At 39.4% G+C, this 144,179-nt stretch overlaps 3 protein-coding genes and 1 long non-coding RNA gene across 8 annotated transcripts; 1 reads left to right on the forward strand and 3 right to left on the reverse strand.

The window, feature by feature from the left end:
• Positions 1 to 3,635: 3,635 nt before the first annotated feature.
• Positions 3,636 to 48,551, forward strand: adcy2a (adenylate cyclase 2a). 3 transcript variants are annotated; one of them, XM_044034513.1, is made up of 26 exons: positions 3,636 to 3,722; positions 7,667 to 7,902; positions 10,931 to 11,128; positions 21,942 to 22,103; positions 28,586 to 28,735; positions 30,357 to 30,505; positions 30,677 to 30,788; positions 31,169 to 31,296; positions 31,835 to 31,993; positions 32,161 to 32,293; positions 32,384 to 32,560; positions 32,651 to 32,694; positions 32,878 to 32,958; positions 34,034 to 34,103; positions 34,268 to 34,365; positions 34,477 to 34,561; positions 36,990 to 37,127; positions 38,033 to 38,152; positions 38,252 to 38,436; positions 41,229 to 41,313; positions 42,872 to 43,030; positions 44,158 to 44,304; positions 44,539 to 44,649; positions 44,751 to 44,865; positions 45,919 to 46,043; positions 47,237 to 48,551. In XM_044034513.1, the coding sequence occupies exons 2-26, from the start codon at positions 7,678 to 7,680 to the stop codon at positions 47,387 to 47,389; spliced, it is 3,309 nt and encodes a 1,102-aa protein (XP_043890448.1). In that variant the 5' UTR covers positions 3,636 to 3,722; positions 7,667 to 7,677; the 3' UTR covers positions 47,390 to 48,551. The 3 variants fall into 3 exon arrangements, with proteins under 3 accessions (XP_043890448.1, XP_043890445.1, XP_043890447.1); XM_044034510.1 differs by lacking the exon at positions 3,636 to 3,722 and having other exon boundaries at positions 7,299 to 7,902; XM_044034512.1 differs by lacking the exon at positions 3,636 to 3,722 and having other exon boundaries at positions 7,299 to 7,902; positions 36,993 to 37,127.
• Positions 48,552 to 61,261: 12,710 nt separating this feature from the next.
• Positions 61,262 to 74,153, reverse strand: LOC122775049. Its single transcript, XR_006361058.1, has 4 exons — positions 74,051 to 74,153; positions 71,710 to 71,829; positions 63,397 to 63,485; positions 61,262 to 61,636 (listed from the first exon to the last, which is right to left on the reverse strand). It is a non-coding gene; the product is annotated as an uncharacterized LOC122775049 (long non-coding RNA).
• Positions 74,154 to 102,587: 28,434 nt separating this feature from the next.
• On the reverse strand, positions 102,588 to 108,141 carry mal2 (mal, T cell differentiation protein 2). The gene is made up of 4 exons (XM_044034909.1): positions 107,854 to 108,141; positions 107,004 to 107,174; positions 104,958 to 105,158; positions 102,588 to 103,824 (listed from the first exon to the last, which is right to left on the reverse strand). The coding sequence occupies exons 1-4, from the start codon at positions 107,968 to 107,970 to the stop codon at positions 103,753 to 103,755; spliced, it is 561 nt and encodes a 186-aa protein (XP_043890844.1). The 5' UTR covers positions 107,971 to 108,141; the 3' UTR covers positions 102,588 to 103,752.
• A 27-nt stretch (positions 108,142 to 108,168) lies between these two features.
• Positions 108,169 to 119,469, reverse strand: colec10 (collectin sub-family member 10 (C-type lectin)). 3 transcript variants are annotated; one of them, XR_006361068.1, is made up of 9 exons: positions 118,959 to 119,469; positions 117,145 to 117,216; positions 114,338 to 114,409; positions 112,660 to 112,713; positions 112,119 to 112,214; positions 111,705 to 111,916; positions 110,960 to 111,137; positions 109,475 to 109,681; positions 108,169 to 108,216 (listed from the first exon to the last, which is right to left on the reverse strand). XR_006361068.1 is itself a non-coding variant. In XM_044034908.1 (8 exons), coding segments are annotated over exons 1-8 (804 nt in total). In that variant the 5' UTR covers positions 119,077 to 119,469; the 3' UTR covers positions 108,791 to 109,679. The 3 variants fall into 3 exon arrangements, 2 of the variants coding, with proteins under 2 accessions (XP_043890843.1, XP_043890842.1); XM_044034908.1 differs by lacking the exon at positions 108,169 to 108,216 and having other exon boundaries at positions 108,791 to 109,681; XM_044034907.1 differs by lacking the exons at positions 108,169 to 108,216; positions 109,475 to 109,681 and having other exon boundaries at positions 110,201 to 111,137.
• Between the last annotated feature and the right edge of the window lie 24,710 nt (positions 119,470 to 144,179).

The raw sequence follows: 144,179 nt of genomic DNA on the forward strand, positions 1-144,179 counted from the left end.
AGCTTCATCATGAGGGTGTTTTGGACCATTCTTTGTCAGGCCAATCACCTAGGAACAGTCCACCACGTCTTGGCTGCCTTCCGTTGCTGTCTTCTTCCTTCATTCAGTCCCTTTTCATGAAAAAAAATACCACACCCTCATAGGTCCCTAATTGGTCCCCTGCTAATTCCTTTGCAATAGGGTTCGTTAGGAAACAGTTTGAGTTCCACAATCGCCATCAATCCCAAACCGTATTAGAGACCAAAATAACTCACATCAAATGAACAATAAAAACAAATGATGGCATGCAATACGATAAAAAAACATACACAGTATCATGACAGTAATTATGTTCACAGTTTAAAATCGTGCACTGAAGACAAATGTCTTTAAACAAAATGATTTTCCATGTAAAGGACATCCGGCCAATGAGGATTAGCAAGATAGTAAATATTTCATTTTGGATGCTAATCGTACCATTCCACTTTCTAATGTAGAAATGCAATGACAGACGTTTCATAAACTGTGTGCAAGGGTATGTTTTTTTACTGCTCTCCCACTAATGAACTGATCTGTGACTGTCAATCAGCTGATAAAAATGTTTGCTGCCATGACACTGGGTCACATCTGTCGGAAAAAGTGCCTTCAGCGTTTTCATTATGTGAAAAACATATTTTTTATATTAGTGGGACACGCGGTGGATAGTGGTTAGCATTCTCGCCTTGCAGCGAGAAGACCCGGGTTCGAGCCCCAGTTGGAACAAGGGCCTTTCTGCATGGAGTTTGCATGTTCTTTCCGGGTACTCCGGCTTCCTCCCACAGTCCAAAAACATGCAATGTGGGGATTAGGTAAATTGGACACTCTACACTGACCATAGGAGTGAGTGTGAGAGTGAATGGTTGTTTGTCTCTATCTGTGTGTGGCCCTGCGATGGACTGGCGAACTGTCCAGGGTGTACCCCGCCTATTGCCCGATGTAGCTGAGATTGGCACAGCACCCCCCGCGACCCTCTGGTGGAGGATAAAGCAGTTAGATGATGATGACTGACTGACTTTATTTAGTTGACTGTGACTCTTGGCATACAGCCACAGCAGTTGGTGGGTGAAATTAGATATTTTATTCGGTGTCATAACAAAAATAAAAAAATAAAATATATGGATATGAAATATGAATTAATTAACTAATTGGTTGTCTTGCAACTTCCAAACTGGGTAAACTAAAAAGCAACTCTTTTTAAATGTTCTTTAAACTTAGGGGTATGGTGGAACCCTCAGTTGAAGAAAATATTCGTAACGTTTTGCATAAATCTGTGGCTTCCAAACCTCTCTGAACACATTTCATTGTGATTTTTGTATTTAAGTTTTATCATAAGATAAAAATAAGCTAAATTAATTAAAATGTACATTGATGTGTCCTTGAGTTTTTAATGTGTGTTTCTATGGGTGAATGGAAAAACTGTAATGTACAGCGCTTAGAGTGGTCACCAGCACTAGAAAAGCGGTTATTCAATACAGATCATTTACCATTATCATTAAGGTAAAAGGGGTTGGTGCCTGGGTTAATCATACAGAAGGAATAAATCTGAACTGTATTTTGGCTGCGGAGCTTGCAGGAAAGGGTTCAGAATGAAATTTGCAGACATTTTTGTGAGCATATGGCTTCTCCAGACAGAGTTGTAAGGCTGGGAGTGGCTTCTCATGATGTTCTGTCTCTTCCCCATTGTATGGCACCGCTTGTTAGTTCCTCAGCAGAGCTTAATGATCACTTTCATGTAGGCATACACCTGACATTTAATTTCTTACATCTGTTTGAGGCACATTGCCTCCCTTCAAGATGGTCATGCAACAACAACATGAGAAATAAATGTTGCCAGGGCAACATATGTGAATGCCTTAGAGGTATATTGTACATGTACAGTGATCGAAGTCTTCTACAATACTCGAGGGAGAGTATTGTCTTTTTGACCATCAGCACTGTTGGCTGGAAAATCAGGCAAAGAAGAACCTCAAGAAACTCCAAGAAGGGATAATATAATGTATGTATATACAGCATATACACTCTCCTCAAGGCTAAATGGAAAGAGGAGTGTGTATACATATGTATATAGTATATATATGTATATGTATGTATATATGTATATATATATATATATATATATACATATATATATATATATATGTATATATATATATATATATATATATATATATATATATATATATATATATATATATATATATATATATATATATATATATATATATATATTTCCATTTAGCTTTGACAGACAACAAAGCACATGCCTATTCATGTGGGGCACTTAAATGGAGCCACTCTTTATTTCACAGGAGCGTTAGAGAATAAAATGAGGATCAGGGTTGAGGCAGAATCCATCCTTCTACCTCTTTATGCTCCACATGAGGTGTTACACTCCTCCCCTTGCACTGACTGTGAGGCAGTCAGTGTCTTCTCTTCTCTTCATGAGACAAAACAAGACAGCAAATGGGCCCTTTGCACAGCAGCCACTTTGACATGTTTTAGCAGGAAAATTGCAGGTGTTACTGACCACATTAATGATGGCTCTGTTGAGTTCATCCAAGTCAGGACAGGGTGGCCAGTGGACCAGCTGTGACTTTCATACTGTGACCTGTCAACATGGTTGCTGTTAAAATTTGATTCTGTCAATGAACAGAGTCCCTTGTTGGGTTTTATGATTCCCACGTGACACATACTGTAAATAAACCTGAAGCTATTTTGAAGCAAACCTGAATTAAAAATGCCAGAAATTAAACAACTCCACTTTGATTAAACTAAGAAATTATATAACCTTATGTCATATTCACTAGTAATGATGTAAGAAATCACTGAATTTGATTTGGATTCAATTTATACCCAGACAATTAAGTAAATGCAAGTGCAGCAAGTTCTTGGAAAGTGGAATGAGGAAGGGTTAAAATGATATACAGTAAAAAAAAAATATTGTGCAGAATAAAAATGAGACATCAAACTGAGCACAATTTTTTTTCAAATCAAAGTTTATTTCTTTAGTACTGATAAGGTAAAGCCCTAAGATACAGAAGAGTGGTGCATATATAATACTGCATAAAATCGGCGTGGATATTGTGATTTAATCATATGTTCAACACCCTCTAACCTTCATCGCTGGTAAAAATTGGAAAATAAGGTGTTAAGAAATAATAGTGTCCACTGGAATGTGTTGGGTGAGCAATATGTTTCCCAAAACCAAATATAATCCCATTTTTTTTTATCTAGGTTTCATATAATTTAATTCAGAGAGTTCAGAGGTCAATCAATTACTGCAGTTTATTTGGTGCATGTGCCCTCTGCTGGACAGTTAGTAGTAGAAATAAACATCTGCTAGCTAAAAAAGAAAAGGGAAAACGAGCTGCAAACATTTAAAATGACAAATTACTCAGATGAAAAAACGTATTGTTCTTAATAATTTGTGTTTACTCGGTTATTCGTTGTTGTAGCATTAGACAGCCCTCTCAAACAGCAGCAGACATTTGGACTAGTCCACTAGGAAAGAGCCCTAGGTGTTTTAGCTCTGTGCTATTCGCGAGTGCCAGTAATTAAATTAATGATTTACACCTGTGTTTTTCCTGGCTTCTGTGATAGAGGCTCGTCGGCCAAACACTAACTATTGTTAACTCGTTCAGATTCAGCCTGTGCGTCCGAGGTTTGAGACATAATTGAGAAGGGAGACGTTGCTCTTTGCAGAGGTAAGACGTTTACAGTTTATTGTGTGTGTGTTCTCGTCTTTGCACCTATTTAGTGTTAACTTCTTTGAATGTATTATATATGGGTGTCCACACTAAGAATATGTGAATTATGTGTGAGCGCAAGTGGCAAAGTGAGGCTGTACAATCACCTGTTAATTGTTTCAGAGCTTGATGCTTGGTTATCTCTTATTTTTAAGAAATGCATTTTTTATAGAGCAGTATTTTTACAATTAATGTAGTAACATGTATTGTAAATTGTAGACTCCGAATCCCCCAGACCTTCCAAAATACAGTATAATATAAAGCTAGTGTTTAACTTCTCTTACAGTATTTTACACTGTTTAATCAACCATATTTATTTGTGTAGCACCACATAAGTAGGGCTCCATAATATATGGAAAACGTGTGACATGCATTATAGTTTTTAATGTTATGCTATGAGAATATGACTTGATATGACGTGATAAATAAACATTCAAAGCTGCAGTGTGTAACTTTTAAATATAGATGAATATCCTTTACATTTAAGCTGTTGCCACAAATGAGTTCACACAATGCTGATTCAGATCCATGAAGCCTTTGTATTTCTTAGAAAAGCTGTGTTTTGAATCTCATTTCACCCCTGCCACATTACGGCATTACACATGGAAAGTGATTCTTTTTACATAATTTTTAAGGCAAGGCAGAAGCGCAGCAGCATAGACTTAGTAAACAAAGACCACTGCATGACATGGCTGAAAACCGGTTTTAGGTGAACAAAGTTCCCACAACTCAGCTGTGATGATGATGATAATGATCAGTATTGATGTGTCTTAAATTAGCTGATTGGAATTTGCCTGTTCAGTGTACTGTAATGTGTGTCTGTGTTTGGGGGAGCTGGACTCTTACTGAGAGACAGTGTTGCATTTTTCTTGACCTCCACTTAACCCTGAACAGGTCAATACCTGCCAGTTGCCTCATTACCTCTTGTGAGCAAATGCATTTGCAGTCAGTCTACTTTAGATGCTGCCTGTCACTGCAGCACACAACTCATTCCATATGTGTGTTATGTTCTACTCTTACAAAAAAGCTGAAAAAAAGGCAAATATACTACTGTGGTAATGGAATGGAACAAATCTTACCTGCTTACCTGAAAAGAAAATGCATACAAATATTACTTTTGTACTTTTCATTATGAAAAAAATGGGTAAATGGTCCTGTGACTGTAAGCCAGTATGTACTGCATACCTTAGATGCATACCATCTGGACTACCCCGTGCTTTCACATGCAAGCTTTTTCTACATGTCAATAGCAGTCAGTAATGTCAAAATGGCTTCAGTTGGAAAACGTTTTAGTGCTATTGTACCATTTGCATTGTTCTGTAAGATTTGTTTTCATTTTCGATCACATGCCTTTGTGTGCCAACATCACTGGTAACCAGCCTGGGACACTGATCAGATAGCTAGGTCCACAGGGGGCCACACACAGTAAACATGGCTGTCAGCAGGGACACGACGACTAGAATATTTTCACTGCTTTATCTTCCGACTGGAAATGGAAGTTTGGTACAGGGAGTGAGGAGTTTTTAAAAACACACAGTCCATAGAGAAAAACTGCTTTTACAACATGGTTCACAGAAGTTGTTTATCACAGAAATTGTTTATCCGAGCGCCTCTTTCCCTGAAAGCTAAAGATGCTGATTTATTTTTCTATGGGATTTGGTGTTGGATATTCTAAACATATTGTCAGCAATGCAGACTTATCATAGACTCCCCTTCAGGACTGTACAATCCAGAATGTGCCCAAATGTCTGACTTCAATTAAGATTGGGCAGTTTTAAGTGGGGTTTTTTCCCTGCATTTTCATAGCTAAAGTTTTGGTTTTGTGTCTCAATTTCACACACAACTCATTTTGAAGGAAAAATGTGGAAAAAGAATCTAGAGTAGAGGATGGAAGTAGGTTGAGATCAACCTTGCCAATACGCATGATGAAAGGTGAAGAAAATGAAAGGCATGTGGGGAAAATTAACACTGGAGTGGAAAATGGTGTAAGGGGAAAATATTGCATGAGGTAAGAGGTACATCGAGACCTGGGAACTGAAGGCAGATGTTGAAGGTCTGAATGTGGGGAAGAGGATTTTAAAGGAGAGAAAGTAAACTGTTGTATTTTAAGGGTGGGAACATAATGAAGGGTGAAGAAATGGAATGGAAAGATTAGGGCTGCAGGAAAGATTGGTGGGAAGTCACGGAAAAAGGAGTAGGGAAATGTGTGAGAGTGAAATGGGAAGTGAAGGCAGCAGGGACAGATTAGAGTAAGGAGGTGAAAGAGAGGCTAATGATGTGCAAGTGATGAAGATGAGGAAAGGGAGAAAACATGATGAGTGAATGCTTTTTTTTAAATTTTTCAGCAGCCCTGTGGTTGTAATAAAATCACAGCACCACCATTATCTTCATTAACGGCACTACTTGTATAAGTAATTAATATCCCCCTCTTTTGCTGTTTCTGATTATATAATACAGATTTCATTTTTGAAAAATGTTTTGAAATTGGTCAAATTCTGCAGATTGAATGCACATACTAATTAAATCAGATTAAATGAAGCTGTAATGATCCCTATGGGCAAATTGTTTCTTTGTAGAAGCAGTATAAGACCATGGCTGATGCAAACTTTCAGAGATAACGATAATTAGAGTTCATGGAAATTGCAGATAGTTAATTGATTAAATGAATATGTGGTTGGGTTATTCCAACTCGCAGAATAGATTCAGTCAGTAGTGGTAGGTGGTGGGGAGTGTCAGGCTGATGTGGGTTGACTATTTTGAACAAGTGTGCTGTATCCACACTCCCATGAGTCACACAGAGGGCAGCTCATGCTGAGGTCTGCCTGCCTGTTGAGAGATGCACATAGATTTATGCAATGAAGCAAATACAGTAAATCACTGATCTACACCTGTTTATGTTAAAGAAAATGATAGTAAGCAAAGTTGTTAGAGTTCTGACACTTACGATTGATCAATAGAGTGCTGTGATATGAGCACATTTCTGATAATTCCTTTTCTGTTGACATTTCAGAAAATCCGATTTTAAGCCTGGAATCAGGCTGCTCAGCCACAGGGTGAATCTTCAGTATTAAAGATTGATTTAGAGCAGAAAAGAGGAACAGTACTACACAGCTTACCCTAGGACTTTGTTAAAAACAATTAAAAATAGATTTTCTGATTGATTCGCACATATCGCACAAATCTAAAATTTGCTTTTAAGTTGATAGCTTAGTCGATGATTCCTCCTTTCTATACCTCTATTTTTATGCATCTGCTATTAATTCACCATGAACTTGAGAGCTTTTACAACACTGTTTTGGGCTCAGTATTTCCTTAATCCTGTGTTTCTCAATTCAAATCATTACATGACATCAGCATCAGAATGTATTCAGCATAAATGTTGGTCTGGTTATTTCTCCTCTCCTCTCTCACTTGCCGACTTCTCCCTGCTGCTGCACCTTCTTTTTCCCCCTCCCTTCCCCCTTAGCACTCCCCTACTCTACTCTCGCTCCCTCCCTCCCTCCCATTCACTTCCCTCCCACTTTTCTCTCTCAGTCTAAAGAGCACTCTGTCTCTGCATTCCCTTCATTTCCCACTCCAACATGTTGGCAGAAGGAGAAAGAGGAGGATGCTGCGCTCTACCCTTAGTGCGTTCTTGCCACCTCTCCGGCCAGCGCACAATTTCTCTGACTCCGACTCAGCTTCAGCTTTTAGTTGTCTCTGCCTGAAGGACTTAAGAGAGGAGGTGGAGGAGCAGGAATCAAAGGATCCACTGGATGTCAGGAGCTTTTACAACAGGGTGCCCAACAGGACCAAAAACAGAAGAGCTGAACAAGGAAACTGCTCCTCATCCGTGGTGGAAACTAATAACTCAGCGGCGACCACCTCCTCTGTTTTCTCTCCCTCCTCTCCCCCACCCTCAGCTCCAAGATCCATGTGGCAAGAAGCAATACGGAGGAAAAGGTATTTCCTGGACCGGGCAGGCGAGTCTGGTGAGGGGGATAGAGGAGGAGGTCAGGAGAAGAGGAACAGGTCCCCGGACTGGCTGTATGAGTCCTACTACTGTATGAGCCAGCAGCATCCACTGATTGTGTTTCTGCTGCTCATAGTGATGGGAGCTTGTCTGGCTCTGCTGACTGTGTTCTTTGCTTCAGGACTGGTAAGCTTCCGATTCACAACTTACAAAGAGATGCAATTTCTTTTTTCTTAAAAGTACTTATAAACATCCAGGACAATAAAAAAATATTGATATCCTTAACATGATATGTTGTATATCCCTTATGTTTATGACTAGGACAACCAAAGAAAATCTTGATCAAATTAAATTATACTTACCATTCAAATGATGAATTGATAATGAATAAAATTGGACATTGTAAATCAAACAACAAACCGAGTAATTTCAGTGAGTTATATGATTAAACACAAAGTTGCCCAGCATCTTATTGTACAGTTTGCTTGCACTTTTTAAATGATAGATCGTGTTGATTGTGGTGTGCAAAGTTAACTCTGGACAGTCATTTCGGGGTGAGACTTAAGTTCAAAACAAATTGTCCAACCAATTGGCTAGTCAAGTGGGAGACCACTGCCCTGTATATACAGTAAGCATGCATATCATACACACAGTCACAAAAATTGGCTTTGCACACACACCCATGTCAAATGCAGTATTTGGGCTCTGCTCTCGAATCGACTCACACGTACAAATGTGCTTTTGCTTCACCTCTGTGCACACTCTCACAGCATGAGGTCCTCATCGCAACACTAATGTGAATAGAAGTGTGAGATAAAAGTGAGTGGGGAAAAGAGCCTGGTTATTGTCTGAGCTTATGGTTGACTGAACTGGAAAAAGGAAACTTGTTTTTCTCTGTCACTATTTTGAAAGGATTATTTTTGCTATAAACCTGAGAAATTCAATGCAGTTAAGGCAAGTCACTCTGTAAAATACATTGTCATTGTGGGCTTCATAAAAACAGGTAATTTGCAAATGTACATTTAATCTGAGATAACTACTAAGTACCTACTGAAACATTTGCCATTATAGTAGTATAGTAATATAACCTTATTATAGCTTAATTAAGTTTTTGCGTCAGGATAGTGCCTCTCGTCTTTGCTGAGTCAGCTGTTAAGAGGGGATTAGTCTTAAATTCACTGAAGGAGACAGAGAGCAGTGACAAACACACATTACTCTCTGGCTTACACAACTCCTCTGAACTGATATAATCAATAGAAACTATATATAGTGCAGCCATGACCAACCCAATGAAAATGAAATGGTCATCCTTAATGGTGGAGTTAAATGAGTGTAAAACGACTTAAAAATTGGCACAAGTGCAAGTATGATAATGTTGCAAATCATGTTTGATTTCTTTTTTTGACTGGTGCTGTATCCCTAGATATGTTTGTAATAGTTTGAGTAAACAATCAGCTGTCAAAACAACATTAATTTTTTTATGGAATTGTAGGGAAAGTTGACATACATCCTTTCAGGTCCAGAGAGAGAACGTGATTTGATGTGGCTTTAGATAGATGGTTGCCCAAAATGAAATTTGAAATTTCCAGTTTAATGTTTCTTACTTTTGCTGACAAATAAGCATTTCACTAAATGTGTTTTTCTTTGCTCTGTCTCTGTTCTACATTCTGTTTTTCTTCAACCCCTGTGCTGTAAATGCATGACGTTTGAAAACCCCACCCTCTACTAATCGTTCTCCGTGTCTCCATTCTTGTGCTTGTGTGATCGCTTACCACCTCACATCTCTTTTATTTTTATCATATCATCCCTTCATTCTGCTTACTGGCTGACCTAAATCCTTTGCTGTTTTTTTGAGCTCTGCTCTGGGCGAGATGCGGCTCTCTACAGCCACATCCTCTCCTGTCCCAGTGCATTGACTGCATGCATGAGAAAGAGACAGAGTGAAAGTGAGGGGTGGGGGGACTTTAGAGAGGGTGACAGAGGGAGAGGAAAGACAGAAGTGCAAAGACTAGCACTGTGAAATACGCTGGCAGAAAAACGGATAGCCAGGTCACATCTGGAAAACAAATGATGGAATGGAGCAAAATGCAGTTTCAGTGATTAGTGCTTGCAATGACAGAAAAACAGCAAATAAGACTATTTTAATTTGACATTCATGACATCTTTTACATGTGCTTAATTGCATGTGCATAGATGGGCAAATAGTGTCACTGTGAGGTCCCATCAATTAGCAAGAGTCTAAAGCTAAAAGAGCTCAGAGTGTACATTCACTTCTGTGCATTTTTTCAGATTTCCTTGCATACACCATGCGTATGTAGTGGCAGTAATGATGTGAAACTTCTGGCTTTCTTGTCCACACCATGACCCTTTTCTATCTCGTCACACCACTAGAAAAGCGTTGATGGGATGAAGCATGGCAAGAGTAGGCAGCAGAAATGACTTATTTCACTGTGCTGCTTACCTTTAAGAAACTCCTGAAATTTTTATCAGAACATTCAGATCTAAGTGTTTCAGAAAGATAGCATCAAATCTATTATGAATGGGGCTCAACTTTCTATGGGTTTTTTTTTTTGAGTTCAGTCATTTTGAAATAGTTTAGCTTTTAATTTAATGACTCGATTTTATTTTCTTTGTGCACTTTTTTATGTGATCTGGTACAAAAGAAAACAGGTTAATATGAGGCACGGAAATGTACATTTTAAAATATAGTAATAAGTGGCAGCATGAGTCTCGGAGACAAAGGAATAATCAAATACAAAAGTATAGAGTTATTCTCCATCTCAATTTTGCCTTTTTTTCCCCATCTTCACCTAAATGTGATCATTGGCATTTAGTTAGGAGTTGTGCATCACTGTACCCTTCATGCTGAAATGACTGTACAGTAGAACTTATTTTATACACTTTTAAATTGTTAGCTTCATTTACATTACTATCCTGAACAGCTAAACTTTGAACAACAGTGATGCTACAACCACTCGCAGCACTACAACAAAGGTACTTTTATTGGATGTAACTGACAGTGTTGCATTATGTTAGTGCTTGAAACATTCTCATGTTTTTTTTGTTTTTTTTTTAACCTATTCATGTCTCCATTGTTTTTTTTATTTATCTCTCTGTGGACAACTGGGCTTCTCATTATTTCTCTTTAACCTGTTGAATATTCCCTTCTCTCCTACACTCTGTTCATTTGTCTCATATCCTCCCCCCCTTTCAGAACGTTGAGGACCATATGGCCTTTGTGATCACTGTACCCACTGCACTGGCCATCTTCTTGGCTGTGTTTGTACTTGCCTGCATCGAGTCCATCTTCAAGAAGCTTCTACGTATTTTCTCTCTCGTCATTTGGGCCTGCTTGGTTGCTATGGGTTACCTTTTTATGTTTTCTGGTGGGATCATCTGTCCGTGGGATCAGGTAAGACCCATATGTATTCTATAGTTTTTTTTCTCTGTTGACAAACAAGTGGTACATTGACTTTAATGAGCTAGTTTTAAGGGTGAGATGATGGATTAGGGTCATTAAAACTAATTAGAAATGATGAACATAGTTCCCTGATATTGAAAGTACAGGGTCAGTTGTTAACACAGAGGGCATCAGTGAAATTGTATTTTATTTACTTGTTAATTTCCTTTAAATCCAGCCATGCTTTTCTATGTTGAATTAAAACATATGTGGGATTTTTTGTTAGTTTTACATTTTCTGATGGTTATCCTGCATTTGTAGAGGAATATATTGTTCACAAAACCATGAAATGGCAAGCCTTTGGGAAAAGGTAGCCAGGTAGCCAGGTAGTCAGGGTGCATGATTCACTAGAGGAAAATGTTGGCCACATACCTTCTCAGTCTGCCCTGTCCCCTGTCTCCCCTGCAGTGACTTAAAGTTGGTAGGTTAACCTACCAACTTTAAGTCAATTTTCTGAGGGTCCTTCACTGACCTACTGTTGAACTGATTATTTTGCAGCAGTGTGGTTTGCAGCATTATATGGTTAATCAACCATTGGTGTGGATTGAGTGAGTGGAACATCAGTTTATGCCTCAAAGGTTGTGAATATAATGCAAGTGATCAAACATGAAATCCTCTGTTTAATTTTTCATGTTGATTGCTGGAACTGCTGAAGTTCAGGAACTGAAATTGGAGTTCATGGTCATATTGATACAAAAGAGCAGCCAGCTGGTACAGGGGCAGACTCTCAGATGTTTGTGAGTGAAACTGCTGCCAATGTACTTGTGTAAATCAATGCATTATTCAAGCTTCTTGGGGCAGTAGCACAGGTACACTGAATATGTCCCTCTTGGACGTCTCAGTACTATGCAGCAGGACATGAGTCAGAATGCATAAAAATCCTGCTGAACCAGGGACCAGTTTGTCTGTAAAGCTTGTATGGGTTATTTTTGAGTGTGGCAGTGTAAGCACAGGAGTTGGGATTCACCTTTCACTATATATCATGAGTTAAACGAGACAAACGGATGCATCCTGCAACAGGGCTCATTGACAAACATCCCAGTACATTACGTCTTCAATATTTGAAAGCTTTACCCATTCAACATTACTTGGCGAGACAAATGTGTACTATGGGCCAATTTATCACAAAGTCGTGGCTGAAGATGTATTGATTCGCACATCGCTCTATTTATGCCATTATTTCTATCAGACTGCCATATTGAATTAACACTTTTTGTTGATAATTTTGCTGACTGTCACTGCACTGTGTGTTATACGAGTTTGCTGTCATAGTATAGATACAAGTGAAGTGAAAATTGGGGTCAAAAGATGGGCCTCCTTGGTTGCCATGGACAACACAACACAACACAAAGATACAGAGGGAAGCAAAATAAATATCAGAGTTAATTAAATGCTTTCTGGGCAGTAGCATGGAGGTAACCATGATAAGTTGGGAATGACACAGTAATTGGAGGTAGTTCTTTATGCCTCACCACCACCCTATCTATCATGTACAACTTTAGCTCATTAAGGATGTTGGCCTTTATCCCATGGCTCTCATACCAGGATTCTGCTCAATGGATGAATGCTTGTGACCATAGATACATGAACTTAGGATGTCTCTGTATGGGAGCATCACTTACTGTTGTATATTGGCTTAGTGATGAACATCAGGAAAAAGGGAATTAAATGAAATCGGTTGAACTAATTTTCCTTAAATTCTCCTTAAACTCAGTTGAGTACAAATAACACCAGAAAAGGAATGAGACATGTTTTTGGCCAGGAGACAGCAGTGAATGGTACAAATATGTTCCCTTTTTAATTAATTGTGTTATGATCCTCTTGGTAGCAACTATTTGTTGCCAAGATGTGCTGTATGTAAAGGCATGTGAAAACCCTGTCACTGGTATCATTGTATCATTAGCCCTTACTCCTAGTTTCTCAGTAATGGCTGTGTAGCATTTCAGTATGACAATAATTTGTAGAAATATTTGGCAAAAGAAAATAAGGAGAGGGGATGCTCTATTCTGCCTTTGATTATAAGACTTTTAAGAAAACATTGCTCTTTTTTCGCTTGCTTGACAAAAGTCAGTCACCAGTGGTTAGTACAGGGTTCATCAAATGTTTATCAACATACTTTACACCTATACACTCTACAATGTACACAAGTTTGGTTTTTGTAGATTAACAGTTTTGCAACCACTGCAGAAGTATCGGTTTCCAGTACCCTGTATATTTTTCTATTGAACAACCATGAGCTAATGTTATAGGTCAAGTCAGTGTTGCTTAAAAAAGCTCCTTCACTATTTGGAAGGGAAACAAATCATAAACCCTTTGTTTTTTCTGTTTTTTTTTAATATATGCAACATTTTGTGTTCATGGTGGTAATTGTTGCTGCATCTTTGAATTAGCTTAATAACAATGTTTTAGAAACAACAGATTCAATCAAGCTTGAAAGAAAAATATCCATATAAATTTAACATGATGGTTATCAGGTAAGAGGATATTTTGTCATGCATCTGAGGGAGAACATGGGATATGGAATCACTTAAGCACTGACAAAAGATAGTGCTACTGCTGTGAAGACATAGCAATTCTACATTTGAATGTAGATTGTACTGTCATTAGTAAAGTGGCTGTTTGAGCAGTCACTGTGATCTTTACATAGACTGCTGGTCATTAACCTTTTGAAGAACTCATCCCTAGAGTGATAATAAAATGTGCATGAAGACATATGTTGGACATAAAAGGCTTTGAAATAATTATGTTGGTCTAACAATAGTAGACCATGTGTGACCAATTACAGTGTCATTGGATTAAATAAACTTAGCACAAAAAGTAAGTAAATTTGTGTTTGGTCAATTATTTTTGTTGTAACAGTGCTTCTTGGCAATAAATGTTATACTGTTGGAAAGCAAAGTTTATTTTCCTTTTTAAATCGTGCCACATTTGTTAGGTAAATGCATTTGTGGGTTGAGCAGTAGAGTTGATTGTGTAGGTTGCGCCCATGAAAAATGTGCCAAATCTTCTCTGTGCACTGGAACGTTGTGTTTAGCAGTGAGTCCAGGTTTGGGTTTGGATCATAGGGTCAAAGTGTACAGAAGACATGGAGAATGCTGTGTTGATTGCTGCACCAATAGAATGACAGCTTTTGGTGGACAGTGTGATCGTGTTGGGCAGCATCTCCCTCACTGGAAAAACAAGGCCATCTCAATGCATTTCCATATGAGATTCTGCAACCAGGGGAAATCCCATATCTCCACAGTCTGGGACCAAACTCTATCCTCCGAGATGACTACACTCGCCCCCACCAACCGGGGGTTTATCATAGACTACCTCCAGAATTTGGGTATGGAGAGGATGGAATGGCCTGCCATGCAGTCCTAACCTCAACCTCATTAAACACTTCAGATTGTGCGTGCTGTACATGCCAGAGTGACCAACAAAACCACATTGGCTGACCTGCAACAAATGCTGGTAGAAGAATGGGATGCCATCCCACAGCAGTGTGTGACCAAGCTGGTGGCCAGCATGAGGAGGAGGTGCCAAGCTGTTGTGACTGTGTATGGTTCTTCCACATGCTATTGAGGCAGTTAAATGATTAAATTAATATGCTAATATGTCTCGTTTCTTCAGACTTCAATAGTCCAATCCAATAAATGACACCAAGCAGAATAGCAAAGCTGTTTGGCATTAGTGCAACTTGTATACTCAACTCCACTGTTCAACCCACAAATGCGTTTTACTTACAAATGTGGCACCATTTAGAAGTGAAATAAACAGGCTTTCCAACGGTATAAGATTGATTGCCAAGAAGCATTGTTACAACAAAGAAATATTCAAACACAAATTATCTTACTTCTAAGTTAAGATGACCATCACACACTAATGTACAGTCTATACAGCTGTTTATTTACTGTGGTCAATCAGCCTTGGCTAAAATCAGTTTTATTTTTGATATGGTTGCCATTTCAATAGAAAGGACTATATAGTCAAATTCAGATTGTCCTACAGCATTACTACACATATACTATGCCCCACCCACACGCTTGTCAGCGCAAATCAGTTTCCATAAAGCCCGCTAAATAGCTAAATGTATGTCTTCACTGCACAAAATAACGTAACTTGTGGAGCTTGTCTAAATGGCTTCATTTGTAATTGAAACATATTAAATTGTAATGCTAAATGTAATACTGTGATTTGGATAGAATTAGTCTATATTCCTATAACTTATAGCATATGCATAAATACATGTTTTCTTTTATGTACAAGGTAATCTCATGCACTATATGGAACATTCAATCTTCTCAAAATCTGGGGGCTAGTGGAATATTGAAAAAGAGTTTCAGTTCCAGAAAGCTACAGGCTGTGTTTGTGTGAAAGAGACTCACTCGCTCAGAAGTGTGTAGTGTGTCTAATACACTGATTGGAGCTCTGTGCATTTGATTTATAGCTCTCTCAACCGCTGCTGTTTTCTCTTTCTCGTCGTTTAGCAGTAGCAGCCTAAAGTTCACTACTTATTAGAAGGTAGTATTTTCTGTGTTGACATGAGCTGGATTTTTGCTGAGAGGTTGTCTATGGGATAAAATCTGTGCCATCACGAACTGAATTTGAATTATCTTCTGTATTATAATAATAATAATAATAACAACAATAATAATATCTGAAAAATAGTAATGAATAAGTGCTTTTAAAAACGTCAATTTAAACCAAATGCATTGGTTTGAATATTGCAATACATTAGAAAAATTCAAATACAATTTTTCTGCCCCACTTAAAGGCTCTTGACTCTGTAGCATTGACTCTGTGGCTAAAGCAAGGAGCCGAGAGAACCCGGGCGCGATATCCAGTGAGCAGCGGCTTAACTCTCACGTGTGTAATAAAATCATAACATGTATTAAATTCAGTTCCTGGTGACACAGATTTTATCCCATTGGTTGCACACAAACAGATTTATTCTTGAATAGTCCCCATGTCATTTAAGATGCCACTAATTGCAAATAGAAAACTGCTTGTATGAATATTTTTAGAATAAATATAGATATTTAGGATTTAACTAACAAATAAACCTCAAGTATGTTAAGACCAACCCTCATGCTTGAGGGATCTAAGGATACGAAGAGTGTAAAATGGCAAATTCCTTTCAGAATAGAGCTGCATGCTGGTTTTTAAGTGTTCATGAGGGATGCACCGATACCACTTTTGTGACTCGGCACAAGTATGATAGATAAATAAATTTGAGTACTTGCCAATACTTAATGTAGTACTTAATGATACCATAATATCATTAAAAAAATGTATTTGCCTCACTTTTACCTTTTGATACTATTGCCACAAAACATTCATGCTCCATTCCAAAAGTGCTACTGAATTTGCACTCTGTAAGTGAACCCATGTTATCGTTTGATATTGGCTGCAAGCACTTTGTGTTGCGAGGAGTTGCAGGCTAAAAAGCTGCATGTGTGTGTCTCCTGTGTGCTGTATTTGGTTGCACAGTTAATACTAGATTCCTTCCCTTGCCCTCAAACTTAGCAGATTTAAAAATGTTCATGAAAACAGGTTGTGTGAATTAGGTGAAGTAGTGAAGTTAGTGAGTAGCACTTTTTTCTGATTTTGTCCTTATGATTAATGATGAAATGCCTTTAAAATTCCAGAAATTCTGAATAAATAGATGTTTAACTTTAAGATATATATAAGTTGGAAAAAATGGTTGGAAGGTGTATTTGTTTACTGTCGTTCATGATTCATGTTCTACACTGGTTTGTTGGACTATGTCTCAATAATGATCTTATTTGGGCTGGGCATCTTCATTATACATGACAAAAATATATTAATCAATGAAATCATGTAAGCAAGTCTATGAGAAAATGACCTTACTTCTTACTAAGTTTACAACTTTTCTTGCAGAATTTGTGGTTAGCTTCAAGTCTTCAACACTTCACGCCATTTTTGTAAAGTATGGTTCCATTTGGAGCAAAATAGGTGATAAAGCGTAAAGAGTATAGTTTAGGGCATGGCTGTGTTGAAAATGATGGTGTATGCACATGCAGCAAGATTCACTCCACAGTTCAAACTTAATCTTCTGGTTTCAAAAACCGAACATGTTACTGGAAAACTCTGGGCTTCAAAATGGCAGTTAAAACACAATGTTTATGATAATACAATGAATTGCCACTTGGCTGTAACCTAAAGCTTCATCAAATAATTAAATATCCTTTTCTTGACCTTAATGTCTTTTCTTCAGTGGCATGAAGGAGTTTCTGCACATAGGGACACGGTGAGCTGTCCAATTAATTACAGTATACTGTGTTGACATCCTCATAGAGACCCTGAGTGAACTACATATGGCACAGTACACACCGCATGCTGTCAGGTAAAAGAAATCTTACAAAGGCTTCAGATTTTCCCTCAGCAGTGTTTTTCTCTTCATCACCACTGTGACTTTAGTTTGTATACATTACACTTTCAATTTTCAAACCTGGAATCAATCGGATGCTTATCCTCTCCCCACAAAGCCTTCTCTCTTTGCTGACGGTGGAGAGAAGGGCTTATCTGTGTGGTCCAGTCCTCTCTGAGAGATGTCTGGATTCTGCCTCAAACCCCACCCCCCCCCCTTTTTTTTCTGTCTCGATTACACTCCCTTTCTGTCACACACATGCACACAAAGACACACATGCGCCTTTTGTAAGTATTCAGCCAGTCTCATTAACCTTTAAAGCAAAGGTGGGGTTATTGGCACTGGTGACAGTAAAGGCCTTCCAGCCCTGGAAGGTAAAGAGGGGTAGATGACACGCATAGGATTGGAACTCCTGAAGGGGAAAATGGGTAGTAAAGGACCAAGACAGGAAGAGAATGAAAGTGAGAGGCTACATGTGTGTGGAGGAGTAGAGTAAAATTAGGTCAAAGTCTTGAGTCTAGAAATATGATCAATGACAACCATAATCATATTTCTTTGTTTCTCTAAACCCTATGGGATTAGAGAAACAAATCAAGCACTTATTAATCTCAAAGCTGTCGTGCATAGTTTTCAAATATAAAGAAATGTGGAAATAATAGCCTGTTTTCAAATGAATGACAACCAAATAGGCAGGAAAAATAACCACAAAAATCACTAAAGGTTCTGCAGCTTCAGCTTTGCATCTTTACAATGAATTGGTTAACCAGTATTTCTTTTCTAAAATTAAGTAATACCTGTAATTGAAATGGAATCTTTTATGGGAAAGTAGCAGCCTGACACATACAGTAAAGGCTCACAAAAGGACACAGCACTCTACTGTAAATCTAGCCTGTAAACTAATATCTGCCATAGACTGGATTGATGGCCTGATGTAATCTGGTACTCTATCTTTATAATTTGTTTCATAAAGCCTCCTTGGTGTCATTTTCAAGGAATTAAGTCATGGAACAGAAGCAGAGTTGATTGTACCATGATACCACAAAAGCCTTCTCCATTTAATTGTAGAGGGTCCTCATGTGCTTGCATTATCCACCATGAAGAAAAGATTCTTACTGGTTTATTACTGCATCATGTATTGAGTAATTCTGGCTCACTCAGCAGGTGTCACCCCCCTGCAGCCTCTCCATTATCCTTGATATAGTTCTTCATTATTAGGTTAGCAGCATTGAATTTCAGACGTTCATTTTGAGAAAGACTTTCTAGACTGTAAGCAAATAATGGTGCCTTTCTAGACTATATCTGGCAGCAATTAGCAGCTCTCTGTTGTATTAGGAAGTAAGCTAATACTTATGGCATAGTGAATAAATCAGCCAGAGAAGAGAAAGATGCTCTTTTGCTAAATTTCTCAGCAGATCCTCTATTTGAATCCTGAAACTTTACAATGGTGGGGTTTTTTTGGTAACACGGTACATTTAGGAGCTGCTTCTTTGATCTTGAATTGAGGTTACTGCACCCAGCTTGCCACCATCATGACAGCTCAATCTCACACCACCGTCAGATCCACTCCACAGCTGTATTTTTAAGTTTTATCATTTGCATCAAACTATAAAGCAGTGACTCACCCTGCTATTTTGCTAGATGTTAATGTTGTTTCACGAAAACTGTATTGCTGCAATGTCTGTGTTCTTTTCAGGCTGCCTCAAAAACTCATCTGCTCTGCCTTGCAAAGCATTTGGATCCTAAATCTTGTTTCCAGCATTATTGGACCATAACATTGAGAGAACAAAATGAGACTTGGTCCAATTAAAGCGGTGTTAGACAGTGGTGTAGAGAGCTAAATGGCTGAAGACCAATAGCCCAATACTAAGACCATCAAGTCAATACACTTAAGAATCCGCAGTTTTGTTTTTCATTCCATAAAAATAAATTAATTTTCTGCTTAATTAATTGCAGGTCTTCTTTATATACAATTACTTTCAGAACCATAACCCCCTGTTTTTTTATTGTTTTGTTGTATGAGCTACTGATACATCAGTGTCCTAAATACTGCCGTCTGTGTTGTGCACTTCTTTGTCAAGATCCTGCAGAAATGAGACGGGTAGTAGACTATATTTAGGTTATGCTTTTGTTGAGTGGCTAAAATCACTTTTTACTCATGTCCCTGCTGGCAGCCATGTTTTAATTTAGTGTGCGCCTGCCTCTAATGTGGGTCCGAGCCAAAGGCCACATGCAGAGTACAAACAGCTGTTTGATGCGTGCTGTAGTGTGCATGTTTTTCAAACCCCTGTTTGATGAATACCTTTCATTTATGTATCTGTTTTTAATGTATCAACATCACACACATTCATGCCATCTAACATCGAGAACTTCAGCCCTCCCTCCATCTCAGAAGGCATTCAGTAAAGGAATGTTTATGTGGTCTGTCTTCGAGCCATAACGTTTCTTGGCTTGAAGCAGAGTATTCCTGAAGTATATTATTTGGCATAAACTGGCATGCTTTTTTTTTTTATAAAACATGATCTAATAAGCTTTTTGTTCGGAAGAAACACAGTGTTAATCTTGTAGAATGGCCTTGGGAATTAACTTTTAACGTTCCTGCTCCACTTTTTTATGATTATTCTCTTTATAGGAATATAAGCACGGATGTGTATGTTTGTTGGTGCTGTAGTTCCCTGTGACAATTAGAAAAAAACACTACACTGATGTACTGGGACTGTGATTCACTTCAGGGAAAGGGCTTTTTACATATATTCTTGGTTTAAAGCCACAAGCAGAACCATCTGCTTGTACACTGACAAAATGCTCTGTACACATGAGTCCAATAATGTAATTAATACAAAGTTCTTCATTCAACTAAGTGTCAAGTATATGAGATGGCTGGAAGAAACTCATTCACAGCTAAATGCCATTTAATGGTTCATATTTTGGTGGCCTTGTAGTCTATTTGAGGGAAAAACATACGGAAAATGTTCCTACTGAATGTCTAATATAACCTTAACCTTGGACGAAAAGGAACATAAACATTTCAAGAACATGATTCAGATGAAAATGAAACACATTCAGTGTTACGAATTGTAAGCAACAAGTTGTAGACATGTTAGCTTGTTACTAAGGATGTGCTTCATACAAAAAAGACATTCATCAGTTTTAAGTTTCTCCTTTTCTCCACTGTACTGATGTGCATTTATTGCAATTCTATTCCAAGAAGAGCAGCAGTTCCTCTCTGCTTCCTAATAGTTTCACTAAAGCATAGAACAGCAACAGTAAGCAGAATAATTATCTCTTGTTTGAAAAAAATGATCCTTTCAAAGTTTTAATTAAAAATTGGTTTCAACAGATGAAGAATAACCATTCATGACCCAAAGTATATATGTGACTTTCACTGATACCACATCTTTATCAGTGTTTAGTTTAGTAAATGCACAAGAATTTGTTTCATTTTTTGATATTGATATTTTTATTAAACAAAACAATTTTTTTTTTTATTAAACAAAACAATTATTAAACAAAAACATTAAAAAAACAATTAACATACCTTTATGATAAGAATTTGACCTAAAAATGTGTCATGAGAGTCGAGCTTTTGTTGTTTAGCTGCTGTTCAGTAATTTGAAGAAATTATAAACCTTCAGTAGATAATCATGTTAAGGGTAATTAATCTATAGTAAAGCAGGAGTTGCATTTAGGAGAAGAAACGGTGTATCAGAGTCACTTCAGCTTCAACAGAGGAGGTACTGTTTTCTGCTTTTCAGTTGCTTTCTGTCCTTTCCTCTTTCCATCACACTGCCCTTTACACCCAAAGCCCCATTTCTTACTGGCCCTGCAAAGGTTAACTGGCACCTGGCTACTGCCTGTGAGAACACTGGTCTCATTCTGTGCATGTACAGCAGCAGATGAGCTGCTTTAACCCTGCAGCAGAAGGCATATTAAATATGTGTGTGTGTGTGTGTGTGTAGTGTGTTTAGTGTGTGTGTGTGCGCTGATGCTGTGGAGCTTGGGTAAAAAGGGAAGCAATCCACGTGCGGCATTAGAGGTGTCAGGTTTGAAGTGTGAGTGTTGATTGTCCCTATTTTTTCCAGCAGTCAGGGGACCTGAAGTAAACTGATGATGCTAAGAATGCTGTAGTTGGTCAACTGGAAAATATTTGTATGTATTAATGTAACATTTATATTTGGCACATTAAAGTATGTTCATTCATCATTTTTCTTTTTTTCTCCTGTCCGAGTCTCTCGATGGTAAACCTTCTGTTCTTTATTAATACGAGTAATGGAGCGGTACATAAATAAACTTCACATCAGAAAGCATTGTTTGCCAACAGGTCTGTTGGCACTGACTAATTATTGTATAGTCTTTAATTTCTGGTTCATTTATCTCTCCTTCCCTCCACAGGTGTCATTCTTCCTCTTCATTGTGTTTGTGGTTTACACTATGCTGCCGTTCTCCATGCGGGATGCCATCATTGCCAGTGTCCTGACCTCGGCCTCACATACCATTGTGTTGAGTGTCTGCCTGTATGTGACAGCTGATCACATGGAGCCAGTAGTGTGGCAGGTAAGGTCATTCGGTGGAAATGCTGGCATTGTATCTTATTGTACGTGCAAGAACGTAACATACAGTTAACCCAAACGTGAGACATTCACAGTACAATTCGTAGTGACGCTGAATAAAATTCTTCTCAGCAGGAACCGTCCTATCCTACCATCAATCCTAAGTCTAAAAAGAAGCAGGGAACAGTGTGGAGATGTGTGAAATGAACATTATTTTACAACAATGTTTTGCAATCCTGGTTCTCGGGGGACCCCTGCCTTGCATGTTTTAGATGTTTCCCTGCTCCAACACACCTGAATGCAGGAGCCGTATAGCTGTACCGTTTTGCCATCTGGAACTGCACTGAAGTTTTTGTGATGTAGCTGGATTTCTGCTGATTGGCTGGGTGAAATCCTTGGCTTTCTAAGATATTGTGGTAAAAGCAGGGTAACATGGTTTGAGATGTCTGTAGAAGTTACCAAATATAGTTCTTTACCGGGGTTAAAAAATTCTGAATTAACTGACTGATTCATTTCATTGGCACGGGATTTCTCTGGACCTCATATGCGGTGTAATTAAGTTTTAGCAGAGTGCGTACATCAGCCCAGATGCTGATACAATTAGCAGACGAAGACGTCAAACTACAGGGAAACCACATAATTAAGCAGCTTCTGAGCTGCATATACTGTCATGCATCTCCACTACAGTCATGACTCGGGCAGTGAACAGAGCAGCCACAGCGATGTTGCTACTCCTTGGGGACCACTACGTTTCAAGTGCACATAACAGCGCTGTAACACAAGTAGAAAGAAACGTCCTTAGCAACAAACTGTATCCACTGGATGTAAATTTCATGGACAAACGCAAATGCACTGATTTCCCAGGTGAGCCAGGTAATAACTGTATATCCCAGGAACATTCATGCAATCACTAGCAAACAAGAGGCTCATTCTTTAATTATGCTTGATTATAATGATTCGTTATGTGAATATCACATAGTTCACAAGTAGGTGACTATTAATAATTAACCTGTTAATATTGTTTAATTATTTTTCCACATGACTGACACAGTGGCATATTATTATAAACTACATCAAATATAGCCCAGAGAACTGTCTTTCCTGTTCCACTGTCTTTCTGGCACATTCCATCTTCCTGCTCACAAAATGATGCATTTCTCTTCATTTTACCTGTGCAGTATATATATTCTTAGCAAACAAACAAACCTGACCTTTAAACTAAACTAATTTAGCATAGCAGATGAGTGATATAAATTCTAATGTGTGTTTTTTTCACCCCTACTTTATCAAAAGGTCACCTATTTTCCTGCACTTATGCTGTTTCAACTGCTCAGGCAGTTGGCATATGCAGAGAAAGCCTCAGAAATAACAATATCAGGAAACTAATTATTGGTATAATGCAGGCTAAAATTAATTTGGCCTTATTTATACACCTATAATCCCAGGGCTAATTCTAGCTAATGTATGAAAGAAATGACATTTATTCAGCAAGCATGACACAAAAGCCATGCCTACCTGATAATCACAAAAAGAAAGACCAGGAAGCAATTTAATATTTTAGAGCCAAAGTAAAGGCCAAAAGGGCATTGCTAGCATACAAAAAGACATAATGACAGTAATAACTGCTAGTTTACCATGCCTTCCTCTTCCTGTACTTCCTGTTCTTCTTTACATATCTTTATCTTGTCTGATGCCATTTGCCGTCTGCATTCCTCAGCTACAAATTTGTGTCAAAAGGAATTGAAAATAAACGGGTATACCCATAATCCTACTTTTATTCACAAAAAATAACAGTAATCTAAAATGGAAATCTAAACCTAATTCCAACTAATAGAATTTTATGTACACCTACTTAATGAAGCCATATTGTCTTACAAAATGAATGTGCATAATACATTCATTATCTGAGGTACAATTATATTGCTTTATCCTAATTCTCATAGTGATTTTTGCATCTGTATTTCATTTAGTTTTTAATGCCTCAGTTAACTTTATTGCCTATTTTCTCTTCTTTTACTTTTGTGTCACTGATGCATGGGCATACTGGCAGCAGGGCAACCTGGGGCTATATGCTATTCACAGTCACTATCTGCCAGCTCCTTTTGTGCATCAAGTTAGTTTGCCTGTTGGCACAGCTCTGATGGCAAAATGTTTAGACAAAAAGTGTACATGTAGTATAAAATCTATTAAATTGCATCAGTATTGTATGTAATTATGTTATTTGGACACTCAGTGTATACCCCCGCCCTTTGCCCTATGTTAGCTGGTATTGGCCTCAGCTCCCCAAAACCCTTGTGGAGGATAAAGCGGTAGAAGAAAAGTTAGATTGAAACATGTTTTCTCAATGCCAGACCCCAATGAATGTGTGTTTCTGTCTGCCTTTTTAATATTTGTAACTGAGAAAGCACATTCATTTCAACCATTTCACCCCACGTCTTTCTCTGGCAACATGCCAGCATCAGTCCAGTCCTTAGTGTTTGGACGAGCAGAGGCTTTGTCCCTCCTCAGATAGGAGCAGGGAGGTTAGGTGACAGGGAGGCTTTTGTGCTAGAGGGCAATTACTAAACAGCAGACCTCTCCGTCTTTCTGTGGAGAATGAACCAAGGTAATGCTTGATTTTTTAGGTCCAGTATGCTGGCAAATAGTTAATTTGTTTTTTTGACATTGACACACTCTCACGTCTTTAGACTTCCTGTATAGAAGTACCTCTGGGTAAGCTATAATTGCATGAGTAAATGATTTTCACTGTTTCCATCACCATGGTGGATGTTTAATTAATTTGTTCAGTGATGTTAAACGCTCAATGAATTGTTTCTGTTAAGTGTCTCTTGTTAGCTCAAGCACTTTAGGTTAAATCCTTCTGACTGAGATGAAAAACGAATATAAAAAGATAAAAGATAATTTTATGGCAAATTAATTAATGAGTACTAGAAAGTCCAAAGGGTTTCTAGCCACTGTATACGTATATACAGTACATGAGTGTACATACATTTACTAGATACTCACCATAGGAATGTTTGCAGTAAGAGTCTTAAGTAAGAGTCTAAGTTACTTTAATTTCCCGAAATTTAGATCTATATCAGATATTAGTGTGTTTTTAAATAAGTTTGTACATTGTAACCATTAAATGCCTTCTACCTTGTTCATTGTTCTAACCATACATAAAACACTATTCAGGGGATGTTGCAAGAGCAGGAATCCTGCTGATATCGCAACTTTGTCAAGTCCATTAAACTTGACAGCACTTTCCCATTGGAATCTGAATGAACCAACTTGTTTATTAAAGAGGTAAAACCCCGTGTTGGGTCCAGATTTAAGAGCATATAACAGAAATGATAAATCCTACCCCTCCTTGCATTATTTTTCCCACACTGGAAGCGTTAGTGTCGTCATCTCGGCTTAATGCGATTTAAATACACTTTAAAGATAAATGTTTTATTTAATGCTTATTTCACATGCACTGCCTTTTTAATGGATGTGTGTTGAACATTGGTCTTGGTGCCATGATTAGCTGCACAAATTCAAAGTGTCCTTAAATCACAGTCTCCCCTCTCAGACTGAAAACAGCTTGTGTTCTTTATTAATTGTTGAGTGCTAAATCATTAATGATACATCGTAGCACTCACTTTATTTGAGCTATGTCTGAAATAACATCTTAAGACTTACGGTATATCACATGTTCTATTGTACTGTTATGTATGCTCGATCCTCCTAAATTATTTATACATTTTTTCTTCTTTTTTCTTCTTTTTATTTGAAACTGCACAAAGCAATTTGAGACCACGTGTTTTCCTTATCTTTGTGGTGTAAATTTAAAATGTTTGATATGGCCCTATAATTCGTAGTTATTGATGCTCACTTTTGCTCATTTCTGTTGAAGGCATAGTGTAAGCATATCTGCTCGATGTTGCTGTCAATACACTGATCTTAGATATATGCCTCTGCCCTTGGTAGTATAATAAAAAACATAATTGCCTGCACTGAGGCTATAGATCTGCCATTTAAATAATCCCAGAATTCACCACAATGGCCCAAAGCATTTAGAGGCCATCTCACCTGAAGCTGCTGTTATCTGTAATTGTGTATCCCTGAGTTACGTAAGCTGATTCACACAGCTGACCTTTGAGATGAGCTGGATTGCTGTCCATGTCTTGTATAACAGATGCCAGCTAATAGTGCAGCACAGGTTCAATGTAATATAATTTAATTAGCCTTTTATAAAAGAAGAAGAAAAAACTTCCTTTTCAATTTTTCATTCAAGTCAACTTTTTACTCCCTGATCTGACTGCAGATGGTACAAGGTGTCATTTTAAAATGATGATACGGTGAATGGGCTATTGGAAATCCTTTTGCAAAGTAGCACCACACAGAATCCTTTCCATCTGGTTATGCTTGCTCATTTAGTCATTCAGTATCTGATACTGTGCTACAGAATAGTGTTCAAAACACTGAGTTCAAAGTCCAAAATGTTTCATAAGACTTTGACATTGAAAGACAAAACTAACAAAAGTCAATACTAAGTCAGACATTTCATTTGTAAAATAACTGTCGTCTTCTAAATGATCAGTGAAGAGAGACAATAAATTCAATTACAAGTTTGATAGACATTTAATCCAAATACTGAAGAATCGATGTGAATATAAATCATGTCAGCTTGAGCTCAGATGTTTGCTCTTGTCAAATATGAAGGCATTACAGGTATATTGCCCTGTGTACTCACTTCTTTGGAACAGCATGTGCATCTGAATATCAATCATGACACTTCTCTTCATGAATTTATTATTACAGTGCTAATGAATAGGCAGTGTTTTGTTATTCAATGCAGGACATGCAGAGGTGTCAGGTCTTTATCTCAAGCAAAATAAAGTTTGCAACTGTATATGATTATCATTTATGTGCAGATCATGTGTGGGAGGCCCTCATAAGCACAGCTACACACATGTGTGTACTTGTTCATGGCTTTATTTGGCGTGGTATCACAGATTAATTAGATGGTTTCTCAATGGTAGTAGAAGAAAGATTAATAATAGTTAAACTGCAAAATATTGTGCTCAGTGCCATAAGCCCACCTGGTTGAGCTGTGGGCCAGTGGTTAAACACGTCATATTTAATTCCAGTCTAAAAATACATATTGGATGTTTCAGTTTTCTCTCTGGGTCGTGAAGACCATTGTGTATCTTATTTAACACAACAGTTTTTTTGTGTTGTTGATAAGGGGATATTGACTGTAAAAGTGTGGCAGATTCACAAATGCAGAAGCAATACAATTGAGTTTCAAATTTCAAACATTAGTGATGGATATTCTTTACTTAACTAGATGCAGGTTTATATGACAAAGGTCTAACACAACCGGCCAGGGAATATTCCGATAGTTCATCAATTAATATTTATTGTTTGATTATAAGCGATTTATAGTGATCCTTTTACAAGTGTGACTATGATTAACGGCAGCTTCACTACTTAAGAAGCCATGCCATGGCCAAATGGTAGCTGTATTGGGATATGGTGTTTGCTGTAATCACATTCATTAGGGAACAGACAGGCCCGTTTAGTGCAGGGGACCTGAGCTCATTAGAGAGCAAGAGGTGAAGGCACATACATAATTAGCCACCATGTTTATTTGTTGTTTAGTTTTTGTCTCATTTTTTCTATCAGCAGGGAAGAGGGAAATCTGATAAAGCCACAGTTAAGCTGATATGAGGAATACAAAATACCGTTTTTAGGCAATAAACACCTGAGCAGGGGCAGTGTCGGGGTCACACACATCTTATTCTCTTTACTTATCCTGCTACTGTATTTTTTGAGGTCATCAGCAGATGGATGTTTTTTCCTTTTAATAACTGATTTACAAAAAGATGGAATTCATTAATAATTCTTTTTCTGAATGGGTGCCAGTTACCTAGTACCCATATGGAATTGTCTTTGTGAAATTTGATGTTGCTAATATTTTGCCTTTTTAGGAGTTCCACTGATTAATTAGGTTGGTGTTTGTTTGTGGTTTATTTTATTTTCGTTTAATTATATTATAAATACATTGCAGAAACCAAAGTGAATACTATAAGGGAAAATACTGATTGTGTCTTCAACGTAAATAAGAATCAGGTGTTAGAGGTTTGACACATGGAATCCATTTTCGTCTGGTCAGCTGGTCAGCTGTCAATGCATGTTGAAAAAATATTGGCCCTTTAAACCTTTCTGGGGAGTTGCAGACTATATGTAGGTTTAATATCTAATGGCACATCTCTGAAATTGAAGAAAATATAAGTCAAAAATGGTACACGCCATCTTTAATCTTGTGGCTACTTCAGTTAATATTTTAATTGCAGTAGCCACAAAATATTTCCTATTAATTCCTGTTATGTACAATTCTGAATGTACTGTATATCCTTTCACATGTTTGTTTTTTTTCCTTTTCATGCTCAAATAAATGCATGTTCTCTGATATTTATCTATTATTAGCTTTGTCTTCCCTCTGTTCTTAAACAGATTTTGGCCAATATCATCATTTTCATGTGTGGCAACATGGCAGGTGCATACCACAAGCATCTGATGGAGCTGGCACTAAAACAGACTTATCAGGACACCTGCAACTGCATCAAGTCGCCAATTAAACTGGAGTTTGAAAAGAGACAACAGGTAAAGTGGTCATTAAGCTTAACAAATAGTGAACCAGTGGAAGTCACACAGGCATTGAGTGGTTTGTTTGTAGTAGTTGGTGAATATACGGTTGATTACACTGATGAAAACAACAATATATCATAAAACAGAACCATAACAAAGAATAATTTCAATCAAGTCCAAGTTTAAGTATCATATCCCTACTGTAAAATACCTTATAGTATCTTATAAAGCATATAAACCATATACAGTTTCATGAGTTTATTTTTTTAAATAATTCATGGTTGCATGGTTGAAAAGCAATGTCTGACTATCGTTGGTTAAATTTCATAGAATTTTTATTTATTATTACTATTTTCAGATTCAAGTTATTTCTGTGACCATTGTGAGTTTTTCTTTCATATACCTTGTAAGTGATCATGACATGTCCATATTTCTTGGCTTCCTCATTTACTTAATCCTTCTGAAATTATTGAATTTTGAAATTACTGAATTAGAATTCTGATAGTGTTTAAATATCCTTTCCAACAAATATTCATTGCTGTGCTTTTGTGGTATAATTGTAATGCAGGTGAATTTGGTGCTGCTCCTGAAAATCCACCTGGTGTCTTGTGGGAAACTGAGAGGCTGACACAGAAATAAGCTTTAATATCAAGAACTTCAGATAGCGCAAACATTTTACTGCTGTTATGCAGTCACTGGCTTGGTCAAAAGTGGGGGAATCTAGTTGTATTGTGAAATCCCAGGCTTCTGGTGGACCTTGTTATCCCTGTGGTGATTCCAGCCTGTGTTGTTACCACTACTATGAGTGAAGCTGGAAATGCATTGGGTTTTCCAGTAGTCCTGGAGGGCTGCTCTTGCCTGCGACAGATGGTAGTAACAGTTGCAGAGACATTTCTCTTGTGCACTCAGTGCACTATATGCTGTTAGCAGCTTGCTTTTATCCAGTGTTCCCCAGAAGAACAGTGACTGCATACATTTTCAGTTTGAGTGGTCAGACGGGTCCTCAGAAACTCAGGCCCTGGCAGAGTTAGCGGCCACTGTGGACCTCTGCTTCACATAGAGCTGTAGCAACAAAGTTGATGAATGGTGCACACAACAAGTTGAATTTGAGGTGGTGTTTGCTGGATTAACTGTTTCTCCAATTTTGTAGTTTTCCTGAACCTAAAACCTTAATTGTTAGTTATGATCAGCTACCACTGGAAAAAAATGACTGAGTGTGATTTCTGGGGTGACCATAAAGTAATGAGCACTGATTGTTTCAGTAACTGATCTTTACCCTTCAAATTTTGATTAAGGCTGGAGATATAATTGTAATAGCTGTCAGAGCCCTTCCTTTAGTCATTTTATTAGGACTGAATTTAATCAAATATCAAAAAGTTCTGATATCAAAGCGTTTCTCTTGATTTTATCATTTTCATTTCTATTAGTCACATTTAAATGTTGTCATGAGTGAACCTTTGGTACACTGAGCCAATTTGTCTCTGACAGAAAACAATTTGAACCAGATTACTCGTAGGTTGAGCTACTTGAAGCCTTTTAACACTTGTGTTAGTTGATTGAAAAAAGCTATGTATCATGAGTTAATGTTTTCTTGACTTCCTTTACCTGCTTTTCTCTTTGTGTCGTTTGCATTCAGGAGCGCCTCCTGTTGTCGCTGTTGCCAGCTCACATCGCCCGTGTGATGAAAGCTGAGATCATCCAGAGACTGAAGGGCCCAAACTTTGGCCAGATGGAGAACACAAACAATTTTCACAACCTCTATGTCCAGAGACACACTAATGTCAGGCATGTATTATTAATGGACTAAATGGATTTATGTAACCAGAGAGTCCTGACACAAGCTTCACATTCATATTTAGAAAATGTAGTACAGCTATGGTTGTTGAAGCTTAATTTCTTCATGGAAAACTAATATACCTTAAGTATATTAATCATAACATATGTTTCCCTCTCTAGTATACTATATGCTGATATAGTAGGTTTCACACGTCTGGCCACTGACTGTTCACCTGGAGAGCTTGTGCACATGCTGAATGAGCTGTTTGGCAAATTTGATCAAATTGCGAAGGTAAACATTTAATTTTTTTGTCACGAAACGTGTATAGAGTGCTTCCTCATTGAATAGTAAATAATAGTTCATATTCTACTTGCATGAATGTGTGTTAAATCACCTAGTCAATCAAGTATGATCTAACTTCACGTTGAGATGTTTGCAGTATTTATATAGTTTTTTCTACCAGCAGTGAATTTGGTAGACACGATGTTTGAGCTTTTAATATCTGTCACTGATGCAGCTTGTCTCTTTACTTAATGTTGCTCTAGGTAAAATACTTTTGTTAGAATAGCTCTAACAGCTGCCACTGGTCTGAAGTACTGAACTTAAGTCATCCAGTATATATACAGAACATTTTTGTTAATAATTAAGAGAGCATCTTTTTGCATATGCAGGAGAATGAATGTATGCGGATCAAAATCCTTGGCGACTGTTACTACTGTGTGTCCGGCCTGCCAGAGTCCTTACCAAACCATGCGAAGAACTGTGTGAAAATGGGTCTGGACATGTGTGAGGCCATCAAGTAAGTGTCCGTCAAATAATGTCAGTGAAAGAGGACAGCACCATGTTTGATATTCCTACTTCTTTGTTACTTTATCCTGTGTCAAAGTATATCCAAGTCAGTAATGACATTTGGGTAGACCTTTGACATGTATTATGTCAGAATATATATATGAGTGACATTGAAATTACATTTAAATAAATTATGACTTGCACAGCAGGGGCTCCTTCATTTCTTCATCCCTACATAGAATGGCAGAAAGCACTTGGTAATTATTAGATCAGATTTAGTGTGATGATTGCCAGTTTAACTAAATGTTATTTGGTGTTTATCTATCTTATCTCTGAACATCTTGACGTTTCATTGAGGAGCTTGACAATGAGTTTAAATATAAAATAAAGACACTTTCCATATCTGTATTTTTCTTGTTTTTCAGTGATTTGCATAAACAGTAGAGGTCATAGAGTAAAGCACTTGGCACAGCTGTTTTTTATTTTTATAATCTATTGAATTAAATTATATAATATAAATTAATAAAAATATATTTGATGTATGACAGAAAAGTGAGAGATGCTACGGGGGTTGACATCAACATGCGTGTTGGCGTACATTCAGGGAATGTCCTGTGTGGTGTGATTGGACTTCAGAAATGGCAGTACGATGTGTGGTCACATGATGTCACGCTGGCCAATCATATGGAGGCAGGGGGTGTACCAGGGTAAGTGAACTTTAAATAAGAGAAACACTAGTTTCTACTTGCATTAGGGATTTTTGCATTGGTACACAGTTAATTTTAGGTGAAGGTTTTATATTGCTATACCCTCAATGGTTCATAAATATAGATATTTGTTTGGTTGAGTTTGACATCATTGTCATCATTGTCAGGCGAGTTCACATCACTTCAGTGACACTAGAGCACCTGAATGGTGCATATAAGGTGGAAGATGGAGATGGACAGGAAAGGGACCCCTACCTTAAGGAACATGGAGTCATCACTTATTTGGTTATCAATCCAAAGGTACCATATCACATGTATTGCATCTAACTAAACAAATATTGGCCATTAAATTGAATGCTATTAAATAACAACTTCTCCTGATATGTCCAGGTGGAGCGCTGGAGTCCACAGCATCATTACCGTCCCAGACACGCAATATATGGAGCAAAGATGAGGGCATCAGTCAGGATGACTCGCTACCTTGAGTCCTGGGGAGCAGCCAAGCCCTTCGCCAACCTGCACCACAGAGACAGCATGACTAATGAGAACGGGAAGATCAATACTGCTGTGTGTCATTTTTTTTCCCTACACAGTATGCTGATGTTTAGGAGCTGGGAAGGTTGAGCTGAAGCCTTTAACTTGTCTCTCTGTGTCTAGGATGTGCCGCTGGGGCAGTATCACTTCCAGAGGAGATCAGAAAGGCAAGCTGCTCATTTTACAGCTCCACCACTATTTTCTTTGGCAGGATCATCCCCATCTTTTAAAAGTACAGCGACTGAAGACAAGATGTTTAATGAGACTAGACATCTGCAAGATGCTTTGAAGTGTGTGACTAATTATATGAACTTAAAATATATTCTCTCTCTTTATTGTCACCATAACAGGACAAAGTCTCAGAAGAAACGGTTTGAAGAGGAACTTAATGAGAGGATGATAAGGACCTTTGATGGGATAAATTCACAAAAGTAAGGGCATAATTTTAAAATGAATGTGCAATAGCATTGATAGCGTGTGCCATCTTATGAAATTAGAATTGATAAAGCATAGCAATGTTAAGACAAACGCAAATGCAACATATACAGAAAAATTAGTCTTTCTCCACATGTTGGAGCACTTCTACTTTTTATGCTATTTAGCTTGGCTTAAAATCTGGATGGTGGAAGGATAAATGATGGTTACCAATATGCCTAGCAATGATCTGGGACCAGGGATCTGGGCTGGTAGTATTATGGCAGATGAACAAGGGACTTGGAGCCCCCAAGGCCTGCAGTTGCTGTGTGTCTTTGGATGGATTCTATAATTGTTCCTGTGCCCAAAACAAAACCCCAAAGACAATTAACCATATGTATCTATAAGGACAACTTGAAAATGAAGCAAAAAAAAAATAAAGCATGGTGTTTCAAGACATGAACTCTATGCCATTGGGCCTCAGGCTTTTTTAAGACTACGGAAACGTTTGAATGGTTTAAATGTGCTGAACGGAACTTCCCCCTGATCACAATGCCCTACAAATTTACTGCCGCAAAAACAACCACCACCTGAAAAATATCAAGCTTTGTTCCAAAGAGTTAATGCAGGAGCTGCAGGAAAGACCTCCATCACCCAGTGTTTCATTAGATGCACATCAGTCAGGTCTGTCCGCCCTGGGTGTTGTGTAATGACTTGTTGTGTAATGTACCTGTCTGTGTTCATGGTAGCTGACATGTCTATTGTTATGTTTAGCAATCTTAGTCACTCTAACCTGACATACCACGAGGGTTGTTGCACAGAACCATATATTAGGCCTTTGTTAAAATATATTTGGAAAGTACAGGTTCAGACAAATCAAAAAAACATTCACTGACCTTCATGAATGCCATAACCAGTCAGGACGAGAGCGGCAAAAGCTTTCAGTACTGTTGTTTGCTCTTACTTTGATTTTATTAATATTATTAATGCTGATGCTGTAGCATTGCTAAAGCTTTCCATGCAAACTATATTTTTAATGGTGCCTATATCTTTCTTTTTATCTGGCCTCTAACTATGTCTATATATATCCAGGCAGTGGCTGAAGTCTGAGGACATTCAAAGAATATCATTGTTCTTTCACAACAAATCCTTGGAGAAGGAGGTAATTAACAATCATACTGGTATCATTAATCCCTTTGTATACATGTACTGTATACTGTATGTACATTGCAGTAGTCATTCCAAAGACAATTATAAAGCATACTGTGAGTGTATGTTGTTTTGGCTACTCTCTCTGACCTTTACCTTCTTTATTTCTTCTTTTAGTACAGAGCAACAACCTTGCCAGCCTTCAAGTACTATGTCACCTGTGCCTGTTTGATCTTTTTCTGCATTTTCATTGTACAGATTCTTGTCCTTCCAAAGTATGTGCATTTAATTTTACATTATTTTACAATAAATGTATTATATAATAAGTCTTTCCTTTGACTAAAACTAAGCTGTGAACTAATTTTGGTGGACTGAATATTTTTTAGGACAACTATCTTGAAGATATCTTTTGGAATGGCTTTTCTCATCATGTCCTTGATCCTCTTCATATGTTTCATTGGACACTTTCTGGTGAGTAATTTTAGTAGTACCCTTTCATTTTAAAACCTTTATTTAACCTGCACGTGCCGACTGTCTAATGGGACACTTCTGTGCTGAATGTTATTTGTCCTAATCATACGAGTGGCCCAAGTGGCCACTTTGGTCATCTCAATAGACTATTAAGTGTCAGTGTTGTTGGCTAAAGTGCCCTCAGTTCAACACAAGTGCCTGATGGGAGCCTCTGATAAAAAAGTAATCATGATCATCTGCGTGAAACGGGTTCTGTTCATCACACCAGCCCACGCCCCGCCACTTTACACATCTGTGACTGTTCTGATCACCAAGGATGTAAATTTTTGGTGTGTCTGTTTGTCTGTGAGCAGCTTAACTCAAAACGTAAAGGAGGGATTTGGATACAATTTTCTGTGGATGTATGTTGAGGCACAAGAAAGAAATTATTAGATTTTGGTGCCAAATCTGATCTAGATTCAGAGACATTTTAAGATAATTATTAACCTTATGAGAAAGAGGACACTGTACATATATATATATATATTGACACAGTGGCAACTGAGTGGTTTTAGCGGAGGTTTGTGGGTAAGAGTAAGAGCTGCAGCAAATGGGGGAGGTGCCAGCTTCTCTGCCTGAGGAGCTGAACTCTTACTATGCACGTTTTGACAACGACTGCAAGTTAGAAATGTAAGAGCAAGACGACTGCCCATTCCAGGTTTTCCGGAGGGATGCACGCAAAGCTCCGGGACCGGACAATATTCCGTGTCGTGTTCTCTTCTCCCTGCGGTAACTGAGGAGGGTTGGCATGCATACCAGAATACTCTTTTACAGATGTACCATTGAGAGTACCCTGGCTGGGAATATCACGGCCTGGTATAGAAGCTGCTCGGCCCTCTAGTGCAAAGCACTTCAGATTCTCCTGCCATCAGACATATGGTTCAAGACCCAGCACACGAACCAGGACGTTCAGAGACGGCTTTTATCCACAAGATATCAGGCTTTTGAACTGCTGATACAATCTCAAAACAAAGGTCAGACAGTGGAGTTACTAAGAATTATTTTACATTTTACATTTTTTTTATTTTAAAAATCAAACCGATGAGTCTGTAGAAATTGTCACTACAGCCACTTTACACCACAAGATCACTGAAAATTCTGACCGGCAATTACAAGGCGCTCCACATACCAGTCCTTTTGGTGAAATGATTGCTACTCCAGCACTGGAAAAAAGGAAGAAAAAAGAGGAAAGAGTCTAAAATAGAGTTGGAAAATAAACTAAACACGTGTCAGTATCAGCAGTGTTTCAGAATAGTCTCCACTTTGTCTCATGTAAAACAAGTTTGTCCATGATCCTCTGATGAGAGGAGCTCCACACAGACAGCTGCAAATGTTGATATTTTAACGGCATGCGGATGAAACGTGACAATCAGGATTTGCTTGAAAAAACAATTAACTATTAATCTAGAGGCTAACCATATTTGCAAATACACTTGCAAAAAGAATGTGGCTGTCTATATTTTACACTAATCCTGTTCATACATAGTACAGCCTGCCATCCATAGTTTATTGCATTGTAAATCACTTCTCTGAGCTGCTCAAATGTCATATCCATTCAGCTCCAGTGACGCTCAGATATTGCTCTGAGATGATCAAGTAAATGATTTGGGCTTTTTGCTGTCATTGTCTTGGAGTGAACCACATTCAGCAGTAGGCAGCAGAGGGAAAGTAATTGACTGTAACAACTGACTGCATTTCCTGAGGCCTGGGAAGATTGCATTTTCTGCACGAGTGAAAACCAAGTAGTAAACATTTACAAGTGATGATGCTAAAGTGTGTGGCCTGCCATTGTCATATTGCTACAACAATTACTAGCAGTGCTGCTATGGTAGGTTAAAATGAGGAGTGTGATTGCACAGTGTCTACTGCAATCAAATATCCAGTGTGTAGAATTTAAGGGGTGTAATTGGTTGAAATTGTTGAAATATTTTAAATCATTTTCTCATCAGTGAATAATCACCTAAGAATCATTTTTGTTATCCTAGGGTGAGTTTATCTATACCCGCAATGGGAGCACGTCCTCTTCCACATAGTCTGCCATGTTGTGTGACATGGTATCATGTACTATTATGTACATGATAGAATTCCATGTACAGTATAGCATGTACCATTAAGTTGATAGACCCCTCTCTCCTTCACTCTTATATAATGTTTCAGTATACGCTGACTAATTAGGGCCTAACATCTATCAGTGTTAATGTAAGTTGGACAGTGTGTGGGATATTTTTGTCTGCTGATCTGAGTCTTGTTGACGCACCTCAGATATCCCTAAAAACGGATGTTGAAGTATCCTTTTGTTTTCAGTGGACTTTTAATATTGTATATTAAATATAAATATATATCATATTTACATTGTTGTATGTTTATGTTTTTGTGTGTTTCTCTGCAGCAGTGCAGTAAAAGTGCCTCAACTTCTTGGATGTGGCTGCTGAGGTCATCAGTCATCATTGCCAACAAGCCATGGCCCCGTATCACTCTCACTATGACAACCACAGCTCTAATACTCATAATGGCCGTCTTCAATATGGTAAGCTGTGATGTGCAAACACTGCAGACAGGAAGGGTTACCACCAATTAGGTATTCACAAGAAATTACATATTACAACCCTTCACTCCCTTGTTTTAACTGCAGTGTGCTCAGTGGGTAGTTGAACACAACACATAACAAAACAACTTTTTGGAAAATTTAAAATGTGGTGCCTCAGTATACTCATGCCAGTCTTATGGGCTGTGGCTACACTGTTATTTTAGTTCAATATACTTTTCAATATTTATTTATATATAAACAACTTTGATCTTTAACCACTGCAGAAAAAGTAATATTTCTTTTGCATTGTTTTCTTTTGTGAAATGGTCTATCAATTGACATTTTCAATCATGAAACACATCCCCTCCACAATGTCAACATTTGCATGTAATAATGGGGTATTGTTCATAACATTTGTACTTTTGTCACAATCTTTGACAAATGTGTATTTCTGTAGAGAGAAAAAGACTTAGCTTGGGTAAGGGTGGGATAGCCTGAGGTTTGTGCACCGTGTCAGGACCCCGGTTTAGACCTTCACACAAATCGATTTAAGAGATTATAATCTTGTTTTTCACCTGACGTGGGTCAGTCGCCCAGGGCGTATGAACCAAATTAACTTGGCTTTGCTCAGTAGGGCAGCCAATCCTCATCTTATCCTGCAGGTTCACTTTAAAGAACATTATTGAATGCTTGTCACAATTGGGCTCTTTTCTAACAACATTCTGTTTTCCTGCAAGTAAAATGTTGACATGCAAGGCAAGGAGACTGAGGGACTGCATGTCAATTACATTTGCATGTCAGTTGTGTGGTTTTTGTGGTGCATTTTAATTGTAAATATATTTCTATGATTGCTCCAGTCCTCTTGACTTAGTCTTTTTTGTATATGTTTTTGTTTTTATCTCCAGTTCTTTTTAGAAGACCATGCATTGCCTCCAGTTTCTGTTTACAATTCATCCAATGAAACACTATTTTACCCAAACGGACAGCTAGTTACTTTATCTGGCAAAAACAATTTCTACCTTCCTGTAAGTGAAGCTGAATGTTATCTAATTTCAAGTTAATTCTCTTTGACAGCTTTAGAGCTAATCAATGAACTAATCTGTTTGTCTTTTTTGTCTGTCCAGTATTTAATTTACAGCTGCATCCTGGGCCTTATCTCTTGCTCAGTATTTCTGAGGATAAACTACGAGTTGAAGATGATGATTATGTTGACAGCTGTAGTTGTTTACAACATCATTATTCTGCAAACACACGCTTCGCTGCTGGATGAGTACAGCAGATTCCTGTACAAGACTGAAATCCTTGACCGGTAGGTAAACAGAAACGGATATAATTTAGAATGTTATTATATATACAGATGAGGGGAGAGTGTCGAGATAGCATGAGAAAAGAGTTCAGTTGGAGTAGAGTTGACAGTCAGTTGCTCTGTGGAGGTAAAAAAAAAAAAGGAAAACAGTGGATGCCCATGTAGTGTTTTTTGTTGTTGCGTTACCATATTGTGATAACATGCAACACCTGCTTAGACTGATAAGGCCAAAAGGGAACATTCATGATCCCATAAAGGCAACTAGTCAGATGTCTCAGCAGGTCACATACACTCAGTTTGTGCCCTGCAGCTTTGGGGGAAAGGGGAGTACTTGTGTTCTGTAAGGTCAGTGAATACTAAATGTCATGTAAGTGTGTGTACTGAAGAACAGGTCTGTGTTGTTGAGATAATTGTGTCAAATGGAAGTCAAGTAAGTAGCAGTCTATTAAGTCATAATGATTGGCCTGCCTTAAATCTATAGTTTATAGATATAGCTATCTATGAAATTTCATTGCAGTCTTATGTATATGTATGTGCATGTATGTACCACAGCTTCATCAAAATGGTAGGAAATAAACCCATCAATTCAGAATAATTAAGAAACAGCATTATCAGTCCAAACAGAAAAACAAATGACCATAACACCAATTATATGGAATTATACAGTTACTGTTACCATTAACATGCTCCTCACTCGCCACACAACATTTCTCCATGCACTGCTCCCCTGTTCCCCCTACTTCCCGGCTAAAAGCACTCACTTAATTTTGATATTCCACACTGCATTCTTACAGCCTGCTCAAATGTCAGCAGCTTGGGAACTTAGCTGCTTAATAAGGATGAACTGCATAATGAGGTAATCAAACCAGTTTCTCAAAGGCAGGAGTCCTCAATATGTCACAAGTGTGACATGGAGACGAGAAATTCCATGTAAAAAGTCACGCAGTAATAAAAATCAGGCTGATGTAACCGTTGCTTGATTGACAGTGAAAACAAAAAATAAAAACTGAAAAAAGACAGGTGGTGTTAAGGTTTATGGTGACAGTAACTTATGTTGGCCTAAACTAATGCATCCATTTTAAGAAATGTTGTTTCATTTTTTACAGAAAACAATGCCTAGATTGTTTCTATTCAATGCAGTATGCAGCTGTCAAATAGCAAATTATCATGAGAAAGTGTATCATTTTCTTTTCACAGACATTGAACCTTTCTTAAAATTTGGACATCATTTTCAATTTTTTCATCATATTATATTGAAGGTTACCTGAAATGTGTAATCGAGACATTTGTGTGATTAAGTGCATATGATTTTGTCACTTGAGGCAGCTCTATGTTTTCGTCTGTACTGGGTACTTAAATTCCTCATCTTACTCTCACAGCTAAAAACCACATCCTTGAAGCACTGGCTGGTTGGTTTATATGTAATGCACTGAAGGATATTCTACTCTAAAATCTGCTCTTTTTCTGTGTTATATGAATGCACTTCAATAAACTGAGCAGCCAAACTGAGCAGCAAAGAGGTTAGAGATGACATCACTTAAAGACAAATCCTTGAGCTGTTTCCCAATAATGGGAAAAAAAGTCCTTGGACATTATGACAGCACTCAAATAAGAACATTTGTGATTCATACAGTAGCAGCTAGAAGCTGTACATAGAAATAGAAGGGTTTGAATAAAATGTCTGAAAGCAGAAACTTATAGGCCTCAGAAATACTATTCTGTTGTCATTTAAAGTGTCCAAAGAGACTTTGTCAATTAACGCTTGAACAATGTAATCTCCTGCAAAGGACAGTTTTCTGTCTTAGTAGTGATTTACTTTCCTACCCATAGCAGCTGGTGTTTTTCCCTCCTGGTAAGACAACATTCACGAAGGAAAGGGTTCATTGTCAATTGAAATTTTGACATAAAGAAAAAGCTTAAATTTTTTTCTCTAAACCTCTGTGGAGCTGTCATCAGAGAAAGTTAATTAAACTATGCTTCCTGTCCATATGCTTCCCATCTCGGATTTGTCATCCCATCCCTTCAGCCTGTTTTCTGTCATTGCCATTCATTGCGTGCAGAGAATTGATTAGAAGATCAACCAGGCCAAATGCAGAACATGCAGGCTGTTTTCTCAGGCATTCACTGATCTTTGCCCTACTTCTGAGTTCATTAATATGTAAAATGTGCGCACAGGATTTAACAGTACTGTTTGAATTTTGTAGCCTTTACTTAAAATGTGGTCAGCTCGCCTCCACTGCTATAAAGACTTTTAGTGTAGATAAGTGTGAATAAATTAAACTTTTGCATTGCAGTGGATTTTGAGCTTTGAATGTGTGAAAGTCTATTTTGTGGATGTGCAGTTGGCAAATCAGTGTATTGTAATGTTTGTTGTAAAGTATTTTTCACATGCATATAGTGTACAATACATACGTGATGGTACTGATATGAGTGTAGAAAGACTACTACTACTGCTTGGCTTTGAAGTGAAACTAATGTATACATTTAATGACTACAGTATGTTCATTGTGTCTATAGATATGTTGGTACTGAGTTAAACACTGAGTCACGGGCATGTAAACAGTAAACAATCTCTTGTCACAGCAAAGCAGTAGTGACACTCTTAAACGAGTGACAGCTTGGAATGTAATGGTCTGCTAACCATTCATGTGACATGCCATAGAGTACTGATTATAATCCCCTCTTTTTTATCTTTCAACTTTCACTTTTGTTTTTATCCTTTTCTGTCCGTTGTCTTTTCCGTCTTCTGTCCCTCCCCTCACAAAAACCTTACTTCTTTTGCTCTGCCCTTCAAGACCAGGTGTTCTCAAAGACCTGAAGACTATGGGCTCTATCTCCCTCTTTATCTTCTTCATCACCCTACTTGTGCTTGCCAGACAGGTAAGTCAACACTATAATAGTTTAACGGACATTATCTGTGTTGTCTGTCTCTTGCAACTTATTTTCACATCACAGCTCGAATGGAATTTACTCTTCAACTTTGCTCTTACCTCAACATCACAGTCACACTCCACCATGCAGTGTTTCCATTAACCTCTGCCAAGGAGGTTATGTTTGTAGCTGCATTTGTCTGGTTGCCTGTCTATTTGTCGGTCTATAAGCAGCATATGTCGAAAAGTAAAGGACAGATTTGTTGAAATTTCCTCAGCATGTAGTTTATGGCCCAAATAATAAATGATAAGATTTTGGTGATGAGCCAGATAAGATACTGGATTCGAGGGTTATTTTTATGTTTTTAACCTTGTGCGATAAGTGATTATATTAACCCTGTGGGAAACTGTGCAGCCTTGGTAAAGGTTTGTGCTTTGTGTTTGTGCTTTTTCCATATTTTATTCATGATTTCTCCCAATTTGGAATCTAATTTTTTCCATGCTAGTCTTGCTCACATCCCTCCTGGTGGTCGATTCTGTGATCTCATGGTCTTGTCAATAGTTATCAGTCTCTCATGCATGAAAACATTTTATAGTTTTAAATGTATCTGCTGTGCTGGTCAGGTTCAGATCATATTTTAATGTAAATGCAGAAAAATGTAACCTCTGCTGTGTTTGTAAAATAATGTAAAAGGCCAGCTTGTCTGGCCTCCCACCAGCCACTCTGGTCAAGATAGATGTTGATATTTACTAGCCAGGAGATGCAGGGAGTAGAGACTGGTCATTCTGAAGAGCTGTGTGCTCTTTAGCTCCACTATTTTGAGATGATGCCTCTCTGCAGGGAACTCACTGTACTTGGAAGCGGTCCAGAATCAGGGGACTGCTGTGCTCTGCAGCTATAGTACACCCTCAAAAATAAGCCAACTGTGTAATGCATTCTACTTTTTCATCATGACACACAATTACATGTTTACTCTGGGTAATGTTAACCTGTACATAACACAATATGTAGAGCCACAAATCTGGACAGTATTAGGAAACATAATCAGTCTTAATGTTTAACAAATGTATTTGTAGACGACAAATTACTATTTTATGAAAACACAGCAAAGGTGCAATCATCTGTGCAGCAAAAATAATTATTAAATTGTTATTCATTTGTGTGGTTTCACTATACTGCTCTGATATATTACCGCACTTTGTCTCTGTCCCAAAGTTTCTTTGGCTGTAATTATATTTCTAAAATTACATTTTATTACTTTGCACTAACTATTTTTACTTGAGCACCTCCCACTTATCCTAAAGCAACTTACAGTACATGCTGTGTCCTTATTAAACCTCTTGATAATATTGTGCTTGTAATCATGTTTTGTGGCTTTTCGTGGTATGGGATTAACCAACACCACAAAACGTAAACTATTTCTGTCTTACAAGTTTTTGTGAAAGTTATAAAAAAAAAAGTTCCTTGCCTTTTTTTTGCTGTGGTGGAGTCCTTAGTAACTGTTTGTTTTTCTCTGTGACTGTAGCTGTACCTTCAGCCTCTTCACCTCTGTGTCCTCTTGTAACAGAATGAATATTACTGTAGGTTAGACTTTCTGTGGAAGAATAAGTTCAAGAAAGAGTGTGAGGAGATTGAAACCATGGAGAACCTCAACCGAGTGTTGCTGGAGAATGTGCTGCCTGCACACGTTGCAGAACACTTCCTGGCACGCAACTGGAAAAATGAAGTAAGCATTTTGTCATGTTTGCTTTTCAGTATGGCTCATGTAAATTATGTCCTGACAAACAGCTGCAGATCTAATGTAATAAAATGTGGTTTTACACAGGCTTTTCAGTACCAGTGGCTACATGCCAACATCCATTACATTCATTAGCTGTGTGGTTGTACTACAAAAGCAGCTTACCTCATACAAATTTTATGTTTCAAGTCAATGTAATAGATTATTATGTATGTACATATTTCTTTGCTGCTTTTTAATCTATCCAATAAATAAAAGGGGACTGTTGATGCATACTGTATACAGAAGATATTTCATTAATGTCCTGTTTTTAGATAATGACATGCACTTTGTTGAAGAAAGAGAAATAGGTTGTAATATGTTATAAACATATTCCAACAAAATGAATAAATTGCTTTGCACTGAATTGGCAATACTGGAAGTTAAGTTGATTTTGAAATTTGTCTAAAATGTGTCTAAAAATGAACATGTATAATATTAAATAAGTAGGTCAAGTTTATATAGCCCAACGTCACAAACACAATTTGCAGTGAAGGGCTTTACAGTCTGTGACACTTTCACATCGAGTGAGGAAAAACTCTCCCAGGACATGGTGTAGGTGTCACATGTACAGAAACAGATATGAGTAGAAACCTATACTTATATAAGTATATGTGTGTTTATATAATGTATAAAATACTTATATTAACTGATGCAGTGTAGGTGTGTTCTCCAGCTTGCTTGAGACCCTTCTCATTTATCATTCTGAATCATATATCCCCTGAGTGTTTCACACTCTGTGAGAAATGAAAAGTCAAGTTTTATTGGAACGCTTAAAAGAACCATAGGTCATGTTAGTTTAAATAGCAGTGCTGCCAAAGAGTCTGCAACTGACTCTTATTCTTTGCTTAAATAGGATCCAACAGGAAGTTGCTTTTCTAATGTGTTTTAGAGCAACTGTTCCATGGACTGTTTGATAACCCTCACACAATCAGTCCGACATTTGTACATCAGATCCATTTCATTTGTATATTATCAATGTTGGAAGTCTGTGATCGATCAGTCTTACAACAATTTAATGACATTGTTTTTGACTCTGGCTAATCTCAAGTCTGCATTTGCTCTCTGTCATACAGGACCTGTACCACCAATCTTATGACCTGGTGTGCGTCATGTTCGCCTCCATCCCAGACTTTAAAGAGTTTTACACAGAATCTGATGTCAACAAAGAAGGTTTGGAGTGCCTCAGGCTCCTGAATGAAATCATTGCTGATTTTGATGAGGTAAATAATAATTGCAACCTTCAACCTACACAGCATCAGAAATGCTAAGTTCAACTTGAATGACTTAATAGTTTCTATTTTGTATCTGAATATTATCCTTTTTTATCATTGTATGTATCCATGCATACAGATGTATATGCATCTTCAAAAGAATGACCACATAAGCTATCACATCACCCTTAAATGGCCCCACTTCAGCTGTTGCATGTATTGTGTTTTTTCTTTTTTGTGTAGCTGCTCTCCAAACCTAAATTCAGTGGAGTGGAAAAGATCAAGACAATCGGGAGCACTTACATGGCTGCTACCGGGCTGAATGCATCAACAGGGCCAGAGTACACATCACAGGTATACACTCACGACACAGACAAACGCACAGATTCAAGCAAAAGCATACATATTTTACGAGTAAGTAAATGTTGCGTTTGTGTTCCTTCATTGATTTGCAGGAGCATGACAGGCAGTATATGCACCTAGGGACCATGGTGGAGTTTGCATTTGCCTTGGTGGGGAAGCTGGATGTTATCAACAAACACTCCTTTAATGACTTCAAACTTAGAGTCGGTCAGTTACACACAAGAATTATCTTTAGGAGCAAAGTGTAAGTGATTACTGAAGTTGTTTGCCACATCTCACCTGCTGTTCCAATTACATATTATACAGTTAGTGCAGTGTGAATTCACCATTTTACCTTTTTGGTTTTGTTACCAATTAGTGTGAATATAGACGACAGTATCTTTAGTCATTTTGTGCATCCAAGACGTTCTACCCTTTTTCTAGACAATCACTAAATAATGGTATCTAAATAACAAGAAAAATGAAAATAAAATGATAGCAAGAGGTCGGTGTAGTCAAGGCAACATGAGAGAAATGATTAAAGAGTACACAAGAGGTAGGTCTGAAAAGGAAAGCAGCCGAGCAGATCCTAGCTCCCTGCATGCAGCAAGAGTCAGAGTTTGATACATTCAACCTTTTTCTGTGGAGATCGCAGCAAGAGATGGTCCATTACCTCAAGTATGCGTGTGTGTGACTGAGCATCCCTGCTGTTGGCAGACGGACTTAAAACGCTCCGCCAGAGAGGGATACTAGTCCCCACCCACTGGGACTGCAGAAAGCCAGTGGCCATGTGCCTGTGTGTGTGCGCTACTTGAGCACTTATACAGACTGCAATTTCCAGATTGCTGGAAATTAACTCAGAAACCAGAGCAAAAAGAGGCCTGGTGTCATGTCACTGCTTCAGAGCCTGCTCAGCAGAGGTGCTTTGCATGTGTACAGTAGATTTCGGCTGCATTTAGCTTCCACTCCATCTCATGTTCTGATGAAATCTTGTGAAAAGCTTTGCTTAATCTGAAAGCAGCAAGTGTCTTGGTTGGAGGCCCTTTAGAGCTGCATTCAATAATTGATCAATAATATCAAAAAGGGATTTAACTACATCTACAGCAACAATGGCCATGATGTCATACATATGGTAGAAACATTTAAACATGTGTCTCTGTATCCTCTGTATCAATACATAGACTGTGTCATCCTTCCCCTGAGTGTGCTACCAATAGTAACACAGTACACATGGTATAGACACATACACTAAGCTGGAATGTCTCTGTGTTGTTTTTTCAGGTATTAACCATGGTCCAGTGATAGCTGGAGTCATTGGAGCCCAGAAACCTCAGTATGATATATGGGGGAACACAGTGAATGTAGCCAGTAGAATGGACAGCACTGGGGTCCTGGGGAAAATACAGGTAAATCAGTTCTGTTTTTCTCTTTGCTAAAGATCAGGCTAGGTTTTAATATTTGTTTTAATCTAGTGGTTTATCATGAGTCAAGTCAACATCATCCAACTGTTGCTGTAAATACTCACAAAGCATTTATTAGTTCACAGTTGAAAATAGTTCCCAGAATGCATGTTTCTAAAAAAAAAAATGCCAGTTCCCAGCCATTATGAATATTTCACAGCAGATATGTTGACAGGAAAAGCAAAGGTGAAACAAGTTTTGTTCATGTTGACTGAAAAGAGTTGATTATTTATGAGGGGGTTTCAAAATTTTAAATTTAACTCCACCAACGAATAAAAACAGTCAAATATTAAACAAGCTTGGAAAGCGGATGGGGGCGAGACAGATAAAACTATTTGGTTTATTTGGTTTTTCCTCAAGTGTTTGTTGACTACAAATTTACTTCAGCCTCAACCACTTTCCATGATGTATTCAAGAACCAACTGTTTCTCAAACATCCCTTTGTGTCTGAATCTGTTCATATAAAACCAGTAGGGTTGCTCTTTTTCAAATGTAGATGTACATTACATTTTAAATGTCAGCACAGTCAAAGTCATCAGAGTCATCTTGTCTGCAAACTGCCTTGGCTCTGATAAGAAAGGGTATTCACGTATATGACATGTAGTCGTGTGAGGCATTCAGCCTGAATAACACTTCACTGTTCTGCCACATTTGAGCCATCTACTGAGCACGATGTCTGACTAATTAAATCCATCATTTTATAACCTAGTGTTGTATTTATTGTACAAGTAAAGATTTTAATTATTTTCCTATAGTCCTTGCTGGAAAATTCACTTTTAAAAATGTTCCCTGTATATTCTGTGTGATCATTATAGCATTGCTAAAACAACAACTCTACATGCAAATTACTGTACACATTTATGCGTTTTATAGCGTTTCGAGTTAACCTAAAGGTTAGTTTCAAGACACCATTTTATATTATATTCTCTTATTTATCCCCACTCATTTTGCCTGCAGGTTCTGACGAGCGGCTCATCGACAGTACAACTGTTTTGTTTGTTATAAGTTTAATGGTCAGCAGCAGACAGTACAGTACATGCAACATCCTGTGGAGAGCTGAGTGTTTCTGCCTGCAGGAAGTTAATCCAGTTGTGTGAAATGAGTAGAATGCATGTTACCCATCTGCTTTTTTGCTCTAGGTGACTGAGGAGACGAGTCAAATTCTTGTGACCCTGGGCTACATGTGCACTTGTCGAGGCATCATCAACGTCAAGGGCAAAGGGGAGCTCAAGACCTACTTTGTGCACACAGAGATGACCCGCTCACTGTCCCAAGGGAATGTAATGCCGTGATCGAAAATAGGTGGAATTTACACAGACACGAAGCACAGACATTTATTTCAGATTGACAAAGGAGGTGGGGTCATCTTAGTGCTGTTGTAACGGAAAGAAAGTAGGAAGGAATGAGATCTACGCAGCGAGCAGAGGAGTCTCATGTAATGTGGTTTTGCAAGTTACTTATGCCACAGCTATAGTTTACATTTTGTCACTTATGTTACTGAAGTGTAGCATGTACAACCCCTTATATACTTAGGCTGAATCTGTGGCTTGGCGGTCTTAAGTTTATGACCTCACTGTGTCATAGAAGCCTCTTTTTCAGACAGGTGCATCATAAACATAATCTATATACTGTTCATTTTGCAGGACCTGGTCTATATGGATGTCAAAACATGTCCACTGTGAAGAATAGAGGCCAGTGACAGCCACATTAAGACCTGCTGGCAAGTATTCAGTAGAGCAGAACTCTTAAGTAATCATCAACAAAACAAAGACATGCTTTGGATACAAGGATATTTGTCTGCCCCAACTTATCAAAATTTTTCTCACAAATGACATCAAATCACACAGTAAGCAATGGATAAAGGATAGAAAACTGCATGATCACTGCAAAGGTGAAGCCGGTGTTTTTAAAAAACAAGGAGACATATGTATGCATAACTGCATCAACTATGATAGAAGCAGGTTTATAGAGGAGCAGCAAGTCTTGGATGTATTTTAGGTGGTCTCGGACCATTAAAAAAAACAACTTATGAATATATTATGATATTCATGTGGGGCAAGGTTTCACAAAAATGGTCTGCATTTAAATCATCTCATCTTCATGACTGTTTATACAAAGCTTATTGTTTCTGACACAGGTCAGATTTTCTTTTCTGTGCCTGCGGAAAGTAGAGTGTGTAGTGTTTACTGCGGTTCAGACGAGGTTGGATGAATCCGATTTGAGCCATATGGATTAAAAAACCAGGTTAGAGCAAGACATATGAAAACCAAGGGGATAAAGATGATTTCAGTGTGAAGACTTTTATTTGGGGAACCTGAGCCTGATCAGTGTACAGGGTAGCTTTAGAGTGTGTGGTGGTTTTGTAAGAAAAGAAAATAGTACAAAAAAGTGTTTTGATGTTTTGATGATGCCATTGTTTTTTGTAAAAACTTCATTAAATTTCTATGTATTTCAGTTCTGTGGAGTCCTATTATTTGCCAGTAAGGTTCTGATGAGCTCAAAGCATAAGCACATTACCATGTGATCTTGACTTGGAATAAACAACATGATGAAAATCTCTCACCCCAAGGTTGGATTGATGCTTTTTAACAACATATTACAGCAATCAATATAAACCGTTGACATCAAAAACCCATACTGTCAGTTATAGCTGCAATCAGACCTCTGGGTTTCACGTTTGACCATGGGCCATTTTTATTCAAATCTAAAACTTGAATAAGTATGAATGGATACAATCAGGTTAGATGATTGGGATTATATGGTTATTGACGTTACAATCCCATGGCTATTTCTATCTTCTCTTAATATTAAAATATACAGTAGATATATCTGTTCAGTCAAGAACATTATCATAAATTAACCATGTATTGCAACAAATGGAAATTGCACTAGTGGCTTTATTATTATTTAGATGCTCCCTGGAAGATCCCAGCTCATGCTAAACCAAACAAAGAGTGAGCACTACCAAGATAGTAACATGTAAACAGTTGAGCCTGTTAAAACTTCAATCTGGAAGGGTGGGGGCTGGGGTGGTGGTGACAAAGCTTAGCCAGCAGCAGTGGTATGAGGCAGCTCTGAAGGAGGAGTCTTATTTATATGGATTGCCTTGGTGTGAGAGTGGCAGTGATTGTATTGGTCAATATGTCTAAATCATGACTATAATAAAACATCTACAGGAGTATGAAGTATATATAAAATGAAATAGCCATATACATTATGGGTGCAAGGAGAAGGGGTTGGAATAAAGTTTGGACTTCTTCCCACTCCCTGAACATGGAGACTTAAGATTGTTTGCATTTTCTGTATGTTTCATTTTCAAATAAAATCATCAGAAGCTGAAGACCGGCCTCCAATAACACACACACACACATATATAGTGTAAATACTAGGGCTGAGCAATATAGACAGAAACATTATGTCCAAGTTTATTTTACCTGAAAAGTGATATACCTTATATTCTGCTATTTTATTTTTAAACAACCACCACTACTAGCCTACGTCTACTCCCACAGTCCAGTTGCTTCTGTGCTGGGTCATTTAAAGATAGCATAGAGGTGGGATGGGTTGTTACTGTGGTTTCCACACCAATTATATAATTCTGTTTAGACTAGGAATTATAAGCATGTTTTTATTGGTTATACATTGTGTCATCTGAAATTTAAAGAGAAGAAAGAAGAAAACTTTTTTTCAGACCAAGTGTGCCCCTGGGCCTGTGCCCATAATACCCAATGGATAATCCGGCCCAGACTACACCTTTATATCAGGTACCTCTCCTCAAAATCATGAAAACACTGCTCTGTTACTTAGCTTTGTTTTGCTCTGTAGCTTCAGCTCCATCCTCACAGACAACACTGACTCTTCATTGTCCTCCTTTGGTGTCTGAATCAATTATTGTTGATAATTAAAATGTAATTAATGCTACCAGAGGGCATTTTTGCATGGAGTGCGCATGTTGTCCCCATGTGTGTGTGGGTTTTCTCCGGTTTCCTCCCACAGTCCAAAAACATACAATATGTTAAATTGGACACTCTAAATTGGCCGTGAGTGTGAGAGTGGACAGTTGTCTGTCTCTATGTGGCGATCTGTCCAGGGTGTCACAGTTCATTCAGCAGTTTTCCACTCACCTGACTCCACCCCACTCTACCTGCCAAGACACACCTCCTCGTCAAGCCAACACTACTCACCTGTGATTACAGCTGCTCCTCATCTCTTGCAATCAACCCTCCCAATATACTCCAGCTCCTCACTCACTCACTCCTTTGCCAGATTGTTCTTAGTCCTCATGCAAGACTCTCCAGCGTTTATTTCTGGACTGACTTCATGTTGCCTGTCCTTGACCTGCCTGCCTCTGCCTGAACCCTGGATCTTACCTCAGCCTTCTGTCCCTGACCACGTCTCTGGTTTCTGTCGGCCTGTTCCCTCGACTGTCTGGTGAGCTTACTGCCTACTGTTTACCATTTCCTCTGCTGTGGACTGTTACCAACTGTCCTGTGATGTATTGTGCTGCATTTGGGTCCATGCTACAACCATTACACAGGGTGTACCCCGCCTTTTGCACTATGTCATGTATTTGTTGATATTTGGTCTTTGGACTCTACTATTTTCCTTCAGTTGTATAGTAAATGAATGATTTCACGTTCTCACACGAACGTTCTGTTAAGACAAGATACATTAAGATGGGATGAGTTATAATGAGATAATCCTTTATTATTTCTACATTATGGGGACATTTGTTACAATGTTGATAGCATAAGTATTAGACAGTTAAAAGAAATAAATCCTTCATTCAGGGGAATGGAGGTATGCGTTTTTCTTACACTCTGAGCATTGCTGATAATTGATCAGCTACATCTGATGCCGTTGTGGCCTCAGACCAGGCCTTAGGTTACATAGCAGTACCACCATGCGGCCCAGCATTTGGTCCAGAGGAAAATCCCGCTGACCACTGTTCTGGATGAAGCCTCTCCCACATCCACCTGCACGACAACAGGCCTGTAGCTCCAACTTCGTCATCTTCTTGAGTTGGAGCTGTAGGCTTTATTTCCCCTTTGTCACCTTGTTTTTTCTCTGGCTGCTGCTTTTTACCCTCTTCTTTGGAATAGAGGCTCGGGACAACCGTAGCAGGAGAGGCAAAGGTTGCTGGAGCAGAGGGTTTGCGAGGAGTGGACTCACCTGATGGCACTTGTCCAGCCACTGATTTTTCTTTTTTTTCATTGTCTTTCAGTTTCATAACCTTCTGGTCACCCTCAGCTGCCCGCTGCTGCACCAGCTGCACTTCCTTTATCCAGGCCTTTTCCTCTTCCACCAGCTTTTGTCTCATGGGCTCCTCCAGATTCTTAAGCCTCTTTTCCCACTCCTCATCTTTGCTTTTCAGATCATTCATCAGTCTGGCATTCTCACTCCAGTAGTCTGGTAGTTGATGTGGTCCTTTGTTCTCATCAACCTTTTCTTTGTCTCATTTTTGAGGAGGTCCTTTGTTTTCTTGAGTACCTCCTCCAGTTCTTCTGTCTCAATTTTGACCTGCCCCTGCTTCACCTGGTCTACCTCTGTGTTTCCTAGTCTGACGCTAACAAACAGCATCTCAAATTAGTAATTAGGTTAAGATGTGAGAGAGAGAGAAAAAAGTTGTGACATTAAAGCTGTAGTGTGTAACTCTTGCATACACACAAACCTCCATTAGATAAACACCAATGTCAAATAAGTTCACACAGTTCTACTTTAGCTTATCAGCTCCACACATCTTTCTTTTTTTTTGCTCCAGACAACTCTCTGTTTCTCAGTAGCAGTGTTTAGATCTTGTGTTGCCTGGTGACATCCTTGCGCTGCACACAGGAAGTGATGTATTTTATGCCAACAATAGGAACATAACTACTGACTGACTGACAACTCGGGCTGTCAAAATGAATGCGATAATAGCACGTTATGGCAAGCTCCTTTCAACATCACTGTTTTTTGACGCACAATTAACAGACATTCTGTGATTATGATTTTCTCCTGATGATTTAAAGACTCAGTGAAACGACACTCAAACTTAAATGGTGCTCGACAGTGTGCGTTACTGACTCAGGTGCAGCAGCATGTGTTTCTTCCAAACTAACTTCATTGCAGTCTTATGAGGAGTTGTTTTAGCCACATTTCATATGGAGGATAACGTGGTAGAAGATGAATAGAGGGCAAATTAGTATATCCATGGTCACGTCCAGGTTTTCATTAAGCCAGCACGATTATTTCCCATAAGCTGTCAGCCAAAGATACAGAGATGTTCTTCAGTCTGCAGATGTTACCAAGTGTATTTAGTGGCAGATTATATAATTTGGAAGAGGCTGTGCACAGAGGGACGCAGCAGTGCTCTGTCGTTGTCTCCTCAAGACACTGAAAACGTAGACCACGTTGATCCCTCAAACTGAATATGCATTGGTTAAGGTCGATCTAGCCTTATTTACAAACAAAATGATAAAATGGCCTCATTTGCCCATCAATATACACTATAAGCCATGATGACAGAGTGAATGTCAGGAAATAACCAAGCTCTGAACTCTCCGTAACGCTCCTGACCTGTACAGACCAATAATAACATTAACAAACTGTTTCTTAAGCTTTGAGCATGAAGAAACAAGGCTGCACTTTGTCATGTAATGTTCCTAGTGTAGAATGTTGGGTCAAAATAATCTACAACATCTACCCACAAAGTTTGTGGGGTCCAAACACTTTTGGTTATTAGACAATGTTATTTTCCACTACCTCAGTACTACCTTTTTTTTGTTTTTGTTTTTTTGGGGAAGGACATCAAAAGCAGATTTGGTTTTGAGCCTGTCCATGACAAAATGATGGAAAAAACAACAATCCTTATCATCGGCAGACAGCCCTTGTTGTGTACATCTTCCGAGGTAATAAATACAAGGCTTTAAGTGAATCTCTCTGAAGGAAGGCGCTCAATAGATGCTCCTGCAAACCACTTCCATAGAAACGTCCCTCACAAATTCTGCTTTGCACTGACACACACACAGCAGGCAGGCAGGCAGGCAGCCCTCTTGTGGGAAGCTGGGAGGAGACACGATGTGAGCGGCTTTATATGTATCATTCATTAATTTCCAACGTTGCCTTAAGCTTGTAGGTGTCCACTGAGGCCTGCATGAATATAGTCTAGTATTATCCAAACACAGTTCCACATACTGCTGCTAATCTATTCCCAGACAAAATAAATAGCACTTAGTCTGCTTGACATTTAAATGTTACATCCATCCATTCTGAGTGACTGCGTGGGATGCAAACATTGAGAAGGAGGAAGACAGCCTGAGACAAGCCTGAGAGATTGAATCTTTTAAAGCTGTCATCCACCCACACAGGTGTTTTAGACCCCTTTTCAGGTCTCTGTGGGTGTGGACATGTTAGGCTTGAGTGACAATATAGCTATGTCTTCTTCATCTGCTTATCCGGGTTAGGGGGCAGCAGTCTCAACGGTCTCGTCTCTAAGGCTGAGCCCAGCCAAACTAGGAAGGGAACTTATTTCAGTCATTTGTACTCGTTCGCCCATCCCCCTCAGTTTCACCCTCACGCATGAACAAGACCCTGAGATGATTCTCGCCAACTCAGAGTGTAGAGGACTATGGCCTCAAGGCTGTTCACTTCTGCGCACACGCCACGCGCGCTGAAGTTCGCGTCCCATATCGTGGACCCTGGTATACTCACACGTCGGGGTCCTGTAGTATCCCACTTCACCATCGGGCGGCGGTACAAGTCTGGACGCATGGCAATAGGACGCATTCCTACCAAAGAAGAAGAGTTGCTATGCAGGGCAGGGAAGTTAGGTTGTCAGCCAGTTTGTGGGTCACCCGGTCGAGGCTTGGATGACTATCGTCGACTACTTTTTCTATTGCCAAAATGTTCTTTCTGCTTGGTGAGTGGGATTTATACTCCACCTATCAGTGGGGCAGAAGTTCAATCTGTGCTGTGCATGTGCTGTCACACGCACCCAACACGCTGTTTGCACATTGTTCCAAAATGTTGACTACACGCACAGCCTTCACGTTGATGATGCAATTCGCATCATGCACATTGGGTCTGTGTGCGCTGTTGTGCGGAAGTATACCAGGGCCACAAAGGATTATTGTGCAGTGTGTTTCTGCTGTGGAGCTTCTGCTATATTTTATATATAGGGTTATACCTGTAAATACTGGATGTACTCAACTAAAGACAAGGACTCTTCATGATACAGCGATGAATTTATCAGTATTACAAACATTTCACACAAAAAACTATGTTTAAAAAAGAAAACCTGAATTAGTGCAGATAACTAACAAAGCTAGAGTGCTTTTTGGGATAGAGTGGGATAGATTTACACATTGGGAATGTGGTGAAAGATTATTTTCACTGTCTATTTTTGCTACGAAAAGTGGCATGTCTCACCTGGCAGTGTGGCTGCTCTAATCAGCTAACATGTGTGCCTAAATAAGAAGTGAGACATTCTGTGATAGACACACCGCACACACATCTAGTGTGGCTCCAGTCTTGGCGGTGTTGATCCTCATCCCAGCCACTTCACGTTCCACTGCAAACCATCCCAGGGAAATGTAGCAGTCACTGTTCAATGACACCAGCAGGACTTAAGGCCACTGAATCTGCCACATGGCTGCACTAAGAACTTCTCTCTATAAGATATATGAACAGAAACTGACAAAAGCCAGTCTTGACGAAATCCAACCCAAATTGAGAACGAGTCTGAATTATTGCCTGAAATGCAAACCAAACTGTCTCCAACAATAAAGAGATGGCATCCGCTCCATTTCCCTGTTACATTTCCACAAAGCTTGTTAAGGCAGTGATGTGGGCTGTACAGAATGACAGAACTGACATTTGTTTCCTCATAAAAATCAATTGTGATGTTAGGGCTCTAATAGAGGTACAATAACAAGAAAGGTAGACAAGTGCTCGCCATGGATGGCACTGCTGCACTGTGAGAGACACTACTTACAGAAAGAAAGAAAATAAATATGATTTTAAAAAAGCGAGCAGAGTGCAACATAGATTAAATGTGAGTGCTGTGACCCTGCAGTCACTTTATCCTCATTTGGAAAAAGGACAAAAACCTTACTAAAAAAATGGACATACAAGAGTTGACCCAATGACACGGACCAGCACCCAAAATGAATGAATGAAGCTCCCTTCACATGGGTTGTAATCTAAGAATATAATCTATTACCTGTGAAGAGGGTATACAAGTTTGGTGGGTCGCTATTCAACATTTTTAATTTGTGATAATAATGACGTCATAGCCCCACCTTTGTCTTGCTTCTGCTCTTGCATTGATTGTCGTCATCTTCCGCTTTGGTGTATCTCTGTGGCAACATTACAGTGCCACATACAGGCCTGGCATATGTACTACAGCATTTAGATTCATTTTTTGGGGGGTTGTGCACATGATGGCATTTCTTGAAACAATGTAATGTAGGATAAAGATTATAGAGGGAAAGTTGTTTTTCCATGTGGATAAGGCCTAAAACTTCATGTCACTCAGGTTATGGTTAGTGGGCATAAAGTAAAAAAAAATCCTGGGTGTCTGTGGCTGCCATTTGCAGTATTATCCAGTAAAGTCCTTACTGAGGAATCAACGTCGCTGTTAACAAAGTATTTGTATTTGCATGTTTTCACATTCAATAATTCACAGCAGCATTGTAACAAAGTGTTGAATTGATTTCCTCACACACATTTACCTCAGTCTGAGTCTTCCTAGTTTCTAATTGGTTATGTTGAGTCAAGCAACATGTGAGTAAAATGTGTGCTGCCTCAGCTTGAAATCAGTCTCAATCCTGCTGCTTATTATGATCTGACCACCTCTCATAGAATCACCACGTCACACTATTCATCTCAACACGTTAAATATTGGTATTTAACAAAAAAAAATACATTTGCTTGCCTGTAACGCTGTGTGTGCCATATGCCTGCCTCTCCCTCCTCGTGCTATTTGCCATCTGCTGGTGGATGAGTAGGTAGGTAGCTGATGCTGTGTGTACCTGGCTGTCTCATGGCTGTCAGGAGGCCCTGTGGGTTGAAGAGGCCTGTCATCCAGAGGAAATCAAGCAGCCCTTCAAAGACCCACGCCTGTAACTGCCTGTTCCGCTCAAGCAACTCTGTGAACCAGAACTGCATGATGCTAGAGGCATGGAAAACAAAGAGAGAGAACGACACAAACAAAGCACTACGATGAAACACTGAAAACTGTCATCCAAGTGGATCAAAGGAAGAGACAATAGGGAGACACTGGGAAAACAAAAACAAAAGAAAATGTATGATGGGCAGGGAAATGGGCCAAAAGCCGATATAACTGCTGATATAAAGTCTCTATATTGCAGCCAGGGAGCTATTCAAGTATAAAATATTCAAATTGTTTGTGAACACGACTTCAATGTCGACAGAACAATTCAAATATACATGTCATGCCAAGTCATTTCTTATTGGGGAAAATAGTCATGTTGTGGGCTGTTTATTTCTTCATTATAGGAGCAAAAGATTTACTAGACAGTGAGGAAGTTTAAAGGGCCACACGGTTGGTGTAGTGGTTAGCGAATCACTTTATTGTCATTAAGCTGTACATACAACAAGTAGTGCAACAAAAAGAGAGAGCGTTCCACAGGGATCTAAAGATTTAAATTTTTAAATACACATTTACACCCCACACACGCACATTCACACTTCCCTAAGACGTTAAGCAGCTCCCACAGTCCTAAAACATGCAGTGGCCTGTAGGTGTAAGAGTGAATTCTTGTAAGTCTCTGTGACGGACTAGTGACCTGTCCAGTGTGTACTCAGTGCCATCCACCCTGGAATAGTCACCAGCAGCCCCACAACCCTCATAAAGATGAATGAATGAAGCAGTTTAAACTAGTGATATCATTATCGGTAGATACTCAGGTTGTGATATCGATATCATGAGATAAAGGTGGTAGTTTTCCATGACGCACATTGCTCCTTGATGTCCCATTCTCACCTCACTTTCTCTTCTGTGACAAAAAAAAGGCAAAGAAAACCAAAAATAGCAGCATTCACACTCGCTCTGTATTATTTTTAGTCTTCTCTGTCTATCACCTTCTCAAACTCACACAACCTTCCATCACCTCACTAACACACATCCCACCCCTCTGACTGTCACACACCAGCCACTTTGGATTGCATCAAAAATGTATCAGTAAATTAGGATGCCTGATTAATTTTCTTTGCATGTAATTTCTATGGACCTGTAATTGATTTATATCAGCAGAGGACATTCATCAATCAAAGTGCTAAATTAGCAGAAAAAGAAATTGTAATTGATAAGCTTTTATTCAAGGAGCTACACCTGTGCCTCCCTGCACTATCCTACTCAGGTGTAGGATAGTGCAACTACATCCATGCTGCTAACTGATTGGAAAATATTAAGGTTTATATTATTATATTAAGCACTCTACTCTGGCTATAAATCTTGATTCAAAGAAAGTGATTTCCTTGTTAGTCAGGCAATATGTTCAGTAGAACCCAGGGCAGATGTTATTTGCAGCTGGACCTACTTAAGTAAACACCCTTGGTTTATTTTTATTTAAAAAAAAAAACTAGCTGAGAAACACCAGACCAACATAAGCAACCTTTTCAAGCAAGAGCCTCATTGTTTTTGTAGTCTTTTCATTCGCAATTCCTCACCTTACAATTTAATATTGATTAACAGCCGTTGATGATAAAGCCGTTCAACGATCAGTTGTGAAAAATGCACAAAGTTTGCATCTCTGTACACAACATGTATGGTTAGATAAACACTGCACATGTTGCTTTACTTCAGCCTTTTCGTGGTGCACACAGACTCAATTCAGGTGGTACGCAGTCAGGAGGTGCTTTCCCAAGCTTGTCATCAGCCGGTCTGGACACCACAGCCTGTCTGGTTTCCCTCCACCACCTGATTCACTTAATGCTAAATACAGAGGATACCTTGGGTTTGTCAGAAGCCAGCAGAGAATGTGAGCCATGAGCAGCAGGTGTGAGCAGTTATTACCTCTAAGGTCAGTTGTTCAGCTTGCAAAACAGTTTGTTAAAGTTTCTTCTTTTCTCTTGAGCTCCTGTGGGGCAGTGTGAGCTGGCAGACGTCGATAAAGCTTATGAGAGAAATTCTCCAACAATGTGGAACTTTTTATTTCTTTTTATTTCTGTTTCCGCTCATTGTTTCCCCCGGGCAAAGCGTAGACTGCCAAGTTTCTCTCTTGTGTGTGTGTGTGTGTGTGTGTGTGTGTGTGTTTGTTTGTGTGTGCTCCTCACAAAACCTTTTCCCTCTGACCAGGTAGTTTGCATTGTTACTGCTGTGATAAGATGTTTCCCTGTTTGTTCATTGATACCCATAAACAAAGTGAATTGTTTCAGTGGACCCAGGACTGAACCAGGGGTTCAATTTCTGGTAAATGGACATGTATTGAGACAAATGGCAATACTAGGGAAATGTGTTTTGTGAATTCTTACCATTGCAGAGACTGTGCAGTATTATTTTTCTCTTCTGAAGAGCTCAGTGGTCATTACTGAGGTCTTAACTGCTGATACAACTCACTCAGCAACAGTCTGGTGACTTTTGATATGACTAACAAATGTGACTTGTACATTGAATAAATCAGCTAAATTAGTTAGTTGAAGTGGTATCCTTATTTTGGAGACTATCTGAGTTCACATTAAGGGAAATCTGCATTTTAAAGGGCTTTATTGAAGGCCAATGAACTTAAGGAAATCTCACCAGGCTCAGGGGGAGATTCCAGTGAAGTGATCCGTATTTTCAATTACGTACAAATATCTGAGAAATGAGAAAGTGCTTCAATTGCAGCAAGGAACCAAGATTTGAAGATGAAACACTCATCGTGATATTAAATATTCTTCAGTTTCAGTGAGTAGTCAGTCTTCAAACTGAAATACATATCCTTAGTTTTTATATGACTGATTTACAGTCTGTGTGTCATGCTTTTCGATGTAGTGCAAACTAGGAATATTCTGGTCGCTAAACAAACTCTCAAACTCTTGAGCCATGCAGTCCATTCATGTCATGGTTTGAAATCTTTATTTTGGTCTTTGTTTTAGGTTTGGGATTTTCCTTTATGTTGTCCTTGTGACTCTGTGAGGGTGTGGCCTCTCTCAGTCTCTACACTCACCCACCTGTTCCACATTAGTCTCATTAGTCCTCCCTGCTCCTGTGTCAGCCAATCAGCTTCCCTTTTTTTGTTGTTAAATTACTCATTCTTCTGTTCCCTGCTCTCCACCTGTGTCTCATTAGTCTCCTTGCTTGTATTTAAATCCAGTCTTCAGTTCGTTCTAGGTCAAGTCCTCTGTTCTGGTTTGTGTTTTTTACCAGTGTTTTTGTCCATGTTTAGGATAATGCACATCATTCAACAAATCACAGAAAACATCAATTTAAATATGTTGAAATTTGCACAATTGCTAAAATACAACCGTGCTCCTAAGGCAGTTAACATAAACCAAACATTTACACAGGACATCACACTAATACCTCACAGGCAGTACTTAACAAATGGAGACAAAAATATTGGAGTTTACTTGCTTGTTTGTGTATTACTGTGTCATCAGCATATGTGGTTTTTATAGTTTGGACCGACATTTGGTTAGTTATTAGCATGGAGACTAAACAGGATTGGCCCCGGTGCTGATCCTTGTGGGACTCCAGATGATTGAGATATGGTAATTGTGAATTCCCTATATATACAGCTTGTTTTGCTGCATTTACTGCCAAGCTTGATAGAAGCCTGACAGTTCATCAGTTTGTGTTGACTGTGTGTGCCAGAGCCACATATTATGTGTATGCATATATAAAAGTGGCTGTTGTCTTGAAATTGGAAGAAAACAGCAAGTTAGAATGTTGAATATCCACCCTGAGCCAGTTAACGGTCGTAGTTAGTTTCAGGTATTTTTCAACTGAACATGTTAAAATAGATGTCAAACATGACATTTAAGAGTGGACCCAAAAGTTACTGGTTCCAAGTGACATCTGTGAATTTCCAGTGGTATAATATCAACATAGCATTATCCAATCTTCCAATTTCAAGGCTTCAAAACAGGAGATTTGATTCTTACTGGTGACAGCACAACTAGTTGGCACTTCACAAAATAAATGAATAAATAAATCAAAAACAACAAAAACCTCTTCTGCATCATAACTGTGTGACAAATATCTTGCGTACACAGACACATGTGTGAACTGCAGTGGCTTTCCTATAGGATGTTCTTTGTTTGATCAGTGAACTTTTCCTTTGAAATGCAAACCTCAAACTATGGCTGCTTTGTCGGCTCCTGCTAATGTAGTAGCATGTTCCTGTTTATAGTTTTTTATAGTAATTTTTTTTGCATTTGTATAATTAAAACTGATTATTGTACTACTACTTATTGTAGTGCTTGACCACTCCTGACCCTTCTGCTGCTGCACGTAACAAGTGATTTTCCCCAGTGTGGGATCAATAAGGTAAAATCTAATCTTATCTAGAATGGTGCAAGGAGGCAGTCTCTATAAACAAAGACTCTCACCTGCACCTGGCTCATTCTAAGGCCACGAAAACGAGATGATTTGTATCTTAAAGCGATTATACAAAGAAATTATATTAAAAAAAATATTAGGATGTTATATTTCTGCCAAAAACTCACCACTGAATTTCTATATTTATTTATTACTCTCGTCCATAAGTCCTTAAGGCCACTGCTTTAAAACCCGGGGTGTTTTTGAGTACAACTGCAGGCGTCTGATGTGGAAGTGTTTACAGACCTTCTGTGGACATCCTCGTGTACAAAGTCTGTCTTTGTGAAGCAGAAGCTTGTGGACATGCTGGGTCTCAAACTTCAGCCAAGTGTGATGGAGTCAGTTGACCTGAACAGGAAGCCAATGAGAGGCATTCACAGGTCATAACTCCTCCTACGACTTCTCATGAAGCCAACTGGCTTACACTTTGTTTCCCCTTTTCAACTGTAAATACTGGATAGGTAGTTTGTTTGTGCAACATAATTAATTTCACTCCAGGGATGTTTGCAGTGGACCAAAGAAAAATACCCTTCAGTAAAAAAAGGTAATGTCCTTTGCAGTTATTTAGCCTCACTAGTCTTCAGAGAAACAACCACTTTTTCCATTTAAGGAAAGCTCTAGCCTGGAAAGATGAAGTAAATCAGTGCAACTCTAACCTGTTGAATATGTCAATAAAGGCTATTCTGCTGAAGTGAATTTATACTGATCATTGTGAAGGTAAAATAAACAAAATATTCTGACTAAGCGGAGAAGACAACATTTCAAAAGACACCTGAGTTGTTTCACTGTAATTACACACGCAAATGTGTATTTTCTAGTCTGTGAGATGGTGTCCTGTGAGGAAAACAGCAGTAAATGAGGAGCAAGCATTTAAAAGGGACAAGGGCCTGGTTGTAGTCCTTTGGTGACACCTCCCCCTCCTCCTCCTCCTCCTACTTCTCCTGTGGGGCCTCCACATGAAAAACATGCCTTCCACTGCCTCTTGTTATGGCTTCTCTGTGAGTCAACATATACAGCTCTGACACAGAAAGACAAAGAATTAAAATGTTATTTTGCATCTCATAAAGTCAAATTGGGACAGAACAGGGTGATGCATGAATAATAATAATAAAAAATAATACATTTAAATTACACACAATTCACTGTGCACAGTCCAGGTTTCACAAAGCAAATGTCCAACTTGTCCTAATGTGTTCTGAGACCGAGGTGAACATGTGGTTTTTCTGCAACTCTTCACATGTACAGCACATTTGGATGCTGATTGTAATTGTTACCCTCTTTAAAGCAAAAAACCAAACAAAACACTGTTGACTGCCAAACCATTACACAAGGCTTGATTACGCTTCATATTATAGTCTACAGACTGGGGCATCACTTTAAGTCCCATGTGCTTCGATGCACATGCAGGAAACCAGTTAACAGAGGAAATAAGATTCAGGTTATAGCAGGAGCTCACATTTTCAGTAAATACATCACATTAACTGGTTAGGAGACATGTGCATATGTAAAACCCTGTTAGAAACCAAGTAAAATGTGTTGTGTTCCTTCATTTCTTGATCATGGAGTTAAATCATTAAGACGCTGAATGGGTGAGATTGAGTGTGTTCTCTAATAGGTAATTATTCCTGAAAAGTAAAGCAACCGGCTACTTTATAGCCATAAAGTAGAACACATCGGCAAGGGAGAGCCACTTCTCTCTGTCTATTAACCAACGAGCAGCTCCTTAAGGATTTTTGAGTACATTAGACGTTACACATTCACATCACACAGCTGGTTTTCTGGGAATTTGAGTGAGTGAATCTGAGTCTCCAATCTCAAGGCTAAAACAGTTAACTTGAACTGCTGTTTGCTTTTAATGTGAAATACAGTGGCGTTTAAAATTGTTTTGTGTGTAATGTGTGCAGTTTGGTGCTGCTTGTAGTGTCAGACGGGAGGAACAGATTGTTTTGTCGGTCTCTTTGGAGGGAGATGACGGCACAATCCTGTCCTCACCTTGTTCTTCTTGGTAGAATGGTTTCATAAACAATAGACTGTTTATGATCCACAAATACACAAATACAGAACTCGTGATAGATTACCTTTCCCACTTGTGTTCCTGTTTCATTTTGTGTGTGTGTCACACTTGTGTGAGTCTGCCTGTGCCCACATGCTCAGCCAAAATAATTGATTGGAAGTTTCTCCAACCTAAGCTCATTTCACAGAACACTGAGCCTCTCCTTCCCTGGGAGCCACCAGGCTGTCAGTCAACCCGTACGGCTGTGTGTATTTGTACCTTAGTTGTGATGATTGTGTGTGTGTGCGTGTGTGTGTGTGTGTGCGTGTGTGTGTGTAGGAAAAAATGACACAAGACTGATATTGACTGGCTGGTGCAAAGGACAGCTGTGAAAAATATTTGATAGGTGTCGGGAGACCACTGTTCAATCTGTGTGTGTTTGAGTGTGAAACGGATGAGCACAGATATCTGCAGACTTAATAAATAAATAAATAAACAAACAAAGGTCCCTGCAGGTTCACGACTCTATCACCTATAAAAAAGGTACACTTGACCAGTCAGGACATGCTAATCTGATCACACTGTGTTTGCATAAGTGTGTATACAGTTTGGTAGTGTGTTAGTGTGGTAACTGTCACAGTGGGTTGAGCTCTACAAGATTCAGCCAGATATCAGGGATCCATATAGCAAAGAATCCACTTGACGTGGAAACTGAACATTAGTGTTTCTAAAATAACTTCATGTAGCTTTTATTATTCTTTTATTGAAAGAATAAGTGTTTTTACCTTTTCTTTCATCCGTTGGTTTCAGTACCGTCAAGGTACTGAAACCGCTCTAAGATTATTGGAGTCCAGTTGAAGGACCTGGGTTGACTCTGGGGAAAAAAAACAGGTGGTACACAAAGCAAAAGGTATCATTAGTCAACCTGACCATGTTGTTTCCAGTGAATCTGCTTGAATGCCCTCAGGTTGACAATATCACACACACACACACACACACACACACACACACCTGAGGAAAACAAACCGTTCCTCAAAACTCTTTCATTCCTTCTGCGATCAGACTGTGAAATGCTCAGTGTCAAGGGTAGTTGCTTGTTTGCTTGCGACTATACGCTGAGCTGCTTCACTCCCAGCTGGAATGTTGTAATGTTCCTTGTTTCTTGGGTATGAATGCAGTCATTATTTATTTACTATTGTGTTTTGATTTTATGCCTGGGAACTGTTAAACCGAATTGCCCACTGTGGGATAAATAAAGTTTTCTGAAACTATCCCTTGCGATCAATTTTCAACCAGCCTGTTGCCTCACAGCCGCAGAAAGACGCATGCATGCCACTGACTGATATTCTCTGATATACTGTACATATGCTTTTCTAGTCCATAAGGAATTCAGTAAACCCACAGTATGAGTAATATATAGACTCATTTAATCAGTTTAGCCCTGTAATAACCATGTGAAAATACCCAGAATAGAATGACTGTAATACACAAACACGAAGTAAAAAAAAAATATGAATCACAGTCCTATTGTGGGTCTCATGTTCAGCAGGTTGGAGCCGGCAGATGGTGAAGCCGCGTGCAAGTAGCAGACTGTGTCTCTTCTGGCCTTGCCAGTTGTCATTGCTGGCTTTTATCCCTATGGTGAGGAGCTATCTGTATCTCCAATTCACTGAATTGCTGCCAATATGTTTGAAATGTGGGTAAACTTAAAAATGTGGGAAATTTACATCTGTTTATTTGATAAGTATGGGAAAAAATATTATCAAAGAATCTGAAAGCTGACGAGTCATATATCGTGCATCACCTGCTCGTGCAACACCTGCTCGCCTTCTTGTTATGTTTGCATTTGAATGCAGTCTTAAATGTAATGAAAAATCAAGCTTACGTTAAATAAGGCATAGGAGAAGTTTTCTTGACGAAAACCTGCACCTGTTCACATTGGCCTCTTATACCATCTGCAACAGTAAAGGGAACAGAGACGTGTGCTCTTCATACAGGCCCCATGCTGTGTACTTGGACATATTATATATAAACCCCTTGATGTATATGATGCCTCTGCTAGTGATGGTGCTTTTGACCTCAGGGCCTGTTCAATTTGCACCTTATTAGCCACTTTGAGTGTCTGCTATAATGTTGTGTATTCTAAATTTTAATATTGACTCCTACAAATCAAATGCAGCTTAGAGGTCACAGCCTGTTCAGACTGCTTAATCTAATGAGCACAGCACAGTCTGTTTCTGGTTTATTAGCTCATGCATAAACAGCCCGAGACTGTCAGGCTCAGGATGTGTGTGTGTGTGTGCACGCGCGTGTGTGTGTGTGCGCGCGTGCGTGCGTGCGTGCGGCTCATAGTAACACTGAGTTATGTGTAAACATCCATTAAGGATATTGATCTAAGTTGTATGGCTTGAAAGTCCACTGGTGAAAATGGACCATGAACGTATCTGATCCACACACTCAGGATAATTTGAGTTAGGCATTAAACAGAGGATCACAAACGCCTTTGGCTGCAGTGGCAACAAACAAAGTGGGGTTTTCAGAACGGCAACATCAAAGTTGAAGAATCAATGTGTGGTAACGAAGACGAGCCAAATGTACCCGGTAAACAAGATGTGTGAAACGAAGGCGACAAGAAATCATCAATCCATAATCTCTCCATACTCATGTTGTGCACTGCAGACACCACAGGCAATATTGAAATGACAAGTATTGGCAGAAATATCTGAATATCTATTTCATTTAAGTCAATTCAATCCCATTGTGGTGATACAAAAATTAAATTTCTGAAGCCAGCTAGGGTCTAGATTTCTTGATATAGTCAAACACTCTGAGGACGCCCTCTTTACAGCATTGTTGTATTGAATTATACAATACTGAACTTGTTTTGAATGCTAATGAAGTCCCTGTTCTCCCTCATTATCTCCTTTATTTTTAAGCACAAAAATCTTTTTCTTCTGGGATCTGATGCGTGTCATCTTCCTCACGTCGACACAAAGGCTGAACACAACTTGTCACGTATTTCAAAACAAAACAACTATCTTTTCAAATTGAATTTGTATTTTTAAGAACATGCAGTGGCTGTAAAATGATGTGGGCTAGCTTTTTGGTCTGATGTTCTCATTCTATAATCACCCAAACAAATCTCCCAGCGAGATTTACAAACCAAAATGAAATGAGAAATGGAAAAAAAACGTGCTTGTAAGATAAACGGCTGCTGCGAAGCTACTGCACATCGTCACTTGCTGTGGGCAATAATAAAGCATTGTTATTGTTCATAAAAGACAACAATTCATTACACAGCAGCAGTACTATCACCTAACCACAGAGAGGTCAAACCACTCACAAATGCAACACTTCCATTTAGTTATTCCGCAAAAGATGTCCTTACATGTTCTGGGTTGCTTTCAGTTGAACAGTTATTCAGTCTGGACTTTTGTTGTTGAGTTTTTAGCTCTGTTTCTGGTTTTCCGTTTTATTATTTGCTTCCTGTTTTATTTTGAAGTTTTTCTTCTCTGTGTTCTCTGTGCCCCGATTGTCTGCCCCGCCCTAATGTGTCTCACCTGTGTCTCGTTTGTCACACCTGTGTCTGATTGGCCCTGCCTCCAAAGTGTATTTACTCTCTGTGCTCCTCGGTGTTTCACGCTTTACACTTTTACTTTTCGTGACATTTTTAGACCGTGGTGTCTAAAACTTGAACATGAGATAATTCAAATCTAGTGTTTTTTTCCTGTGGAGTTTGAATTTGCTCAGTTAATTTTGTCATACTTACTTTTTGATTATGACAAACAGTAGGTATTATAATACCCAAAAACTATAGTTTCATTGGACACCTCTGTCAGTTGGGACTTGAGCTCCCCCCCACAACCCTCTTGTGGAGGATAAATGGGTAGAAAATGGATGGATGAAAGATACCCACACACACACACATACACAGGAGCTGCGACTTGAAGAGAAAGCAAATAATTGAAAAGTGAAGGGCTGGTGAAAGCTGCATGAACTGCAAAGATGGAGGCTTTACAGCTAAGACAGCTCCCCTTTGGGATATTTTTTGCCCATATTTAGTACAGAGCTACTTTTCATCTGATGATCAGCCATTAAAGGAGAGAAAATGCTTTGTTTCTTTTCACCGCGACAGTCAATGAAGGCTTTACAGAAGGTGCATTTATAACATCCATTTCCTTTTGTGTTGTTGTGTGCATGTTTGGTAGTGATGCAAGAAAATACACAATCTCTCTCCCTGTGTGTGTGTGTGTGTGTGGTTGTTTTTCACAATGTGATTAAACAGCATAATGTTTGAATGCTCTGTATTCAAGGAGTGATAATAACCTTGCACTTACATTGTCACACAATCTGTACTTGCCAGAATGATGTGCACAGTACGAGAGGTGTTGCAAGCCTGCATTTTAATAGTCTCATGTGCCTTTCAAAGAAAGAATCTAAGTAATTTGCATCATCATTTTTTTTCAACAGAAACTGTAAAGATAAAACAGATGAAGCGACCAGGTCACAATGTTACAGTACGTCACCAGGGACATTGACATAAATGCTTTGAATGCACATTTTGTTTGAGAGTGAGGATGAATCTGCCTCGCAGCTCACCCGGTCCTCTCGTAGCGACAACGAAGGTGATGATGGAAGTGGCAGCACTAGATTGCGTGGGTGTAAGGCACGTGGTCACATATAGCCTAAAACCTTTCATCACTTACACTTCTTCGGTGCCCACTTTCACCTTCAAAAAGAAAAGTATTCACTGGCAAATTAACCAGAATGTAAAGAGCACCAAGTAGGCATACAAAAAATACTGACACACACATGTAGTGTCAAGAAAACTTAATATGTAATCCAACCAGATTCCACATGTCTGTGAAAATATTAAATAGTCATGCTAGCAAAAACTGTAAAGGTATGGAACTGTCAGCATACAAATGTGCTCCCTGTGTGTGTGTGTGTGTGTGTGTGTGTGTGTGTACGTTCCCTTTCATGTGCTTGTTTTTGCTCTGATAAGCACTTAATTACTCATGACAGCATAACGTCTAATTATCCATCTGCCGTTTTTTTTCCCTGCGGCTGTTGATTGCAGACACCTTCACTTCCTCCTCACACCAGAATATTAATAGACATTAAGCTTTTCAGGAGGCAGTCGACGAGGGGCACCGGGGGGGCGACATGTTCAACGAGACGTCTTACGAAGCAGTTCAAGAGACTTGAGCGCAGTAAAGTGTACTTGCAGTGACCATCAGGTGCCAGCATTTGTTGATTTTGGTGCATGTACTTAATGCTCCTTTGTCTATGATAGAGTGTTGTTTGAGGCATGCGTGAAATAGAGGGAGGCAGCTGCCAGCATCCGCCAGAGGCAGTAAGATGTCCCATTGGCAGATAAAAAAAAAAAGGTTATTTATTTATAGAGCCAAATTATTTATATTTATAGGCACATAATTATATTACCAAAGTTGGGGTGTAACTTTTAAATTTGAACAAAAGTATGTGACATTCAAATCCTTGTCAATTCCTGTTCCTTGGTAAAGTGATGTTTAGATCTCTTGACCTCGGCAATATTCCCGTGCTGCACACAGGAAGTGATTCATTTTAACTCAACGATGGACGCAACGGGAACATTGTGCTAGCAAAACGAGACACAAAGAATGACCCATGAAAAGTTTAAGAAGTGGATTCTACTGCTCACAAACATTCAGTATGCAAACTTGTCTATGCCTTGCTAATAATGTGGCAGTTTTAAAATGTATTGTTGTGACCTCCTCTGCGATAAATCAAGGTTACACAATAGGCTATCTGGATGGGGGGGGGAAGCATTTCCATGTGGAAATGATTGCTCAATGCTTTAACAATTAAGTTAAAAGAAAAGACACATGATTAAAAAAATATCAAACCAATTTATTGGCCGATGGACCAATTTAGTCATGCACAATTCTCTGTTTCCTGTAAAATGCATAATTCACCTTCATAGCTTGCTTCGGGGTTCGTCATTTTGGCCATACAATTCAGAGCCATGCAAATCATATTCTGCAATTTTCCAAATTAAAGACTACTAACTGTAAGAGAACATTGCAGGAAATTGGGGAGCTGAGCTAGAGAGTGGTCTATTTTTCTTCTTCCAGTCACAAATGAAAAGAGCAAAAGCGAAAGCCTTCTAGGGGGAGGACACTCAATATTGAATTTCACTTCCTATCATCAGTAAATGTGCAGTCTTTTAGCCAGTGAGACCTTCCATACATCTGTACTGTAATGTTCTTCAGTCGTTTACACTCTCAATAAGAACTCTTCTATTTAGACTTCCCGTGGCTAAAATCATTTTGAGTTGACTGAGCAAATTTGAACAGTTACTAGACTGTTCACATGATTTGAGGCTGATTTGCTGCAGATGGTTGAACTACCCATGTTGTGCTGTGAGCAATGATTTCCCTTGTCCAGGATACTACAGTGCAGGTGTTATCTGGCAGGAATGAACATTACTAGCCAGGTCCCATCATGCCTACCACCAACACTATCAACACCTGACCATATCTAAAGAAAAAAAAAAAAACCTCCTGTGAAGTGAAGAGAGCAACATTCGTTTCAAACTCACTGATGCTGATGGACAAATCATTCATTTGTAAAAGCCTTGTCGGGACAAGTTCTAGTGACCTTGGCTGGTTTTATTACCACGGCAGAATGTTGCACCAGTAATAAAGTTGGGAATCAGAGACTGTTGTTCACACAAATGTGCATATTTTAGAGGTGGATGAAAAACTCACGTTAAACAAAAATACACACTCTGTCAGGAGATGAGAAAATTACTGTTGTACTTATAAATGGACTGACATACTGACATGAGGTGGGCGTAGTTGAGCTGAATTGCTATTGTTATTTATGATCCAATTTGATAAACAGCAGAACATCAAAAGAAATAAGAGAAAAATAAGTTGACATGCTGCAGGCAAATCAGCAGGCTGCAGCTGAGATATACATATATATGTATATGTATATGTATATATATGTATATGTATATATATATATATGTATATGTATATATATATGTATATATATGTGTATATATATATGTATATATTCATTTTTTTTTAGTAATGAAACATCTTCTGATGCTAAGCTAGGGCACATCATCAGTGATGTTCCTGAGGTCACTGGGTGTTTCGGGTCTTTCAACATCAGACACCCTCGCTCAGGTGACCCAGTCAAGGTTGATCAAGCGTCAGCTTGTGCCCTATAGCAGCATTCTCCCAGCTCTCTTGATCCAGAGTCATCTTTCTCAGCAGATGGCTCTCATGCCAGCATGCTGGCTCTCGATGGCTCTCCTCCTCCTTTCTCCTTTGACGCTGAGTACAATATAGGCTGCAAAACCTCTGCACTCCATCCCCTCGTCTTCCGGTCTTTTCTGTGGCAGTCGCTGACAAGGCCCTCATACTTCTCCCTCTTCCTTTCAAATACGGTGTATATATAGTTGTTTGCTGTTCTAAACTCTGCCCAGACATTCCAGTTTACCACAGGTGGAGACCCACAAGGCCAGCGAGGATATTAAGAGCAAACTGGATGCACCCAATGACAATTTGGAATGGCACAGCAGCAATTCTTACTTTCACAAGTTTGCTATAGAAGTTGAAAACACAATTTCACCATGTTGTTCCACTCATGTTTAAAATGTTTATTGGAGCAGGAAAACATATTTGAGTTTGGCATCTATGGTTGTGATCTCATCACTCACTGCAGATTATGTTACATGAGGAGTGATGAGCAAATATCTTAAACCCCCTATCAGAGCCTACAAGTGGGTGCTTGGTGGTGGTGGGTCTGGGCATCTAATAGAATGACAGGCAGAGCGAGAGAGTGATGGGAAGTGTTGCAGTTTAAATAGACTGACAAATTGGAAGGGTATGTTTGATATATACTGGGGTGAGTGAGATGTGTCATGTACTGACCTAAAAAGCACAAAGTGCACAGAACAGAGAACTATTTCTCTAAAGAAATAAGTTCTCGGTCACTTTGCAGACTGTAACTTCATGAGATCACGATGTCACAGATATGACGAATACACAGACAAGAACATCGGCCCCTAAACTAGGCACCACCTCAGACACTCCCCAGACTGAGCGGAGGCAGGCTCAAAAGAGTCTGGATATCTGTATCATGCTGTGTCAACAATAAGTTAATTTTAACCGTATTCTTCAACAGCCCGACCCGAGCCTGTTCCTGTGTTCACTACCACCACCTCACAAGGACTTGCTTCATACACAGCTCACAGTCTGCTGCTGCATTTTCTCAGGATTTGCTTGGCCAATCGGGAAATAAACAGGATCCGGGAGCACAACCTGTGAGTACGATTTATCATTAGTGGATTTGTTGTGTGTCGTTTTTTAGTTGTTGAGTTGCAGCTCAACTGTTAGCCTCAGGTAACATGCTATCTGACATTTGTTGTGTAAAAAAATGTAGACAAGGACTGGGCTTCTTGCCAACGTACTGTTGACTATTTAAAGGTGTAAAAATGCTCAAACATTGCAATGAGGATTGGACATGTTTGTCCGACACAACAACAGACTGCCTTCCATCTAGTTTAAGGTTTATAACACATGATCATGTCCCATACATGAGATGAGTCAGCAACTTGTTGCTCATTTTTTCATGGTGGAGTCCCATGGCCTGGTTTGTTTGTTTTTTGCTACCTTGGCATATTTGGATGTGTGTCCTTGTATGTCCTCAGGTTGAACCTAATCGTACTCTCACCCCTATATTCTCTTATTGTCTGGCTGTGCCACTGAAACATCTTCGCAACAAATGCACGTGACTTGTCTTACATACTAAGAGAATGGTTCAGCACATACACAAAGTATAGAAGTGGGTTACAGATTATATAATATGATGCTGTTGTCAGGGCCTGGCATGAGATTTTGAAGCCTGGGTCTTGTAGTATTTGCCCGTTGCCACTGGACTGGGCTCTGGTTATTTATCTAGTCCATCTGTCAGCTCTACCAACGCGACCTTAAATTACCCTGCTGTTAATATCTTTGAGTGACAAACGCAAGATGAATGGAGTCCATAATTTAGCAGTCTGCACTTCAAACAGGAGCTAAATGAAACCGGTTGTTTACCTTGTCACCCTTGGATGTGGTCAGTTGTAGGAGACAGGCTGCCTCGCTGTTGGATAAAAAAAGCACAGTCCGTTCCTCTCCATTGTTGTTGTCACAGTTGCTTTTAGCAGCCACCCATTTCTGTAAGAGGATAAAAAGAAATACTGAAGCAAAATCCAGTTTGGGCAAACTAAAGGATGGATAAAACGGTAAAAACGGAATGAGTGAACAATAATATGAGTATAACATACAGGGATAAATAGCAAGGTTAAAAAATGCTTAAACCTGCAGCTCATTCCTGGCCTCCTCCATCCTCGATGTCTGTGGGTCGATATGAAATGTTTGGCTGCATCACAATCACACCATTTGGCCGTAATCATGCTGAATGACTTGCGAGGCTCAATTGCTAATTTTAATTAAGCGCTGATTTTGTGGTGGGAAAACATTGAAGCGATAAAAATATCTATCCTTAAAAGAAGGTCAATACTACCCGTCCTAGATTAACAACATACATCAGTTTGAGCTACAAAAATCCCTTCCGTTGATTGCAGTCGCAGCAGTCGCCCAGACTGAGGTTCCTTTCACAGACAGTGGGTGCATCAATGAGCAGCTGAATCAGATAAGGATGCAATGCTGATGCAACTCCCACAGCCAGTCACTCAGTAAGTGGTTTCTAAACTCTTGATTGAAGCAGCTGCTCGTAAGCGAGGAAAGCATTAAGAACATCCATCACCAGGTGCAAGGGGACAAACATGCCATCGATTTTAACGTTAACTCAAATGTTTGATGTCAAAGTTGAACAAGTGTAGATTCAGTACAATCACATCCCAGCCCATTGAGCTCTTTGCACAGCAGCCGGTTGAAACCAGTTTCAGGGTTCGCGCTGGTTCACTGTCCTGCCCTGACAGCCATTGTTGAATAATAATTGTAATTGTTTAATTGTCAAATCAGAAGCACCTGAGCCTTTTCTGCTAAAACGTCAAAGTGTATTTTATTTATTTATTTATTTATTTATTTAACCTTTATTTAATCAGATAAAAGACCCATTGAGATTAAGGCCTCTTTCACAAGGGTGACCTAGCCAAGAAAGGCAGCAGCTCACGTCATAATAAAAAATAAAAAAAAAAAAACGGGGCGATAACAGTTAGAAAACAAACATTGAAATATAAAAGTGCAAGTAAATAGAGCTATGGTTGTAGTAACAATTTAAGAACGCAGGAACACTGTTCAGTGGATTCCCGTTGTCAGCTATGTCGGAATGTTGAGATTGAGGTTATGCCAATACAATAATTACTAATACTAATAAATATAACCATTTTAATGATAAAGCTAAATAAGTTTATCACTAAACACACACGTTGTCAGATCAGGTCGAATTCATTAAACAGTTCACAAATCACTGAAACAAATTGTTATTTGTGTTGTATTGATAGAGCATAAACTGTTCAGTGTCAGAGACATCTGTTTGCTTAGAAACCAACTCGCTGTTCTAATGACATGATGTTATTTGTCACAGAACAGATCGTACTGATGTTGAAAAACACACACACACACACACACATATTTTCACAGATGTGGAATCACAAAGTGCGTCACAAGGACAGTAAAAAGAATAAAACAATAAGAACCCTAGTCTACCTAAAAGCCTGATTAAAAAGACATTTTTTAACCGCTTTTCAAAAGCGACAGCTGTGTCTAGGCAGTGAAGGGAAAAAGGTAAGAGCGTTCCACAGGTGCCACTGCTTAGTACTAAAATCTGACCATGTAGATGTAAGGAAAAGTTAGGGTCAAGATTTTAAAATGTATAAAATGTAAAATTCACTGATAAAGGAGGCTGAAACAGGCAGGATAATATGAGCCCTTTTCTGAGTTCCAGTTAAAAGCCTTGAGTTCTGTCTTCTTATTTAAACAGGTAAAAAGACAATCATCTCCTATTCAACCTTAGACACAAGGGGTTTCAATTTAGAGATATTACGGCGATGGACGAAACAGTATTAGCTGTTTAAAACGTTGTTCAAAGGACGCAGAGTCAAGGATAACACCTAGGTTCCGAACATAGGGCTGGACAGAAGAAGCTAAAGGGCCAAGAGGGATGACACTGTCAGGGGCAACAATAAGGGTTGCTGATGATGTTAAGTTTACCTGAGAAACTTCATCCACCATGCAGATGCAGCAGGAGTAGTGCATTTCAATGATTCATTACAAATAATCTAAGCGATAAACTGAATCCTATCCTGAATTTTTGAGCTGACATATTTATAGTCCAGCGAAATTGACAAGAGTTGGAGGTGACGTGGCAGAAAAGTGACAGCATGACATTTTTGAAGAGTTTGAGCTCACAAAAGTCAAAATCAACCATGACCTGGTGAGGATTGGTGAGGAGACCCATGTACTTTTGGCTGGTGGTGATGAGTGGCTGTCGACATGGTGAGCAGCATGTGAGTGTTGGTAGGCAGGAGCAGGAAAGTGGGTCAGCCACCACCAGCCTGAACACTGACAACAAGTAAATATACGAGGGAGACAAAACAACAGACAACACTATAATAGGAAGGGAAGGCGAGGGGGTGGAAACATTATGGACAACAAAACCTGAATAAATAACACGAGAACTGGAATTAACTGCATTGTAATGCATATAAATACTGGTAATCACAGGTCTCGATACAAAAGGGATTTTATTTGTTTACGAGTCAGGCATCAGACTAAGCTCTACAGCAGGTCGGGAGAATGTTCCTGCCGATTCTCCAAACAATTCTGCAGGTCCATAGTTTTAATTGTTTCTCTTACATCCTTATCTTAAACCCCACATTTGACGGTTGCCCCATATATGGGAGTAATGCAGTGTGAACATTCTATGAAAACACAAGTAGCTTACTATCAAAATGAACAATGTAGTCATAAATAGTGAGGATGTACTCATGACTACATCCATCCATCTTCTACTGTTTTATCCTCCGCATGAGGGTGGGGGTGCGGACATAGCTGACCATAGGGTTAGAAAGGCGGGGTACACACCCTGGACAGGTCGCCAGTCCATCACAGGGTCACAAACACTCACCTATGGTCAATTTAGAGGGTCCAATTTACATAATCTCCAAATCTGCATTCTTTTGGACAATGGGAGGAAACTGGAGAACCTGGAGAAAACCCACACACACACAGGGAGAACATGCAAAGAACATGCAGAGAACTCCGTGCATAAAGGCCCTTGTTCTCATAACTTCAGATTTGAAGGTACTAACATTTATGTTCACACATTAATAAATGAATGGGATTTAATGCATAGGTTTTACTGTGAGGAAATTTACTGTGGTGCAACTGTGAACAAGAACAAGTGTGAGCTAAGTTAGAGGATGAAATATTGAACTGAAATTATGAACTGAATAAGTAAATGGCTGTGCCAGTCATATATATATACACTTAAACGAATTACAAAAGGAAATTGAATAACCAGTTTGGAACCAGGCTAAGTAGTGCAATGGCTTGCTTTTTCAACTCAGCTGAGCAGAATGAATGTTCCTCATTACATTACAAGCTTCACTGGAGCAGGCCGTGACTAAATGTCCACTTGAAAAAATTAACTGCTGTTCATGTATTTGGTGTGCAAAAGAAAGCATTGCACGCGTCTAACCAGGCTCCAGACGCCACGCCAGATGGTTCTCCTGCACTGTCAAGTTCAGGGAAGGAAGTGAGTGAGAGGTGTGAATGTCTGTGATTGCACGTAAATACCTGCAGAGTTCATGGTCAGTTCTCAGGGAGACACGGGCCGAGAAACACGACAGAAAGTGAAAGGTGCCGCGTTGTTGAGAAGATTCATCTGGACGGCTTCTGTCTAGAGGGATACAGCGAAATCAAATGAAACTAACTGAAAAGAGAATAATAAAAGAGTTCAGACGCGTCACAGGTGCAGGGGCTCCGAGACTCAAGGTGGAGATGCAGGAATTGAAAGTGGGGAGATGGAAAGAAAGAGCAATAGATGTGTGATGTGGAGTGGAAAGGGAGGCTGGGGACAACAGATACAAAACAGGAAAATAACATTTTCTTGGTGGACACTGAGCTGTAGTGAAAGCTGTGTAAGCGATTTAGAGACAGAGATTTGTCTGTGTCTGTGATTGGGTGGCTTAGGGATGAAGAATCTGGAGCATTCATTTAATAGTAATCTATATCTGGGAGGACCCCCTTCCCTCCCGTCTTTTGGTTCAAATGTATCTCTGTCTGGAAGTCTGACTGGCCAGCTTGAAGCGACTGCTGAGCTGGAAACCAGAAAATCAATTCTTCAGGCTGTGTGCAATGCTAAAGCAAAATGTCATGATCAAAGAGGACAAGCAGAGAGTGTCCTTGTAGAGGTTGCAATGAATAAGAGGGAGAAATCAGAATGAGTGTTTTGGGAAAGGGAGAAGAGGAAGAAATGAAAGATTGGGAGAAATTCAATAAAGGACAAAAAGATACTAAATGGAGGATGGGCAAAAGAAACCAGGGTTGAGCAGAGACCATGAGGTTCAAAGAAGATGGAGAAAATGAGACAAAGTGTTAAAAAAAGAAGGAAATTCATCACCGAAATAAGAGAAAATAGAAAAAGAGAAAAAAAATCTAACAAAAGAGCAATGCATTAGCTCTAAAGTCATTGTTATTAAGCACTCTCTGCGTGTATGTGAGTGTGCATTATGCACATATGTGATGGGCCAACCATTAAGATTCAGCTCAGTTGCCATGTGACAGGTACAATACATGCACAGGAAGTAGAGAAAGCCTATAACAGTATGTAAAATGTGGTATAATATAAATAAGAAAAATAACAGTGTGGAGTTAACAAGGAGAAAGCATGAAGACTATATAAACCCCAACAGCAGGAGGGGAGTTCTGCAATGAGAGGACCTCAAGGGGCTGATTAAAATGAAAAGGGGAAAAGGAGAGTAAAGACAAATGTGCCAGTGAGAGTCGTTTGACTGCCTCCTCAGTTCCTCTGCCTGCTCGTCTCATCTCCTCTCCTTTTCACACTTTCCATGTTTCTGTCATTTTTTCCTTGCTCCATTTTCACTCATGTTTTATCGGGCCAGGAGCAGCGTGGATCTCCCACAGCAGAGCAGAGCAGACAGTCTGGTTTGAGCTTTCACTGCTTTTCACTCCTCTCCCTCTCGTCTCTCCAGCTTCTCCTAAAACACTTCAATACAGGTCACATTGAAATCTCAATTTCTATTTTGCGCTGAACGTCTTTCAATTGTGCAACTTCATGTGCGTGACAGCCACAATATGACACAAGACGCAGTCTTTAAAATGCGATGATATGCAGTTCTGTCTTTCGATATCATAAACCTTTTCTTTATGCGCATAAATATGATATTCATGTTACTTCATATCAGTGATAGATGTTGCTGCAGGGAATCAGTACATTAAAATCTTTATACAGAACAAACCTTGACCTTGTTGAACGATGTACAGTTAAAGATGCTGTCGGTAATTTGTTTCTAAAATGCGTTTTATCTCATTCATTAAAATCATCTTCACATCCTAATATGAATCTCTGACAGCGTATTAGGGCCAAACAACGAAAAAAAAAATCGAATAATACGACAATAAAGTCGGAATATTATGAAAATACAACATGAAAATATTACGAGAAACTGCCATAAAGCCTTGGGCCTTCTGTTATTGGAGTGACGACACTGTGCGCGCCGTAGTTCCACTCCTTCTGGATCCAAAAATGGAATTCAATCATCAATCGAATCATTTCTTGAGAAACGACAAAACCCCTTTGAACAGCGCGCAGATGTAACCAGCTGTAGCCTCGCTGTCCACCACTACCAGTCATTTCCTCCAAGTCTGTGTGATTCTTTCTTCGAAACAAACTCAGTTTCTTGCACAATCTTTTAAAAGACCTGATGCTGATGATAACGGGGTGCTGAGGTGACAAAAGATTAAATATTCCTTTATTTGTGAAGCCCAAACCAAAATATAACTTGACTTCAACTTCAGCTGATCACCCGACTTTATTCTCGTAATATTATGACTTTATTCTTGTAATGTTACAACTTTTTTCTCATAATGTTATGACTTTATTCTCGAAAGATTCAAATTCAAAAGTTGTCTGGAAAAGAAAATGGTTGTCTGTACACCTTGCAATGACGCAACAAACATGGCCCATCATTTTTGATTAGCGTGTCAATTTTAACCAGGACGACACCTTTACAGGTCTAGTGTGTAACATGAGTGTTTATTGGCATAAACTGTATATCACCATCTGGAGTCAGCATGTTTCTATAGCAGCTCACATTGTTGTAGAAGACACAATTGTTGTCACATTTTAAAGAGGGAGTTAACTACACACACAATGGCATTAACCAATGAGGCATTAACCAATGAAGAAGAAAGAGTAGAGCGCTGTGAAAGTGTTGGTACGCAGAGGTTTGTCTCATTAACTACTTCTTTAACTGAAACATAATCTCTGACTCAAACAAGTAGCACCAAAACTATAGACGTGACTCTAATGTGACATTGTGGTGTGAATAAATAAAATAATTCATATAAATAAAATAATTTGCCTTGAAGTGACTTGCCAGTGAACGTCAAAAAGCTTCTTGAATTAATGGAAACGTGTCTTTAATTGACAGAGCATCAGGAGGCGGCTAAATTTAAAACATTCTATCGCACTTAAAATAAAAAAAAGAGGAAGAAAAAGAGTGATTGCGACGCATTATCATCAATCACAACACATTTGTGTTTTGTATCAACAGCGGCAAAATAAATGTGCCTGTCATAGGAGATGTGTGCGTAACTACATGCCCGGGAGGACAGCTTTAATTACCAGGATAAGTTCTGACACATCTGCTGCTACACATACTGTATGTCGTCTATCTCCTCATCATCTGGGTTTGGACACCTGAGTACACGTCTATTTATGTCACGGATGTCATTATAATGTCTGTGTCATACGTGTTGTCTGTCCATATTCATAGAACAGGATATGCAATAATAACACGTTGAGCTAATTACGTATTGCTTCACGTACAGTGGCCGAAATACCTGCTGGGTTAGTCTCACATATTCATTTTATGATTCACGTAAGCTTCCTCTGACATAAAGTCACCTTAACACATCTGCAGCACAAACCTCCCTTTCTCACATAATACACACAACACACACGACCACAGATGCTACTCCACCTTGGCGCTCGCAGTATTTATCTCTCCGACTAAAGCAGCTGCTGCTTCATTTCTGTCCAGTCAGGGAGGGAGAGGAAGAGGAGCATGAGGAGGAGGTGGATAGGGAAGCAGAGAGAGAGAACGCAAAGGAAACAAAGGCGGATTAGAAAATGTAATAAAAATATAAACACGCAAGCAGTGGGAGTTGAGCAAAAGGCAGCAAGACTTCTACAGCGTGTAGTGTTGTGGCTGGTTGTATGGACTGAAAAGATTTCACTTTAATTTGTTTCTGGTTTGTTTGCGAATGAGCCTTCATCTGTTTATGAGCGTGAATGACTCACAGACTCACAGGGAAAATATGCTTAAGTGTAAAAGTGAAAGCGTAATGGCCAAAAATGATTAGGTTGAGAGTCTAGTCACTAGTTTCTGTGTGTCGCGTATAAAACAGAGGCACGGCAGTTTCATGCAGCCGTGCTGTGATGACTCCGCCTACGTTGAGGAGGAACTTTATTGCCGAGGCGAGGCGAGCTGGGACCATGTAGTGGAAACACGGCTAAAGTTACGTGTAAACGGTGAACACGAGATAAGAAACATGATATTAACATTATATATCAATATCAAGAAATATTAATCAGTGTTAGAAAAGGGAAATGTGATGGGGAAAAATATTTACCGGGTTAGACAGATAACCAGTTTAAATAAAATAAAACATGAGCTTTTTTTGGGTCCTGATTTTAATTAATTCTAATAAACTGCTCTCTATGAAATAATAATTGCATTTCAGTTGTGACACGCGGTTTAGCACATGAGAGAATTTTAATCTGTAGTCATTCACGTGAGAATTAAGAGAAAATTGCAAAAGTGAAGTTGTGAACCGTAAAAAAAAAAGAAAAAAGAAGCTGTGTTACAGTTACATTGAAAGACCTGCACATTTCTCACTTTTAATGTTTTTGAAATTAATTCCTAAGGATTACTTGGGAGAAACTGGACTTTTCTAAAGCAGCAGTTGAATCTTGACTCTGCAAAGGCTGTCACTTTGATCAGTAACGACTCATTGGTGTGGGATGAGTTCATGTTGAAGTCAGAGTGAATTAGAGCAATTGTCCGTCACGCTTTACACAACAAGGTGAAACAATTGCTGTCATGGTACAGTGTTATTTATGTGACTGTTGTCATCTGAATTTAGATATTTGATAACTAAGGATATGGTGTGTGCTTACAGTATATAGGTTTTCTGTGAATACTCCTGCAAACAGGACCTGGTGTTTAGATCCCTTAAACTCTCCATATGTGAATATGAGTGAGTGTGTGAATATTTATGTGTGTTTGCCCTGTGATTAGCAGGCCGAACCACTGTTAGCTGGGATTTGTCTCAGCTTCCACCGTGACCCTCAAAAGACCCTGTTTATTCTGTGTGAGTGGTTTGTTGTCGAGTGTATTGTAAGCCCATAGTAGTCTTTGGAGTTTGGAGTGTTAGCAGCTTCTGCAGAGAAGTTGAGCATGTTTGACTTTGATCACCCTGCAGTAGAGAATACATTACACTGAATATACAGTATTACATTGAGCTGACCAACCACTTCAGCAGAAATAACCAGGGTTTTTTCCCACTGTTTTCTTCCCACTGGAATACTATGTTGTAATACACTGTAGTCTACAGTGCCTTTAAGTATAAGCAGCGGTTTTAGTCATTGTCAGGTTTTCATTAGTAATAAACTCTATTATATGTTACTTTTGCCCACTGCACATTGTTTTTTATGTCTATTTATGCTCTGTTTTCAGACACACAACACAAGTAGAAATCAAGTATACACCTGGACGAATTTAGTCGTGTAATCCTTGTTCCACTGTGGCGCCACATCGTACAGTTATCAAGTTATTAATGCGTTCAGTGAGTTACTTCACCTGCCATTATAAGTGTATGACTGTCCATGTCTCACTGCAGGATTAATAGTTTAGAGCCTCTACCACAGCTGTAGCAGTATAACAATTTAATATGAAGACCTCCCTCTCTTTGTCTCTCTGGGATGTCATTAGGGATGGGATGGATCATAGCTGCCAGGAGCTGAACATCCATTATTTTGGGAAACTGTACCAGTTTTTTTCAAGATTCAACGTCATTCTGCTTCTGGATAATCTCTGTGATGAAGGATGAGAAGAAAATGACCAGAATCGAATTGTGTTTTAATTAGTATCCATTCTATTTTCTGTCACCAATTCATTTAATATTTCATTTCACAGTTTAATGAGGTCACGAAAATGTCCCTAAAATTAAACTGCACAAAGTTTAGTGTATTAAGTAATGTATTGATCCTAAATACATTACCAGCTCATAAATAAAAATTAGAACCTATAATATTGACAAAATGATCCCAAACTTGGTCTCCCCACTCACTGGTGATGTTGATGTGACATTTACTGCCTAGCAGAAACAAGCAATTTAGCTGTCCACTGTCCTTAAGGAAAAAGGGAAGGCAAAGAAAACATGTATAATATACTGTGACAAAGAACAATAATCGGATAAAAAACATACAGGGAAGATAAATATATCACAAATACATTCAGAATAATCCATGACACATACATAGAGCATCCACTGTCAGATAACAGAGCGGTGATGAGTCATTAACTGTAAATAAACAAGTCTGTAAATAAATGCTCTGTCTCTTCTACCTGGAACACGCAGCAGCAGAAGAGAAGTTGAAATGTCTTGTGAAATAAATCGATGGAAAGACGATTTCAGACCGAATAAATCATAACATGATCTTACCTTTGTTTTTCATCAACCCAAGAACTACAAGTGATTTACATAACACGAAAGATTTATAGACCCTCGTGAAATCTATTTATATGCGGTACATGTCTCCACAAATGTACAAGTGTGGGTATGTGTGTGTGTATCCACACATGCAAACACAATGTAAACGTACTTGTCGTTTTTGCATATTATGTACTTGTTTATTGAACTTTTTAAATGTTTTTTTAAAACGAGGACAAGGCTATACACTCAAAGGTCAGTGCAGAGAAGAAAAGACAGAGATGAATAGAAGAAGAAAGTAGATGAAACAGTACACAATTGTTTCTCCATTTCCCTTCCCCCTCTGTGTGTGTGTGTGTGTGTGTGTGTGTGTGATTAGTCTCCACACCTCTAACCACCTGGCAGTACAAGAACCTCAGCTCTTCCTCCACTCATGGCCAGATTGTTTAGCCAGCTCTGTGGTAGTTCAGTGGGTTGTTTTTTTTAGGGCTGTCATTAGATAAAACCCCTGTTTCATTGTGTCTTTCTTTTTAAATACAGAAGTACACATAGAACTATGTGAAGAGACTCAGGCCTATCAAGTGCCAACCATGGTAATCTTACAATAAAGGCTGCCATCCTGTAGGCAACAAGAACATGTGTTAACATCACAACAACAAAACTCCACCTGAGAATGTCTTTAGAAACTCAGACATTCACATTTGTCATGATAAAGAGAGAGAACACACACACACACACACAGGAAAGAACAGTCAGCCACGCAGGGTAGGTGTCCAAATGGAAGTCTCCGGGCAGCTGCCATCATATTACGGGCACTATCGGTGCCTAGAGTGATTAGTTTGCCACTTACTCTCCACTAGTTGGCGCTGTGGAGGAATTCCTCTGCACAAGTCTCAGCAATTAGTTGCGCATCTGTTTTTTTGACAGTCAAAGCAAAGGATCGCTACTTCCAGTCATTGGCAATAAATTGTGCCGTGACACCCAGGTAACTTCTGTTTTATCGATGGTTCCCTCGCTCAGCTTCTCAAAATGAAACTTTCCGGCCAACAATCCCGCACCTCTCTCCATCTTCAGCTACTTACGTTCCGTGTGTATATCCGGCTTTCATGTCAGAGGTCATAAAAGCTTTTTAGACTTTTCTCCTGTGCCTATGTGATTTCCTCAGTCCATGCCACCACAGATATCCTCGTCCACTCCTGCCACAGCCACTTACCTGTGTGCCCTTTGCTATTCAACCCATTTTTGGAAATAAACCTTTTACCTCCTCTAGCCTAGGCTTGGTGTTGGCTTCTGGGCTCTAATCAAATCCTAACTACAACACTTGTTTGAGGCAGATTAAGATACTAACTGCACTAGTGCACTCCAGTACCCACAGTGTCACCGTAAATCACTATTTATCTGCACCCCAAAGTGTTCAAATGACTGTTACAGATCAATTTGTTCAAACAGCGATTCAGCTGATGAAACAGGCTGTAAGGTAAATATTCAGCAAGGACACCGAATACGAGCTAACAACTGAATCAGTGTTATGTAGGACTCCAATCCCAGACTACAGTTTGCTGTTGGGATTATTACATGTTATCAGCTAATTGCAAATCACTTGCCCAGGGTCATAAAAGAAGGCGATTTAAAAGTAATGCTGCATGTGTTAGTTTTATTATGTACTGGCTGGGTAAGCCATTTATCATAATATTTATCATTTTATTCCCACCAGATCACTACATCTTTTGTGTTGCCTGTGGGGGGGAAAAAGCACATTAAATGTACCCAGGCAAATATATGGAGCTCCATAAATTAATGGAAGTACATGAAACTAATGTCTGGACAAACCGCGTCTTTACAAATCCACCAGTGTAACAACGTTCCCTATAGCATTATTACTATGAATGACCATTAAACACATGCATAGGCACTCAAATACACACAGATGTTACTGTGAAAGCTATATGTGGTGAAGCATCAATCGATCAATACGACTTTAACGACATGGTACTTTAATGATCAATACTCTAGCTATTGACCACAGTATTTAAATTTGATCTTTTAGTGGAGCCCTGCTGCTGTGTGGTCGATCCGTAGCGTGTGTATGCATTGAATGCAGGGATAAATAAAGCACTATACAGTAAATAGAGACGAGTTTTAGAGTTTATAATTCGCTTGAAACAGGCCTCAGATGGTGCCGCTATATATGTCTCTGCCAGGCCTCCCTTGTAAAAGAGGTTCTTAATCTCAGTTATACTTCTTCATGGTTAAATAGAGGTTAAACTAAACTGAAAATAAAAAACAAAATGATGTTAAGTTGTCACTGAGAAATATGAGAACAGAATATGCACCTCCAGTGATTTATGACATGGCTGTAAAGCTTTGACATACAGGAATATAACACTTTCCTGTTAAGTTTCTTTAATGTGGTCTCACCCGAAATAGGCTGTAGATAGAGGCAACCATGTTAAGACATCATGGACAAAAATGGAAAAGGTACAAGCACTTGAAGTGTCGTAAATCATCTTATGGCCCATTTTGAAAGAGGCCTTTAAATTCAGATTACATGTAGCACATACTGTGTGTAAACAAAGGAACTGCAGACAGGTGATGTGTTGCTCACCTCATCTTGCCCCACTTAGCGATGGTATTATTATGGGACGAACCAACTCGTTCCTCTGGACCCACAAGATAAATGATAAAAAGGTACGACCCTTCAAAATCTGTTTTGCAGTTGGGAAAAACATTTTCAAAACGCCACAGTATGATATAACAAACACCCACTTGCTGCCAGAATAAAGCGCAGCATAAACCACAAGGCTTCTGCAACAGCTTTGATTTTTTATTTTTTATCCCCGGCAGCCATTCTACAGGCGATAACATCTGTTTATCAATGCATGCAGAACATCTGCTGTGACATAGAGGACAAACATGATGTACCCACTGTCACGAGAAATGTCTGGCAGATTTACACAGATATTGTCTTCTCTCTGTGCCCTTCTTCCTCTGGTGGTCTTGTTCAAGTATGGCTCATAAGCTCTACGTCAGGGCAAAGTGCTCTCCAGGTAAATCTCGACTGCACTGAGTAGCAACCATTTGACTTCAAGGACTATTGAAATAGCCATGTAAGAGGAGGGGAGTACATGAAGAAAATCAGTGTCAGTGTTCCCACCGTTTTTTATTCCCTATCTATTTGCTTGGACGCACACACACACACGTTCATGCAGCTATTTAATTCCATTACATTTAGACCGCCTAACCAAAGCCTAGATCAAAGATCTTAAAAATGAGGTTCTTCCTCAGTAGGACCTGTTTTTGAACCAGGTTTTGGTCTCCATGAGGACTATTGGTCCTGACAGTGTCTCTGTCAGCAACGGTCCAAATGAGTTTCCCAGATTCAAAGGAAAAATGAATGTTATGTAAAGTGTTGGATCATTTAACTAACTGCTGTTATTATGGTTATAACACCAATGAAACGCATACAATGTTTTTATCACCGGTGGTAAATGCTTTTTTAGCCCCGGTTACACAAAGTGGGTATAATTTTTATGCCCACTTTGTGTTTATGGATTTTATAAAGTCAATTTGGCTATTCTTCTGAAATCCCTCTGACATTCTAACCCTCTCGCTAAATCTCTCAGCTTTCTACTATGTGGTTTAAAGCAAACGGTTCAAAATCCCCTCCTTTATAACAGCAGTCTGACCAGTTTTCCTTTAAAGTATACAGTGATTGTTTTATGGAGGCAGATTTTCCTGTAGTACAATACAAAACCACCAGGTTCAGAAAAAGAATGCAACATAATCTACTCTTGTAATATCTGATTTAGGCAAGGACCAAAAATGCAGGAGTCAACAGTGTCCAAAAATAAGCAGCACGTGTGGTTAATCAATGAGGCGGTGCTAAAGCAGGAAGTAAAACAAGTAAAGATATACATGGATGAAAACTACAAAGTGAATCAGATCTAACCAAAGACCACACATTCAGATAAGTAACATAAAAAGTGAAATATAACTGAAACACAAAGCAAGACCAAACAACAGAACAAGGTCTGAAAGAAAAAAACTCACAGGTCGTAAATCATGAAAACTAACTAGTCTATTACACATGTAGCGTAGCTGATAATGAATGTAGATCATGTTTATGTGACATTAGTAGTCCATTCATTCTAAACAAGAAGGATTCAGCTTCGACAAAGAGTCACAATAACTCAAACATAATACGACTGCTTTCATGTGTTACAACCCTGGGGTCATACAGTACTTTCCCTTCCTTTGCACCTGTCTCTGTATGTGTGTGATGGATTGCCGGTATGGATGACTGAGTGATGTGTGTTAGTATTAAATTGGATCCTGGGAGCTGAATGGTCCTGCACAGGAGGTTCCAGTATACAGTATGAGACCAGGTCATCCCAACTACAGTGCTTTTCCCTTTAATCACTCACAGTCAGCAGACATCAATCTAGATTTGTCTGTTAAACTGTTAAAATGGTTTGTTCGACATAATTGCTGGTGGTGTATATTGAGAGTCTTCCACTTCATGTTGTGCCCAGGTTTTAGTCCTGGATCCAACACATGCACAAAAACAACCAGTGTAAATATAGTCAAGTCTCCCAAGGCCTTTCTTTCTTTCAATTTATACAAATTTATGGAAACCATCATGTCCAATGAAATGCACAACAACATGAGAATGTACACAGTGAATACATCAGTTGCCTCTTTTGCCACATAAAAGCAACACATAATGCATATTCATACAGATACATTTTTAATGATGCGTGTAGGCATCAGGACCGAGAAGAAAGATAGAACAGCTGTCGGTGCTACTTTGAACCCAGGATGCTCAGATGTCCCAAGACACTTAAACCTCTCTGCCATGTAACAGCAACGCGTTGTTTCCAAAATTGTCAAAGAAACAAGGCGGGGATTAAATCCTTCACTATCAGGAAAAGTAATAAATGAACATTTGAGGAATCATTTCATTTAAGTCTTCAGGGATCTCGCTCATACAATCTCTTAGAAGCATCTCTGTAATTTACCCAAAAATATGCAAACACATGACTACATCAATTAGGATTTATGATCAGTAATAATTTATTCTACCTCCATATCATCTTCTCGCACCTCTCCAAGAATGAAATTAACATTGCCTGAGCAAGCGATTGAGCCGACCGTGCTTGACGAGTTTTGTCTTTTGGACTTGTTGGCTAAACCCGTGTGGACTCGGATTATTAAGTGTTGCCCTCCCTCCTCAACAACTCTTCTCCCTGTTTTCCTTGACTACCTCCCCTGCCCGCTCCCAAACGGCACTGTTATCTGACAAGAGCCTGTACTTCATCAATGGATTAGGCAAACTGGACACTAATGCGACACGCGTGAGTCTGAGAGTCGATGGTTGTTTGTCTGTGTGGCCCAGAGTTTCACCCTATGTCAGCTGGGATTGGCACCAGCGCCCCCAGTGACCATCATGTGGAGGATAAAGCGGTAGGCGATGAATGAGTGACTACATCAATGTAACAGTCGAATTCTTTTACTCTGCTGTACATCAACAACATATCACCAGCGATTCACTTTATAGAACTGTTTGTATCCATTAGGCTATGGATAAAAGCATTAGCGCACATCATATACACTACATCCCGTCAACAAACATGCCATCACCCCAGTGTATGACAGTACAGTAATCCAATCACATCAACAGACCACATACAAAACATCATTTTCAGTGAGTGTTTACATTGCGTCGACTGTCAAGCGTATTAAATTGAGTAAAAGTCCTAACAGTTAAAGTATAGGATGTATATCAGGGATGTTAGCACAAAGCTTGAAAGTAAGTGATCGAAATCATTCAGCCTTAGGGTACAAGTGGCTGTAAAGGCTGTGTGTGAGCGAAGACTGAAGCCATCTGTCATCCTTTATGTTCAAAAATGAAACATTTTATGCAATAACAATACATATAATAGCCAAGCTTGTATTTACTTTTGACCTATTTGGGCTCCACAGAGTTTGTAAAGAGTAAAATAATTGTGGGCCGAACCAGGTTTAGGGTAAGGGACCTGACGGTTAGGAACCATCATGGCAACCGAGTTACATGTGATCCCTTGCAGTTTTTGTTTGATGATATACTGAAGAAAAAAATACAGATTACATAGAATCTTAAATTATTAGTGCAACATCATTAAAGTTCATACCAAGCACTTTTCTTCAGCGAGTCTCAGCCTTTGCAGATGCTGCCTTTGAGTACTGTCTCTGGTGCACGAGCACACACACACACACACACACACGCAGAGAAAGAAGAAAACATATCCTCTCTCCTCTCACCACACAGAATTCACCAGCTCCCTGCTTTGTGACTTGCCTTGGGGTAGCAACTGTGTCAAGGAGATTAAGTGATCCAACTATTACTGTATAAAGATAAATGTAATGAACAGTTAATTATTAATAGGCAGACCCTTGCACAAACTGGCTAGTTAAGTGAGACATGGCCCAGATCACTTCCATTTCGCTACAAACTTGTAAAATCTTTTTTCAAATGTTTTTATTTCAGACTATAATTGGGTCCTTTACGTAAAAGTAGAGCCTCCAAATAGCTTTGGGTCACATGTGCAAATGTCCAGGTGCATCATGCACATTTCGCAGTCAGTGAATAAAATGGTCCATCAGTGTTCCCCCGTGCATTTGCTGCAACTGAAATATTCAGTATATGTAAATAGTTTTTTTTTTTAATTATTATTATAAACATTTTAGATGTTACAGGGTTTGATCCTGACGGTCTCTCTGGTGCTGCTTCATAATGTACGTGCATCACATATTTCGCAGTCATTTGCTTTACCTTGGTATTCCTCCCAAGCATCTGCAGTCAAAACAGTTCATGACGAGAAAATGTTTTCCCAGACAGCGACTGATGGTCTTACTCTTTTCCTTGTTACGAGGGGAATATTAGTCACATCCTAAAATGAAGTGCAAAAAGCGCTGGCAGAACACCCGATTAATTCTGACTCCACCACGCCTACTCATCTGAAATCCTGTGGTAAACACCCACTTGCAAATCCCCTTTGCAGACTTCCACTATTGATTCTGCCCATAAACTTGTGATCACTTATGTGGCTGAGTAGAGTAAAAACAGGTACACTATATTTAACTATATTAATAACAAAAAAATCACCACTTTGATCTAACACAGGAAGATAACTGTTCCTCTGTCTATGCCATTTAAAAAAAACTTCTAAGATATGTTATAATCCTACCTTGTAACATATGTTAGTAAGATAATGTTTTTGTTACTATTTAGTTGATAATTTCATGCTTCTTTTTGTTCTCATTGTTCTCTCACTTTACTGTGTATCAAACACACCTGTGTTTTCCCGCCACCTTGATCGCATGCTCCTCCCCCATTAGTTTCAGCTGTGTTCAATTACTCACCTCACTATTTAGCCTCTGCTCACCTTTCAGTGGCTGCCACTTTGTTCTGTCTGTTTCAGTGAGCATACCAGCATTCTGTGTCTGAGCACTTCTTTGTAAATGAGTTTGTTTTTTTGGACCTTGCCTTCAGCCTGAGAGTTTGTTACTTGTTGACTTCCTGTGTACTGACCCTTTTTTGGACTGCATTGAAGTTTTTTTTGCCTCGTTTATCTGCATTTTGGTCTAACATGGCTGATAAATGCCAGGGGCAGGGCAATAAGGGTGGCACTAATGCACCTTTCAATTTTTAAAGTTGTTTTTCTTTGTAAACCACTCAACAATATGACACAAATGTGTTTTTGGGAACAACAAGACATACAGGCTTGGTGGAGCCTGGAGACAATCTTGAACGCAAACAATGAATAAATAAATAAACTCCAACTATCTATGTATGTGTATATATATATATATATATATATATATATATATATATATATATATATATATATATATATATATATATATATTTATATAAAGCTAATATATATATTAGCTTTGTTCTCATTTGATATTAACAGGGATTGATGAAGTATTTTCAACTCAACTTCCTATTATTGAAAAGGGTTTTAGTTCTGAAGAATTTATTTATCAGATTTTAGGGAAATCATTTGACCTGACACTGATGTCATTGATGCATCTCCATGTACCCCAGTATTGCATAAAATAATATCCATCATAAAAAATAATAATAAAGAACTAACTAAACAGATTTTTTCTCATTTTAGGCTGATAAGGGGTCAAACCAGCAGTCGTGAGGGCTAAACTGTCTCATTTCTCACAGCACCTAACTTCCGTCTCCTTCAAATGTCCAGTGGCCTTGTTGGCTGCACACTTAGAGGATGTAGCCTTGACTATTGGGACACAACTAATGTATCACACAATAAACCTAATGTGATGTGATTCACCACAGAGAGGCTGAAGGTCAGACTCCTCAGGAAAGTGTTGCCCATGATGCCAGTGGGAATTCAGTTTTTCTGGCTTGAGGACGCTTCAACAGAGATAATGACTGACACTGGTTCCTGACCCTGGCCTTCTGGCTAAAAGCTGTCCTCGCTTATCACTGTATGGCTGGCCTCTAGTTAGAAGATATGATAAAACCCTACATGCAATAAGCAAACAAATCAGGTTACTGCCATGAAAAAAATAAATAAAAAAATTGCTAAATAAATTGTTGTTTTCTAATCAGTGTTCCATCTGTGTAATCCCAGTTCCACCTTTATTCATTTTCAGGGCTGCTGCTGTGGCAGAGATAAAGATGGGCAGAAAATGTGACAGAGAAAGAGGCAACTGATCAGCAGCTAAGCACTAAATCACTAAAATAAGAGAGTCTGGCAGTTTTTCAAACAGGAAGAAAATTGTGGCTGTAATAGCGTCGTCAGCCATTAGGCCAGCATGCCACTTCTTTGGAGAGCTACTGTTTGATGTCTGCTCCACCTCTGCTGCTGTTTCTTTCTTCTGCTTGTCTTCCTTCATGTGTCTTATCACATTTCCCTCTGTTGTTGGACATCTGCCTCTCCTGGAAGGACTGGTTTTCTTTCGCTCACTGTGTCAGTCACATCTTCTTGCAGTGACAGAGGTGATGAGCACTGTGGAACAGTGCCTTCTCCTCCTTTTATAATTCTTTCTTATAGCTCCAGCTTTCTCTCGTTTTCTGTCTCTCTGCTCTTATGTCCAGTCATTTGCCAGCCAAAGAAACTGTGATAAGTGAAATGGAATTGATATTACATTGACAGTGTTTACAGACATAGCAGTTACCAGCATGTATCCCAAACTGTTTCTTAAAATACAGCTGCTGCTGCTGTGATCGCATGCCTCTGATCTTACCAAGAATATCACTAAAATTCCTACCAAGGACATGAAACAAGGAAAAAAATAGCACCTGACAAAAAAAGACGTCAGCGAGGTATCTGGACAAAGCGTAAGAACTGGAACAGACGTTTGAGTGCTTGAAAAATGTTTCAAAACTAATGAACAGCCACCAAGTGTTTTATGCACATGACAGCGACAGGATCTGCATCACATGCACCTGATTCCAGTCATTTTGTTATTTAATTAGCTCCCAAAAATGATGAATTATATGTGTTAGGCGCAACACATGGAGCATCCACGCTCTGTCGAATTGTGGGTGTCACAGTAATTGTTGGATATGATTTCAGATGTATTTGTACGTCTGTTTCATGGGCATGTTTGAGAGCGTGTATGTGTTTGTGTGGCCCTGCACCTGTCAGTCAATGGCAGACTGTCTTTCAGTGCAGCCCTATTAATTCTCAGACAAGTTGAAAACATCTGAGGCACTCGAGAGTGATGAATTACAAAGCCTTTAATATTTCAACAGGAAAAACATGCAAATGTGTTTCAGCCACCAAGGCCTTCATCATGAAGAATTATTTTCTGTCATCAGCAAATCAGAGTAAAAACTAGTGATGGTTCCACGCAACCTTGGATATACCAGCATCAGTCCAATATAGACATTTACCTTTTTTTAAAACAATGGCGCTCTTAAAATGATATTTGAATGAATGCATATCATTACAGGCAGACATTTAGAGCCCACGTCTTTGTCACATGACAGTGGTGGGCATCACTTTTCAGCATGTTTTCAGCATATCATAATTGCCAGATTTTAGTCTGTAGGCTATATACCAGACTGATACTGATGCAGTACTTACTATCAGAATCCCGAGTAAAAATGAAAAGTGCTTCAGCCACTCCAGCATCACTGGAGGGAGAACGAGTGAGAATAAGAGGGGGAAAAGGAGAAAGATATTAGGATATGAAGGATAAAAGGGTGGAGAGAGAAGATGGGATGTGAAGAATGGGAAATTGAAGGGCACCATTCAAGAGATGAGGTGAGGTAAGAGATAAAAGCAGGAGTAGGGAAGGAGAGGTGGAGGGGCAAGATGTGTTGGGTGCTGGAAGGTTACCATTAGAAAAGAAGTTGTGAGGCAAGCAGGGAGGGTGAAAGAAAGGAGATGCGAGGCCAGAGGGCAAATACAAGGAGAATATATGAAGCACAATGAGTGGAGTTGGCAGGAGAAGGAAATGTGGCACAAAGAGAAGCAACCTACAGTAAGACCTATAGAGAGGAGCAAAGTGAGGTGCAAAGAATGGCAGAAAAAAAATGTCTGAAGAAATGGCAGGAATAAGAACAAGAGTCGTGGAAAAGGAGAAGGGAGGAGAATAAATGAATATAGCTGTGTGGGTAGTAAATGATATAAGGCCTGTTTTATTCACCAGTGAGGACATGAGGGCATTTTTAGGGTATTTCATTATCAGAACTTAACACACACATTAATATATACTTTTTTTCATTAATGCCTCAATCTACTCTTTATACAGAGCAGAGGAGCCGCCACTGTGTAGCTTGCATGTATCAGTTTCCACCGCAAAGGTACGCCCCGTCACAAAACCATCAGAATCTAAAAAATATTATATATAGTTTGTACAACAGCAGGTCTTAAAAATAAATGTTGGTGGCCTCGTTTCTCTGACCTCAGTAGCCTAATTCCTTTGGTTCGAAACTGCCTGCCAATTGCTCAGCGCGTGAGGCAGCTCGTGACAGCCCAACCCATTTTCCATCCCGAGAGCATCACATACCGCCGCTCTGTCACGTCCCCCAGCCGTGCCTGACAAGGTACGCTTCCACATCTGAATGAGACACACCGGCCTGTCGATCGACTCAAATGTAAAACCACGGGCAGCACATTTAGATACTCAGGTTAGGCTAAGATATTCAGACTTTTATTTTGTTATCATCAGCATTTTCGCGATCAAATAATAAATCATGAATGATTATAAATAATAGAGTGTACATTTTCCTCGTCAGTGACTTCTTTGATGGTCACGGTGACGTTAAAGTGTGGATGGACACTCAGGGGCAGCTGCTCTAAGTGTCTGAGTCTCTTATTCTCTGCATCTCACACACACTGGTCTTGGGTCTTAAAATAGTCAGTAAGAAGCTGGTGATTAATGACAGTGGCCACATTATAATCAGGTGACTACATTCATTTCTGTACAAGATAATGGATAATTAAGATTTTAAAGACTTGCCGACAACATTCAACATGTCATTCTATTTGAAGAAGAAATACGGGTCAGAAAGTCAGCTGTGTGTGTGTGTCATTCTTTTGGGTTACACATGCATCAGCTGCACTGCACACAGTCACTGTATATCCTGCCTATCATTTTTGATGGACGGGACGTTTGGTGCAGATGGTGCTCTTCTGTTTTCATCAGCACGTATTCCCCTTGAGATTGTTAAGTGCTTACAGCCTTCAACTATGTTCACACTGTCGAGAAATTCTACAAATTGCTTTTCTCAAGACGGAATGTCTCAACTTTGACTGTTTTGGGGCCTTTATTTTTCTCCTGTGACTTGTGCAGAGGACAGAGTTGAAGATATGAATGGTGATGCTGACATGGAAACTGTGGTTAAAGTGGATAAAAAAACGTTTTGCCCAATCAGTCAGTGAGGGTTTTTTGCTGAAAGGAAGGACAGAAAGTACAATTGGTTTATTTGGTTCATTTTCTTGTGTTCCGTTTTCTTGATATGGTAGTACCAAAGCCACTTTTTCAGAGAAAATGAACTTACAGTTGAGGTCAGAGTAACATTGGTATCAGTTTCACTCATTAACATGTGCTATTGAAATCAACATCCAAAGAAATAAACTGTCTAAGTGTGTCCAGTAGTTTACATGGCTGATCTTTCCACTGTGGATGTCATGGCTCTCTCCGCCAGAGTAATAACTTGATCGCACTTCCTGTGCAGCTTTGTTGTGAACTTCAACAAAAACAATATCACACTTTGGTTAAACCAATTAAACAAGTTCTAATACTTGAAACTGACTTAAACTAAAATGGTTGAAATAAAATAAATAAATCCTGTCGTGATATCCTGGACCTTTCTGCACCACCACAGGGCCACAGGATTAGTCTTAACCAAGCGGTCGTAGTTGATTGCTATAATTTAAATCGATGCCTTGATTTAAATTTAGCACAATACTCCTTCTTCCTCCTTGTGTCAGGCCGTCGTGTATATTATGTCCTTCCAGTAGTTGACACAAGCGAGCACGGCTGCATTTGTCTCGGCCAGGTCTTCTGTGGCACACTGTGGAGCAGAATTGCATTTCATGAGATGTTTCATGGTTTGTGGTTCACCGCGCACACATGAATCAGATGTTATTGGATTCCATTTGTTCAGGGATGTCTTGCGGCGTGCCTCATCGACTCGCAGGCGGTTCGGGGTTGGTCGTGGCCGGAGGTGAGGCATTCATTTGTGATGATCCCTCTCTCCAGCCATTTGGCTGTCTGGCCACACTTGATGTACAGTATGCACGGTATATATTGCATTTTCTTGCTTTTTGATTGTCTACCTCCTCGTTAACAATCATTTACAAAAGTCCACACATTGCTAATAAGGTCTTCTTTTAAGTGTAGCTGCAGGCCAACCAGCTCGTCCTCCACTCTGTGCTCCATCGTCTTCTCACAGGTGTAACATAGTGTATCCACCTCAGCCATAGAATGAAACTCCTGTGAGGAAGTAAGGAAGAAAAAAGAAAGATCCAAGATCTTCGGTCAATGCAACTTCAAATGTAAAACCCTGCTTACATGGCATCCTATTTTGGAAATGAATTAAACAATGTAAGTTTCTCCCTATTTTATTTTTTGCAGGGCTTAGCTGAACACTCAGCAATTTCCTATTATGAAAAAAATCCTCATGTTGTGTTTTAGTTCCATTGGATCAACTATCAAAGAAAAAATACGTGTCCTCCTCTTTAATCTCCTGGAGTGCTGTCATGGTGAGGCGAGAATCATCCAAGATTTCGATCCGTCAGTTTCCCCCCTGCTTTCTCTACAAAAGCAAAAGATATGCTGAATCTCTAAACAATATTTCCATCAGCAAATATTACATGTCATATTTCCACTCCATTATCTCCAAAGCTATTGTGAGAAGTGACTGAAAGAGCTGCTCCGTGCGGGTGCAGATTAAAATGTCTCCCTTCCGGACCCACTGACATATTCATGTTACTTCCATCAGCGCGACTATCTGCTCTGATATGACTTTGCTCTGCTGAGCTGTGAAATAAGGAGATCTGATTATCAAGTGAGTGTGGTGCTGTGACTAATGGTGTGCTTCGGTCTGCGTGTTTGAAAAAAATAGGGATAAATCACTTGTAAATCAAAATAGACAAACTGTTCAGACATGGAACAGCTGAGGTTGCGTTGGGCAAGTTAACAGCCATCACACTGTAAATTCATACATTCATTCTCTATATAGAAAGGGAAACAAATTATCCTTGGCTCAGATAGAAAAGAGTAGTATAGAATAAAACTATATTAATCCCCCGAGGGAGAAATATAACATGTCACAACGGCAGGAATATATACACAGATACAATACACAAGACACACAAGAAGGTTACTATGTCAGTGTTCTGATGTGCGACATAACAATAACTATAATAAAATAAATAAAAATAAAAATTAAGAATCCCATTTGTTTGCGCGAGCACACTTAAGCTGAAAGCTGAGAAGTTGCAAGTCAAGGCCATTATATGGTTATTGTGGTCATTTCAAACACGCTGTTGCAGGAACTGGTGAAAAACGCCTCTATATAGTTTCCATTTGTTGGCCTGTTTTTGGACATTGAAACTAAAACTCAAACAAATGTTATTTTAAGCATGTCATTTGTTAATACACTATTTAAACATGCAGTGAATTGTAAATAACTGCCAGATATGGAATGTTATTCTGAAAAGCACTTACAGGATAATTTTCTGGTCCTTTTTATGGTTAAAATAAGCGAAAAAAGTCAAGGTGGACATTTTGAGGCTTAGGTGTTAAAGGGTTAAAGCTTGCTGAATTCTTTTCAGCGCTGGAACAAATGCGCTGTTTCAGATGGAGAGGTTCACATCAACTCTGAAGATTGCCTACATTATGTTGCTTTCACCACAAATCGGAAAGTCACTCTCAGCAATGGGGAGAAAATGGATATTTTATGAGACAGAAAAGGCAAATATCAACCTCCAGTGATACAGTATGATATGGAGTAAGGGTTTAAACATCCATAGCGATTAAAAGCCATCTAAGAGTTGAGAAACGCATGGATGACACTGTGATATTGCAAAGGATGGAAGGAAATGCATTTTTACCAAATGAAAAATAATAAAAAAATGGGTTTTTATATGAAACAGGCTGGGAAAATGCATGAGTGGGAAGCCCTGCAGGTGCTTGTGTACAGAAGGACGGAGAGTGACTTAGGAAAAGAGACGAGGGCTGGTTCCCTGAGTTGCCCTCATTTTCACCTGCATGGGATGAAGCAGGTGATGCAGTCATTGGGATTCACTGCTTTTAATCACACTTTCATGACACTGAAAATACAAACTAGATAGAACGCTTCTATTCTTCTGACATGATTTGCTATTTGACATAAACCCTCTTTGTGGGCGTATTTCATCGCACCTTATCATATTTTTTCAGCTTGATCGCTGGAGGAAAATGTTAACATACCCTCATTTTAATGTGAACCACGGTCTTGCTTTTGGTTGCCGCTTCTCCTGAATGATCAGTCATTCTTATGCACATATTTCACACACTATACAATAAATATACGGTGTATATATCAGAATAAGATATAGTTTTATATGTATATATATATACATATATGCATTGTGTATATATGGGATATTTGCAGCTTATAGTATTGCTTGGAAGGTTTTCACTTGGTCTCACAGCAAACATGTCTTGTTCGTGATGGAGGTCAGTTTTCCTGATGACAGCAGGAGCTCAACAAGAATCAATAGCAAGCTGTTGTTGAATCCCTTTAAGTCTCACTATGTCTGGATAAAAAGAACTATTTTCACCATTCATCACATAAATAGGCTCATATCAAGTAAATGTCACTGACAAAACATTTGACTTTATTTCTCTGTGGTTTGATTCTTGTCATTCATCACATTTTCCATTTCCTCCCCCTCAGTTCAGCTATAGCTTCACTTGCAATGTTGCTTCCACCTCAGTGAGTGCAGGCCACGCCCTGATTACTAATTAGTTGCACCTGTTCACATCCTCGCATCAGCTCACAGTTATAAAAGCTCCACTCACCAGTTTCTGTCCTTGGTTTACTTGCAAGCTTTCTTACATGACCAATGCTTTTATACATTTTGACAGTCGAGTGTGAAGCATGCGATATATAGGATTTTACTGTTTTAACTGTCCCATATCACATCCAGTGATTTTGACCCGTATCGGATTGATACCAATACTGACCGATTCCGATCCCTAAATTTTTCCACAAGGCTTCGTGCTGTGATTCCATACAAGAATGAGAAAACGATTCATCATTCAAAACAAACAAAAATCAATCAATCAATCGATACTCTTTCCAGAAATGTCCTTTAAAGAAACATCTGTGACTCTCTAAGCACCCATATGACGAAATTCAAATGTGCCCACCACAGCCCATTCACAGCAAGCTATGTGCTGTGTCAAGAATAGTGGAACAATGAAATCCACAGCAATGGGTTGCCAGGTTCTGCTGATAAGTAGCACAGTAAAAAGGTCAGCCAATAAATTACAGAGACCTGGTGGTGCACGGTGTGCCAACTTCCCAGTCCTTTTCAGTTCTCACGTTTCCTCTTCTTTTCCTCTGTCTGAGACTTGAAGCGTAACTAAACCCCAAAACCACCTTTATTTCCCTGGGAAAAAACATATGTGTATATGGGTATCTAGTCGGTATTGTTATTTGTTGATCCAGGTGCAAATCTTCACAGTTTAGTGTAAAGTATTGGAATTATACATTGTTGTGATAAAAAAAAAATCTGCTTATGCCTCTCTCTGATCAAACATCAGCTGCTGCATTAAAATCTTTGCCATTGGCTATTTCAGTCCACGCGTGCATCACTGGTCCACTCTTCATTATTCTTTTGTCTACTCAGTGTGAGGCTAGAGGGATGCAGTTATTGCTCTGTTGCCTTTCTCTCTCCACCACGTGAAACGAGGTGTGAGCAGCTGCAACCGTGTGTCTCATCCCACTTCTTGGTAGTTTTCAAATTCAGGCATGTCCAATGCCTGCATAGGTAGTTGCAGATGACAGGGGTTTAGTTGCACTTGAAATATAGGGGATAAGTTCTTCATGGCTTAAAATATCTTGTGCATCAACGTCATCCATCTGTTAATAGGCTGCACAGTCACAGGTGATGCCAAAAATAGAACGCTTTGATAGCAACCTCTATTTTATACCAGTGCATTCAGACACTAACAACTGAATTTAGCTTAAATAGTGAGCTTTGAGGCTCATTTGCATGTGTCATACAACAGGGATTTTGCTGTTATGTTGTTTAATCATAATAAGAGGAATATTGGTTTGAATGCTAGTTCAGAATAATGTGTAATAACAATAATAATACAGCAGCAGCAGCAGCAGCAGCATAATAATAATAATGAGCTCTTAGGGTCCCTGCATTTTTGGTGCCAGGGCCATTTCTAGCCTTCAGTGCTTGGGCCAAATAAAGGAGTGTGAAAATAAAAAGAGGTGAAAAAAGGGGAAAACAATGCAAGGAGGAGGAACATGAGGCATGGCGTGGGAAAGAGAGCCGACAATCTAAATATAGAGTGGTTAAGAGTCAAGGTATTGATTGTTGTTAGTTAGAGCCTGGGGGTTGAGTGTTAAAGTGAAGCCAGAGTGAGGTGGGACAGAACAACCACACAACCCTGCATATGTCAACAAGGTTAGTGGCAACACATTATTTGTCAGCAAATTTGAAGGCGATCAGACGGTAATCGCGTTGCCTCCGAGTCCTTTTAACATACATAAAAGACTCCGCCTACCATTAATCTTGATAGAGTTTCTATACGCACAATGAAGTGAAAGCTCTGAAATACAGCATTTCACTCCTGTCAAAGAATGCCTTAAGTGAGCAAATTATGAGAGTCTGGCAAAAGCTCAAAAAGCACAAGAGCTGCTTGCAATTGCCCTCTGTGATGTTTGACTGCACACGTTTATTTTTTTTTAGACATTACATCTGTAAGTCTTCCATCACAGAACACCACATTCAAATGTCTCAAAATGGTTTGAATAAGCCACCTCAGACAATGAATCACACCAACCTTGCGGAAGTCGCTGTAGACGCACACACACACAAATAGACCTCCCAACAACTAATATTAAATTCCATAGCCTTTTATTGTGGCCTCCGGCAGATAAAAAGAGCAGATCTCCACATGAATCTCACTGATGGTTTGATATTGAAGGAAGGATTCCGGAGCTTTGCATTTAAAAGCAATGGGGTCATCAATTTTTCACCACACCATAGACTGATTTTCTATGTCCAACTATCTGGTTGTGAGCTGCCATGAAACAGGAGAGTGACTGTAAATTATAAATGAGGGGGGGTGAGATCTAAAAGGGGGGATCCACAGTTCTCCCAGAGGATTCTCACACTGACACAGACATGAAGAGTTTAAACACACTCACACTTAAAATCCACCACCTTGTGGCACGGTGTGTAAATGAAGCTCAGGCAGCTGTGATTATTTTAAATTTGGATTTGCACCGTATCTCTTTGGTTTCTTTTAAAGCGCTTAAATTTGACTAAAACAATGTGGTCATAACAGGAGGACATAGGGATAATGCAGAAATGCTGTATCATCAATGTGGTTTTTTTTTTACCATCTTATTATCATTTACAAATTATTTTTGTACTGACACACATCATAGTACTGTATGTGCTCACATTGGACCTTTAGTATTAACTTTCCACCTCCACACTCAACACCTGTCTCTGTCACGCCACAGTTGTAAGACACTTGTAAGGTGAGAGCAGGACCTTGGTAATTACCTTGCCAAGAGGCGGTTGCATTATCCAGTTAGCAATCTTCCATTTTCAGAAACAATACCCTCATCATTTCGGGCCAGTGACCTTTCTCACGTGGCAAATGAGAAGGCTGATTGCTCACATACAAGGCCTCTTGTTCTCCGTCACTGGGAAAGTCTGAAGACAACAATGCTGCGTTTTGGCTCACTACACCGGCCAAATGTACTACATGATTGAGTGAAAAATGGGTTTTTAAAACACTATATAAACACAACCAATCATCTTTGTTGGTGTTGATTTGTTTTGTGCAGAGTGTGTTTTGGTGTTTCGAGGGCAGAGCTTTGATGAAGGTTGCATCGGCTGCAGCGTGGCCTACAATTGCAAGCTTTTCCAGACCCCTACAATTTACAAATCTACAGATTTTCCCCCCAGGGCAGATTTATATTTGGATCACTATGCAAACCTTAAGAGGATTTCAACAAAGTGTTGTGGAAACAAATTGTGGCCTCAAGTCTTAATGTTAGGATTCAGTAAACAGGTGAAATCTTTGCATCAAAGTGGATGCTCAAGAGAGCAAAAGCAAGGTAAATGCATAAAATAATCAGCTCTTCATTTATGTGTGAAAGCCAGTCACACACACACACGCGCACACACATTGCTCGACCATTTTAAAAAAGCCTGCCAAGCCAACAGTTGCTGGGCGACCAGCCATTTCAGTCTTTCGCTCTGTCTTTATTCCAAATTGTGCAAACAGCCAACTCAGTCTTCCGCCCGGAGACAAACAATACAGACACAACAATGCAGTGAGGTGCACATTATTCAAACAGCATTTTAGTACGTCAGCGCTGGATGTAATACATGAACAATAACAGGCTCCGCCAATGCCAGACAGGCACATGTAGTCGTTGCAATAACACAGTCACAAGCCAGCACTGACAGAAAGACTCGTGTAACAGCAGCAGCAGCAGCAGCAGCAGCAGCAACAGCAGCAGCAGCAGCAACAGCAACAGCAATATTAATAGCTTTCAAAAGCAAACAAAGCCCCGTCCTGAGATAAGCCAGGTTGAGAATGACAATCCTCAACATAAACAAACTGGGATTTTTGGAGTTGAAGAGAAATGTGACAAAACAACAATGTGGCAGGACACTTTTTCTGTTGAATGAAATAAGAAAGTTGCTGGAGAAGTATATAGACTGTAAAGGTAACCACAGCAAAGGTATTTGATTGATTTTTACCAAGTCATCTCAATTAGTGAGAGCCAGCTGAACTGAAACCATGCATACTTTCAACAGTGTATGAGTGTTTACAGTCCACCGTGGTGAACGCAGAGCAACACCTGCAGGTTACAGAGCTGGACAAGTGTTCAAGACATGGTCTGTGTTGAAGACTTCCATATTATGGACATTTACTGCAACTGTCAAATTGCTGGAATATTTCACACTATTAGAGACAATCTACGGCAAAAAAATAACCATGCAAAATGAAGATACATAATATGTAGAGTAATTCCACACACATATCATCCTCATAATATACATTTTCAATTCGGTTTGATCAGCAGTGCATGGAAATGAAGGAAATTGAATTAATTTAAAGGGAAAGAAAATGATATTAGTCCACATTATGTATGTAGGCAGTAGAGCAGAGCCACAGTCACATTGCACAGTGGTGTCTCGTCACAGCAGACTTTTATTTAATGATTTTTCTGCATAATAATTACATATGCATACCAAAGTGGCCTATACAATGTCGTGCAATATGTATATCTTTAGCTGGTTTTAATGAAGAAATGTTTAATTTATAACCTGTGATAGTTATCAGCTATCAATGGTCATTACACATTTACAGACACATGACATGCTGAGTGCTTCCACCGGGAACATCATGTAAGTGATTTGAAATGTGAATTTCTGGATTTTATAAAGCCTTAAAATCAACAATTTGCTGACACTCACCCAGTTACACATTGTTACTGATAATCACATTCTCAAACTCCACAATAATCAAGAAAAAACAACTTCTTTTATAAAGCATCATTTCTTCTCATTCGGCTCACAGCGGCTTCACTATGAAGACGCCACCATCTAGTGGAATGAGGCTCATAATACATCCAAACATAAAGATATTTTTTGACTACTTCTGAGTCGGTGCTCCTAACAGGGGACTCATTCTCAGGTGTGAATGCAAGTGGGGAAAATGGGATTTCTATTGATCAGGTCATGCAGTTTGCAACTTGGAGCATACAATGCAATGTATAGTGCTGATAGAAAGACGCACTTAAAACAACAACACTATTCACTCGTCATATTTTAGACCTGGGTGGAGCACACCCTGCAAAATGTAGGTTACTCAGCTTTCCAAGAGACTGAAATATTATAGTTGCATAGTGGGGCAGCCAACTAGCAGTTGGTCAGCGTTGGGGACCATAAAATCAGATTGACATTGCCTGAATTCCATAATCACTCACTGGGCACGTCATCTTACTTTTTCTGCTCCAAGAGAAGTCAAGGTTGAAATACAGAAATTTGAACTAAAAGAAATAAACATGAACATGTTAAGGAAGACAGAGAACTCTATATCTCTTCAACAGCAACCTGCTTTGTCTGCCACTCAAGTTATTTTGGCTGCTTAGATAGTGTGGTATTTTATTACTGATAATACTAATAGTGACTGCACCTGTTACCCACAAGTTACAATGACTATACAATACATTGAAATCTATAATCCCTGTAATGACAGAGAGACAGAGGTTTGTTTTTCTTTGAAACTATTTAATTCTGCAGTTCAACAAGTTCAACAGCTGATGTCAAAAAATCAAAGGTTATTCACCTAAAACTACTTTAAATGAACATGTATGTAGCTTAATTGTTGCAATTAAGAATGATTCATTTGAAAAATATAACAATGTATTAACACAATAACAATAATAGTAAAACTTTAAAAATGTACTACTGACAGCATATGAACAAGTGATCAGTCACTGTTTGAAATACAAAAGCATTATTGATTGATGCTCTTCTAAAATGAGTTTCTAGTAAAAATAAAAAATCACCAAAACAAGTAAATCGAGATTTGAATTAAGTTATATTCATTAGTAAATTAGTGAGTAACAGTTTTAACAGTAAAATGGGATTAATGAACAGTAATCTTGTGATAAACAGTGAGACATATTATGGAAAATTTAAGAAAAAGTGCACATAACATGATTAAATCTATTCAAATAGCAGATTAACTCACATTTTAAATAATGGTCAAAGGAAATGAACAATCAGATTAACTCTCCAGTGAGTTTGTAGCTATTTAGCACCAACGTGACTCAAGGACTTTTCGGGGATTTTTCGATAATGTCTTCATGTCCACATCTCCAAAGACATGTTTTGCGTTAATGGTTATGGGAATGTGAGAATGTGCCTCTGTATATCTATAAGTGAGCAAAGGATTGAAACCATAACTGTCAGAGCTTAAATCTTGAAGAATTACTCTGTACAGCCTCGAAAATACACAACTCTGCCAAGCGTCCCACATGGATTTTCCTGGCAACATTAAGAAAAGCTTCACAACAGTGAACTCATCAGGTTAGCAGCAGGGGAATAAAACACATGCAGTGGTAACTGAACAACAGCTGCTTAAATGCTGCTTTCAAAATACCTTTAACAGCCCAGACACAACCCACGGTACTTGAAACCAAAGTCTCCAAAGATGAATTCCACTGGGAACCTTGTTGTCCAATACTGTTGACAGATGTTTTGACTGAAGCTGAAAACCTTTATCCATCGAGACGTTCGTAGCTTTGATGCCGCTTTCACTTGCTGACATGACGTTTCCCCATCGGGAAATCCTATACTTTATACTTTACTAATCTGTGTAGCAGAAGCTTTTGCAAAAAGGAGTTGGTTTCATGTTGTTTTGTGCTGCTTACGCCCTCCACCTCTTGAAGCCCATTATCATGCTGCAGCCATAACATAGTGTCACCACGAATGAGAATATCTGGGGGGAAATAAAGTAAATAACCATCAACGACTTGGTCAATAAAGAAACATATGAAAGCATAAATAAACGACAAAAATAAGTAAAATACAACCCAACATTATGTTTCTGGCTGTCATGGAGGTTAGGGTATATTTTTGTCATCATAAAAGTTGAATAAACATATAGTAGTTTCTCACTCACAGAAGATTGTTATGGCTCATAGAACTGTATTCTTCTTCAAAAACAAAGAAACAACTGCTTTGCGTGTTTCATCTCTTTATTATTCTAAAAATGTTTTAGCATTTATCTACCTCTAAAATTTGAATTCAATTCAATCTGACTATTTTTATCTTTTAGAATTACGTGACAGTTTTATTGATGAGACGTTAAGATGTCAGATAGTTTGACATTTTCGGAAAACCTTTGAGGTGATATCGCCCAGCTTTACCAAGATTCTCTTTACATGTGGCTAAAGGGGCATTCCCATGATAAAGTTCCAAACCACAACAACAAAGTTTAATCATTAATGCACCTTTCATTATCACAATTACTTTAAACAGCATGAATTCTATTGCAACATATGTTTTTAATTAGATAAGTCACAAAACACGTTTGTCATTGAGCTATAATCACTCACTTGGCTCAGTGCAGTAGCATAAATTTAATACATACTGTGTTTCCATCATGGTACGGTTCAGTTTGGTGTGGTACGGTACTGTATAGAATGGTAAAGCACTGGGTTTCGACAGTGCTTTTACTTGGTCGGCAGGGTGTGGGCTGTGCCTGATGGTCGTGTTAGCGAGTTATGTAGCATTACGTCGTACCAGTGTAACAACAACAAACGATAACATCCAACGCGACACTGGAGGAAATCCAGCAGCTCTTTTTTTCCTGCTCAGTTTATGGCTGTTTGTCATGACGCCAGTCTTCGTATGAGAATAGACTGCGAGCGTTTGCCTCAACTTCCATGGGATATTTACACTGATCACAAGGGAGAGACGTTTTTCTGGTACCTTAAGGGAAGGGTAATCAAAGAATGGAAAATTGCAGCCGGTAATTTTGTTACCGTTCCTAATGGAAATGCAAAAAAACCGAAAAAGTACCGTACTGTACCAAACCACTGGGGGGAAACACAGGTTTACAGTACTCACCGTGGCTGCCACATTAATACTGTACTGTTTGCCGTTCATGACCGTGAAGATGTTGCTGTGAGGGTAGGGAATACACATGACAGTTTCAGTGCTGTTGGGCAGTATTGTGACATAGCCTCCGCCATTTGCTGCTGTAACCGCTGCCTCAAGGACGAAGGCAGCAAAGTAAAAAAGCACCGCTAAGAAGTGGTAAAACACATCCTGAGAAGAAGGAGAGGGAGAAGAGAGAGCATTAGAAAACAAACAGTTTTTATTGTAAACAATCTTAGATGGTCCACTTCCACTAGAGTGTACCGGTTTTTCAATACTTGTTTACATTGGAATTGTCAGCTAATGCTTAACAATATAAATGTTCAGTCATCAACAAGGCTGACGGTTGGGGTAATGTGAAAAATTCAAATGTTAATTCGAGGGGCATTTTCCCAAACTCAAAATCTGTAATCCAAACTTTCACTTTGTCCTTGTTTACAAAGGAAATGTGACACAGAAGTATTTACGTTAACGACCCCTTATGATTTAACTCACACATCTCATTCTGCTCTGGACAAAGTGTGGAAAGAGAACAAAGAATGACCATCATGTTTGCTTTAAAGGGGTAATTATCTAACAATAGTTGCTCTGCTCGGCACAATTATTGCAGCTACCTATACAAAACCATTCAAATAACAACCCAGACCATGGGACTGAGAACAAACCAGCATAACATGACAAATATAACAAACAAGGCAAATAATACAATGAGATATTAAAAACACAATACAGTGCAAAGGTTTAAGTGATTTGAAAAAGTACATATTAGGAAACAAAAATAAAAGACAGAGAGAAAGGGATTGAACATACAGAGGGGCGTTTCAGAGAGGAGAAACGGCTGATGACAATTTGTGTGCTTGACTCTTTGAGCCTGGCAGACCTACAGTCAGACCTTTGTTGTGCTTTGGTGTGAGCTCATCATCCATGTCACTCATTGTTCAGGCTGAAAACAAACAACCCCAAATGCCTGGTTACTCCAGGGAGCAGGGCCTGAAGGCTGAGGCGAGAGTGTCTCTGTCTGAGAACCCAGACTTAACTCGGAGTCCTCTACAGTGAACATGAGGACATGGCATACACTGCATAACATACGACTATTTTCACTGACTAAGTCACTGATTACTGAAATGATTAAACCATCATAAGATTGACTAACCCTGAAAACCCATTCTAGTTCAAAATGTACAGCCTAGAAGTGCATTGACTGTTTGAAGTAATCAACAAGTTGTCCAACAGAGGGCACTGTGGGTGCAGCTTGGCCTGCATCGCCCTCTTTAATGAGAAGAGAACAACAGTGCTGTTATGCTGTTTGTTGTGACAACTGAGGACAAGCTAAACTGCTCCTGAACAGACAATCATGACACCAAGGCAACTGAAAAGTGGCACATGGAAGCATTTCTGGTTCTACACCATTTTTACTCCATAAAAACAATGTTGTTCAGCTTCACAGCTTTGTCAACCCCATAAGAGAATGTTATGTAATACTGTTGTAATACTTTCTTTAGGTTATTTGCTACTATTCTTTTGTCATACTCTACACTGCATGTTAATTCCTGAATGTTATGTTGATATCTTAATTATTAGTTTTGCTTTTTTAGACTGATATTATAGATAATATGTTTCTTTTCACTGAAAAGATAACGTGCTGACAAATGCTGCAGTCATTATGTAACATCTTCTGTCATGTCTCAAATACAAAAAAAATGACTATGCTTAATACGATGAGATCTAACAAATTAGAGGTAGGAATTTACACATTCCAAGATTACTCTCTAATCTCTTGACATTAACCTTTGTCTAGACCAAGTGCCAATTCCGTTCCTAAACCACAAACATAATTCTAGTGATTGGACTCAAATTGGTGCCACTTTTGAACTGTAACTATTTATTTTGTGTATGCTCAACTTGAGTAGTTCCCAAATTAAGAATGAATGAATTGCATTTCGATGGATGAAAGGGAAAAGACAGGTGGTTAGCCAGACAGTCAGACAGACAGATGTTCAGTTCTCTACAGCTTACCAAGAAGTTCCAGTCAGTGTTGATGCGGTCAGCCAGGCCAGTGATGAGGAGCGTGAGGTAGGCAGAGGACATGAAGAAGCTGGTGACAGAGACAAACATCACCCAGCCTTGAAGCAAAGGCACCGGCACATTGGATGAAGCCACCAGGATCCATACTAAGCCACCAAATATCTGTGAATACAAACAGAAACCGATGACGACTGAAACACTGCTGCTTTCCTCGAGTCTTAAACCATTCAGTAGCACCTTCTCATAATATAAAGATCATTAGTATTGCTTCATTATGAAGTTTGTGCAGTTCTGCACTAGAGAAAATGTGGTTAGCTCAAAGTGGAGTTAGTGCACTGAAGAGGTCACCTGGCAAAAGAAAATCAAGCTGGAAATCAAACCATGAGATATTGTATTAATCACCTCGCAGGCCTGCACCTGTAGTAACAGGTGTCAGTGCAGGCAGACATGACAACAGCACTGGAGGTGAAATTGTTGACTATTTGCTTTAGCTGTCAAACAAATCATCAGTGTGTTGGCAACCACTCATCACATCTAAGAGGACTAACAAAGTCTACCATAGAAATATGTACCAGAAAGTCATCAACAAATACATGTATTACACGTTTGTTCAATAATGTATTGAAGTTAACACATTTTACGTATCATGTATTATTAAACAGTGAGTTATTAATCTTATTTTGGACAACTGCTGCCCTAATGGAAGACCCAATCGGCAAAGAACAACCCATATCGGTCGACCTCTAAACATGGGTTGGACAAACTTTCATTACACAACGCGACCAATGATTAATAAAAGACAATACAATAGCGTCAATACACTAACAAACACGATACTCACTATTTCTAACAAGACTAGAGCTCCGGAGTAGGTCCTCAGTACTGGCAGTCCCAAAGGTAGAGAGATAGTTGGCGCTGGGAAGGAGGTGGCAGCGGGATTAGCGGCTGGTTCCGACATCTCTTTATGTCTCCCTCTGTCGTCCCCTGTCCTCTCTCTGACTCTCTCTGTCTCCCCCTCTCTTCTGTCTGTCGCCCTCCGTATCCCACTAAACACACTCCGTTACACAAATGGAACGAAAGCAGCAGAGGGAAATTCCTGCGGAGTCTCGTCCACCTCGAACAGGTCGAACAGGTGCAGGGACCACTCCCTGGAAACCTGCGCTGCGTTCAAGAACCTCCAGGAATATCCGGAATTTCAGAATCCCTTTTAAAAATCCATAAGTAATGTATGTGAGCTAGGACCACATAGATTACAATGAACCAAAAAACTAGATAGTGGATTAAGCCGGGATGTTTCCAGTTATCCTGCCTTAATTAAACCTAGAAAAAGGTTGCAGGTGGAGATGCAAACTGCAAACTAACATCCAGGTTTAAAGGTCCAGTGTAAGGGTGTAGGTTTGGTTACAAGACAGGTGGGGACACTGCATTTACGCACACATACGCATTGCCCTGTCTCTAATACTGGTAGGGACAATGTGGCTTTCTCCAAATATTAGTTGGGACATGTCCCCACTGTCCATACACAAACCTATGCCCTTGGTCCAGTGTGTAACATTTCTGCTGGTTAAATGAAAATAATGCCTGCAAATGTGTTTGAATCAGTGTATAATTGCTTCAAAATAAAAATAGTTAGTTTTTTTTTTCTGAGAATAACCTACTTATATGCATTTTGAGTTTTGTCAAAGTGTTTTTACAGCAGTCCAATTGGACGTGTGTTTCATTTTTTGAAGTGGAAACCCACACTCATAAATATGATGCTTAAACCAACGGAGAATAAGGAGGAAATGGCAGACAGAATAGAAGAGTTCACTTTTGATAGAGCGTTTATGTCTTTTCTGGTATGTGAAGGCTACAATACTCTGACATGTTTTGGAAACATGCAATCGGCCGTCTCACCACTAGATGTCACTTAGTCTTACACAGCACACCTTCAAGTAATCCTGGTGCCTGTTTGATATACTTATTCATGTTCTTGTGTATTTGTACATTCAAATTTCACAGGTAAAAAAAGGACAGGACAGAAAAATGTTGGTCAAATAAGGAACATTCATGTATCTGAATGAATTGACGAAACCTGACTTGACACTATTCCTACAAAGATTCAAATAGGTCAAATCTAGCTTTCTGTGTAATCCAGGATTTGTAATTCTGTGAGATCAAGTACTTGGTTTTTCTATGAGGGTAAACATAATTTAAATGAGTCATTTAGATGATCTTTTAATTCATTTCTCGGCAGGCGTCGGTGAGTACAAAAAAAGGAATGAACTATTATCTTTGATGATCACAGGAACCATGTCTTCATGTGCTGATAAAAGCATTTTTGATTATGCTATGATAATACATTTGGTATTAAAGACCTGGAGGGTGTATTTATAAAGACCAAAGACTCCACTGGTTGTTTTCATATAATCTCTCTTATACTCTCCACCCCGAATGCCAGTTTGTCATAACTCTGCAGTCACCTATTAATCATCATATGCACCAAGTTTGTAGTCTACTTGTGTCGACTCCAAAAGTAACTGAAGCCTGCAGTTTAACCCAAAATGAATAAGCATGTTGGGACACTTGACTCCCTCTGTTTGAACAGCCACCAGCAGAGACCACAGCTCAGGAACATCAGTGAGAAGACAAATCAAATAGTTGTAGTCCAGATAAAATGTCATTGATTCCTGCAAGAGAAGAATTGAGGTCTGAGAAACAATGGTGTGTGTTTAATGGTTAATCTTCACTGTGCAGGAGCAAAGCTAAAAAATTCAATATTAGTTTAAGGTCTATGAGGAGAGAGGAGAACTGATTTGACTCAACAACAGACAGGTTTTTAATCAAACGTTGAAGGAAAACTGCTGTTGTCACATCAGTTGCTAAGAGCAAGTTCTTAGGTCAGACTATCCCCAGTTAATGTTTAGCTAGGATTTAGTGTATTTGAAACAATGTTGACATAACCTCTGAAAGGGCACTGGGCTTAGTTCAGGTTTTTGTAGCTCACTGCTCACAGTTTGAATCAATACGCCCTCTAAAAGACACTTTCACATGATATAAAGCCATTGTTTATAGCACCAGGACTGCTGATTTCTTTAATCTTTCAATGCTAATATTTTACAATCTTCAAGTAAAGAGTTCAGGAAGTTTTGAGGAGCACAGATATGACCGTGTTTGCTTCGAATGTGAACACAGTGAATCACTTCCGATTGACATGAGTAATCTTTAATGTTTATTCAGGAAGTGGTCAGAGATTATAAGATTTTCCACTTCCAAATAAGAGAATGTCTGGTAGAGTTGAAGACTTCAGTCATACATTAGGAGTTAACCCTGACTGTTTCACAATCAGGGCAGATAGACTAGGAAAAATAGTAAATAATGTGTAAGAATAAAAGAAGTGTGTTAGCCTGTGTGTACATGCATACATTTGTGAACGTGTAACTACATCAAATGTACATCTGTAAAGCAAGAAATTCTATATTTGATGTGTAATAAATTAAATCTTGAATCAGACGAGGATTACTAATTCTATAACACATTTACTACTTATCTGCAAAGTGTAGGATTTGTACCTAAGAGTTAAAGAGAGAAACATTTAAACATGCAGTACAAATGCACTCTAAGTTTAGGTCCTCACAATGTATGCTGTTTGCTTTACCACATACAAAAAACATACCAACAATTGCCTAAAAAAGGACAGCAGGTCTTTCTCATGTAATAATGTTACTAAAGGTAATGCAAGTTGGCTATTTTGGAATGTCAAAAGCCTATTAGTGGCCACGTAGGTCAACAATGAATACTTGATTTGACATACTGTCTAATGTCCCATGCACTAACACACGTACATACATGAAATAGCAATCACAAACGTTTGGCTTCCATCGAATGTCTAAATATCCCATATATAATAATGTTATGTCCTCTTCATCCTGTTCTCCCTCCTCTCCTCCTGCTCTTTGGGAACTCACAGATGAAAAACATGGTGGCCTCACACTCCACGCGACCCCATGTTCCAGTGCTGAGCAGTTCCATGCAGCTGGAGTTTGTGGCTGAAGATAATGTGGAATTTAGCTCGTCGTCTTGGCTCCATGGTGCAAATCCCTGCAAAGGGCTGGAGTCTGCATAAACATAGTTGCTTGTTTGGCCCTGATGACAAAAACATGAGGGATGAATGAAAACAAAAAAGTGTTTGTCATCTTTTAATCAGGCTTAAGAACTTGTCCCTACGCCAATCCTTCTTTAAAAAGGCAATTAAAAAGCTGGTCAATTAGTTAATGAATTTGTTGCAAATGTCCCTGCAGCACTGCATTTCAGAACACAATGTGACCTTTCGTCATCATTATTATTGTTATTATTATTTGCATGACATGTCACAATGTCATGCATCCCTGTGACATACCACAAGTATCTATCGTGTATGTTCATCCATGGTTCACAGCAAAAGCTCCATGGTTTGAATCACATTTTTTGCATTTTTTCCACAGTATAAAAATATGCAGATTGGTGTTAGGTTAATAAGAGCCGTGTGTGAATGCGGGGTGTGTATGGTTGCTTGTATGTTGGCTCTGAATTAGGCTGTTGACCTGTCCTGCTGGGTGTAACCGTGCTTCTGATGGCTAGTGTTGGCTCATCTGCCTTAATCAAAGAATCAAAAACTTAAACTCCACCTTCTGTGGTGAGTGTGTGCAATATTTTCTGCTTGTGACCACTTACTGTGTCCTTTCGTTGAGCCTGCACTCCAACGTAAACTCGTGTCAGTCCTGCTCGACTGACATAGTCTGCCATTAAACGGTTGGTGCTGGTGGTTTTCGGCATGGCCAGGCTTCCTCCCCTTAGCTTGCAGTTCATCGATGCCTCTCTAAAAGTCTTGGGTTCCTTCACAAGAAGGTAGTACCTGTCCTCTGTTTCTTTCAACCCCAGGATAACTGTGCAGGGCAGGGTTTATAGTTAAAGGTCATTTGGAGTTATACATTTTTATTGGTTGTGTATGACAACTCCAGATGTATAGTACATAGAAAATGGTCAGAGGAAGTGTTTGTTTTGTCGAGTTTCATTCAATTAGATTCCTGCACTCATCACAAATACCTGTAAATAAACTGTAGATTTCATAATATTGAGTTAACTCACCATTTTTCAAAAACTGAACAGCTTTCCTGAGCTTCCCTGTATTGCTATCCAGCTGTCCGACCACTTTTCTGTACCTGCCACAGTCACATGTAGTGCCTGAAAAGGTAAAGAGATAACACAGAATCATGTTTTATCTCTTGCTTTTATATCTGAGCAGCTGCTTTAGGGGCTTACACCACCACATGTCCACTTAGACTGCAGAAGAGGGCAACGTCTGTTGCTTCCTTCATATCTGAGTTCCCAGTGTTTCCACTGTTTAACATTTGGATGCATATGTTTATTTGTTGTCTGTCTCCAACTCAGAGACAAGAACCAGCATTCTGTCATTTTTCCCTGGTGGTGCTTTGCCATCCTTTTATGCTTTTTTCTGGGTACAGCCAAAACACTAAAATACACTGACAAACACTGACTGCAGGGTATAGAAGGGTGTGTCTTGTGTCAAGTACTTAAATAGTTTTTTACAGATGTAAATTCTCTGTTTAGAGGTGACAGACTTTTATTCAACTTGAAAACAAATGTGTGTTTACTGTCAGCTGGTCACCTGGTTTCCCTTTTAGACCAGACGGCCCGTCCACACCTGTGTCACCTCTGTCACCTACAAAGAAATAGAAAACAACAACAACAAGATGGTTTTCATCGATTCTTCTTATTTCCAATAGACAACACAGTACCATACCTGACTGCCACAAAAGGAATTAATCTTCGTGACATAATACTTGTGTTATAACTCTAATTATATTGTGCTTTAGTTGCAACAAAGTACCACCAGATGGCTGTATCACACACTTTTATAAATGGCTTCACACAGGTTCTGATTTACTCAGGTCACATTGTGACCTCTTGTAACCCATTTTAAAATGGCCAGAACAGATTTGAAAATCCACATTATTTACTAAATGCATAGATGGGTGTAAATTTGTGTGACTAAATGTAATCTACATTATTCTAATTTTATTTTATTTTATATAAAGTACACTCACAAGGCTTCAATTTAGAAATTAACCCAACTGGCGGTTGCATATTTTGGGGAAGTCACAAATATGACAGTAGGTCTGGTGTTATATGAGGAACAACCAAAACAGTGACAAACAGTACTGGTATAATTTGGCCAGATGGAGTGATGTGCTGCAATTATAATACAATTTGAATTTGGGAACTCTGACGAGGACAAATGAGTGAAAAATAAAAATGTCTTGCTTCAGGTACAGCTACTTATTGCGTTGCAAGTGCTGTAGCTCTAGATTCATTGACAGATACAGTGTGTTTCAGTGCAGAAGAAACAAAAGAAAATACAATATATTGTTGTTGTTGTTTGCACATGCAATGCTGCAAGTGATTACGCACATGCAGCATTCACAGCATTTATGGCTTTAGATAATTGTTGAGCTCAGGTTAAGTCCCAGCTCTGTAGATACTCATATAATAATAATCAGACACACACTATGCACAGGTCACATACGTGTGCATGGAAGAGCAGCAGATCCTAACAATACCTGCACATATAGGCTACCGTGGTCATCTTGATACCAAACATCTGTAACTAATTAATAAAGAGTAGGCTACATGGGAAAACTGTTTTTTTTATGTGAGTGACACATGACTTGATCAAAATTCTATAAAAGTGGGAGTTTACAGAAGCCTGCGGTGCCCTGAAACATGTTTTTTTTTTTTTTAAGGAGTTTTACAAGCTACAGTCACCCAGAATCTAGGGAAAATCCAAAGTGTGACCTCACTCCTGTGCCCGAGAAGGCTCATGCGCAGCCATTTTCCTGTAAATGTATCAAACATAATAAATTGTGACCAAAGCAAAGGCCTAAAACGCAGGGAATGGGACTAAAAAAATGTTTGGGCCACCGCTATTTTTAAAAAAAATGTATTTATTGATTAATGTGGAAATGTCTGTCGTAGTGATTTTATCATTTTGTGTCTGTGGCTATGGAACAGCTGTCCAAGGTGAGGTTCAGGGAACTACATATTTGTTTTTGAAGACTACAAATGTGAACCTCACAGCTCTATGTACAATATCTACAATGAAACTGAAGGTCAAAAGTAAAGTTCATGGTGGAAACATTCGTACACAAAATAAAGTCTGTGCAGCTTTCAACCTTGAAAGAGTACGATAGAACAGAGAGGTAGAGACAGTAATCATGTTTACATTAAAACTACCAGTGGAGATATAATATTCAGATTTGAATTATATTGACACTGGTTTATTTTACCTTTGTCTCCAATATGCCCCATCTTCCCTGTGTGGCCCACCTCTCCTCTGAGTCCCTTCTCTCCTGGTACTCCTGTAAATGGACATGGAAGAGGAAAAGAAGTCACGGACAGATATTTGAGACATGGTAAAGAAGTTTAATCCTGACTCATTTAACATTATACACATAATATACACCTGGAAAGGTATAGCTTACAATCTGTAATTCATCTTTGGTATGCTTACAACTACAGTTGTATTAGAACTGTGTTGTCTTTTTTTTCTCCACATTTCAAACCCAATCAGTATAATTGTGTACTTCCATCTCATCTTTTAAAAATGATCTCTATGAGCCCCAAGGATTTTTCCATCCTTTTTTTGGTTTCTGGTGCTGTGATTGTTATGAGCGTTTTGCCAGTAAATAAATTGAAGGGAAAAAATATTGGTTTTTGTGGGCTCTATCTGAAGAAGTTTGTTTTCATATTGGGTTTGCTTCGTTAGAAGATGTGCATTGTTGCAGGACATGGTTAAGGCAGATCGCAGGTCCACTTTAGAAGTGTAGTAAACGCACTGATTCATTATTATTTATGCCGTTCATTATCTACAGTTACTCTCTGGTAATCAACCGTGTGCCTGGTTTCCCTCTGTAATCTGATTACTGCAATCTGTCTGGTTGCCACAGTTGTGCGGTGTTACAGGGGCTGACGGAGTGAATGGCTGAGAAAGTATTGGATATTGCAGTGAAAGTGTATATGAGACATATTGAGAGTGTGAGATATTGTGACCATGTCTGTGTTTGTGGGAAAACTTTAGAGCAGACGGAGGCATCCTGCCAGCACTTGAATGAGTATTTCCTCAGGAAACTATTCAACTGGAAATTGATGGCGTTTGAAATAGTAAGTGACGCACTGAAGAGGCCTATTGCCATTACAGGGATTAGCCCCCCCAACACACACAGACACACACACACACACACACACACATCCAGCAGTTCACTTCTACTTCCCAATTGCTCATGTTGATTTTCTGCTCGATGATTTGTGAGCAGCGCTGGCAGAGCGTGTGAGTGAGGTCTTATGGATTGTAGGCATGTGGCCTTTGGGAACCTTCATTTCTCGATAATCTTTATACCATTTTTGTGTAATTTTCTTCATGAATGCCTGAGAAGCATAATCACAAAGGAACCCTTTTGGCAACACTGACATGTGATTATACGTGTTTGTTTTTTGCTATACGGAAGAATTTGATCTCTCGGTCTCAAGTTATTCCTTCTGTGTCTATAACAGTTGATTAATGTTGTTTTCACATTGCCTGTGCTTGCCAGTTCAACTGCCTCTCTAAGTGTCCAGATAACACTTCTTCCTATCACTGCATACACGCTTTATAATGGCCAACCCCTCCAACTGGTTTAACGTCTCGATTCTCCAGCTGCTAGAGGACAAATGAAGTCAAGGACACAATTTTTCCTTATTTCCCATGACACACCAAATAAGCCATTTCTAAAAAAACATATTTTATATTTAAATGTTTACTAAATATGAGATAAAAAATAATGACCAGACCTTAGATCAGCCATGACACACTGTTTGCTCAATCCGGACAACCTGCATTGCTGCTGTTTAGGGTTTAGTGGACAGTGGAAACGAAGCATGGGAACATGAAACACAGGCCTTGAGCCAGATTTTCCATTTGTGTACATATGCCTCACTCGTAGCTGCCCCAACAGGTTCTTCACAAAAATTAGGAACACTACACCAGACTCTGCCAAACCTAACAGTGAAATTCTAAACTCAACAGCAGCTTTGAATGAAGCGCAATTAACAAATGTAAAAAAAAAAAAAAAATCAAGCTCAGCTGTTTGTTGATGTTAAGCAGTTTGGAGCAACAAATTGTGTGTGTTTCCCACCAGAGCAATAACGGCCGGTCATGTATTCCCTTTTAACGTTCCAAAGTTTAGAAACGTTCAGAAAGTTTCCTGTAAAAGGGCCTAAATTAAGACGGGGAACACATGCGTCATTTGTTGAGCTGCTGACATCCTGCAGTTACAGAATCATCATAAGAAACTGCGTTCATGCGTACAGTAGGCATATACACACACAAAGAAACCCATAATGACTGGGTTTGTCATACTGTTGAAAAATAAATGCAAAGCTGAAAAATGTTTCCCCTGGCTTTTGTCTCGCACACAGTCTGACAGGAGAAGTGTGTGACCTCTGTTGTTGTGTGTGCATGTATGTGTATATGTGAGGGCCTCCTTGTGTGCAGACATGTGCAGAGAACAAGTGAGAAGCCAGGAACCAGTGTTTGTTCTCCTGAAGACAATTATATGGCATGCACTATTATATATATACTGTGTATATATATATATATGTATATATATATATACATATGGAGTGGAAGTGGAACACTCCTGCTCTCCTCAGCATATCTATATGTCTGTCTGCATGTGCACAGCAAACGTAAGCACAATCTGGAGCAGGAAAAAGCACCAGAAGCTGCCAAGGCAAAGTAGTGGGGAAAGTTACAGCACAGAACTTCCCGACTTGATTGTTTGTCCATGTTGCACCAGCAATGCAAAAAAATATTACTGAGCCAAAGTGGATGAAGTCCTATGTGTGCATGTAATGACGTTTGGATGCTAGGCAATCTGTGCCTCTTTTTCCCCTTTGGTTGTCTTAAGCCCTTGCATGTGTTGGAAATAATGAAGGAGTATCGGGAATTGTGTTTTACATTTACAAGTATTGAAAATGAAATGCGTTTAAAACTGGGGAGAGACTTTACAAGAGCTATTTTACAAGAACAAAGTGTCATTGTACTTATACTGGATACCTGGAAGTCCTGGTCGTCCGTTTTTTCCCAGTGTCCCCTGACCTCCCTCCTCTCCAACCTCACCTTGATCTCCTGGAGAAAGGATTATAAAATGGAGAAAGGTGAATGGGGATATGTTAAAATTCAAAAATGATAGATACAATGTGAAAGGAACAAAAAATGCTAAAGGATATCTAACACATGTGTACTTGATTTCACAATGTAGTAAGGGGTTGAATCTGGATATTCTCACTGAGATGGATGTGAAGCCATCATTGGGTGACACATTAAATAACTATCAAGTGCTATTATTGCACAGTACTTTTGGAAAGTGAGTGTTTATGTATGAGTTTCAGCAATCACTTATAAATACAAACATATCCCTTATTCTTTTACTTTACTGTAAGCGTCACCGAAATCGATTTCAAAAGCACGGCTGGAAAAAGTGGCTTTGTTGGCACAAGAACTTCAGAGGTTTGTGGGTGTTGATTAGAGCCAGAGTTGGTAACATTAAGAGCACGTTGGTTTTGAAATGAGGGGCTGTTTAAGACTTGGTGAGAGGACTACTTAGAAAGATTGACCGAAACTACTGGATTTTACAAGTGATTCAAATTCTGTAATTTAAGCAAACACATCAATTGAACCCTTATTTCAGAGCTTACGTTCAGCAATTTTAAACTAAATGTATTTTACAATGCTGATGTAAATATAATAAAACGATGTTTTGTTTCACATTCTTGGGGTGAAACACAGAGAGCATGTCTGACACCCACTCACAGATACGCAGGCGTGACAATGCGTACATTCAGAGTCTGACTCTGAGGTCAGTGTCTGGATGAATCTTGTATAAATAATCAGCTCAGTTTAGTGGCAGCTGTCTAAATACACACAGTCACAATGGGACTTTCTTAAAAGTTCACAAAAGTCTGTGGAAAAATGACAAACACACACCACTGCCCAAAGTGCAGCCTTTTTGTTTTTTAGTTTCGATCCACGATCGATGGACATTTCACTCGCAGTTACTCTTTAAGTAATAACCCCGTAGAACCAAGCACTAACGTGTGTCTTTCTACATCTGAGAAGTGTACGATGTCCAGTTTCAGTCGTCGACATTTCTCGTTCTCTTCCTTTCTCCTTGCACTGAACTGAAAAACTGCATATTTCAGTAGAGCGAGCAAAGCTGAAAGAACACGAAGCCGAGCTAAACTGCGTATTTTATTAGGTCTGTCTGTCTGTCTGAATCAGCAGGGGAACAAGCTACTGGATGTCATAAAACGGTAAACACACACGGGGAGGTTCTCCCTCCAAAAGCCTCCGGGGCAGCAGACGGCAAGCCAATAAACTACAGGACATTACATGCTCGGTAGCTTCATCATCAAGTATGTAAATCCTAAAGCTTATTAGGAGGTGTTTCCTCACAGTTTTCCACTTTTTTTTCTTTTTTTTTAATCTAATGCATCAATGTAGTATAAATCAAACAGAGCAAATGTTTACACTAAGCATTTAGAGAAAGGTTACACTTGTCTTATCTCCAAACAAAAGATTATAGGTACTTAAAAACAAAGAGCACATACACTGTACAAGTAGCCCACTGTACTATATAAACTGGAAAGTCAGTATTCACATGTTTTGAATTCATTGCCAAACACACACACACACAGGTTTGAGCAGCTATTCTCTTTAGAACCCTGCATTGACTCCCATTCATTTGTACAACATAACTAACGCTGTATCAATAACTTTTACCACAAATAACATCTCATTTTCACCAGAGCCTCTGAAATGAACACACACACACACACAGACACAAGCCCACACACAAAGGGATGTACTACCTTTAGCTCCAGGCAGAAGGGAATTGTTGCAGACCTCTGGAGAAGCAGAGACGCAGCTGAACGCAGCCACACACACACAGATCACTAACAACAGCCTGGTGTTACCTCTTTTCGCCATCTTTTCTGACCAGTGACGAAAATGTCAAACTTCCGACTGTTTTTAGCAGGCACAATAGAGAGCGAGTGCTGCGCTAATGAGCAAACACGCTGCACGTCTACACTCACTCACGTTTGTATATAGAGTGTTATCAGTGTCTTGTCATAGTGTTACACTGAACAGACTGTGGCGTTCCTCTGTCTCCTGCCCCTAAAAATCTTAATTTCTTTAAATTTTAGTTACTGCTGTGTTTCGATGTACATATGCTGCATCTTCTACACACTGTAAGTAAAGTCACTGTTTTCAAACATTAACCTATACTCTTTGAGAGATTTTCTGATGAATTTGCTGAAAAATAATGTAAATATTTAGGCTAACTGGAGAGAGCACAGTGTTTAATAGTAAACAGGCCCAGGTCAGAAGCGACTGGGATGTTTTCTTATCAACATCGGAGTAGGAGTATCACCACTGGACCAGCCTCCTCCTTCAGGTTACTACACACACTCACACACACACACACACACGTACAAATGAACATGCCCACAAAGGCAGAAGTGAAACAGAGTTGCTGTGTGCACACAGATTCTTGCATAATTGCATCCTCTATTTTGTCTTTCTGTGATGAAAACATACAGGGATTAGATTGTTTGGAGGCCTCGGACGGAGAAAGTGGGAGTGGTGAGGGTGGGTGCATGGTACCAGAGTGAAAAAGAAAAAAATGATAATGAGATATAATTAGATAAGCATACACAGAGAGACAAGAGACAGAGCAGGGAAGTAAGAATGATAACGACTAAGGAAGAGTGCGGTCACAGCCACATGCCTTGGCATAAGATGGATTTGCTTTTTCAGAGTTATGCTTCCACGGACATCTTCAGGGCATCCGGGACATTTATGCTCTGTGGTCTTTGGAGAGGGGATACTGTTGTGGAGAGAATATTGACTAAAAAGGAAAATAATGCCTATTATTTGGCCGAGTTGGCTACTTGTCACTTTGAAAAGCAGCCATTTCAAAGAGTTAAAGTCTTCGTTGCAGTTCCTGCGGTTGCCCTATTGTAGTGATATTTGCATCCACTGGCAAACATCTTTTAAACACATCTAGCATTTGCTCATTACAGTTTATTTTTTCTTCTCACAGTCATGTTCCAACATTGTCCGAAACATTTCAAATGATGTGAACACACTGAGCAAGTCATACAGTTGTCATCTGCCAGTCTTTGTTGCTGTGACTATGATGTTTGTTTCTTTTGGATTATGTTTGAAAAACGTTTCAGACATATTTCACACATCACTCACTGGGTATTAGTAGCACAATTTGTATGTATGAGCGTATGAGAGCTCTTTAATGGCTCTGGCATTGTGTGTCGCTGATAACTGGCTAGAGGAAATACCATTCTTCATGAATGTATGAAAGAAGCAGCCAATTTCAACAGCACACATTTCTGTGGCTGCACCGCTGTTATTTAATAATATCAGGGAAGTCTGATAAGAAGCACTAATAAGAGCAGCAAGTAAACCACGGAAGCAAAATAATGAGCTGCGAGATGCTGGAAAAACTTCACTACGCTTAGAGGAATCTCACGATATGCACATTCACAATGACATCTGACGTTTGTAATACACTACAATCTGATTTAAATTATAAATTTAAATGGTAAGTTGCCGTTGGGGCATGAAAAAGACACACACACATACACACACACACACACAGAGGGAAAAAAATGAGACCAACCCTGTTCTCGAGGCTAATTGTTTACATGTGGTTTGGATTTTGTTGTGTAATTAAGAAGGTGATTCACACTCCTGGATTGAGGGTTTACTCCATAGTGGGAAGCACACCACAAAACACCCATGTGCACGCTGCTCCTTTAAAATCCATTCACAATGGTGGCCTTTCACGTATAACAACAGAAGCAGTGTAAAGTGCCAACATGTTTGTCAATGACACATTTTGTGGCAGCTTTAGCATATAAAATGTTTACCAAACCTCTGCTCTTCACCACAGAGGTTTGCTATAGAATCGGAGTGTCATAATTGGCCCAGTCAGTGCACTGGAAGTGGCTGCGCTGCATGTGTTTCCTGGTATTTATTGGGAATCTGGACACTTGGTAACCCAGTGAAGCTCATAACAAACAGTGGTGACAACCAATGTTGCACAGTGTGTAGTGTTTCACATTGCAGAAAGTGAGTCAGATGATTTTCACACTATTTAAAAGATCCTCACCGGGAATCAATTAAAGTCATGATACAGTTTGTTGAAGCACTCAATCTTTTGACCTCACAAGCAGACGGCCTTTGTCTGCGGTGGTGCTCTGGGGAACCAGCTGTGCTGTTTCTGAGACAACAAAAATATCGTTTTTAGTTAAAAGGAAAAAAAAACACACATTAAAACTGTGATGGCAAAAAGAATATAATGCAAAAAGTGAAAATATAAAACTTTTTTCTTTGCATTCGCTTGTGTAATTGTTTCCCAAAAAGGCAAAAGACCAGTTGATCCTTATTTTGGTACCGACAGAAGTTATCTTTAAATCTCATGGAATTTAAGATGATAGATTCTTCTGTGTTTCTTCTGTATTGACTGACAAAATGTAACAAGCAACTTTCTCTTATTTGGATAGACTATATATACTACTATATATCGTGACGTTACATAACGCTGCATTTTATATACAAATATAGTCAAAAGTCCAGTGTGTAAAAACAAAGTGAGGACTCTTTTGCTCACCCCTCATTTCACCAAGAACTCAGGTGTCCTTCACAAATTCATTTGTTTGTGAAGATTGTGAAGCTTTCACTTCTAAACATGAAAAACACACTGTGGCTGCTTTGATGTAGAAACATGGAGATGCAAGATACAGCAACCACTTATTGTTGCGGGTTAGACTGACGTGCAAACACACACGTTACCAGGTAAAGCTCGGGACGCACTACAAGATTTATTGTCCGATTCTACCCACATTCAGCCCTAGATGGGGTAGTGTGTACTGATTACCGATCTGCAAACACATGTTCCCAACAGCTAATGAGATGCGACACAGGAAATAGTGTCAGAAGACGAAGACGACAGGAAGTATCTCAATATCAAAAATGTTACCCTCATAGATATGGTCACTCTCGCGACATCCCTCATCAGTCGTAGTCTTTTAATGTGTGATCCTCTGAAGCCTGTGAAAGTTGTGTCATGTGTCCCCAGTTTACGATGCAAAATGTCTGGATTAGAAGCACTACGACATTATTTCCAGATTGCTCTGATGATTTGTGTTAATAAAGCCAGAGAGAGTCTTCGGAACTTGGCGTGTTCCCTGAGCAGCGGCTGTGAATCCCTGATTGAGTCCAGACATTGTTGTTGAAGGTGGTCGATGACTTTGTGAGAGCGATGCAGGGTGAAGGATGATGAATCATTGAAGGAAGGGTGTAGTGACCGACAAGGGCAGCTAAATGAGTGTGTGTCGCTGTGCTATTGCATAGATAAGACCAGTTTGATGAACAGCCGGTCAATCACTTGACTTCCAGCGAATTGAGAATATACTAATGTGTTAGAGCAAAGGAAGAAATTATACCGGCATGAATGCTTTATTTCTGCCCTTAACGCTGCTGACTTTGGTTCAAAAGTATTCTACTCATTTTTCAAATGTTGGCCTTATTCCATCATGACCAATAGCTTTACCAACCTTAGATTAGTATTAGGCCCAGTCAGTGCAGTGTTGTTGGTAGTGTTGTTGCTAAACCTCAACTTTTTCAAGTATATTATTGCTTTAAGATAATCCTAGTCTCAACCAGAGTTGCTTTAGGTGGTCGCCATTCTTCTCCCGTTTGTCATCGGCAGGAGGTGACACAGTATTGAGTGCATGCTCATGCATGAAACTGTGAGCGTCGAACAGACTCGCTTCAGCGTGTCAAATGTCACATTTGTCGTCATAGCGTGTGTTAACCAACTATTCAAATGAGGGGTGAATGGAAACATGGTGAATGCTGTTCTTATTATTATCATTAGTTCTTAAAATAAAGCTCTTCTTCAGTGCAGATCATATCTGGATAAGCTTTTTCCAACATCTTGTCCAGTTTATTATAAGAAAATGTGTTGCAGCTGAAAACAAAAGTTCTTTACTTACTCACCAAAACTTTTACATCCATCTGCTGTCTGCATTTCGCTTCAGTTTTCAATCTGCACGGTTCATGATTAAACCAATTTTCTAGACGATGAGCAGCAGAAGATTTATACTTGTGCCACCATGTCACATCTAGAAAAACGGAGGTTTCTGCTCACCCACGCAGCATGTGGCTCTTTGCATCTTATACAGTTATACATGCTATGAGCCTTCGTACCATGTTGTTAGTTGCATGCTGTCAGATGCTACAATACGGTGAATATCGTACACACATGAGTTCATGTTTGAACCTGCATGCAAATGCACGAGCGTGATGTTAAAATCAGTGAAGCGTGCCGTTCAGATGAGAAGCCTGATTTGCCTCCATTTGCATAATTTGAGCTGCAGCTTCCTGGAGAAAGTTTGATTAGCTTCCATGACCCGATACAGATACAATGTCATTTTTTATTCTTCTTTTTTTTTCCATAAAGTTAAAAGCACTATCCATTTTTAGAAAGGCGTGGGCAGGCCCTTCTTACACATAATCTGGGTAGAGTGGTTATTATGAGGCAGACCGGAAAGCAAGGAGACATTCAGGTAGACAGACAGACAAATATATTGGAGACAGACATGAGGAGGAGATAAATGCGTGAGCATGTGCAGTACTGAAATACACGCACAACAACACAATCATAATTAAATGGGAGCTATTAGAAGTGTCATTTTAATCATATTATCCTCTTTTAATTAAATTGTGATCTTGCGTGATTACAATTCCCTCGCAAAGTATCCTGTCTGGATTTAAGACATTAATTCGGAGTGCAGGTCAATTGCGCAAACGCCTTTATCTTACTCTCGGCGAAATGTTGGATTATATAGGGAGCTGTAAGCCACACATTGTCATGTGCAAGTCAAAGGCAATTTTAAATAATATGAGTCAGATGGGTGTTGAGAAAACCAGCTCTAGAGTCCTTAATGTTTCTCACGGCTCCACCTTACAGCCTTGGATGTCACAGTGTTTATATAGTATACCTCACCCAGACCTGTGGTTGCACTTCAATTTAACAAATCTGTCTTGTTTTCAATCATTGACTTTAGCCTCCTTTTTTGAGCTTGCATGTGTGTGTGTGTGTGTGTAGTCCAAAGTTTGGAAAAGACCTCTTTTTTTAATTTACTTCTTAAAAATGATGCATAAATTACAAAATGATCCTATGACAACTTAGTGTGGCGAAAGTTTACATGCGTTTATCTTGCTCTGTTATGGATGTATAGCCTGGCTTTTTAAAATATTGCTTACCACTTGTGTTTCCTTAATATTACTTAATGCTTAATATTAAAGTATAACGCACCCAGACGAAGCAGGCCGCCAAAGACACAGACAGATTTAATCACTGTGCCATTTGTTGGATAAGGTGATTAGTCGTCCTTCTAAGTCTTTCTTCGATGTCAGTCTGGCTTTGAAAATCATCTTTTTCAGGGTCATTAACACTGGAATAAATAATCAAAAATAAATGTTAATTCAATTGCAACAATCCCTTTTGTGATATAACTGAACAAATTGATTGGTTTTGGTCATTTCAGTTTGAAGTTTGCCAGACTCACTGTTTGATTGAATGAAAAGAAAATATTAGAAAACCTAAAGTGACATGTATGTGTGTCAGTGTGGATGATGGAAAATTCCCCTTTGGTTGCTGTTTGTTGCTTCCCGGTTTTCTACATCATTGTCTTGGCAGGACAACCTGTTTGTGTCAAGCTGAGTCTTTGGAGAATGACTGAATGACTGATTACGACATGAATCTCTCTCTCGCGCACACACACACACACACACACACACACACACACACACACACGCACACACACAAAGAAACATTGTGTGTATTGTTAGCATACATTGTGCACCTGCTTTATTAAGATGATAGTTGAGGGATTGACACGTTACTTACACAATAAGCTGTCAGTTTGTGTCACGTATGAAGCCGAACAAAGGTTTCAAACACAGAAGTCAAAAAATAACGTACTCGAAGGCACTGATGGAGGCAGCGGTGGATTAAACACTGTCGATTTTGGCTCAGGAAGTGAGCAGTTTAAAAACTCAACTATCCCTTTCAAGTATATACTGTATTAGATATTTATATCTCACATCGCATCTCACCCCCTCTCTAATGAAGTTATAGCTGCATCTCTCCTTTAAGGTTATGCAATGATTTTTTTTGCTTGTCCTCATATAAAGGACATAACAAAAAAAGAAAGAAAAAAAAAAAACCTTTCCCATTTTTGTTCTTCCAAAATACAAGACTGTGAAATGACAGGTTACTAAAAACACATCTGGATGTTTTGGGTAATAGTGTTCTGGGATTTCTTTTGAATAAAAAAAAAGTACAATTTTTTGAGAGTAAAGGAATTGGACTCAAACCGAAATCTTTATTTTTATGGGTTTTACCTCACAGCATAAATCACTGACAAAGAAAATTTCATTTGTGGTGGATGACTTATGGAATGACAACAGACGGCTGGAGTGGCTTTTGAAGACCGAGGCTGGAGCCCGTGTTGTTGCTTTAGGCACACGCACAGTGAGTGTGTTAAAATGGACCTTTCCTGGGGATTACTTTTTAATTCAGAAAAACGGCAAGCGTGAGAACTTGTTTCATGGGCGACCCACAGACTTTACCTGACCACTGTGGAGTGGAGAGAATCAGTTGGGGCGTATATCGTATCCTCACGATCTCGGGCGAGCTGCAAACTGTCGCAGCTCGTGCCATGATGTGTGGGCTGAGATCATGACGTGTGGGTTGAAACTGTGATGTGTGGTTTTAGCAGCTGTTTAAAATATGGCTGCATGGCGGTGACAATTTGCGGCACAGACCTATTTTGCACATTACTCTAACGCTCACCCTGTAAATCTTACCAGTGGATAAATTGTTCATTCGAGACAAGAGGAAGGGTGGGGAGGCAACATTTTAAAACTCCATCATCCATGTTGTTTTTTTTGGTCCCTTGCAAGCCTTGCTTTCACTCTTTTCTTAGCCTCCAGGACGTTTTATTTTATGTATTTATTTATTTATTCTAACTTTTTTCCCGGAAAATAATGATGGCTGAATTTACGACTCAAAGAAACTGCATTTAGTCTATTATTCAGCATCAGTTTTCATCACTTCTTATCCCACTTATTATGACACAACACCTGTTCATAGGAAAAACTACCTGTGTCCTTTGACCACTGTGGCCATGAAAGTTGTCCTTCATTGACTAAAATAATAAAGACAGTTTTGATAGAAGACAGTGTTTACAGGAAGTGCATTTCTAATTGGTGAGCGCATGAATGAGTTCACTGAGTTGAGACATTTGTGATGACGGGCGTTTTCTAAATCACCTCAGAAAAGCACATCCTCTGAATGAGAAAGTGAAGCTGTCTTATTTAACCTGGTAAAAAAATATGTGCTGAATTTGTTTTCATTCGCTTAAAAAGATTTCCTGTCGTTATATTTAAAGTTCCGTGGGTTTCTTCTGCTATGTCTGACTCTGAGACGTATTACAGGTCTTTCTTCTTTTGTTCAATTTACTTTTTTATCTCTCTAAACCTTTTATTTATGCCTCTCTGGTGAGGTAAGAGAGCTTTTTCTTTCGAGTGAATACAAGATTGCGTAAATCATACGTTTGTAACAAAATCCAGCCTCATGTGCAAACTTTAAGCAAGAATTCACACGCTTCACCTGTAAACTCCAGATGACTTTTTTCCCCTCAGACCTTACTAGCTACATTTTCACAAGATCAACAAATAAAATCTTTACCAAATGAATGAGTATATTTCAAGGCAGAAAAAAACTGGAGACATGTTTTTTTCCGCCCTCTTTCCACGTTTCTGTTCACACTGTCCCATCATTCCTAATAGTGGCCTCCTGAAATTTCAAATGAGACTAATGAATAAAGGTTAAAATATCAGCTCTAATCACGTGAATCGAGAAAAAAAAACCAAAAGTGCAAACAGCTGGAATCCCACACTTGCACAGTAAGATGGAAAGAATGCTTGTCAACTGAACTCTGGCACATTGTCTTTTCCGAACTCATGCTATGAGGTTTTTGTTATTCTCTGAATAAATGTTTGCTTTAAGTTTTTCTCCTTAATAATGACCAAAAACTTCCCAAACCTCAAGGAAAATTGTTTTCATTTTTTTTTTTGCTAGCTTCTTCACATGACAGATTTTCAACACAATATTCCTTTCACACACAATTTAGCAGTTTAGCATACCATGATAACAGTGTCTCTTCTTTTTTTTTTGACTGATTTGAGAATCTCTGTATCGTCCCAAATATGCATTTTGATGCTTGAATAAATGATGTTGTGCTTAAAGACTGAGGCTACAGCTATATGGCCCAATCTAAGAAGAGACAATGATGAGTCAATAAATTGACTTTTTTTTCCTTGTATGTTTTAAAAGTAATACCAATTTATTAGTGGGACAAGAAATGTGTTCCTTACAAATAAAATGAAATAACAATTTGAACTTGCTGACTTCTTTAAATGCATGTGGAAAAATCCAAACCTAGAGAAACCATGACATGCTGTTGACACTGAGCACGTAGTGTTTAAGTGAAGGGGTTTTGCAAGTGGTTTTATTTCACAGAACCAAACACTTGGGTGTGGATTTCTCTCCACTCTGTTCCAGTAACAAACTCCATCTCTGCTGACACTGGTGCCACCAAATACTCAATTTCCGCGGCTCTTCAGCTGAGCTTGTCTGGCTGTAGTTACTACTCCCTGGCGCTGGATCATAATGATGAATGAACATTTCTCCAGAGATTTGATGGGCTTGGTTGGTCATTGTTGACAGGCTTGGCCAATTATTGTGATGTTTTCATCTGCTCTGAGCTCCTCGTTCTCCACTTTCCATCATCGTTCTGACTCAGATATCAGATTCTTCCTGCTGGAGCAGCTTGGGCTCATCTTTGACTTCAGCCTTGTCAAAATGGAAGACCACAACACCGTGAATGCCTGCTCTTTCCAGATCCCACAGCCCCCACCCACCACAACCTAAAGCCACAATGCCAGAAGTAATTTCACATGCAGAGGATCCGTCGCCCACATTGTATCAGTCGTGAAACACTGCATTCAGGGGGAAGTTTACCCTCCTGCTGGGACAGTTACATTTACCAATAAAACAATCTAAATACACGTAAGAGTTGTTATTCATTTAAGAAAAGTTTCCCCACAAAAACACATGTTCCACTGTCTGTGCGTATTTTAAAACCCAAAACAGAGGTGACAATCTCCGGCTCCATTCCACATAATTTCTCTCTGCCTCTCTGCATCTTTCCTCTCTTCTTATTCCCTCGTTGTCCAGCGATGACAGCGTGTCACTGGAAGATGAAAGTGTGCATACAGTTGTGTTTTTTTATATGGTGGAACATATGATACTGCAAACAGCAGGAAGGGAGGGGTCGCGCAGCAAAAGACGAAACGCAGAATTGAACGGGTGATGGATTTTACGGAACACTACAGCTGACAGATACATTTTTATTCATGTGTCGGCCCCAGGTTTCGGATTATACTCCTGTCAGTTTAGGGTCTGAGACCATTTTGTCATCTAGGGACACTTGCTCTTCATCATAAAGTCTCAGTTTAAACAGCGTACTTTATCCTGCGCCATCTTTAAGTGCAGATCAAGACAATTAGGCACCAATTGCAGTGTTATATAGATTTCATATCCTCCGATGAATGTGTCGTGTTTTACACAGTGGTGTCTTTGACTTCATTTATATAAATCTTTGTCACATGTCGTAGGGAGAATTCTTAGAAGCAGAAGAAAATCTGTGTCATTTAAGATGTTGAGTTGAATTTTGGAAATGTTCCACATGGTTAAATTTATATTAGATCCCAACAGGCAGAGGTATAACTCATGGATCTGTTGAGGAAATGAGAGTCCGATTGTCATACAATAACAAGAGCATCTAACATTGTCTGACCTCAAATACAAATGTAAATTATAGTTCATTAAACTGAATGTTGTTTTAACACATTTCCTATTGTTTTCTTCACCGTTTTATTTAATACATACGTAGTAAATACTTCCACTGCTGATTTCTGTCATCGGTTTCCATGTCGAGTTCAGTTTGTTTTGACTCAGACTGCACCCACTGACATCATCATCACAACTTTGACAATATTCACACTCTTTTTGACACACATTTCAAGTTCGACAAATTGACAAAAATTTGAAAATTATAAAAAATGACAGCGCTTTTTTTCCTATACCATCTCCTCAGTTTTCTTCTCCCGTACCACATGGCAGGAGAAACTTGTTTTTTGGTTTCTCCTGCCAGGTGGTCTCTGCTGCTGCTCTTGTCTGATGGGCTAAATCTGTCACTGTCCTGTTAGAGAAATAAACAGAGCACCAAAGTAAAAGCAGGAGGACAGAGGCCGACTGTGTGCTGGTCTCGCTGGTTCTGATGAGAGGAGCAGACAGAGCGCTGGCAGCACTACAGTGAGGCTGTCTGGGAGAAAGGAACGGTTAGGAAGAAAACATTACGTCATCAAAGCAGACCAGAAAAGTCATTTGAGATGCATCCCGGATGCTCCGTGACAAACAGAAACTTGCTCCCAGTGAAATGAAATGAAAGAAACCATGAATTGTCCATGCGGGAAAGGTTTTGCACTGAACTTTTGAAATTGGAAATGAAAGCTTGTTAGCCATGTTAGCACTGATTTTGTGTATGTTATGTCATCATCTACAGTACTCTGTCAAAAGCTAGTTTAGTTTTAGCATTTTGGATGAATAACATCTTAGTAACTAAACCCCTAAACCACTTTTTTTCAGGTTAGAACAAGTGTATAAGGTTATCTAGTAATATTATTCAGTGATCCAGGTCCAACTCTTGGTGTGTTTGAATTACATATTTTGTGTTAAAAATGGGCGTATGTACTGCCCTCTCTGGCTAAACACCTCCCATTACATTTGAATTTTCGTATTAGCTGGCTCTTACCAGGGAGAGGACGTACAAAAATAAAACATCCTGCTTACTTTTCAGAATAAAAGATCCCGAGTTGACACATTAAGAACCACAAAAAAACCTAGTCTGGCGACTCTGGCTGTCCAGCTGTTTGGAAGTGGGTGGACGTGAGGCACAAGCAGCGTGTCTATTCTGCCCAGCAACAATGAATACTATTTTCTGATTGGCTGTCACTAATTCAATACAACTGTATGAATGAACTATGCAGAGCAATCCCTGCCCACTTTTTAAAGATTTTCAAAATCAGGCATTGGGCGGAGTTAGCATCAGACCAGTGGTTTAGTTCCTCTTTAATAACCTTAATCTGAATAAACAGAAGGGCTGTCAAAATGGCAATCACTTTTAATGCCACTTTTTTTGATGCCCATGATTTGTTTCATGCACAAACATTTTGTGATTATGACTTTCTCCTGGGGTCACATGGTTGGTGTAGTTGGTGTAGTTGGTGTAGTGGTTAGCACTCCGGCCTTTGCAGCACGAAGGCCTGGGTTTGTGACCCGGTCGGAACAAAGGCCTTTCTGCATGGAGTTTGCATGTTCTCCACTTGTGTGCATGGGTTTTCTCTGGTGTCCTCCCGCAATCCAAAAACATGCAATATGGAGATTAGGTAAATTGGATGCTCTAAATTGACCAGAGGTGTGAGAGTGAACAGTTGCTTGTCTCTATGTGGCCCTGTGATGGACTGGTGATCTGTCCAGGGTGCACCCCGCCTATCGCCCCTATGTCAGCTAAGATTGGCACAGTGCCCCCCTGCGACCCTTTATATGGAGGATTAAATGGTAGAAGATGGATGGATGGACTTTCTCTGGATGGAACAGCACTCTAACTCAAACGGTGTATGAATGTGAAGTTACTTTCAGGTTGGATATTCCACAGACTCTTAAACTAAATACAGCAGAGGTCTGCTTTCTTCAAAGTAACTTCACTGAGGTCTTTTTTATGAGGAAAGTGTAGTGTTCCAGCCAAATGTACACAACAAAATTACTAAATTACATTTCTATATCAGACATCATTTCGTCAGAGGGCAACTGTGACAGAACCACTCACTGACTGAGCCATGCACTACAGCACACATCTCTCTCTCTTTCTCCCATGCTGTCTGGGTCAGCACCACACACATACACACACACACACACACCACACACACACACTGTATGGATCATTCCTCACTCCCTTCCTCACAACTTGAATCAATTTACAGTAACTGTCTACTCTACTCCAAGAAATCAAACAAAAACACAGTCCAGCACTGAGTCAGTGAGTAATGCAGGGTTGATGGCAGCATTGAAAGATGCGTCCTGTTTGTTTCACAAGTGTAAACTTGGACACTACATTTCCTTAATAGTACTATTGTTACATTCACACCATTTATTGCACCTGTTGTTTGCACGTTTCAGCATATTTTCCATAGAACTGACCTTAATCTGGGAAATATTCTGGACAGAATGTGTTATTTCCTTGCCTAAAGCGATCATATTTTTACACTCCCAAATTGATAAGAATATTGAAAGTTTTGAAAAAGATCCCCTCAAGTAAGACAAATACAAATGATTCATTGTGATTAATTGCTCCCAGAGCGGAACTTCTATCACCCCTGTGGACCTCCAAGTAATTACCATGCACCCACAGAGACACAGAGAGAGAGAAACTGAGTGGTTTCAAGTTTTTTGGTACATTATGTGATTTTTATCTGTGTTTTCCTGTAGTGTTTCTTGTCCTGACTGCATCCAGGAAACTTAGAGCTGTGAGGTGCTGGGTTCCACTGTTAGGACCTCAGGGTCATGTTCTCCTTTTCTTTGTGTCTGCATCTCTCTCTGCATGTGTGAGTGTGTGATGGGTTGCAGGTGTGCATGCTTGATTGAATGGCATGTGTGTGCGTGGATCCTGGGAGCTGATTGGTCCTGCACAGTGGGGTCCAGTATAAGAGGACTGATCACTGCAGCAGCAGTGGATGTCTGTCAAGTCACACACAGGCTGACTGTCAGCAGACATCTTCTTTTATTAAGCCTTTAAAATGTTTCTTATTTTTTAATTGTTCTTGGTGGTTTCTTGGGACTCGAGACTTGGGAGGAGGGAGTCTCTTTGTTCCCAATGTGATCAGGTTTTCCCCTAGGCCAGGTCGAAAGTGCAAACACGGACAGAGTAACACATGGATGTGCTTAGTTTGGCAGCTGTGCAGCACTTGATTGCTGTTGGTGCAACACCCATTTTCAACAAAAAAAATTGATTGTGAAGTGCTACTGAATGTCCAGGGTTTTTTAGTTGTGTGAAACTTTCTTCGCGTCTTCAGCAATAGTGCTGCTGCTTTGAGTCAGTTGTTCAGGGGGATCGCTTTTTTTGTGGGAGCACACATTTTCAGTATCAGATGATCCCATGTGTGAGAAGCCGTGATTGTGATAAAAAATATAAAACCCCTTCTCAAACGTTGTGGGCACTTGGTGTTTTCAGTCATACTTCACTCGTGCTGTGTCGTGACACGCGTAGAATGTGTTACTCTGTGTGCGGGGAATATCACAACAGACGTGAGAACATAAAAACTAAAAACACAGCGAGTCAGCTAATAACCTTAATCAGCTTTGTGTGAACTGTTTTGATTGGTTTCAGTGATTAGTTTGCTTTGTCGATAGGGCAAGGGCCAAACAAGTTACTTATCTGTTAAATACATTTTCACTATATTGAATTAAATTGAAAATGTTAGTTTACCTTGGATCTGCTTCATTAAATAATATTTCTCATATTATGTCTCTGACTCTCTGTCCTCCATTTGCACGGTAGCATCTGTTAAAGTCATACATTTGGCAGAATAGAGGAGGGCTGAAGCACTGCAGCAAAAAGAAATCCCTGAGCAATTCCAGTATGTGGGGAATGGAGTGATTCTATAATAAAACTGATCAAGTTTAAAGGTTCACTGGACACTTTAATGTGATGAACTCAGATATTTTTGTCCGTTTATGAGCTCTGGCCACAGGACTGGAACAAGAAATGTCTTGCAATGCTACAAATGAACCTGGTTTTTGGTCATTTGAAGTGGGATCAAAGTGTGTACTCACACAAGTTCAGGCTTCATTGAGAGGATGGAAAACCCCTTTGGGGCAGAAGTCACAGAGGTAATATTTAACCCTAATGGATCATATTTGCCTGGGGTTTAAGGGTTTCTGGCTGTCTTAGCCCGTTAATCTGTGCAGCCACAGTAGCTTGGAGCTCGGTCGATATTTAATCACAGTCGCGTGTCTGGAGGCCGAACAGATCACCACTTTGTCGGTGAGTGTGAGTCACCAATTTGACTGGTGGTTAATGATCTGGGTCAGAAATCATCCATGGTATGACAGGAGCGGGGAACTGGGTTCTGATGGAGGAAAATGGACCCAAACAGTTCACATGAAAGTAGAGTGGATATTTGAGTCGTTGACTGTCCGGCGTTTGTCTGCTGACATGTGGATCGGTATTTTGAATAGGTGAATATTTTGCATCAATGAGAAAACAAGTGTGCAAATGTTACAGCTGACCACATGAACACACAGTTACAGGCACACAGTGACCCATTCATCAGGATCTGTGGAATCTGGAAACTCCCCTGTCACAGCCAAACACACAGCGACACACACAGTACGCTCAAACACTGACAAACACACAAACAGTTGGCTTGCCGGAGCAGCCTGTCACATTTTATATATTTAGAGAAATCTGCAGCTTTTATACGTGTTTTGGGGTTTCCTTGTCGGACATGCAAAGCGTCATATAATATTATGGGCCTGTTTTCACACCATCTAAATCAGTGAGGCCTGGTGTTGCTTTGGCTTATTGTCGCGTTGTATGTTTTTGTACTTTTGGCTAAATTTGATTTATTCGTGGGTGCGGTAGACTTTGCACTTTGCAAAAACCATACAAGACGGACTTGGATTTAAAAAAAGAAAGGAAAAAAAAAGGTGTAATTTATAAACCAGGTCTGGAAATAGAAGGGTGTAATTCATCCAACAGTGAAAGACTAATAAGGTATTGTTTTTGTTTTTATTCATAATTTACTTCACAGCGTCACGTCGGGAATTGTTTATTTGGCTGTATAATGCTGAAAGCTGGAGTTTGTTGTTGAGCGTAAACAAATGCAGTGTTGGGAAGTTGGAAGAACAGAAGTGCAGAGAGAACATTCATCATCTGTTCATTTTTCTGTTAGCCATTAATAGGGTATTGTCTTCCTACTTCCCACATCATCTGTTCTGCTATGCAAAGTAGTAAGAATACCACAAATCAAGCCTATAATATTTATGAAAACATGACATTATTAAATACAATAAAATAATTTGTGTCACATCCCCTGCCCCCCAGTATTGTATTGGCTCTTTTATTGTACTTTGAGTAGTTTTGTTTCCCAAAAGCAGTGTAAAAAGTAAAAAGGAACAGTTTATTATCATTCTACAATATCATCATCATCATTATCACCATCATCATCATGCAAAGTCAAGCTCCATGAATGAAACCTTTTTCAGCTGTTTAATAAGCTAACAACCGTTTTCTTCAGTTCATACATCTTAATATCACTCTGTACTTCTGTCGGAACATAAAGGCCAGCCTCGGCATGCAAACTTATCTTTGCTCCAAATTTCCCGTAACTGTCTTCAGGATAAAAACTATGTTGCTCTTCCAATTGACCCAATGAAACTGGACCAGTGGTATGATTAGAGATTTGACTGTAGACGTCTAATTTGGTTGCTCCTTGATGTGATGGCAGAATAAAGACGAGAGGAGAGGAGAAGCTAAGAGAGGAGGACTCAAAGTGAAGAGGAGAAAATTGAAACATTGTGTGACCACAAAAAGGCCATGGACGGTTTTAATATGCCCCACTAAAATGAAGGGGAAGGCCAGAAAAACAAAAGGGGGTTTCGACAGCGCCTCTTTCGCAAGCGACCTGGCCAGCTGCTCAGGCAGGGTGCAGGGTGGGTGTGGTGTGTGTGTGTGTGTGTGTTTCCCCACTCACTTTCTTCCTTTACATCCACTTTCTCTGTCCAAGTCTAATCTCTGTCAATCTAATCCTGTTAGGACCTCCTTTTTGGAATTTAAAGAATTTACGTTATTGCATTTTTCTAGCTTTATTATTGTTTTAACACTTGGAATCACTTCCATTTAACAATGAGACCACCCGAATAATCGTCATCCAAGAGTAAATGTAGGTTTAATGGGATCGTTTTCAGTATTTAAAGAGGGGTTGTGACTAGATTAGACTACAACTGCACTATATTTGAACACTGCGAGAAACATTTCTAAAGCCCCTGGTATACTTCTGTACACACCATGCGCATGATTTTGGAAAGAATCAAATTCCGAAGGCCCACCCCACCGGTAGGTGGAGTATTAAGCCCCGCTCATGAAGCAGAAAAAACATTTCAACGACAGAAGAAGTAGTCGCCAAGGATAATCATCCGAGCCTTGCCCTGCCGTTCTTGCTAGAGACAAGAGTATACCTCTATACCTCATTATACCGGAGTTTACACAAGAGTAACTTTTACAGAGTGAGTGTGAATGAGCAAAAAGAGAAAGATGACACCATGGACACTGCTGGACAAGATATCTGGTGGTGCAGTTGTATAAATTGTGAGGACAACCTAACTGATGTTGTTGCCACAAGTGGGAGCTTTCAGAGTCAGAGGATGCCAATGACAAACCCAGTCAGGTCCCTGAGTTTCCTACCTTGGTCAATACTGGTGTCTTGCAGACCTTTTTCAACTTTCGAAATATCAATTGAAAAAATGTCCCAGTCCCAAACGTTGGAGCAACACATTGTCTCCAAAGTCAGTTTATGGCATTTTTTCAAAAAAACACTTAATAAAGTATCATCACAGTCAGTTCTTCCTTCCTCTCTAGATATAATTCCAAACAGCTGTTGTATAAATGATTAAAAAGATAAAACTGAACTCTCCCTTAAAGTAAGAGGAAGAAGACGGAAAAGTGTAGAGGCATTATTTGCCAAATTTGGCATACACCTACTTTAGTCTGCTCACTACAGTGATGCATTAACATTTTAAAACAAACAGACATGTCTATGACAGGTGATCTGCCATGATGGATCGCAAAATTACACATGCATCTTAATTTCCGAGAACACACACAGAGACTGGGGTTAATTCAGAAAAAAAATGCTGTCTTTTCTGTAGCTCTTTCAATCGTATTACATCAATTTAGAGGAATTGAGTCAATTACTTAAACAGAAACTTGGAAAGAAAGTACCCAGCGACATCTAAACCACATTATTAAGAGGGACAGACATCCACTGTAAAGACGATACACACAGTAACTTACATAGATACAGAGAAACCAACAGAGAAAGCCCAAAGAAACACACACCGTGTTCACATGACATGAAAACGTGTGTGTGCACAAGCAGACTGGCATCATGGTTCCTGGACATGTGTGTCCTACATTTACCAGAAAAAGTATTAACAATAAAAACGCTAACAAGATGATTATATGATTATTACTGTACTGGCCAGATGGAGGAAGCTTAAACAGAGGGCAGCGGCGGTCAGATGGAAAATGACATGAAAGAATCAGGGAGGAGTTCTGGCCAACCTTAAAGGGTTTTTAATTTTTCTTTAAATTTCAAAGATTTTCTGATCTTTAAAAGCAGGCCTGACCTTAAACGACACACAAACACAAGTACACGCGGGCATACCAGTATATCTGTGTTCTCTGTGTTCTGTGCTCTCTGGTTAACCTCATAGCTAAAGTGTGGCTCACAACTTTCACCACACAAAATGAACACCTTTGTCTTACCTCCATTGTGTAAAGCTGGCAATGATGTTTGGATCATGGATGTGAAGAGGTGTTTTGGATAAAACATTTGCTGATGGAACAACCTTGCACACTATTTCTCAGTTCTCGCACATCTTTACCTCATTCAATCTCTCACACTCGTTTTTAGAGATCAAAGGGGGTTGTCTCATTGTTCAGTTTTGCTGGATCTTGCTGCAGAACACAGAAACTGATAGATGATCTAAGACCATCACTGACCATCTGAGCTCACGTCCACACACAGACCCAGGTTCCAGATGAGGATTGATAAACTATGGACCTGATTTGGTCAATCCACTCATGCTGGACCACAACACTCAACCATCGGAATGGGAGCATGATGGAGCAGCCTTATCCCCAAACCTCACCACTGCTTTGAACTTGCAGAAGGTTTAGAAAGAGACTGAGGAGCTCAGCTCATAATATGGTTACTGGTTAGCCACTGGTAACCACACTCTACTCTCTGATGTTGCCTTCAGAGGCCCAGTGCAGCTGCCTGATGGTTGAGGCTTGGCTGAGTGTAGCTCTTTGTAGTGTGGCAGGTTGCATAAACGCAGGGGGATGCCCCCCTCGCTGGATTCCTACCTTCTGGAGATTATTCTTTATCAAGACATGGAAACCGTTTCAAATGTACACAACAAGAGCAAGAGAATGCTGCAGTCTCACAATACTGTCAAAGACATCCTATATGCTATCAAAACACAAGTAAATACATACTAATCTAACAAACAGTCTGTTTTTAGATGTTTCTGTAACATTTTTCACTTGGGAATTTGGGAAAAACTACACTGACCGAGCGATGAGAGCTACAAGCTCCACATTTACCGTAGCTCAATTTAAAAGGTATTCTGAAGAGTTGGTGGACCCTTGTACCTATACTTAAGCTGTGTTTGGAAGGGTAAAGCCCTGGGTCAGACATTGGTACTATTCCTAATAAAAACGCAAAAATATATGGTCCTTACCGTACCAAACCAAACCGTTCCATTTGGTGGAAACATGGCTTTACCCTGCGTATTGTGTTAAATGTGGATGTGTGGCCCACTTTCCCTGGTGCTATGGAAAGTCACCAAGGCTGGGGCAAGGCTTAACTGTCTGTCTCATGACCTGGTACCACCATCTGCCAATGTCTCCAAAGTCTCTGCCTTCAAAGTGTCTCTCAAGTTCGCTCATCAAATGTGCCACAGTTCTTACCCTCTGAAATAATAGACACCGCTGGTGTACAGAAGAATAAGACAAAAGCCACAAATCAGTGTTATGCTCTGTCAGCTTATACAATTCATGGTAGGTAGGAAGTCTTGGAATGTCACTCAACAACTATCTGCCAATGAATACCTACAGGCTGAAAGGGGGAGTAGTCAAATTGAACACAACAGTAGCTTGACATAAATAAATGTGGATGGAAACATACTGAATGACTGATGAGTGGTTAAAATTGTGGGACTGTGGGGTGACACTCAAAATAAAATACCAATATTAAATGTGGCCATTGACACAGTGTTAACACTTGCTTGAGTGAATCAGCACTAATAAACTTCCTCATTAATACCTTGAGCAATAGTAATATTAATAAACTTAATTCTGCTTATTAATAGCAGAAGACGTAGCCAGAGAGAAACAGACATGGTGTGAGTTGCAGAATTCTTCCTTCACTCAAGTGGGAGAACTCTCACTTTTCTGCAGCCCAAGAGGAAACAGCAACATGTGAAATCTCCCGTGAGTGTACTTGTGCCTTGCCAAATTGTAACAAGACCACCACTGTTATGACAAACACACAAGTCACCAATGAAAATTTTAGTGAAGGTTATGAGGTGAAAGGGAGTGGTAAGTCTTTCTACAGAAACCAAAGTGATACAGCTCCGATCAGCCTACAGGATGTGTGTTAGGGTGTGGTTCTGCCAGGGTGTGAAAGCACAAGCCAACCGTGTGACATGGTTCACTCACACAAACTCACAAATATGATGTATTCCTGTTTATTATGTCTTAACACCAAACTGGGATGGGTGTCTTTGGTCTATGACTGGATAGAGTTGCCACATGTTTAGTGTGTGATTCATGGATTTCTCTGTGGTTGGGCATTTTCACACTGAGATGTCAACGGATATCTGTTCCTGTTGGACTTCATAGATGTCATACTGCTAATACCATCATATTGGTGGAACTAGAGCGCTAGGTACATGTTGATTTTGTCCTTTGGGTTTACTCTATTAAGTGACATTTTGGGTTATATGGTGTGAGATATGACCACAATCTCATATCCTGATAGGGATAATTTCATATTAAGATAAGCCATGTGCTTGCAGTTGTAAATTGCAGAGGATGTTGGTACCTTGTTCCAGTGCCATGATTCTAGCTGTAAGGAAAAGGCTGATGCAACATCCGAATCACTGCTTTCACACTCGATGCATGTGTGTGTGGCGGGAGCACCATTGATGCATCTTCTGCTGCTTTGCATAGAGTTTGCATTTGAAAGTCAAAAAAATTGCTTTTTTCCAATGAATTTTCCAATGAATTCAGTACCCAAATTACTGGTTTCTGATATAATTCAATGAACCTCTGCCTCACCCTCCCGAGATGCCAGAGGTGACTGAGGTGGCAGGGTCAGAGGTGGAGGTCTTGGAGGACTGGTCAGGGTGGCACCGGTAATCGGAAATCGCTGATGAGGGTCAGGTCTGGGATGTGACCTTCGGGACCATAGCCCTCTCAGTCGACCAGATACTGGAGACCTCGGTCCCGTGGTGTGAACATATCAGGCATCAAATTGAGTTGGCAGGACCACCATTGATGAGGCAGGGAGCTGGAGGAGGTGGAGTCACAGGCACCAGAGGGCTTTGTCATGCTGGTTTCACCCTGGAGACATGGAATGTAGGATGGACATTCATGGAGCAAGGAAGCCTCAATCGCACCACCACTGGATTAATGACCTTCTGAATGGCAAAGGGACCAATGAATTCCTCAACTCCACCTGGAGGCGAAGGTCCTGAGTGGAGAGCTACACCTTCTGGCCGACATGGTATGCGAGTGCTTTCACACGATGCCAGTTGGCAGAATGGGAGTAGCGTTCAGTGCAGCGAAGGAGGGTATAAGAATTATGACCATCGGCACAGTCAGGAGTTAAACCTCTTGGTGGATTGAATGTACTCATGGTATTCAAGGTTCTTGTGGTCAGTCCAAACCAGGTACGGAAGCTTGGGTCCCTTTAGCCAGCGGCGCCACTCTTCCAGAGCCAACTTAACTGCCAGCAGCTCCCAATTGCTGATGTTGTAGTTTCTCTCAGCAGGGGACAGAGGATGAGAGAAGAAGGCACAGGGGTGAAGCTTCTGGAGAAGCAGAAGCTGCACCCTGAGACAGGACAGACCCCACCCATATGTCTGAGGCATCCACTTCAACTACAAACTGCCTATCTGGGATGAGCACCTAGGGATGGGCAAATCTAACCCTAGATTTGATGAAGCAGCGGTAGCAGTGGAAGTTTGCTAACCCCAGGAAGCAATGTAACTGCTTGCAAGATTCAGGAACAGGTTGTATTGAAATGGGTAGTGGTGGGACCTAAATGTAGTAGACTGAACCACAGAATTAGTAGGAAAAGTCCTCTAATTCTAAAGGGTTTCCAGGAGGGTGAAACAGGCCAGGGAGGTGGGTATGCCAATACACACACACAGCAGATCACTGTCCTCAAACTGGCAGGCAAACCAGCACTTGTTTTCATCAAAGACAGAGCACCCTGAGCAAATCCACAGACAAGGCAGACAAGAAACAGGTAGGGCTGAGGCAATACTCATGGTTAGAGACAGAAGGCAGGTAGGTTTACCATGGAGCAGGCAGAGGAGACGGGCAAGGTTGGCAACAGGTAAGCAGTCCAAGAGTGATTGCTGGAGATTCATGCATAATGCAGAGGAACAATCAAGCAATGAGTGACTGAGCTGTGGAGGTTATGTAGCAGGCTGATTGGGGATGAGAGGCAGGTGTGTGGAAGAGGTGAGTGGAGAAAGGGGGAGTGGCTACAGTTCAGGAGTGGGAAAACCAGGCGAGTGGAAAAGTACAGGGAGGGAAAGACTTGAGGCTGAGCAGGTGAAGCTGATGGGGTGGGTGTGGCTAACAGTCAGAGTGGAGCAGGAGGAGGGCAGGTGAGGCGAAGACTGTGGCATCACTGACAAGAAAGGGCTTTTACAAGCAAACCTGCAGTTTAAGCACCTCTTGGGTTCAATAAAACAATCTATTAAGACAGATCATTTAATAATCATCATGTTAATTGGCTGTTGGAACAACTTAATATAATTGTTATGTTGATTTTGTGTTTTATTAAGAAAAAAACTCATTTTCTTAATATGTCCTGTAATCACAATTATGCATTATAGATATTTAATAATCTACAGTAGTCCAGATTAACTCCCAATCAACCTGCGAAATGCTGCACTGTTGTAATGCTTCATGATTTCTGCCTCATTCAGGCAGTGAGTCAGGCTTCCTTTGGTTAGGGGTGAACATAGGCTGATGGATGATGACTGACAGCATCTAATGTTTTCATGAAAAGTGAGTCAAAACAGTACCTTTATTTACTGGAATTAGCGTCATAAAGGGGGGGGACATGCTCCAGGGTGTAGTGTGATTTGTACACAATTTGGTGTGTTTTTCTAACTCAAAGCCTCAATGCCAAATGGCACTGTAAGATAAAACTAAAAAAGCAAACAAAAAGCAACAGTGCAAAGAACTGCATAAATATGTAATGCACCCTATGTATGCAATTGAATGAAGTGTGTAGCAAACCCTTGTAGCTATAATCACGTATTTGTCAAACGACATTTGATTTATTTTATCAGGACCTCATTTGGAGTTTCCTGATTTGGTTTGAATTTTATTTATGTCTTAGTTACTGGTGTTGTGTTTATGTCCTTGTTTGACACATCCTGTTTTGTTTTGATACTTGTGTTGTCATGTCACTTTATTAGTCCAGTTGTCTCTCCCTTCCTAGTGTGTAAATTTAGTCACGCTTTTCCCTGATTATCTGTGCTGATTTTGACAATTTCACTGCTATGCTCTTCTTTTGCTCCCTATGTCCTTTCCCCCTGTTGTTTCGATCTGTGTACGTTTTCATTTCAATCCTTAAGCAGATTTGTACCTGCACTTGGGTCTCATGTCAAAATCTTGACAATATGACCTGCTTTCTTTATAGACCCACTCTGAACTTCATATTTATTTGGACAGGAATATTTTTACTTTAATCTTTAATTGCTTTTAAATTTCTAGGACGTATATGTGACAGGAAAGCCTTGCTCCAGTATTTCCAACCATGTATGTCTTGTTTAACAAAGGCATGTTTTAGTTTGGACCAATTATTTGACCCCTCCATCTATACAGCAAGAACACGTTGTCAACAAAATGAAGTAAAAATTCTCAACACAAGATTTTGTGTCATGTGTGTTGCCTGGCTAAACAATCTTGCTATTGCAAGATAATTAAGAGCTATAATCAGTGTGGGTCACCCCCCTTTTAATTCTAGCAAAAGTGTGGTGCATTGCAGCCAATAAATGTGATCCTTACTGCCTGGGCCTCTGCCAACCATTACAGCAGCAGACCTCACTGTTTATCCACCCCTGATACATTAAGTGCTCTCTACCACCCGTTGCTTAGTATTACCAGCAGAGGCACTGGCTGGCCCACACACCATTTCATGACCTGTCTATTCTCCTGGCTGGCCCATACCACCTTCCCAGCACTGAGCGAGTGCATCATTCCTCTGGGGAGTAATAGTTTTTGTTTCCTATTGTCTGAATGGAGAAATAAATAGTTTGCCTCCAGATGAGCCCTTTGAACTGTCTTTTTGAGACATCACCAAAACGTTGGTAATTATGAAATCAAGTTTTTTTTTTGTTTTTTTTTTATGTACATTGAATGCTTTAACTCTTTTTTTGTTTCACGCAATGTTTCAACATAATGAATCCTGAAGGAAGCGTTTTCTCTGTTTACTCATCAGTCCCGTCTGGTCAACATTTCTGGGCAACAAAGAGAAGAAACAAAATAGTGTCAGTATAAATCCATCCATACACTCCAACACATAGAGTAAACTGATGACAAACGCAAAAAAAAAAGCAATTTCATAACTAGATCATGTTACATTTCTACATAATAATATGTATTTTCCCAACCCCGTTTGTTTTCCTTGTGCGGTTGAGAGAGATGACAGGATTGACAGTAGAACAATAAGATTACACTGACTAACCCCAGTCGGAATGCACTGAACCTCAAACTGTCCTCGTATTCCATAAAATGAAGTGTCCTATCTACTGTACATTGAGAAATGGTTTTGTTTTGTTTTGTTTGTTTTTGCCATACCTCAAGGACAAAAAGTGGTCATATTTAAGACCAGAGAAGTCTGGGGAATGAATGTCATTCTGACTCTAGACCACAATATTAATCCCAACCGATGTGATAGGAACAAATCAGCTTGACTTTTGTGAATATAGATACTTAATACTGATGATATGTTGTCATACCTTGTTTAAAAGCACTTACCTGATAATTGCATTTTAAATAAATATTTTTATCTGTATTCGTACATGGCCGAATTATGTTGATCAACACAGACATGCATGTTCACAGCAGGAAAAGTAAAACGAGCAGGAAATTTGCACACAATTGGGGAAAATCAAAACATACAGTACAGACACCATCAAACACATCGAATGAAATTACAGGCGCACATGGTTTTGATTTCACTTCAGACTCTATCTTTTGATAAAACTGATTTATTTCATGCAATAGTGTTTTATAAATAAACAAGACTGTCGGTGCTGATTTATTATGATGTCGGAGTGGCAGGGACATGTACAGTGTGTGGGTTATTTTCTGTTAATTAGTCAATGACTCAAATGCAAGATACAGCAAGTCAAAAATGTGTTTCAGATCATTTTTAGTATTAGGCATGTGACAAATAATCACTAAAATGTCACATGTACACTTACACAACACTTGCAATTATTTGTGCAGCCCAAAGGACTTATTGCAATGGTTACAGTAATCGTATAGAATTTGATTTAAAGCACAGTCTCTCAGGCCCATAACTTGCTTTTAACATGATTTTATTTACTATAAGGAAGTCAGCCTTTTCACTGTGGACATGGATTTATACTAAATCATACACTTGCAATATCTTAATTGGAAACATGATGTATAAAAACTTAAAATAAACAGATGATCAACTTAAATTGATTGAGTTGTTGTATACCTTATATCGTGTAAGTGAGTAACCAA

Source organism: Solea senegalensis, linkage group LG9 (genome assembly GCF_019176455.1).
Source record: "Solea senegalensis isolate Sse05_10M linkage group LG9, IFAPA_SoseM_1, whole genome shotgun sequence".
NCBI classification, from domain to species: domain Eukaryota; kingdom Metazoa; phylum Chordata; class Actinopteri; order Pleuronectiformes; family Soleidae; genus Solea; species Solea senegalensis.

Coding starts and splice junctions, on each gene's coding strand:
- colec10 (XM_044034907.1), bottom strand. CDS start 119,076: ATGGCGAAAAGAGGTAACACCAGGCTGTTGTTAGTGATCTGTGTGTGT. Junction 117,217..118,958: donor CCTTCTGCCTGGAGCTAAAG/GTAGTACATCCC, acceptor TCCTTTCTCCAG/GAGATCAAGGTGAGGTTGGA. Junction 112,215..112,659: donor TGGTCTAAAAGGGAAACCAG/GTGACCAGCTGA, acceptor TTACCTTTTCAG/GCACTACATGTGACTGTGGC.
- adcy2a (XM_044034510.1), top strand. CDS start 7,372: ATGCTGCGCTCTACCCTTAGTGCGTTCTTGCCACCTCTCCGGCCAGCG. Junction 32,959..34,033: donor GATGGGATAAATTCACAAAA/GTAAGGGCATAA, acceptor ATATATATCCAG/GCAGTGGCTGAAGTCTGAGG. Junction 44,650..44,750: donor GGCCAGAGTACACATCACAG/GTATACACTCAC, acceptor ATTGATTTGCAG/GAGCATGACAGGCAGTATAT.
- mal2 (XM_044034909.1), bottom strand. CDS start 107,970: ATGTCGGAACCAGCCGCTAATCCCGCTGCCACCTCCTTCCCAGCGCCA. Junction 105,159..107,003: donor ACACTGACTGGAACTTCTTG/GTAAGCTGTAGA, acceptor CCTTCTTCTCAG/GATGTGTTTTACCACTTCTT. Junction 103,825..104,957: donor GTATTAATGTGGCAGCCACG/GTGAGTACTGTA, acceptor ATTTCCCCCCAG/ATATTCTCATTCGTGGTGAC.